Source organism: Urtica dioica, chromosome 1 (assembly GCF_054948205.1).
Source record: "Urtica dioica subsp. dioica isolate 48M chromosome 1, U.dioica_male_clone48M_v1_H2, whole genome shotgun sequence".
Classification (NCBI taxonomy): domain Eukaryota; kingdom Viridiplantae; phylum Streptophyta; class Magnoliopsida; order Rosales; family Urticaceae; genus Urtica; species Urtica dioica.
Window position 1 is genome coordinate 10,122,160 of NC_142756.1, and position 144,179 is coordinate 10,266,338.

The 144,179-nt window shown below is 38.3% G+C and overlaps 11 protein-coding genes across 14 annotated transcripts; 4 read left to right on the forward strand and 7 right to left on the reverse strand.

The window, feature by feature from the left end:
- The first annotated feature begins 3,120 nt into the window (after nt 1-3,120).
- Nucleotides 3,121-4,854, forward strand: LOC149407118 (haloacid dehalogenase (HAD) superfamily protein). Its single transcript, XM_089611217.1, has 5 exons — nt 3,121-3,798; nt 3,928-4,005; nt 4,090-4,163; nt 4,267-4,374; nt 4,637-4,854. Exons 1-5 carry the CDS (start codon nt 3,150-3,152, stop codon nt 4,751-4,753), a joined length of 1,026 nt encoding a protein of 341 aa, XP_089467343.1. The 5' UTR covers nt 3,121-3,149; the 3' UTR covers nt 4,754-4,854.
- A 46-nt stretch (nt 4,855-4,900) lies between these two features.
- CYP718 (cytochrome P450, family 718) lies at nt 4,901-8,085 on the reverse strand. Its single transcript, XM_089611209.1, has 3 exons — nt 6,982-8,085; nt 6,325-6,512; nt 4,901-6,218 (listed from the first exon to the last, which is right to left on the reverse strand). The coding sequence occupies exons 1-3, from the start codon at nt 7,991-7,993 to the stop codon at nt 5,919-5,921; spliced, it is 1,500 nt and encodes a 499-aa protein (XP_089467335.1). The 5' UTR covers nt 7,994-8,085; the 3' UTR covers nt 4,901-5,918.
- Nucleotides 8,086-45,981: 37,896 nt separating this feature from the next.
- On the forward strand, nt 45,982-48,053 carry PDF1 (protodermal factor 1). Its single transcript, XM_089611227.1, has 3 exons — nt 45,982-46,183; nt 46,533-46,854; nt 47,356-48,053. Exons 1-3 carry the CDS (start codon nt 46,090-46,092, stop codon nt 47,672-47,674), a joined length of 735 nt encoding a protein of 244 aa, XP_089467353.1. The 5' UTR covers nt 45,982-46,089; the 3' UTR covers nt 47,675-48,053.
- Nucleotides 48,054-58,060: 10,007 nt separating this feature from the next.
- Nucleotides 58,061-60,344, reverse strand: CYP704B1 (cytochrome P450, family 704, subfamily B, polypeptide 1). The gene is made up of 6 exons (XM_089611235.1): nt 60,084-60,344; nt 59,783-59,998; nt 59,406-59,702; nt 58,931-59,317; nt 58,432-58,632; nt 58,061-58,338 (listed from the first exon to the last, which is right to left on the reverse strand). The coding sequence occupies exons 1-6, from the start codon at nt 60,342-60,344 to the stop codon at nt 58,156-58,158; spliced, it is 1,545 nt and encodes a 514-aa protein (XP_089467361.1). The 3' UTR covers nt 58,061-58,155.
- On the reverse strand, nt 60,216-62,672 carry LOC149407122 (secretion-regulating guanine nucleotide exchange factor). 2 transcript variants are annotated; one of them, XM_089611252.1, is made up of 3 exons: nt 62,576-62,672; nt 61,114-62,191; nt 60,216-60,303 (listed from the first exon to the last, which is right to left on the reverse strand). In XM_089611252.1, the coding sequence occupies exon 2, from the start codon at nt 62,187-62,189 to the stop codon at nt 61,152-61,154; it is 1,038 nt and encodes a 345-aa protein (XP_089467378.1). In that variant the 5' UTR covers nt 62,190-62,191; nt 62,576-62,672; the 3' UTR covers nt 60,216-60,303; nt 61,114-61,151. The 2 variants fall into 2 exon arrangements, with proteins under 2 accessions (XP_089467378.1, XP_089467371.1); XM_089611245.1 differs by lacking the exon at nt 60,216-60,303 and having other exon boundaries at nt 60,358-62,191.
- A 752-nt stretch (nt 62,673-63,424) lies between these two features.
- LOC149407123 (Pentatricopeptide repeat (PPR-like) superfamily protein) lies at nt 63,425-65,355 on the forward strand. Its single transcript, XM_089611290.1, has one exon. The coding sequence runs from the start codon at nt 63,538-63,540 to the stop codon at nt 65,089-65,091; it is 1,554 nt and encodes a 517-aa protein (XP_089467416.1). The 5' UTR covers nt 63,425-63,537; the 3' UTR covers nt 65,092-65,355.
- LOC149407124 (AT-hook motif nuclear-localized protein 16-like) lies at nt 65,253-65,999 on the reverse strand. The gene has a single exon (XM_089618778.1). It carries the CDS (start codon nt 65,997-65,999, stop codon nt 65,253-65,255), a length of 747 nt encoding a protein of 248 aa, XP_089474904.1.
- A 436-nt stretch (nt 66,000-66,435) lies between these two features.
- On the reverse strand, nt 66,436-71,183 carry LOC149407125 (uncharacterized). 3 transcript variants are annotated; one of them, XM_089611279.1, is made up of 9 exons: nt 70,808-71,183; nt 70,096-70,139; nt 69,703-69,823; nt 69,533-69,620; nt 68,488-69,156; nt 68,142-68,385; nt 67,587-67,679; nt 67,137-67,496; nt 66,436-67,054 (listed from the first exon to the last, which is right to left on the reverse strand). In XM_089611279.1, exons 1-9 carry the CDS (start codon nt 70,977-70,979, stop codon nt 66,746-66,748), a joined length of 2,100 nt encoding a protein of 699 aa, XP_089467405.1. In that variant the 5' UTR covers nt 70,980-71,183; the 3' UTR covers nt 66,436-66,745. The 3 variants fall into 3 exon arrangements, with proteins under 3 accessions (XP_089467405.1, XP_089467398.1, XP_089467392.1); XM_089611272.1 differs by having other exon boundaries at nt 66,436-67,051; nt 67,587-67,736; XM_089611266.1 differs by having other exon boundaries at nt 67,587-67,736.
- Nucleotides 71,184-86,826: 15,643 nt separating this feature from the next.
- Nucleotides 86,827-89,006, reverse strand: LOC149407126 (uncharacterized). Its single transcript, XM_089618795.1, has 4 exons — nt 88,785-89,006; nt 88,136-88,638; nt 87,657-88,037; nt 86,827-87,562 (listed from the first exon to the last, which is right to left on the reverse strand). The coding sequence occupies exons 1-4, from the start codon at nt 89,004-89,006 to the stop codon at nt 86,827-86,829; spliced, it is 1,842 nt and encodes a 613-aa protein (XP_089474921.1).
- A 3,756-nt stretch (nt 89,007-92,762) lies between these two features.
- On the forward strand, nt 92,763-95,612 carry LOC149407127 (two pore potassium channel c-like). Its single transcript, XM_089626282.1, has 2 exons — nt 92,763-93,633; nt 94,975-95,612. The coding sequence occupies exons 1-2, from the start codon at nt 92,768-92,770 to the stop codon at nt 95,114-95,116; spliced, it is 1,008 nt and encodes a 335-aa protein (XP_089482408.1). The 5' UTR covers nt 92,763-92,767; the 3' UTR covers nt 95,117-95,612.
- A 6,508-nt stretch (nt 95,613-102,120) lies between these two features.
- Nucleotides 102,121-104,015, reverse strand: LOC149407128 (forkhead-associated domain protein). Its single transcript, XM_089626208.1, has 5 exons — nt 103,810-104,015; nt 103,252-103,451; nt 102,783-103,165; nt 102,645-102,696; nt 102,121-102,369 (listed from the first exon to the last, which is right to left on the reverse strand). Exons 1-4 carry the CDS (start codon nt 103,964-103,966, stop codon nt 102,657-102,659), a joined length of 780 nt encoding a protein of 259 aa, XP_089482334.1. The 5' UTR covers nt 103,967-104,015; the 3' UTR covers nt 102,121-102,369; nt 102,645-102,656.
- Nucleotides 104,016-144,179: the final 40,164 nt, after the last annotated feature.

A 144,179-nucleotide genomic window follows, 5' to 3' on the forward strand; every position in this document is an offset into this window, starting at 1 on the left:
ACCCTCCCTCAATTTTTTTGCATTTTTGGCCCGTTTTTTTATTTTTTTTATTTTTTACCCTAAAAATTTACAAATCAACCTCTCCTCAACTTATTTATGCATATTAACCCCTCCTAACTTAAATTCATGGCTTCGTCCTTGTATATACATATATCCAATATATATATTGTATATATATATATATATATATATATATATTTGCTTGTGTTGGACGTTTATATCATTGGTTTCTTTTTTGCTGGAAGACTTTTATATCATTTGAATTTTGATGTGCGGTTGTGCGGCCTAGGTGACGGTGTGTGTGTGAGAGAGAGAGAGAGAGAGAGAATAAAGAAAACTCAAATACAATAGTGAGACCCATATTTTATAAAAGCTGATAGGTAAAATTACATGAATACACAATTTGTTTAATTAGATAGTGAGGATGAAATATTAATTCAACTATCACTACATTGAAGAGCAACGCTTATTAATTGTAGACTTATTACCGGTGTCACTTATTAATTGGAGAAAAGCAACACTTGTCAATTGTTAATTGGCAAAATAAATACTGTATAAACTACAGTGTTTTTGTACCTCATTTTAGTATGTATAGAATGAGTATTTAATCATCAATTGAAATAAATCATAATTAATAACTTCAAAAAAATGTTACAACCATTTCATTTTATTATTAAAATTTATCATTTATCTTTCTATCGTACATTAATTATTGTATGAAATAATGTGACATTTTCTAAACAAATTCATATTTTTGTTTAGGATTTTATTTTTATATTCATTTTCTAATACATGACACAAAATAAATTATGTAAAAATATATAAATATCGCATGTCATTATTAATTATGATAAGTCTCTTTAAGCCCCATGATCATGACAATTGTTGGTCTTCTAATACTCATTAACAAAGTATTTTAAAAGTTTTATGGAAAAATTGGGTATCCTATTTTTATGTTTGACACTTTTTATATTTAAAATAATATGATTATAAAGTTATATTTGATAACTATACCATGTCTTTCATTGCGTCCTTATAACTACAAATTTAGTTTTTACATAATATTCATATTTATAACAACTACAATAAATTATGGGTGATCTAGCAAAATAGCTAAATTACCACGACGAGACTGGCCTCGAGCGGGGATAGGGGTGATGCTGAATCTTTGGTACTGCTTACGCTAACCGCTATGGTTTTCTCTAGTAAATCATCAAACTTAACATATGATCCTGAAAGTGAAAAAGGTGATTTTGTTGGTTTCAGTTAAAAATTACTTATCATGTATTAATTACATTATAAATATTTCATGTTCATTCTTTTCAATATTATGAATATAGCAAATGAAGTCGAAATATTGTCGAAGAAGCGGAAAAAATATGTTCCTTTAGATTCTAGAAATCAAAATCCCCCCAAAAAAAAGTAATTGATATTCAAAAATCATATTCCTCAAGAAAATTCCCAAGTCGTTTGAATATGCAAAGAAGTTCATATATGTACAAGTGGTGGAAAGAAAAACATAAACAGGAGCTGCTGCTCCTCTTCCTCTTGTTCATCTTGAAACTCAAATATTTGGTTCTCGCCTCGACAGTTTTCTCCGCTACTACCACAAATTGTTATGCATCCTTCGAATTTTTCAGAAGAATGCGAGCTTCATCTATAAGCTCTTCTAAGTCCGATTCCAAATTTCAACGGCAAGTGTAGCTCTTTCCGCCGTGACAAAACTGGCCTCGAAGAGGGATAGGGGTGAGGCTGAATCTTTGGTATGTTGGAAAATTGTGTATTTATTGATATTAAAGAGAAGTTAATATCAAGTTATTGGCTAATTTGTGGAAATTTCTTTGTGGGATCTAGTCATCGAAACTGGAATGTTTTTACTGATTCTTATTCATCGTTGTGAGAGGTATACGATCGGTTATTTATTTGCCAAAATCGGAGTTAAGATGAATGAGAAATTATTGTTTAAAATGTGTTGAAAGACATCATTAATTTTGACATGTTTACCATGTTAAAGTGCACTTATGGGCTGATAATTTCATGCATTCAAAAGAGATCAAAACTAACAATAGTTTATAGAAGTAATGAATTATTTCTTTCATTGCCAAATAATTTCAAAATAGACCCCGTGATAATTCCCACCACAGCTACAAGACCTACTTAGTAGGTGATCGAACTGGAATGGGCCTGGCTTGAAATTAGCAGTCAGCTACTCGACCTCAAAGGTCTCCAAGTATAAGTCTAACTACCAAAATGGAAATTGCTTCTAGTAGCCGTTTTTGTATGTCGTTGCGAAAGTAGTATATTTAAAACTTTATTGCAACAATAGCTTTTTTATGTTGTAAATAGTCACATAATTTTTCTTGATGTTTACAATTTTTTTAAAAATTTTTATTGCTTTTGACTTTATTTAACTTTATTTATCATTTACAATTTAATTTAGAAGGAAAATAATTGTTTACCGTTTGAAAAACAGCTATTTTTAAAAGTATTTGTAATATCAGTTATTTTTGAAATATAAACTTAAAAAGTGATATTTTTTTAATATCCCCAACTACTGACTAGTATTGATATTTAGTTATCTTTAGTTATAATTAATCCTTTTTTTTATATTTAAATCAAGATTAAATCTTTTCTCTATTTGTTTTATTTTTTTAACAATGTATGAACAAAATAAACAAACTCATTTTAGTTTTGTGTTTCCGCATGTCAATTGTGGGTTTATGTCCCAAAAGTGTATTTGTCGTCTTTCGAGTTTTTCTACTCGAGGTTTAACCGTACAAGTACTCAGACGTCTTTTTACGTTGCAGGTGACCTGTGTCTCGGATGTTTGGATTCATCCATTAATCTTGTACAGTTTATTAAACAAGTTATGAAGTTATTCTAAATATAGTATGTAAAATTGAATACACATAATGTGCGATCAATGCATTCTAGTTTTGAATCGTATTCAATTTAAAGTCTTACGTTTCTTGTGAATTGGTATTTGATGTATGTATTTATGAGTATTTTACAAGTTATCTAATGAAAAGTCTTTTAATTGTTTTTTTTTAAATGCCCTAAAAAAATGATTAAAAAAAAAAAATACTGTGCTAGTTACTTTCCATGAAGCAAAGCAAAAAAAAAAAAAAAAAAAAAAAAAAAATTAAGCAATGCAGACGATAACTAGTCCTCCATTATCTTACTGGTGTTTTGTAAACGGTACCAATCTGACGACCACAAACCTTAGATTCAACAAATCCTTTTCCAAGAACACTCAAATCCACTTTAGAGCTACCACCACTCACTCTCAAACACACAGTCGCAGCAAAGAGCAACGCCGAGCCAACGGCAAAATCACCGAAACCGACCTATATCCGAATTACCGCCTTATCCTTCACTTTTTCTCCTACGATCGCTCCGAAACCTCTGATAATCGGAGCCTGGAACCCCAGAATCGCGGCGAAGAGGGCGACGAGGGAGAGCGAGGGTTGGAGAAGAGAAGGGGACTTTTCGCGAACATGTGGTGGGCAGATTTCAAAGCGGCGCTAGGGCAGAGGTTCAACTCCGGCGCGATTATGTGCTCGGTGAGGGTGGTGCTGAAGGACCGGAGCTTGGCTCTTCCACACGTGTCGGTCAGGGACATAAGCCACGTGGATTGGAGTGAGCTCAGACGGAGAGGTTTCGAGGGCGTTGTGTTCGACAAGGACAACACGATCACCGCTCCTTATTCGCTCCGGTTGTGGGGCCCACTTTCTCCGTCGCTGGAGCAGTGCAAGGCCGTTTTCGGGCCCAACATCGCCGTCTTCAGCAACTCCGCCGGTACAATGAAAAATAAAAAAAAAAACACAAATTACAAGAAGCTATTTCAGAATTTGTGCTATTTGAACTCTCGACCTCACAGGCATGAACTTTTTGCTTATGTGGTGTCAATATGTGGCTTTTCATTAGGGCTGTTTGAATACGATCACGATGGCTCGAAGGCCAGGGCGTTGGAGAGTGCGATCGGTATCAAAGTGATACGGCACAGTGAGTGTCTCTTGTTCTCTTCTTGTCAGTTGTTTTTGGCATTTATTATTATGCGTCAGATAGTCGTAATTGTTAATATTGTAGGAGTGAAGAAACCGGCTGGGACAGCCGAGGAAATCGAGAAGCACTTTGGGTGCGATGCGTCTCAGCTTGTTATGGTATGTCAGATGTGTTTTGTCGTTTTCGTAAGAGCTCTCGAAGAGGCTCTTCTGGTTATTGTCTTTATTGGGTTTTTTCTTCATTATTGTCTTTTTTTAACAGGTGGGCGATCGGCCTTTAACGGACATTGTGTACGGCAATATGAACGGTTTTCTGACTGTACTAACCGAGCCTCTTACTCTCGCTGAAGAGCCATTCATCGTTAGGCAGGTTGGTTATTCTCTTTCGGCGTTTTTCCATTCCTTTTCTTGCTCGTGCTTTTAAAACCGTAGATGTTATCGAGTCATCATTTGATGGAATGTCAATCTTTTTGGGATACTGAAAGTGAACTGAATACCATAAATGGGTGTGATCAATTCAACAGATTTAGCATTATCCGGGGAGTGGTTTTATTGCTTATTATTCATCTGCTATCTATGAGTATCTATGCCTATTCATCGTTCACTTATGATTCCGATATAATGAATTGCAGGTTAGGAAACTAGAGAAGGCCATCGTGAAATGCTGGTCTTCGAAAGGGTTGAATCCAACGGCTCACAAGCTATTGCCAGATGCCAGTCAATGTGTAATTGACTCACGAATCGGGTGAGAAAGTGGAAAAGCTTGTATTCTTTTAGGAATCAGAAAATGATTCTTCGGCTCTGTCATTCTTCTGATTTACGAAGAAAGGAATATAAGTTTTTTTTTTGCCGAGTTTGACTATGCTAAATCTTAAAGCAGGAGCTTGATGGAGAGTTGGTCGGAAATCAAAAACTAACAGTCCACGCCTCCAATTAGTTAATTAAGTGAAATAGAAATTTAATTGAAATCCACAATGAAGCTTCATGACCTCGGAATATAAAATCTGATCCAACTGTGCCTAGAGAGTTCTCATGAAATTTCATTTCCTAATTCTCTCTTACTTGACCACTTTCTTTGAGTATCTTCTAACCAAAAAAGTCTCCATCTAATTTGGTAGAGTTTGGTTCCTTCCTCTACCTAATCAAACAAAGTTAGACCGAGTTTTGTTTTTTCCTAAATATGGTATCACAAAAAGCTTACAAAGTTGTTGACCTTGAAATCGAATCCGTCTCTGTTTATTTCTCATTTCTTTTTCTTTCCTCATGTGTCCAATGTTATAATAATACATAATTCAACTGTCAAGACAACATCTGAGTATTCATGGGGGATTTTTTTTAAAAAAGGTCAATCTTGACATTTTTTATCTTTGTTATTTTCGATGTCAAGATTAGGTATTTTTACATGGCGCCTAAGCATGGTTTGAGGGTCATTCTCGTTCCCATTTACTTTATTAAAGTCGGTAATAGTTCTGAATCTTTTGGAACTTCAATGAGTCTGTAAAGATAACAGGTTTCTCATCTATGATTAATGAGTCAAATGGAAGGTCAAATCTAAGCTGTGAAATTGATAACAGGTTTCTCATCTATGATTAATGCGTAGCTAGACTTGTGCGGTATTACTATGGCTTGATCGAAAGCTAATCTGCAAAGATACCATTTTGATCACTGTCTAACACATGTACTTCATGGCTGTGTAAGATCTTGAAAAGCCAAAACTTTAATGAGCCTCATCAAACTGATGAAATAGAATTTCATAAAGAAAATTCAAAAATCACCCCCATTTTACAAAAGAATGCTAGCTTCCATGACAGACTTGACTCTACGAACTGATTGAGCTACAAATATACACGAAAATAGAACAAATGCCAACACATACGTATGAGAGCTTTCTTTGATTCTCTTCTTTTCACTTGATCAAGTCACGGTTTTGGGGGATATTTTGATAGGCATTCCATGGGTCGGAAATGGAAGAGGGTCAACAGTGATGGTCTCATCAGGTTGGATGAGAGACCAGTCATACCTTGTGACTACAAAGTGTAGAAAGATGAGTATGGTCAACTTAGCCAGTTGATACCCGGCACAAACCCTAGGCCCGCCCCCGAAAGGAAGGAACGCGTAAGGCGGGACCGGCTCGTCAAACCTGCTTGGCTTGAAACTCATCGGATCTGCAAAATACTCCGCGTTGTAATGGGTCCCGTAAGCTGTCCAAAGTACCTGCGAAAACCATCAGAGAATATGATTATTTTTTTTATTATTATTTAGTTCTGGTCAGCCACATCAGGTTGTTTCTTGGGATGCAAGAAAACTGTTTTTCTTTTACCTTCCAGCCTTTTGGGATGGTGAAACCTTGGTAGTCGATGTCGACGATGGCTTTTCGGAAAGAGCCGAAGATCGGTGGGAAGAGCCTCATGCTCTCCCGCGCGACTTGCCAGCTGTACGTCATCTTCTTTATGTCGTCCAAAGTCAGTGTCTCTCCGGGTCTCTTTTCTCTCATCAAATCAACGTGTTCTGCAAGAGGTAAAGAAAAGAAAAAGAAATTTAACGGCAATGCAAGTCTTCAAAAGAGTTCTAGAGTTATATGCATTTAACGGCAATAACAACTGATATGTTATCACTCCGCCCAAAAAAAAAAAGGTAAAATATACGCATAATATCAAGCAAATCCATTGCAAATCATATATCGACAGATTTCCAGCTCCAGCTTAAGAAGAAAGCATTTTCAATAACTAGCCTATTATACAAGTGACATTTTAATCACTAAAACTAAATAGTCTTCTGCCTGATACATGAACTCTGTGTAGAGACTAAACTGTTACGCACCGAATATTTTAATAATTATTTGAATGTTTTTCAGAAGGCTTATATTTAAGGAAAATTTGGGCATAATGAAAAAAGAACAAAAAAAAAAAAGGTTAAAAAATGTCCCATTTTTACACATTTTCAGTGCTTAGCATAACCAGAAGAATATTTGACACACCTTGAAGTAGGAGGGCATGGCAATTGGGGTGCTGAGACAACATCTTGAAGGTCATGGCAATGGCGAAAGAAGTGGTGTCGTGTGCTGCGAAAACGAGAAGAACGATATTGTCCACAACCTCTGTCTCGCTTATCTCTCCCCGAACCATCCCTTCCACCAGCCTCGAAAGCAACATCCCTTCTTCTCCTTCTTCTTTTGCTCCTCTCATAATTCCCTCCGATAATATCACCCTTTCCTTCTCCCTCACCACCTCCACGATCAGCCTCTCGATCTCTTTCCTCGCCTTCTTCGCCCTCGAGAATTTCGTCCCAGGAAACCCGATCGGCGGCGCAAAAACCCCCTCCAAAACCCTCTCGAAAGTCTCCAAAACCCCCGGCTTCACTTCGATCCCGAGCAAGCACTCGAACACGATGGTGAAGCTCATCGTCTTGGCCGAGCGATATAGGCTGATGATCCGATCCTCATCTGGATTCCCTTCCCAATGCTGCCCTAGATGAAGCCCAACGGATCGACATATCTTGGGGACCAAGGCGTTGAGCCCTACGGGGCCGAAAGTCGAGCTGATGAGCCCTCTGAGACAGCGGTGTTGCTCGCCTTGCTTCTCCATGATCGAGTCTCTCCCCATGAGCTGGACCGCGGCCGAGGGCCACGAGCTTATCACAGTCTTGAACTCGTTGGAGAGAACGAATCTGTTGGCATCGGATCCGTTGACTATCACCGTCGGAGATCCCATTATATGGGTCTTGAAAACGTTGCCGTGTTTCGACGTCCGTGGCTGAATGAAGTCCTCAAACAGCCGGTTTTTCTTCTGCGCTTTGTAGAAATACCACGTCTCGCCGATCCACGGGAACCCCATGTTCCCCGGTGGAACGGGCTTCTTGGTCCTTCCATGGCTAAGCTTCTTCGAGAGGATAATGAGGAAAACCAAGGTTGAGGCTAGAAGACCGAAAACACAGACGGGAATGTTGGTGACTCCTTCACAATTCATTGTTATTGGTGATAGGTTCTTCATAATATTATTGAGATATTGGTTTTGTAAGATCAGGCGAGAGATTGTTGCTTTATATCTAAGAAAAAAAATCTTAATGACCTTGTTGATAATAATGCAAGCAAAGTAAACAAAAATATTAATTATTCCGACACCTCAATTATGAAGTGATCATAATCACTCTGGGATATACGTAAGCTCAAAGTTGACTGAATATGTCTATGCACGTTTTGTTATATTAATACATCATTATATGTTAGAGGCTCTTTGCATGTGCTTTCTATATATCTATATCTGTTGCAATATTGGAAACCATTAATTAATAATCACCATGGATATTAATTTGTAACAATCATAGTCTCATCAATCGCGGAGGGAACACAGTGGGTAAGTTTGTCCAATCATATCTTTTAAAGATTAATTGGAATAATTATGTTACTATGCATTAGTAACAATCATAGTCTCATCAATCGCTGAGGGAACACAATGGGTAAGTTTGTCCAATTTCATATCTTTGAAAGATTAATTGGAATAATTATGTTACTATGCATTAGTAACAATCATAGTCTCATCTATCGCTGAGGGAACACAATGGGTAAGTTTGTCCAATTTCATATCTTTTAAAGATTAATTGGAATAATTATGTTAATATGCATTAGACCAATAGCATAAGAAGGCGTTTGCTTTTGGAGAAGAAAAAGGTCCAGTCATATTTATATTTACGTTTTAGCATTTATTCAACCTTTAGTAAGTTTTTGGTAAATAATCATTTATTAACACGCGTAAACTGATTGAAATACCCTATCAAAATTTTCGGTACACGATAATAATCATTTACTATGAGCATTAATTAGTAATCACGATAAAGAAGGAAACAAAATCCACCATACACGTTTTCACTATTTACATTGTTTGTTGACTTTTTCCTCATAACTAAAGAAATCAGTTGATTATTCAGTAATTACATTTTTTCAGAGTTATTTGATTTTTTAAATGATATTTGTAACATTTTGGGAAAATTTGACGATTTTTATATATTGCATATTAAAGACTATTTACAGTTATTAATTTTTTTCTCTTGTATATTAACAACTATTTACAACTAGTAATGTATATTTTATGAACATTTTTTTCAGTCAACGTTTTAAACATAAGTTTTTTCTCATATTATCAAAATCAACTTACTAACATGTAAGTTGTTAATACAAGAATTCAAAAATTGACAATTAATAAATTAATTTAAATTATTAATAGATAAAAAAAATAAGTAAACCATTTTTCATACATGTTGTAGCTGCTATTTATTATTATTTACAACTATTTACATGTATTAATGTATTTTGGATCTAAAATATTTGAATCTGGTTTAGGATATATGTTCTATCTCTCTATCTTCATCGCGGATAATCGGGTTTCACGACGACAGTCGTCCACAACTACCTTTGAGCTCGACATTGTCTCTGTCGAAGTATATGCATACATGGCGTTGTAAACGTACGAGACATTATATTGCACACAGTAAAACAAGATCACATTAAATTTAAATAAAAATCACAAACGCACGTATACAAAAGAAATAAAACATAACTAGATTTTTTCACACATAAATGATCAGAGAAATAAAATTGAAATAACATTCAAGAAAACACAAAAAAAAACCTATTCGAAGGAATAAAAAACGAGACAGAACAAAAACCTACATGATGTGCTCATTAATGGCGGCTTAGCATTCGTCTTTGTACTTATGGCGAGCGATTAAGGCTTGAGGCAAGGTTGGAACGACTTCAAGCTTCTTCTTGACCTTCTCACTCCCGTCACCCTCGCTAGAATCGCCAAAATTGCCGGCGAGAAGAAGAAGAGATCTGAGAAATTGAGAGAGAGAGAGAGAGAGAGAGAGTATAAACAATATAATCTCGCCAATTTGAGCGACAAAATCCCACATAATCCCATACCTGAATGCATAAAATCAGAAAGCAAAAATTAAAAGAAAGACAATCCAGGAAAGCTGAAAAGAGCCACGTACACCCACAACATGTGTTATGCCATTATTTTACAAACAACGAAAGTTATAGTTGTTTTTTAAATTTCTCCAAAAGAGAACAAAAGCTACAGATAGCCTAGTGGTATGCGTTGGAAGACTGAAGTGGATTGTCTCCGGATCAAATCCTGGCATCCGTCCAGCCTACCAATCTCTATGTGCTCGCCACGTGCCGCCCATTCGCGTGTGGCCTTTCCGCCCGCGTGGAAGACACGCGTCCGCCAAGTGTCCATCCCTACAGCCTTCTTCCAACATGATGATGTCATCCTCTCACCAAGCCCAGCCAGATGATGTCATCCGCGTAAATGAAGGGCCTCATCGCCCAGATTACAAATTCTCCTCGCCCAAGTGGGATTTGACCCGCCCAAGAGCATTTTTTTCATCATTTTTGAAGCCATTTCGGCTGGGCCCCACCAAATCCCTCAACACACTTCTAAAAGTCTATAAATACACCTCTTTACTCCATTTTATCTCTAAGAAAGAAAAAACTAAGAAAACTCATGCTTATTTCTCCCACTTCTCTCTCTCTAGATTTTTGTCACAAACAATATTTAAGATCCAAAACACAGAAAGAGAAATAATTCACTTCCATATAGATTGGAAGAGATAATATTTACTCTCTCTCAAACACTTTCTCTCACAAACTAAGGCCAACAAAGCCAAATTATATTTCTCTCGCTAAAAGTGTCCAAGAGCTTGAGAAATCAATTCTCATGATTTTCACTTAGTAAGAGGAAAATCTCATCGACCCGTTATCCGATTTCAAGATCCTCTGAAGCCCTCGGACGCGTTAAGTCTTATCTTAACCTTCCTCGAGCCCTTTGGAACCTTGAAGAGCGACTTCTCTTCCCAAATCACGTTCAAAGATTCTTCTGAAGCTCTCGGATGTTTTGGGCCTTGACCTAAACTTCCTTGAGCCTTTTGGAATCTCGAATAATGATTTTGGGCCCATCCAAGACTAGGCACGTGACTATTCCAAGCACACCACGTGTCGAAAAATGTTGAATAAAAAAAACGGCTTAATATTTTGGCGCTAGAAGGAGGGGATCTCGAGAACAACCACGAGCTCTCCACCGGCAAACTCACTTCTTCTGTGGAAGAATACAAGACTCACCAACAACAAATGGCTAGCCACCTAGCCATTTCCGAGGGCGGCGCCCCTCCTGTAGGAAGCGTCGCATTCAATACTCGGGCCCGAGCCCGTCAAGTCCAAGAGAACGATGCCCCCCTAGAGGAGGCTCTCCCCGCACCCATTCAAGGTGATCAAGACGCACAAATTGAGCGAATCGAGAGGAGTATCTTTCGTCTCGCCGGCGTTGTCGCGAGACTCAGAGGATAAGACATCCTTACCAATGACGTCTTCAACGAACAAGACGCACCAAAGTATATCCCGTTGGGATCGGAGATTGAAGACTCGGAGCAAGTCCCCAACAACAACCCTGAAGGCGAAGTACCCGAGCCTTTTCAAGGAGAAAGTGATGATGTCCCCGATCCGAGCATTCAAGACATCGGCCACAACCACCTTGAAAGAGCACGAGGAGTTCATGAGCATCACCGACGCCGTGAGGCTGGCCAAACGATGGTCGAGCCAAGGCCACGAAACCACCAGGCCGCCTCACGAAGCTCTCGTTCCTTCTTCGAGGCTAGAACAGATCGATCGCGTCCACCCATCTTTGATCGCCGAGGCCACGAAGAGGACATGGCGAAAAGTGGCGAGTCTCGAAGGTTCGTGCCACCAGGCCGCCTCACGAAGTCCCCAACAACAACCCTGAAGGCGAAGTACCCGAGCCTTTTCAAGGAGAAAGTGATGATGTCCCCGATCCGAGCATTCAAGACATCGGCCACAACCACCTTGAAAGAGCACGAGGAGTTCATGAGCATCACCGACGCCGTGAGGCTGGCCAAACGATGGTCGAGCCAAGGCCACGAAACCACCAGGCCGCCTCACGAAGCTCTCGTTCCTTCTTCGAGGCTAGAACAGATCGATCGCGTCCACCCATCTTTGATCGCCGAGGCCACGAAGAGGACATGGCGAAAAGTGGCGAGTCTCGAAGGTTCGTGCCACCAAGATGCGTCCACAACCCGAGACCCGAAACCCGCCGTGGAGAGGACCAAAGGCAACAACTAAACACTCGATGAGAGATTCCATGGAATCCCCACCCCCTCGAACCGGCAAACCCCCGAGTGGCAACGGGACCGATCCCGACTGATCCGACTCCACCACACACCGCGCCTCTCGACCAGGCATCTAACGAGAGAGGGCGCATGACGAGACTTGCCCCCACGGCAACCCCCACTAACTGTTGTCAATGGTGCCCACAAGAAGAGTTGTAATCTTTATATTGTACATTTGATGTAATAAAGTCTCATGAAGACTCTTGCTTGTAATTGCTTATTCATTAATAAAAGTTGAAACGTTCATTCATTCTTCTGTGTCTGTTTGAAGCTTTATGATAAAACATTAGTCTTTAGTCCATAAACAAACTAAACAACTTACAAAGAGACAAATGTAGATTTGCATGAACAAACTCTTCGTAGTTTGCTTAAAACGATATATTCGCAATCTAAGGGTCAAAGGACTATTGACCTCAGTACGATTGTTAGGAGAATCTATGATGTCTGGTTGTGGGGCATTGAGAGTTGGAAACTCTATAGTTCTTCTAGGTATCTTCCGAAGGTACTGAATTGACCAGTGCACTTCTAGAGACAAGATAAGAACAAACCATTTAACCTCTTATGTCTCGAAGTCACTACGTATGAATTGCATCGTGCTTACCTTAATCCTGAAATGAGACATGCCATTTCACACCTTACGTATTCTCATTTGAGAAAGTCAGAGTTCGGACTCACTATGTGATTCCGAACAAGGCCTATTGGTGAAGTACTAAGTTGTGAGAATGTCATGAGTAACTTTGTGAAGTTCTCATAGATATGGAATTCATGTACAAGATTGCTGAAATGCAATCTATATCACTTCATGCTTTGTTCCTTGGAGTGTGAATAAATGAACTGGCCAGTGTCCAAATTGAGTCTTGACTCTTTTGGATGAAACAATGTGACTTGTTAGCTCCTTGTCAATACATTGTTTCTAACTTATTCACAAGCGACAAAGGAGTTGAGGAAATAACAGCTAGAAGGGTAAAATGGTAATTTTGTAAATCCCGACTAGCTGATGATATTCATGAAGGGTAAACACTGATAATATTCTGTGGATCCACTCATTACAATTAGGTTGAATTCTTGAGTAGAAAATAAATTCATTTGAACCGAGAGATTTTCAGTGTCAACTCTTTAGTGGAGTCAGTTGACATTAAGCTAAACTTGGAAAAGGTTTGTGAACTTTTAAGTCCAAGTGTTTAGCTCAAGCTTTGTTCATTTGGATCCATGAGGTCACTGCCACGAATCACATCGAGTAGGAATAGTTAAACTGGAAGCTAAGTCAAAACAAGAACGAAAATTGTCAAAAGGGTATTTTTGTCTTTTGAGACATAGGATGAAATGAATGTCAATAAATTTTTTTGACATGGTCATTTGATGACATGCATCCACTTGGCCAAGTTAGTTTAATTGGGCCTTGTGGATTAATTTCATTTCATAAGAATTTTATTGAAAATTCTTAATGGGCCTTTTTCATGTTGTCATGAACAAATAGAAAAGCTTCTAGAAGCCTTTCGTAGATGGTTTAGGCGCCCAACATACCCAAAGAAAGAGAGAATAGTTTGTGCATGAATGTATCAAGATACTTGCCAAAAGAAAAAGAGGAAACAAATTTCCTATACAAGGCAATAGGAATTTCGACTAAATAGAGTCAAGGCAAGGCAAAGGAACAAAAAACGAAACAAATCCAAGCTTTCTAGAAGGCTGCCTTGGCCGAGTATCTCATAGAGGAAAAGAGGAAATTGGCTCATGAATATGTGATATTCTATAGAAGAGGAAACTACCTTATTGAAGTTGAGACCTCTCCTATAAATAGGAGTCTCATTCTTCTCATTTTTCTCATTCCACATAAGTTAGAGATTGAGAGACTCTCTCTCTAGACATTGTTGGCCGATACTCTCTCTCTCTCTCTAGTCAATTTCGTTTTTTGTTTTGGCACCTAGGTCCTCATTTGACCTAGTGCTTAGCTCTGCGACTTCAAGACTCGTTCTTAAGTCGTAGTGTTTAAAAGTGCCCACTCACTAATTCCTTTTCTCTCGAGTGATTTAGTGATAGAAACTTTCGTGGTTGCTCGAGTTGCCGAGGAAGGAAGAGAGACGTGCTGCGAGGGGAGACGAACGTTGCAACCTTTTTCCAAAAGCTTCTCAACGTTCAAGCGTCTAAAAAGGTTAGTAAACTTCTATGCTCATATTAGTTTTTATTTATATGTGTTTGCTCTTTGTCTAGGTTAGTAAAAACTGTTTTACTTGAAAAAGAAAATTTTTAAAATTTCGCCGCTTAACGAAGCGTTAAACTTTTTCTTAAACCCTAGATCAATTCTAACAAATGGTATCAGAGCTATGGTCAAAGATATGCATGTACATGTATTTAAAAATATGAGCTTGAAAATCGTTTTCGAAAGTTTACTAATTTTGTGATAAGTTAGAATTGTTTTCTTAGATTTTTTTTAATTTATTGCTCATGCCTTTAAATTAAAAATCATGTTGATTTTCTATGAGTTTGGGATGTTAGTAAAACACATTAGAATCAGTTCTAAAAGTTTTTAATTTTTTATATTGAAAAACGTGTTTTAAAGGTTAGAGAAATTTCAAGTAAATTTTGTGACTAGTTATATTGTCCTGCTAGTTTCTTTTATTTACTTGAATCGTTTTATGCATGTCGTTATTTCTTTTATACCATGTCATTACCCTGCTAATAAAACATAAATAAAAGCTTTAACAACATCCTAAAACGTTCCGTTACACTCGATTCTTTTTCGCACCTAAAAAGGACCAAGCTTTAATTATTTCTTTTTCTTCGAGCTGGAGTAAAACCCGCAGTAAAAGTGGCATTACTCTTTGCTCAGAAATTTAAATTTAATGATTCTTAAATCAAATTAAAGCTCTGTCTGTCCTCTGTCCAGTGCCACCGGTTTCAGGTCAAAAGGACATCAGAGCCGCCAGTTAAGGCGATTTTACTCCAAGGTGCGCGGCTGTTCCGAAATTCCAGTTTTTTAGAATTCCGGATTTTCAGCCCCACTACCATGAGTTATAGAACTCTAATGTGGAAAATTTCTTGAGCAAAAACGTTTTTCATATGATTATAAACATGATGTGTAAGATTAAAATGTTTTGTTTTTTGAAAGTTTATTTTAAATTGAATTTTTACAAAACTAGTTTGAATTTTGAAAAACCGTTTTCGTTTTCAAACATGAAAATATTTTGTCATCCAAATCAAATAAGTTTTCAAAATGTTTTCAAAACTATATCTATATCACATATGTTCAAAATCTATATGCTCTTGAAAATTTGAGTGGGAGGTCTCCTTGTAGACAAGCCGAAAAATAAAAAGATGTGTAATCTCAAACTTTCAAGTGTTCGAGTGCGTTGAAGTTCACATTTCCCTCACGCACTTTCCCGAAATAGAAAATAGGAAAAGATCCGAGTATGTCCCTTGTGCCTTTATGCACTAACACTGCTCTGAACATGAAAATCTAGGATTCTTTTCTAGTTGTCCGCTCTATCACTCTATAACTAGGAAAACCGTTTCCGAACTTATAAGAGTCGATGTACCAACTCCAAAAACTAAGTGGGAGGGTTATACTTGTTGTTTGTAACCCACGATCCCCAATACTAATGAAAAGTGCAATTGTCGCTAGACTAAGAGTCACCCTCGTGGCCCTCTCTTAAATGAGAGTACTCAAGGGCGCTTTGCACTGATCATTGCTCAATGAGCTAAATCCGAAAGTGAGACAATGAGACAAGACCTCCCCTCGGCGGATTGTTTTTCAAAGTCAATCTTTTGGACTAAGTGGTTGGTTACACACTTAGACTCAATCCCAAGTAATCCTCCCTCGAGGCCATGCGAAAGGATGTGAGTGATCAAACCAATTTAAAATGTGGCTGGTCAAAATTGATGTATTGACATCTTGGCTAAGCATTAATGATGTGTCATTTACTTATAAATGGAGATTTTTTGCGGCCTTCCCTCGAAGGAGTAAATTATCGTTTAGTTTATAACACCTTTGGATTTTATCAAATGTTTAAAAACTTAAATCCTAAACCAAAGACTAATCATAAACTTGTTTCAACTTTTATAGGCAAAATGTCTCTCAACCCTCTCTCAACCATTCTTTCCTCGAATAAACTCGAAGACGACAATTACGTCGATTGGAAACGTAACCTCGACATAGTCCTTACTGTCGACAAGCACAAATGGGTTCTCACCACCCCCTGTCCTCAAACGAATGAAGATTCGACGCAAGAGGAAAAAGACGCCCTGGCGGCCTGGCTTCGATCCGATGAGATTGCGAGGTGCTATATTCTGGCATCAATGAACAATGTGTTGCAACAACAACATCGTGATTACGAAACTGCCACCGATATGCTCTACAATCTCCATGAGATGTTTGGAGGGCAAGGACGTCAAGCTAGGCAACAAGCCGTCCGACAGTTTATGAACTGTCGCATGAAGGCTGGGACTCCCGTTAGAGATCATATGATGCTGATCATTAGCTATCTAAACGAAATGGAGATCCTTGGATCTGAGATTGATGGGGAGACTAAAATAGATATGATCTTGGAAACTCTCCCCGAAACTTTTGATACCTTCAAGCTGAATTACTCCATGAACAAGCTAGAGTACACTGTTACCGAGCTCATGAAGGAACTTCAAACCGCTGAGGCACTCACTAAGAAAAAGAGGGCTCTAGGAGAGGTACATGCTACTGCCTCCACCTCTGGATCTAAGAAGAGACCTCGCAAGGCCGAGAAGAAGAACCAACCTAAGGTTCAAACGAAGAAGAAGGCCCCAAAGGCTCCGAAGGTGGATAAGTCTAACGACAAATGCCACCACTGCAATGAGCCTGGTCACTGGCGTAGGAACTGTCCTGCCTACCTCAAAACCAAAGTAAAAGGTATTATACTTATTACTGAAGCTTCTTTAGTAGCTGATAATGTATCATCGTGGATTATTGACTCCGCTGCTACTAACCAGCTGCTCCTTAACTAGTTTTAGGAAAAGCAAAAGCTTAGACGATGGCGACTTCTGCTTCAAGTGGGGTGATGGGAGCGTGGTGTCTGCGAAGGCTTTGGGATCCGTGACGCTATCTTTTGAAGATCGCACTTTAAATTTGAATAATGCTTATTATGTTCCTTCCTTTGGGAAAAACTTAATATCTGTTGCTCAACTTTTAGAGCAAGATTATTATTTAAAGTTTATGAAGAATGGAATTCGTATTTCTTTTTCAAATTCTTTTGTCACTGATGCATGTATGAAGAATGGTCGTTTTTTACATTTATCCCACTCAACCTTCCATTTTAGACACCGAAATAGATAATGATCTAATTAGGGAGCCAAAGAGGATCAAACTTTCTGAATCCTCCGATCTAACAAAATCAACACACCTATGGCACTTAAGACTTGGTTACATTAGTCTAGATAGGATTAAGAGACTTGTGAGGGATGGTCCACTCAAAGCCTCTGCAATAGGTTCACTACCTACTTGTGAATCCTGCATAGAAGGAAAAATGACTAAGCGACCTTTCTCCGATAAGGGTCGAAGAGCCACTGAGTTGTTGGAACTAGTACATTCTGATGTATGTGGTCCGCTCAGTCAACAGGCACGTGGAGGATACGAATACTTCGTCACCTTCACCGATGATTACTCGCGATATGGTTTTGTCTATTTGCTCAAACACAAATCCGAGACCTTTAATGTATTTAAGGTCTTTAGGGCTTTAGTAGAAAAGCAAACTGGCAAAGTGATCAAAACACTTCGATCTGATCGAGATGGTGAGTATATGTCTGGAGAGTTCGATGACTTTCTTAAAGAAGAAGGTATCGCTTCTCAGCTTACCACACCTGGCACACCTCAACAAAACGGAGTGTAAGAGAGAAGGAACCGAACTCTTATGGAGATGGTTAGATCAATGATGAGTTACTCATCACTCCCTCTTTCCTTTTGGGGATATGCCCTCGAAACAACCGCTTATATTCTGAACCAAGTTCCGTCAAAAACGGTTCCTGGTACTCCTTATGAACGATGGACTGGCCGTAAAGTAAATCTGGGTCACATCCGAATTTGGGGTTGCCCTGCACATGTGCTAAGGCAAAAGACTGGCAAGTTGGCTAGTAGGTCAGAATTGTGCCTGTTTGTGGGATATCCAAAGGAAACCAAAGGTTTCATTTTCTATAGTCCCGAGGACGATAAGACTTTCGTTAGCACGAATGCTCGTTTCCTTGAGGAGGACTTTATGAAGGATGCGAAACCTAGAAGCAAAATTGTGCTTGAAGAAAAGTTGGGTGAGGAAGCTTCTACCTCATCTGTAAGAACTGTTCTTACCCCAACTGAAACACAACCTAACTCATCAGAATCTCGTCAAGTAGTACTTAGACGTAGTGGGAGGGCTACTCAAAAGCCTGACAGGTACATGTCTTATGGAGACTCTCTTGTAGCCGTCTCTGACATGGATGACCCTGTTTCCTATAGCCAAGCGATGGCTTGTTCTGAATCAAACCTTTGGCTTGACGCCATGAAAGTTGAAATGCACTCGATGTATGTCAACAATGTCTGGAAACTTGTAGACCTTCCTGAAGGGATTAAACCCGTAGGGTGTAAGTGGATATACAAGAAGAAAATGGGTCCTGATGGGAACGTCGAGACGTTCAAAGCACGAATTGTGGCGAAGGGTTATACCCAACAAGAAGGGATTGACTATGAAGAAACCTTCTCGCCAGTCGCGATGCTTAAATCCATCTGCATACTCATATCCATAGCTGCAGCTCTCGACTATGAGATCTGGCAAATGGATGTCAAGACAGCCTTCCTGAATGGCAATCTTGACGAGCGCATTTACATGGCTCAACCAGACGGTTTCATGGAAGAAGGTCAAGAGACCAAGGTTTGTGAGTTGCTTAAGTCCATTTATGGATTAAAGCAAGCATCTAGGTCATGGAATATTAGATTCGATGAAACTGTAAAGAGCTTCGGCTTTGAACAGTCAATAGATGAGCCTTGTGTTTACAAGTTAATACACGAAGGCAAAGTTGTGTTTCTGGTACTATATGTCGATGATATACTACTCATTGGTAATGACGTGGGTAAGTTATCTAAGGTTAAGGTCTGGCTGGCAAAACAATTCGATATGAAGGATCTAGGAGAAGCCACGTACATTATGGGAATCCAAATCTTTCAAGATAGGAAAAACCGGACCCTGTCGCTCTCTCAAGCATCTTATATTGATAAGGTGATGGATCGCTTCTCAATGCAAGACTCCAAGAAGGGCCGAACACCTTTTAGGCATGGAGTCTCACTCTCTAAGGACCAGTCTCCCAAGACTGCACAAGAGATTGAAGACATGAGGAAAATTCCTTACGCCTCTGCCGTAGGAAGCCTCATGTATGCTATGCTTTGCACTAGACCTGACATCTGTTTCGCCGTGACGTAGTTAGCCGTTTCCAATCCAACCCTGGACCCGAGCACTAGATTATTGTTAAGCATGTTCTTAAGTATCTTCGAAGAACTAAGAACTTGATGCTTACATACTCAGGTACTGACCTGACTATGACGGGATATACCGACTCCGATTTTCAAGTGGATAAGGATTCCAGGAAATCCACTTCGGGATCTGTGATCATCCTTAATGGTGGAGCTGTTGTGTGGAGAAGTATTAAGCAATCTTGCATTGCAGACTCCACAATGGAAGCAGAATATGTGGCTGCTTGTGAAGCATCCAAAGAAGCTGTATGGCTTAGAAAATTCCTTAAGTATTTGGAATTTGTTCCAAACGTCGACGAGCCCATGACCCTTTATTGTGATAATAGTGGGGCTGTCGCTAACTCAAAGGAACCTCGAAGCCATAAGCGCTCTAAGCATATTGAGAGGAAATACCATTTGATTCGAGAGATCGTGCAGCGCGGAGACGTGGAAGTGAAGAAGATCTCAACGGTAGACAACCTAGCAGATCCATTCACAAAGGCCCTAGCGAACAAGGTCTTCGACCAACATCGAGAGGGATTAGGCATGAAGGACTACACACATCTTCTTTGAGTCAAGTGGGAGTTTGTTGTCAATGGTGCCTACAAGAAGAGTTGTAATATTTATATTGTACATTTGATGTAATAAAGTCTCATGAAGACTCTTGCTTGTAATTGCTTATTCATTAATAAAAGTTAAAACGTTCATTCATTCTTCTGTGTCTGTTTGAAGCTTTATGATAAAACATTAGTCTTTAGTCCATAAACAAACTAAACAACTTACGAAGAGACAAATGTAGATTTGCATGAACAAACTCTTCGTAGTTTGCTTAAGACGATATATTCGCAATCTAAGGGTCAAAGGACTATTGACCTCAGTACGATTGTTAGGAGAATCTATGATGTCTGGTTATGGGTCATTGAGAGTTGGAGACTCTATAGTTCTTCTAGGTATCTTCTGAAGGTACTGAATTGACCAGTGCACTTCTAGAGACAAGATAAGAACAAACCATTTAACCTCTTATGTCTCGAAGTCACTACGTATGAATTGCATCGTGCTTACCTTAATCCTGAAATGAGACATGCCATTTCACACCTTACGTATTCTCATTTGAGAAAGTCAGAGTTCGGACTCACTATGTGATTCCGAACAAGGCCTATTGGTGAAGTACTAAGTTGAGAGAATGTCATGAGTAACTTTGTGAAGTTCTCATAGATATGGAATTCATGTACAAGATTGCTGAAATGCAATGTATATCACCTCATGCTTTGTTCCTTGGAGTGTGAATAAATGAACTGGCCAGTGTCCAAATTGAGTCTTGACTCTTTTGGATGAAACAATGTGACTTGTTAGCTCATTGTCAATACATTGTTTCTAACTTATTCACAAGCGACAAAGGAGTTGAGGAAATAACAGCTAGAAGGGTAAAATGGTAATTTTGTAAATCCCGACTAGCTGATGATATTCATGAAGGGTAAACACTGATAATATTCTGTGGATCCACTCATTACAATTAGGTTGAATTCTTGAGTAGAAAATAAATTCATTTGAACCGAGAGATTTTCAGTGTCAACTCTTTAGTGGAGTCAGTTGACATTAAGCTAAACTTGGAAAAGGTTTGTGAACTTTTAAGTCCAAGTGTTTAGCTCAAGCTTTGTTCATTTGGATCCATGAGGTCACTGCCACGAATCACATCGAGTAGGAATAGTTAAACTGGAAGCTAAGTCAAAACAAGAACGAAAATTGTCAAAAGGGTATTTTTGTCTTTTGAGACATAGGATGAAATGAATGTCAATAAATTTTTTTGACATGGTCATTTGATGACATGCATCCACTTGGCCAAGTTGGTTTAATTGGGCCTTGTGGATTAATTTCATTTCATAAGAATTTTATTGAAAATTCTTAATGGGCCTTTTTCATGTTGTCATGAACAAATAGAAAAGCTTCTAGAAGCCTTTCGTAGATGGTTTAGGCGCCCAACATACCCAAAGAAAGAGAGAATATTTTGTGCATTAATGTATCAAGATACTTGCCAAAAGAAAAAGAGGAAACAAATTTCCTATACAAGGCAATAGGAATTTCGACTAAATAGAGTCAAGGCAAGGCAAAGGAACAAAAAGGAAACAAATCCAAACTTTCTAGAAGGCTGCCTTGGCCGAGTATCTCATAGAGGAAAAGAGGAAATTGGCTCATGAATATGTGATATTCTATAGAAGAGGAAACTACCTTATTGAAGGTGAGACCTCTCCTATAAATAGGAGCCTCATTTTTCTAATTCCACATAAGTTAGAGATTGAGAGACTCTCTCTCTAGACATTGTTGGCCGATCCTCTCTCTCTCTCTCTAGTCAATTTCGTTTTTTGTTTTGGCACCTAGGTCCTCATTTGACCTAGTGTTTAGTTCTGCGACTTCAAGACTCGTTCTTAAGTTGTAGTGTTTAAAAGTGCCCACTCACTAATTCATTTTCTCTCGAGTGACTTAGTGATAGAAACTTTCGTGGTTGTTCCAGTTGCCGAGGAAAGAAGAGAGATGTGCTGCGAGGGGAGATGAACGTTGCAACTTTTTTCCAAAAGCTTCTCAACGTTCAAGCGTCTAAAAAGGTTAGTAAACTTCTATGCTCATATTAGTTTTTACTTACATGTGTTTGCTCTTTGTCTAGGTTAGTAAAAACTGTTTTACTTAAAAAAGAAAATTTTTAAAACTCCGCCGCTTAACGAAGCGTTAAACTTTTTCTTAAACCTTAGATCAATTCCAACACTAACAACATGGACGTGATGACACTCTTCCAAGTGTTGAGGGACGAAGTGCGAGGAATAAGAGCAACCCAAATCTTGACGCCAGACGTCCGCAACATGATGGAAGACATTACGTCTCCATTCACCGCGAATATCCTCGCAGAGGATTTTGCGCGCGACTTTCTTTTACCACGCATCCCCGCTTACGTTGGAAAGGCTGATCCACTTTGCCACATCCAGCAGTATCAGATGTGGATGAAAGTAGGGAGACACTCAACGACAATCATGTGTCAGGCATTTTGCCTCACTTTGAGTGGCCCTGCCTATCAATGGTTTCTCAAGCTAAGGCCCGGGACAATTCGATCTTTTGAGGAGTTGCAACAAAACTTTCTTGCCCGCTTCAGCGGCTGTAGAGAGAGGAAGCTGGGAAAGAGTCACCTCCAAACAGTCAGGCAGAGGAGAAGCGAATCTTTGCGCGAATACTTGTCACGTTTCACTAAGGAGTCGAACAGAGTTGACAAGTTTGAAGATGGCGACGCCATCTCGGCGATTCTCGACGGACTCCTACTTGGCGACTTCCTCAATTCCTTGATCAAGAAAGAGCCAAAGACAATGACCGAGCTCACGGCCCGAGCCGGGAAATACATTACTCTGAAAGAGTTTTTCCAGATCCGAAGGACAAGCGACCAAGGAAATCGCCGAATGGAGGATGACGAGTCCGATGACTGGAAAAGGAAAAAGGTGCGTGTCGGCACTTCTGGACTGTTGTCAATGGTGCCCACAAGAAGAGTTGTAGTCTTTATTTTGAACATTTGATGTAATAAAGTCTCATGAAGACTCTTGCTTGTAATTGCCTATTCATTCATTAATAAAGTTGAAACGTTCATTCAATCTTCTTTGTTTGAAGCTTTATGATAAAACCTTAGTCTTTTAGTCCATAAACAAACTTAACAACTTACGAAGAGACAAATGTAGATTTGCATGAACAAACTCTTCGTAGTTTGCTTAAAACGATATATTCGCAATCTTAGGGTCAAATGACTATTGACCTCAGTATGATTGTTAGAAGAATCTATGATGTCTGGTTATGAGGCATTGAGAGTTGGAGACTCTATAGTTCTTCTCGGTATCTTCCGAAGGTACTGAATTGACCAGTGCACTTCTAGAGACAATATAAGAACAAACCATTTAACCTCTTATGTCTCGAAGTCACTATGTATGAATTGCATCATGCTTACCTTAATCCTGAAATGAGACATGCCATTTCATACCTTAGTATTCTCATTTGAGAAAGTCAAAGTTCGGACTCACTATGTGATTCCGAACAAGGCCTATTGGTGAAGTACTAAGTTGTGAGTCTGTCATGAGTAACTTTGTGAAGTTCTCATAGATATGGAATTCATGTACAAGATTGCTGAAATGCAATGTATGTCACCTCATGCTTTGTTCCTTGGAGTGTGAATAAATGAACTGGCCAGTGTCCAAATTGAGTCCTGACTCTTTTGGATGAAACAATGTGACTTGTTAGCTCCTCGTCAATACATTGTTTCTAACTTATTCACAAGCGACAAAGGAGTTGAGGAAATAACAGCTAGAATGGTAAAATGGTAATTTAGTAAATCCCGACTAGCTGATGACATTCATGAAGGGTAAACATAGATAATATTCAGTGGATCCGCTCATCATAATTAGGTCGAATTCTTGAGTAGAAAATAAATTCATTTGAACCGAGAGATTTTCAGTGTCAGCTCTTTAGTGGAGTCAGTTGGCATTAAGCTAAACTTGGAAAAGGTTTGTGAACTTTTGAGTCCAAGTGTTTAGCTCAAGCTTTGTTCATTTGGGTCCATGAGGTCACTGTCACGAATCACATCGATAAGAATAGTTAAACTGGAAGCTAAGTCAAAACAAGAACGAAAATTGTCGAAAGGGTATTTTTGTCTTTTGAGACATAAGGATGAAATGAATATCAATAAATTTTGACAAGTTCATTTGATGACTTAATGTCACTCGGCCATAATATGATTAACTGGGCCTTGTGAATTAATTTCATTTCATGAGAATTTTATTGAAAATTCTTAATGGGCCTTTCTCATGTTGTCATGAACAAATGAAGAAGCTTCTAGAAGCTCCTTCTAGAACATGTTGGGCGCCCATAATACCCAAGATAGAGAGATTATTTTGTGCATAAATGTATCAAGATACTTGCCAAAAGAAAAAGAGGAAACAAATTTGCATGAGGATGCTATATGGAATTCGGCCAAGAGAGAGACAAGGCAAGGCATGGAACAAAATAGGAAACTATTCCAAGACTTAATGAAGTTTATTTTGGCCGAGCTTCTCAAGGAAAAGAAAGAGGAAATTGGCTCATTTTATAGAAGAGGAAACTACTTTATTGAAGGTGAGACCTCTCCTATAAATATGAGCCTCATTCTTCTCATTTCATTCATCCAAGTTTAAGAGATTTGAGAGATTCTCTCTCTAGAACTTTGGCCGAAAATCCTCTCTCTCTCTCTCTAGTTTATTTTCGATTATTTCTTGTCTTGGCACCTAGGTCCTCACTCGACCTAGTGTTTAGCTCTGCGACTTCGAGACTCGTTCTTAAGTCGTAGTGTTTAAAAGTGCCCACTCACTAATTCCTTCTTTTCGAGTGATTTAGTGATAGAAACTTTCGTGGTTGCTCGAGGTGCCGAGGAAAGAAAGAGAGACGTGCTGCGAGGGGAGACGAGCGTTGCAACTTTCCAAAAGCTTCTACAAGGTTCAAGCTTCAAGAAAGGTTAGTAACTTTAATAGCTCATATTAGTTTTTATTTACATGTACATGCTCTTGTCTAGGTTAGTAAAAACTAGTTTTACTTAAAAAGAAAATTTTTAAAATTCCGCTGCTTAACGAAGCGTTAAACTTTTTCTCAAACCCTAGATCGATTCCAACAAATGGTATCAGAGCTATGGTCAAAGGAATGCATGTGCATGTTTTTTAAATTATGAGCTTGAAAATCGTTTTCGAAAGTTTACTAATTTTGTGACAAGTTAGATTTGTAATTTTAGATTTTTTTTTAATTTAATGCTCTTGTATTTAAATTAAAAAGCATGTTGATTTTCTATGAGTTTGGGATGTTTTTAAAACACATTAGAATCAGTTCTAAAAGTTTTTAATTTTTTATATTGAAAAACGTGTTTTAAAGGTTTGAGAAATTTCGGTAAATTTTGTGACTAGTTACTTTGTCTTTCTAGTTTCTTTTATTTACCGTATTCGTTTTATGCTTGTTGTTATTTCTTTTATTCTATGTTATTACCCTGCTAATAAAACACAAATAAAAGCTTTAAACAACATCTTAAAACGTTCCGTTACACTTGATTCTTTTTCGCACCTAAGTAGGACCAAGCTTTAATTTATTTCTTTTTCTTCGAGCTGGAGTAAACCCGCATTAAAAGTGGCATAACTCTCTGCTCAGAAATCGAAATTTAATGATTCTTGAATCAAATTAAAGCTCTGTCTGTCCTCTGTCCAATGCCACCGTTTTCCACTCAAAAGGACATCGGAACCGCCGGATATGGCGATTTTACTCCGAGGTGCGCGGCTGTCTGAAACTCCAGTTTTTTAGAAATCCGGATTTTCAAACCCCACTACCATGAGTTATAGAACTCTAATGAGAAAATTTTCTTGAGCAAAAATGTTTTTTATATGATTATAAACATGATGTGTAAGATTAAAATGTTTTGTTTTTTGAAAGTTTAATTGAATTTGAATCTCTACAAAACTAGTTTGAATTTTGAAAAACCGTTTTCACTTTCAAACTTGAAAATATTTTGTCATCCAAATCAAATAAATTTTCAAAATGTTTTCAAAACTATATCTATATCACATATGTTCAAAATCTATATGCTCTTGAAATTTTGAGTGGGAGGTCTCCTTGTAGACAAGCCGAAAAATAAAAAGATGTGTAATCTCAAACTTTCAAGTGTTCGAGTGAGTTGAAGTTCACTCTTCCCTCACGCACTTTCCCGAAATAGAAAATAGGAAAAGATCGAGTACGTACCTTGTGCCTTTATGCACTAATACTGCTCTGAACATGTCGATCTAGGATTTTCTTCTAGTTGTCCGCTCTGTCGCTCTCTAACTAGGAAATTTATTTCCGAACTTATAAGAGTCGATGAACCAACTCCAAAAACTAAGTGGGAGGGTTATATTCGTTGTTTGTAACCCACGATCTCCAACACTAATGAAAGATGCAATAACGTGGGACTAAGAGCCGCTCTTGCGACCCTCACTTAAATGTGAGTACTCCAAGGCGTTATTGCTTCGATCATTGCTCAATGAGCTACGTCCGAGAGTGATGCAATGATGACAAGGCCTCCCCTTGGGGGATTGTTTTTCAAAGCTGATCTTTTGGACTAAGTGGTTGGTTGCACACTTAGGCTCAATCCCTAGTAATCCTCCCTTGAGGCTCTGCGAAAGGATGTGAGTGATCAAACCAATTTAAAAGGTGGCTAGTCAAAATAGATGTATTGACATCTTGGCTTAGCATTAATGATGTGTCATTTACTTATAAAAGGAGATTTTTTGCGGCCTTCTCTTGAGGGAGTAAATTATCGTTTGGTTTATAACACCTTTGGATTTTACAAAAGTCTTAATAAAACTTAAATCCAAACCAAAGACTAATCATAAACTTGTTTCAACTTATATAGGCAATATGTCTCTCAACCATCTCTCAATCTCTCTTTCCTCGATCAAACTCGAAAACGAAAACTACGTAGATTCGAAACGTAACCTCGACATAATACCTACTGTTAACAAGCACAAATGGGTACTCACCACCCCGTGTCCTCCTCTGACGAATGATGATTCAACTCAAGAGGACAATGACGCCTTAGCGGCCTGGCTTCGATCCGATGAGATTGTGAGGTGCTATATCTTAGCATCTATGAACAATATGCTGAAAAAGCAACATCGTGACATCGAGACTGCCGCCGACATGCTCTACAATCTCCTTGAGAGGTTTGGAGGACAAAGGCGTCAAACAAGGCAACAAGCAGTCCGACAGTTTATGAACTGTCATATGAAGGCTAGGACTCCTGTTAGAGACTTTATGATACTGATCATTAGTTTTCTGAATAGAATGGAAATCCTAGGATCTGAGAATGATGGGAAAAATGTCATAGATATGATCTTAGAAACTCTCCCCGCATCTCTTGATACCTCTAAGATGAACTACTCCATTAAGAAGCTAGAGTACACTGTTACCAAGCTTATGGAGGAACTTCACACTGCTGTAAGTCTCACTAAGAGAAAGAGGAATCAAGGAGAGGCACATGCTACTGAGCAAAAAGCCTCCGCCTCTGGAACTGTGAAGAGACTTTACAAGGCCGATAAAAAGAACTGTCCCGCCTATCTCAAAGTAAAGGAACATAGTATTGTACTAGTTACCGAAGCATGCTTAATAGCTAATAATGTATCAACGTGGATTCTTGACTCCGCTGCTACTAACCATATTTGTTGTTCCTTGAATGGTTTCAAGAAAACCAAAAGCTTAGAGGAAGGCGACTTCTGTTTCAAATGGGGTGATGGGCGCCTGGTGTCTGCGAAGGCTGTGGGATCCGTGATGCTGTCTTTTGAAGACCGCACTTTAAACTTGAATAATGTTTATTTTGTTCCTACCTTTGGGAAGAACTTAATATCCGTTGCTCGTCTTCTTGAGCAAGATTATTGTTTAAAGTTCATTAAGAATGGAATTCGTATTTCGTTTCCTGATAATTCTTTTGTCACTGATGCATGTATGAAGAATGCTCTTTTCTACATCTATCCCACTCAACCTTCTCTTTTAGACACCGAAATAGATAACGATCTAATTAGGGAGCCAAAGAGGATCACACTTTCTGAATCCTCCGATCTAACAAAATCAACATACCTATGGCACTTAAGACTTGGTCATATCAGTCTAGATAGGATTAAGAGACTTGTGAGGGACGGTCCACTCCAAGCCTCTGCAATAGGTTCACTACCTACTTGTGAATCCTGCATAGAAGGAAAAATGACTAAGCGACCTTTCTCTGATAAGGGTCGAAGAGCCACTGAGTTGCTTGAACTAATACATTCTGATGTATGTGGTCCGCTCAACCAACAGGCACGTGGAGGATACGAATACTTTGTTACCTTCACTAATGATTACTCAAGATATGGGTTTGTCTATTTGCTTAAACACAAATCCGAGACCTTTAACGTATTTAAGGTCTTTAGGGCTTTAGTGGAAAAGCAAATTAACTGGCAAAGTGATCAAAACCCTTCGATCTGATCGAGGTGGTGAGTATATGTCTGGAGAGTTCGATGACTTTCTTAAAGAAGAAGGTATCGCTTCTCAGCTTACCGCACCTGGCACACCTCAACAAAACGGAGTGTCAGAGAGAAGAAACCGAACTCTTATGGAGATGGTTAGATCGATGATGAGTTACTCATCACTCCCGCTTTCCTTTTGGGGATATGCCCTCGAAACAGCCGCTTACATTCTGAACCAAGTTCCGTCTAAAACGGTTCCTGGTACTCCTTATGAAAGATGGACTGGCCGTAAAGTAAGTTTGGGCCACATCCGAATTTGGGGTTGCCCTGCACATGTGCTAAGGCAAAAGACTAGCAAGTTGGCTAGTAGGTCAGAATCGTGCCTGTTTGTGGGATATCCAAAGGAAACCAAAGGTTTCATTTTCTATAGTCCCGAGGACGATAAGACTTTCGTTAGCACGAATGCTCGTTTCCTTGAGGAGGACTTTATGAAGGATGCGAAACCTAGAAGCAAAATTGTGCTTGAAGAAAAGTTGGGTGAGGAAGCTTCTACCTCATCTGTAAGAACTGTTCTTACCCCAACTGAAACACAACCTAACTCATCAGAATCTCGTCAAGTAGTACTTAGACGTAGTGGGAGGGCTACTCAAAAGCCTGACAGGTACATGTCTTATGGAGACTCTCTTGTAGCCGTCTCTGACATGGATGACCCTGTTTCCTATAGCCAAGCGATGGCTTGTTCTGAATCAAACCTTTGGCTTGACGCCATGAAAGTTGAAATGCACTCGATGTATGTCAACAATGTCTGGAAACTTGTAGACCTTCCTGAAGGGATTAAACCCGTAGGGTGTAAGTGGATATACAAGAAGAAAAGGGGTCCTGATGGGAACGTTGAGACGTTCAAAGCACGACTTGTGGCGAAGGGTTATACCCAACAAGAAGGGATTGACTATGAAGAAACCTTCTCCCCAGTCGCGATGCTTAAATCCATCCGCATACTCCTATCCATAGCTGCAGCTCTCGACTATGAGATCTGGCAAATGGATGTCAAGACAGCCTTTCTGAATGGAAATCTTGACGAGCGCATTTACATGGCTCAACCAGACGGTTTCGTGGATAAAGGTCAAGAGACCAAGGTTTGTGAGTTGCTTAAATCCATTTATGGACTAAAGCAAGCATCTAGGTCATGGAATATTAGATTCGATGAAACTGTAAAGAGCTTTGGCTTTGAACAGTCAATAGATGAGTCTTGTGTTTACAAGTTAATACACGAAGGCAAAGTTGTGTTTCTGGTACTATATGTCGATGATATACTACTCATTGGTAATGACGTGGGTAAGTTATCTGAGGTTAAGGTTTGGCTAGCAAAGCAATTTGATATGAAGGATCTAGGAGAAGCCGCATACATTCTGGGAATCCAAATCTTTCGAGATAGGAAAAACCGGACCCTGTCGCTCTCTCAAGCATCTTATATTGATAAGGTGATGGATCGCTTCTCGATGCAAGACTGCAAGAGGGGTCAAACACCCTTTAGGCATGGAGTTTCACTCTCTAAGGACCAGTCTCCCAAGACTGCACAAGAGATTGAAGACATGAGGAAGATTCCTTACGCCTCTGCCGTAGGGAGCCTCATGTATGCTATGCTTTGCACTAGACCTGACATCTGTTTCGCCGTTGGCGTAGTTAGCCGTTTCCAATCCAACCCTGGACCCGAGCACTGGAATGCTGTTAAGCATGTTCTTAAGTATCTTCGAAGAACTAGGAACTTGATGCTTACATACTCAGGTACTGACCTGACTATGACGGGATATACCGTCTCCGATTTTCAAGCGGATAAGGATTCCAGGAAATCCACTTCGGGATCTGTGTTCATCCTTAATGGTGGAGCTGTTGTGTGGAGAAGTATTAAGCAATCTTGCATTGCTGACTCCACAATGGAAGCAGAATATGTGGCTGCTTGTGAAGCATCCAAAGAGGCTGTATGGCTTAGAAAATTCCTTAAGTATTTGGAAGTTGTTCCAAACGTCGACGAGCCCATGACCCTTTATTGTGATAAAAGTAGGGCTGTCGCTAACTCAAAGGAACCTAGAAGCCATAAGCGCTCTAAGCATATTGAGAGGAAATACCATTTGATTCGAGAGATCGTGCAGCGCGGAGACGCGGAAGTGAAGAAGATCTCAACGGTGGACAACCTCGCAGATCCATTCACCAAGGCCCTAGCGAACAAGGTCTTCGACCAACATCGTGAGGGATTAGGCATGAAGGACTACACACACCTTCTTTGAGTCAAGTGGGAGTTTGTTGTCAATGGTGCCCACAAGAAGAGTTGTAGTCTTTATTTTGAACATTTGATGTAATAAAGTCTCATGAAGACTCTTGCTTGTAATTGCCTATTCATTCATTAATAAAGTTGAAACGTTCATTCAATCTTCTTTGTTTGAAGCTTTATGATAAAACCTTAGTCTTTTAGTCCATAAACAAATTTAACAACTTACGAAGAGACAAATGTAGATTTGCATGAACAAACTCTACGTAGTTTGCTTAAAACGATATATTCGCAATCTTAGGGTCAAAGGACTATTGACCTCAGTATGATTGTTAGAAGAATCTATGATGTCTGGTTATGAGGCATTGAGAGTTGGAGACTCTATAGTTCTTCTCGGTATCTTCCGAAGGTACTGAATTGACCAGTGCACTTCTAGAGACAATATAAGAACAAACCATTTAACCTCTTATGTCTCGAAGTCACTATGTATGAATTGCATCATGCTTACCTTAATCCTGAAATGAGACATGCCATTTCACACCTTAGTATTCTCATTTGAGAAAGTCAAAGTTCGGACTCACTATGTGATTCCGAACAAGGCCTATTGGTGAAGTACTAAGTTGTGAGTCTGTCATGAGTAACTTTGTGAAGTTCTCATAGATATGGAATTCATGTACAAGATTGCTGAAATGCAATGTATGTCACCTCATGCTTTGTTCCTTGGAGTGTGAATAAATGAACTGGCCAGTGTCCAAATTGAGTCCTGACTCTTTTGGATGAAACAATGTGACTTGTTAGCTCCTCGTCAATACATTGTTTCTAACTTATTCACAAGCGACAAAGGAGTTGAGGAAATAACAGCTAGAAGGGTAAAATAGTAATTTAGTAAATCCCGACTAGCTGATGACATTCATGAAGGGTAAACATAGATAATATTCAGTGGATCCGCTCATCATAATTAGGTCGAATTCTTGAGTAGAAAATAAATTCATTTGAACCGAGAGATTTTCAGTGTCAGCTCTTTAGTGGAGTCAGTTGGCATTAAGCTAAACTTGGAAAAGGTTTGTGAACTTTTGAGTCCAAGTGTTTAGCTCAAGCTTTGTTCATTTGGGTCCATGAGGTCACTGTCACGAATCACATCGATAGGAATAGTTAAACTGGAAGCTAAGTCAAAACAAGAACGAAAATTGTCGAAATGGTATTTTTGTCTTTTGAGACATAAGGATGAAATGAATGTCAATAAATTTTGACAAGTTCATTTGATGACTTAATGTCACTCGGCCATAATATGATTAACTGGGCCTTGTGAATTAATTTCATTTCATGAGAATTTTATTGAAAATTCTTAATGGGTCTTTCTCATGTTGTCATGAACAAATGAAGAAGCTTCTAGAAGCTCCTTCTAGAACATGTTGGGCGCCCATAATACCCAAGATAGAGAGATTATTTTGTGCATAAATGTATCAAGATACTTGCCAAAAGAAAAAGAGGAAACAAATTTGCATGAGGATGCTATATGGAATTCGGCCAAGAGAGAGACAAGGCAAGGCATGGAACAAAATAGGAAACTATTCCAAGACTTAATGAAGTTTATTTTGGCCGAGCTTCTCAAGGAAAAGAAAGAGGAAATTGGCTCATTTTATAGAAGAGGAAACTACCTTATTGAAGGTGAGACCTCTCCTATAAATATGAGCCTCATTCTTCTCATTTCATTCATCCAAGTTTAAGAGATTTGAGAGATTCTCTCTCTAGAACTTTGGCCGAAAATCCTCTCTCTCTCTCTCTAGTTTATTTTCGATTATTTCTTGTCTTGGCACCTAGGTCCTCACTCGACCTAGTGTTTAGCTCTGCGACTTCGAGACTCGTTCTTAAGTCGTAGTGTTTAAAAGTGCCCACTCACTAATTCCTTCTTTTCGAGTGATTTAGTGATAGAAACTTTCGTGGTTGCTCGAGGTGCCGAGGAAAGAAAGAGAGACGTGCTGCGAGGGGAGACGAGCGTTGCAACTTTCCAAAAGCTTCTACAAGGTTCAAGCTTCAAGAAAGGTTAGTAACTTTAATAGCTCATATTAGTTTTTATTTACATGTACATGCTCTTGTCTAGGTTAGTAAAAACTAGTTTTACTTAAAAAGAAAATTTTTAAAATTCCGCCGCTTAACGAAGCGTTAAACTTTTTCTTAAACCCTAGATCGATTCCAACACGGACGACCTCATACTAATTCAAAGAGTCTGTTAGTGGAAAAGTTTTGAGACCACTCGAATTTCACCCCGCTGAACACCCCGCCTGAGAGGATCCCCGCGCTAGCTCGAGACAAGTTTACCGATCCCGCGCCTTTAAAGAGCGATCCCGCCAAACGAGACATGTCCAAGTACTGCGAGTTTCAACAGTGTTACGGACATGTGACCTCTGGATGCATCGATTTGAAGAGAGAAATCGAGTCCTTAATCCGAGGAGGATAACTGAAAGAGTTCGTTCTTAAAATGCTCAACAACTCTGAAGCCTCGACAAGCCGACAAGGCAAAGCAGTCGACAAGGGGAACGATGAGAACGGGGCACAAATGGCAAGAGCTCCTCTCAACGTTGTCACCTAAAAGCCCAAAGCCACCCAGGCAAGAGCGAGATCCACATCGACAATTGGACCCACATGCTCTTCATTTTGTCACCATCTTTTTGTGTCCCACCACATGTAATCCCCGCGAAGGGAAACCTTTTGTAATCCACCTAGTAAAAGACTTTTATCAATGAAAAACGATCCCTTTTGTTTCCTCTAGCATGAACTTAGCCTCTGTGGCTCCGAAAATCCCGACCCCCGTGGTTTAGGGTCGTTCGATCCCAAGTGATCGAGTCGCTAAAGGCCCCCGTGGCTCCGAAAATTTCGACCTCTGTGGTTTAGGGTCGCTCGATCCCCGTGATCGAGTCGCTTAAGGCCCCCATGGCTCCGAAAATCCCGACCTCCGTGGTTTAAGGTCGCTCGATCCCCGTGATCGAGTCGTTTAAGGCCCCCGTGGCTCCAAAAATCCCGACCTCCGTGTTTAGGGTCGCTCGATCCCCGTGATCGAGTCGCTTAAGGCCCTCGTGGCTCCGAAAATCCCAACCCCCGTGGTTTAGGGTCGCTCGATCCCAGTGATCGAGTCGCTTAAGGCCCACGTGGCTCCGAAAATCCCGACCCCCGTGGTTTAGGGTCGCTCGATCCCCGTGATCGAGTCGCTTAAGGCCCCCGTGGCTCCGAAAATCCCAACCCCCGTGGTTTAGGGTCGCTCGATCCCCGTGATCGAGTCGCTTAAGGCCCCCGTGGTTCCAAAAATCCCGACCCCGTAGCTTAGGATCGCTCGATCCCCGTGATCGAGCCGTTCAAAATCCCATGGCTCCGAAATCAACGAAATGCTCAAAGTCCGATCCCTTGCGGTCCAGACGACCACCCACCAAGGCCATTGACAAAAAAGTTAAGAAAAAACTCCCTACAGACAATTAGATTTCTCGCACGACAAGTCGCACGAGAAACTGGGGGGTTAATGTTATGCCATTATTTTACAAACAACGAAAGTTATAGTTGTTATAATAAATTTCCCCAAAAGAGAACAAAAGCTACGGATAGCCTAGTGGTATGCGCCGGAAGACTGAAGTGGATTGTCTCCGGATCAAATCCTGGCAACCACACAAGGATTTATTTTACATTCGCCACGTCATCCATCCTGCCTACCAATCTCCATGTGCTCGTCACATGCCGCCCACTCGCGTGTGGCCTTTCCGCCCGCGTGGAAGACACGCGTCCGCCAAGTGTCCATCCCTACAGCCTTCTTCCAACAGGATGATGTCATCCTCTCACCAAGCCCAGCTAGATGATGTCATCCGCGTAAATGAAGGGCCTCATCACCCAGATTACAAATTCTCCTCGCCCAAGTGGGATTTGACCCGCCCAAGAGCATTTTTTTTCATCATTTTTTAAGCCATTTCGGCTGGGCCCCACCAAATCCCTCAACACACTTCCAAAACTCTATAAATACACCTCTTTACTCCATTTTATCTCTAAGAAAGAAAAAACTAAGAAAACTCATGCTTATTTCTCCCACTTCTCTCTCTCTAGATTTTTGTCACAAACAATATTTAAGATCCAAAACACAGAAAGAGAAATAATTCACTTCCATATAGATTGGAAGAGATAATATTTACTCTCTCTCAAACACTTTCTCTCACAAACTAAGGCCAACAAAGCCAAATTATATTTCTCTCGCTAAAAGTGTCCAAGAGCTTGAGAAATCAATTCTCATGCTTTTCACTTAGTAAGAGGAAAATCTCATCGACCTGTTATCCAATTTCAAGATCCTCTGAAGCTCTCGGACGTGTTAAGTCTTATCTTAACCTTCCTCGAGCCCTTTGGAACCTTGAAGAGCGACTTCTCTTCCCAAATCACGTTCAAAGATTCCTCTGAAGCTCTCGGATGTTTTGGGCCTTGTCCTAAACTTCCTTGAGCCCTTTGGAATCTCGAATAATGATTTTGGGCCCATCCAAGACTAGGCACGTGACTATTCCAAGTACATCACGTGTCGACAAATGTTGAATCCAAAAGACGGTTTAACAACATGAATTGAATATTTATCAAAAATTTATTAAACATTGCTTATACTAATCTTTAAGTTCGAGTGGCTTAATTAACTAATTATTTGAAAGAAAAAAATGTTTACTTTTTTTTTTTTAATGTCATTGAAGATTTTCAAATGTAGTCGAGTTCACAGGGAGTTTGTTTTCAAAAAATTATTCGAATGTGAATAAAACACGCGATTATTTACGGAATTAACGGTCAACCCAAATCCCCCCTTAAAATTTTGAGCGTTAAAGCGTATGTGAAAAATATATTTTTCTATGATTATGGAATCTCCAAGCTGCTTGGTACGTGAGGTGTCAAAATGTTATTAGGGTTTTCTTTATTGCAAAGTCAACAGACCAGTATCCCAAGAAATCTGGGGTCTCCCACTGGTATCCATTTTCTTTATTTGGAAGCTAATAAATTAATGCGAATTACTCTGCAACACTGCTAATGGAATCTTATTTAGGTCACAGTGTCACACTCACGCAATATTGCCGACCTTATACATGGAGAGTGAGAAGAGGACTTGATTGGATTAGAAGTCGTGTAACTTGATCTCATTAATCAAGCCGATTTTTTTTTTCTTTTTTTTGTTTTTTAAAACAAAGCCGGATGATTATGATTGCATCTAACAACAACAACAAAAAAATTAAATCTTATGACTTTGTTAATCACTACACGCGAATCTACTGCTGTCGCATGAAACTAAACATAATATATGTCTAAGCCGATTAATTATTAATGATGTGGATATTCTAGTGCTTTGTCGCACATGATAATTTATCAAAGCTATTTCATTATATTCTTTCAACGTTTGTTACACACGGTTTGTAAGTATACTAATTGACATAACGGTATACGTAAAGATATTTTATCAAGTGAGATTTGAGCAATAACAATAACGTACGTAGTGCAAAAAGCTAAAAGTCGGGTTGACTCCGGATTATATTAGCCCTTTACGTGTATTACCACCACCAACATACATTTGTTTTGGCCTTTGGAAACTGGAGAGAATGGAATGAGAAGGTTAACCATCTCTACCATTATTTATTATCTTTTCTCCTAGTTCTTCATTTTCTCTTTATCTTTACTCTTATGTGTTTATATAAATCCATTTGTTGATGTATCTTTGTTGTCATGGATACTAATGTTAGTACTTTTTTTTTTTTTTATAAATATTTTGGTGAATTCTAGTACGAGCTAACTTATTATTGGGAGCACGTTGGGGGTTTCAATTTATGCAATATTTCATGTTTGTTTCAATATTTAGATGTTTTATATTTGAACTATAAGTATTTTGTTTTTTTTGTACGTACCTATCATTAGAATGATTTTTAGAGAGACCTTCATAAATAATCATACGCATGTTTGAATCGATATAAACGGAACTAAAGTTAGGGATAACCTAGATTTGCATAGCGTTTAAATTTTGGTTCATAACTTTTGTGATTGTTCTGATATGATTTGAGATCGGGAAGTAATAATTCCACAATTATATAGATGAGGTATGGAGTCAGTCAGAAGAGGTTATTGCATAATTATGTGAATGAGACTACGCTACTTAGGAAATGGATATGTTTAATTTGCATTAGAAAACTCACATTTCAATCTTGGAGATATAGCTGCCATAATTTTTTTTTTTTTTGTCTTTGAATATCAATTTTATTTAACTGTTTTTCTTTTACCCAATTGCTTGTTTATTTAGCTTTATTGGTTTCAGTAAAAATCTCTCTTTCAAATTACTTTGGATTCATATCGATACACTTAGTTCTCGAGTAAAATCGTAGTCCCCGTGAAGCCGTGAGTTCGACATTCTTAGTTATAAATCTGTATAAATATAGTGATAGTTGTAAGAATCTAAACACTGACTATGAGATCATGAATATAATCATGAATCAAGCTTCAATAAATGCGAATAAAAAAAAAAGTTGTTCCGTTTTTTAACGCTTTATTAATTATCGTGTTGTTATTATAGTACAGACTAGGAATTGCATTATATATTGTTGTTACAAGTGTTAGCATAGTAATTACTAGCATAATGTAAAAGTAATTTGATCTTTAATTATTTATTATCTTGCCTATTTATATTCATCATTATTAGACAAGCAATTCACAATGTAACTTTAATAGTACTCAGCCTCTTTTTTCGTTTCTCCCTCAATCTCATTTCTCTTTTACAAAGTTATCATAACAATAATTGAATTGATAGATGTTCATAAATATAGTCATGATATATGATTTTGCAAGCCTCACTCTTGTCGAATCTGGTATAACTTATAGTTACACCCAATTCAAAACACATATAAGCCGTAAGTACTATTAAATCTCCATCGAAATATTTAGGTCCATTCTTATCACAAAAGGTTGAGAATGAATTAGTTCTTAAATCACCCTTAGGTGAGCATTAAATTTATTTCAGGTGAGTTATATTACGTGTGTATGATATATATATATATATATATATATATATATATATATATATGTTAAATCTTGCTAAGCAGTTATCATACTACCAAAATGCGAACAAATTTAAGCCCTAGCTAGCTAGGAACTAATTAATCAAAGAGTCCGAGAATGTGACCTAGAAGTCTAAGACCACCTAATCAAAACATATCCTAAAGAAGTATATACAAGCTGCACAACAATTTAAACTGAATGCTCATACTCAAATCAATATGTGTGAACCTATACCTAGTGTTACACATGTGTGATTTCAAATCAATCCATCCAAATATAAATCAATCAATTGCTAAGCATAAGCTTTCCACCTAGATTAGTTGTTTCATACTCATATATAAACATTTAATCAAGTTTAAGCAAAAAGGCCAAAGATTTGACAAATGTTACTAAACACGTAGTGAAATAAAAGTAAGCTTGTTAAACAATAAAAATTTCAATTTGTTTCATAAATTAGCAATCCAAAGATATCTACCGTAATCATCTTTTGTGCGCAATTTTTCGACGACGTATAAAGAAATCAACAAACATGTCAAACGTCGATGTATAAAGTATATCATATCCCAAATCCCCGATGTTAAATATTGGGGCCTTCCATTTGGATCATAGATGTTCTAGATTGATAGGCTTTCTAGCGTCGTATAAGATATAGTGGAGACATATGTTTCCTCATATATTCAAGTATTCAATGTTTACATCATCAAAATTCAAAACCATCCTCTAAGTCATCACTATGATGACCGGCATAATATAGTTCACATAGGCATGCTATCCTCATAAAATGAGTTTATTTAATATTTTTTTTTATCGAATGTAAGTAGCATTTGTGGACTATAAACCTTTTATTTATACTTCAGAATGGAGATAGTTTAACAATTATAGTTTTTTTTTTTTTTTTAACATAAGCGGGGCATAATGGAATTGAATTTACTTTCATGAAATATGTCATTAATTTCACCAAAATAAGGTGATATTCCTAATGATAAAACACCAACATTTGTAAAGCACCTCAATTTTCACATCAAACAACAACACACCGATTATAGGTATTCAGTAATTTTAGCCTTGCAGTTATCCCGATTTTCGCATTGTTTGGGCATTGAAGCATTATGAACTAAAAAAAAGATAAACAAATTAAATGCATACAAAGAATAGTAGCACATCACATGGAAAATTATTACGGATAATTGCAAACAATAGCTGATCATCAAATAAATTTTGATCCAAAAATTATTGCACATCATCACAACCTATAGTAAATTTTTCATATCATTTTAAAAATTTGTAAATAAAACAGCACAGATTGTCGGAGTTATCGCCAAAATCCCAATTCATTAACATATTATTGGAAAAATATCGCAAAATAATCAAAATCATAAATGGTAGGGGAAAATAGATTTAATTTAACATATGCATGTATATAAATTAGTTTGAAATAAATCATAAAATAGATAAATAAACAAAAAATACTCATAATTGGTACCCTCAATAAACTTTCACAAAATTTACACATTAGGTTAAAATATAATAATTCAACTCGGAAATGAATTTTGATTATCTTATTCAGGGATAGTATGGCCGTATGGGGGAAACCCTATCGCGTCTCTACGCTCCCACTCATGGGCTCTTCTCCGCCGTTTGAAGTCGTTTTCTATCGACCGTGGACATGTATGGGAGATTTCAACGAAATCACGGAATTCGGAGATAAGGATAGTGGTTCCAATAGCCCTCGTCAAGGTATGCGAGAGTTTCAGGAGTGTCTAGATGACTGTGACTTTCGCGGCCTCCCATTCCATGTAAATCGGTTTACGTGGGAGAAGGGAAAATCTGAAAATGCTTTTATCCGTGAGCGCTTCAACCGTGGTATATCTTATTTGAGCTAGTCTTTTTCCATCCTTTGAAATTCACCATCGAGATTTCTACGGCTTTGACCACATGGTTATTCAATTATTTCTTGACCCGACCTCCTCCACGAGGCTGAAAAAGCGCCATGGTGGTTAAAGTTTATAGAGTGTCACTCGGTCTTTACTGTTTTCTGGAAGGACCGAGACCCCGCGACTCATGGCGTCTCATTCTCCTCTTCCCTTCTCCAGTGTGGCGAGATGCTAAAAGGTTGGAGCTCTAAGAAATTTGGGATTATGCCACACCGGATAGAGGAAGCAAAGGCAACCTCGCCTCTCTTCATTGTGGGGACCAGTCGGTGGAGAACTTGACACAAATTTGCCTCGCAAAATATCTAGACTACTTAAAATCGAGGAGTACTATCGGAAGCAGCGATCTCGAACCGAATGGCTGAAAGCGAGTGATCCAAACACCAAAACTTTTTCACGCAATAGCGTATATCGGCGGAACGGAACATCATTAAGGGTTTGGAGAACGATGATGGAACCTGGAAGAAGTGGCTCCCAACCATTATTGGTATTTCCAAGAGTACTTTACCTTTGTTTTCTCATCGTCACAAGCGAGCCAAAGCGATTTTGTGCATGCCGAAGCGGTGGTGGAGGCTTGTCTGTTCGACGAGCATCGATTAACTATTGAGTCTAATTTTACGGCGGACAAAATCAAGGAGGCGGTCTTTAATATGAGTTTGGAAAAGGCCCACGGCCCTGACGGTTTCCACTATATCTTAATCAAAAGATGTGGCCGGAGATAGGTACGCACATCACTCAAACTTGTCTTTCAGTCTTGATTGAGAAAGCTTCGGTCCAAAACTTCAACCAGATGACAATCACACTTATCCCAAAGATTACAGCCCTATGAAGATAACCGACTTTAGGCCAATTAACCAATGCAATTTGATTTACAAAATTATCACCAAAGCATTAGCTAATCAGCTAAAGGGAGTTCTTGACCCTATTATTTGTCTGAATCAGAGCGCTTTTGTCTCGGGTCGCCTGATTACTGACAACATTATTGTGGCATATGAACTCTTGCATGGCGCGTCGCTCTCGAGGGTGGAGAGGATGCGCAAGCCACAAGCTCGATACGAGCAAAGCTTATGCAAGGCTTGAATAGAGTTTGTGGAGATGATGCTTTGTCGGCTAAGCTTTCTGGAGAGGTGGAGGTTGGTTGTTATGGATTGTATTACATCTCTGTCATACTCGTTTTGCATCAACGGGTCGGTGAAGGTTGCATGTTACCGTAGCGAGGACTACGTCAAGGCTGCCTCTTATCTCTGTACCTTTTTCTTATTTGTGCGGAAGACCTCTCGGCTCTTTTCACAAAATCAGCAAGGGATGAAGACTTCACGGGATTTGCATGCAATAAACGAGTGCCCCAGACCAGCCATCTCTTATTCGCCAATGACTCGTTACCGTTTTATCAGGCTAAGGCAGCAAACATCAACTCTATCCAACGTTGCCTTAATCTCTATGTGGGAGCCTCCGGCCAATGTATTAAGTTCCATAAGTTAGCCATGTGTTTTAGTCCTAATGTCACTTTTCCCCTCCGGAGGAAATTGGGAGCTATTCTCGGGACGAATATCACAGACAGACATTGGGCTCAATGGAAGGGTAGTCTCTATTAAGGCGGTGGATTTAGCTCTCCCTACCTACTCGATGAATGTTTTTAAGCTTCAAGCCTCTCTTTGTAAAGAGATAGAGAGTCTTATGGCCCATTTTTGGTGGGGTGGCGATGATACTAAAAATAAAATTCATTGGAAATCATGGGATATTCTCTGTCTTCCAAAAGCCCTGGGTGGGTTGGGGTTTAAGCACCTCGTCAAAATTTTTAAGCAGATGCTCTTGGCAAAGCAATGTTGGCATCTCATCACTTCCCCGACGTCCCTTACCACACAAGTACTAAAAGGTGAATATATTCCCTTGTCCTCATACGCTAATGCAAAAGTAAAAAACTTGGCCTCGTTCTTGTGGAGATCATTTCTTTAGGGCAGGAAAATGATTGAGCATGGGTCCTGATAGAGAATCGGTGATGGGTTCCGCGACCGACATCCTTGAAAATCCCTAATGTGCCTCTAGAGTCGATCTGACCGCGACATGAAGGTTGCCTCACTAATCTGCCCGGATACCGGACAGTGGGAGCGTCCTAAGATCAAATGGGTGTGATGGCCGATCGATGTGGACAAAATTCTTCGCATCCCGCTTGTCCTCTAGCGGACCGAAAACAAGCTACTTTGGTATTATGATCGTATAGGTGTGTACTCAGTCAAGTTGGGCTACAGAGTGGCCACAAGCAATGCCTCAATGGCATCTGCCTCGACCCCTCCCACAGCCATGTGGAACTCGCTTTGGAACTTCAACGCTCCGCCGAAGACGAAGATATTTTTCTGGAGACTATTACACGATGCACTTCCATCTTTTGTTTCCCTCTATCGTCGAGATGGATTCGGTGTTCCAGTTCATGTCGATCTTGTGGAGGCCACGACACCACTAGCCATGTTATTTTCTTTTGCCCAACGGTTTGGAAATTCAGGAAGCGAACTGTTCTCCACCAGATCGTGGACCATGTTGATGATACACACTCTCCTTTTGACGTTATCAATCAATGTTGGGAGTCTCTTTGCATGAAGGCGCGAGTTAATGGTGGCCAAGGTTTTTATGACTTGGCGGGAGAGACACAACCAGGTCCACAATGACACTGCCACGAAGCTGGAAGGCTTGGCCGATTCTGCGCATCTGTGGCTCACAGAATTCCGCAAGGCTAAGGCGGCAAATCAGCCGTCCACAATGAGACGAAACGAAGGTAACAAGACTTGGCTGGCTCCACCATATGGTTCCTTTAAGTTAAATGTGGATGCAGCAATTTTTAATGAGGCTATGGCCACATAGTTGATAAGGGGTAATTAGGAGTTCATTGAGAGAGGTCGTTGGCGCTTTCACTACCATGGTGGTTTCATACGATCCCTTTTCCATGGAGTGCTTAGCCATACGAGAAGGCTTGTTGTTTGTTAAAACTCACGGCCTTACGATGGATATAGTGGAGAGTCATTGTTCTCTAGAGGTCAAGGCGGTTGGCGATATGGCTCCCTCGGTCTGTGCTGAAGTGATTGTTGCGGATATTAGGGGCTTGTTCTCGGAGTTAGGGGGTTGTAGGTGCCATTTTATTCCTCGCGATGGGAATAAGGCGGCTCACATCGTAGCTCGATCATCAAGCCCATTCTAATAGTATCAACTTTTGTTGGATTCTCAATGTCCTTCATGTATCAAAAATATTATTTTAGCGATTTTCCACATAAATAATGAGAAGGATTATTCTTGCTTTAAAAAAAAAAAAAGTATGGCCGTATGGGTGAATTTGATTTTACGAGAGAAAATCGTGATATATTTAAGTAAGGCGTATACTGCTCTTAAAGTCAAAATATACACATTTTCGAATTATTTAACAAATTTCTCATAAAACGTACAAATTGTGTTTGCAATTACTATCGTGTCCTGAGAGCTACAATATATTGACAGCTCATAGAGAAATTTTAATATGGACTTGGGCATTGCCAACCTGGCCATATACAGCACAATACAACACACACATAATATATATATATATATATATATATATATATATATATATATATATATATATATCTCAAATTTGAAACCAATCGACTGAGAAATTTAAGTCAAATACAGCTTTGACAGTAATTATTTTTATAGACAAAAATTGACTCTTCTTTTGCTGTCTATAATTACTACGTTCCAAATATTTTTTTCGCCCTAAATGAGGTGATTGAGTTAGAGTAAGCCTAATTAAGATAAATAAATAAAGATTTTCCCCTAGACTCACCTACTTCTCTGTCACTCATTTATTCTGGACACACCCCGCTTCTAGTTTCAGTTCCTCTTAATGATTTTCCCTATAAAAAAAATTATTTTTTAAATAAACCTATAAAAAAATTAAATAATTCATTTTTTAGGTTGTGTTTATATTTATTTTATAAAATAGAAGAATAAAATAATATAGCTAGCATTAACCACACAAAAACATGTCGAATAACCATAGTTATTCGTAATATATGTATAATGTATATATATTTATACACGCAAATCTTGTGTTTTATTTTCATTATAAAATATCTAAAATAAAAAACTTGCTATATAGTAAAATAATTGTAGTAGTTGTGGAACACATTTGCCGTGCCTATACAGAAAATAGATGTATCTAGGTACTACCAAGTGAATTAATGAATCCAAAATATATATAGTTTTTGAAGTAGATGAATATAGATTTGAGATGTGATTAAAAGTCCAAAATCTATGTATAAAATTAAGCAATCAATACATATCTATATGTAGGCATAGATCGAGTAGATGGACATACATACGTACTATAGTATAACAATAGGGTAGTGTTTAAGATCAACGACTTTGGTCACGTGAATTTGACATCTATCCATAACAATTATCCACGCGCGCGTATTTCATTCAACAACCTCCTCAACCACAACAATGAAGCTCCATGATATATCCATATGCATGGTTCCGATTTTCCCCAACAAAAGACATTTGCAAACAGCACTATGGATGTCTTTGGATATGATAATCAATTGATGATCCTATAACTTGTAAATCTCAGCTTGTTGGGCCTGAGTTCACGCTGATCCTCATTAAGTATGAGATGAAGACTGATTTTACCAATAATAAATACTACTGAATCCCATTTACTGATTAATTAATAATGTCCATGATCATGGTTTTATCTTCTTCCAAAGCTAGTTGTTTATTAACAAATATGCATTACTAATTAATGGTAACAGAATACAATTACAACTCGTTTCTTGTTAAAAAGAAAATTCCTGATAATAAAGCCACGTCAATAATATATATATATATATATATATATATATATATATATATGAATACAATATTCTCTAAGGTTATGATAAAATCTATAATTATGAAAAGGGGACCATAACATAGGTTTTAAATGCAAAAGAAATATTAAGAAGGGACATAATAAAAGTGTGCAATAGGGCTAATTGATAGAGAGTTGGACTAAAATTTGTTAAGCTTGTTGGCATCGTACAAAGGTCAAATTGGTCATTGTCGGATTCTTCGCAGCTCACACCTGTCAAAATCAACAGGTTGTTCTTTTCTAAATATAATGTTCCACAATCAACTTGTTTTCTGTTTAATTTTTTTTTCTTCTTCTTCTTCTTCTTTATGGGAAGAGCGAGTCATTGCTCCTTTTTATCTTAATTTTAAATTTGATTTCCCAACATCGCACCATATAATAATTATGGATATAACTCGATCAAACATAACATGTTATAGCTTAGTACATGGTAATGAAATTGCTAAGATATACATAAAGTCATATTTTAATTTGGTCAAGAATGTGACAAACCATGATCGATAGTACTTACACAAACTAGTCGGCGAAAGAAATTCATTTAATGGAAATTAAGCGGAAAATTTGGTTGGAGAGAAGCTTGGTAACCCCCTTTTATTAAATAAAATCAATTCTCTGTATATATTTCGGTGGAGAACAAACTGCGACTCAATATTATTAACTTGCCTGACAACAAAATGCCAGCTCATGAGGTATATAAGTCCTGTCTACCACTAGAGAGAGAGAGAGAGAGAGAGAGAGAGAGAACTACTCATCAAGTTCTCTTCGGTATCTACCTCCTGCTTTAACGGGCAATATATATAAAGCATGTTAGCACTATGGACGTTATGTGTTGATAAATCTGCATGCCTTGGAAAAATACTGCTATAAAATCTCATGTTTTAGCATAGTTAAATTGTCTAAGTACTCAATAACTCTCCTTTTAACTTTTTTTTTCATTAACCCTAACTAAAAAAACTGTTATATATATAAGCTCCAAATATAATATTTTATGCAAACAATTTAAAATATATAGAGAGAGAGAGGGGGAGAGGGACGTTCTCGTTTGATGTATAAATCGTATTTGGAGTAATATAATGAGCAGCAAAACAAAATATACAAAACTAGGTATATGGAGTAATGAGACAAGAGAGGGTTGAGCAAGTAAATACGAGAATAAATGCGGTCTGAAAGACCTCACCTAACCACATACTCCTTCACCTGCTTGTATTTACTTCACTCTCTTCCTTTCTATATATTCACCGCTTTTCTCTTCCTGACAATCACACTCTCACCACAACAATCCCTTATCTCTCTCTTTACTCGGTGCTCTAATTAGCAGAATAGAAGAAGAAGAAGAAGAAGAGAGGAACAATGTCTCGCTCTCTTATGCTCTTCGCTTTCCTCGCTGCTTTGCTCTCCCTCAGCTTGGCCTCTGCTACCAATGACGATCAGAAGACCTACTACGGTCTCTCTCTCTCTCTCTCTCTCTCTCTCTCTCTCTATATATATATATATATATATATATCTGTGAATATGATAAGCTTTTCTGTTCTTAGTCACATCATTTCAAATTAAAAAAGAGATAATTAATTATACTAGTACTAGGTCAAACCAGGCAGAAAAGAGAGAATGCTATTTAGCCAGTCAAATCTATATCTCTACGTCCAAGAAAAGTGCATAGATACATGCATACACACACTCTTTTTCTTCTTTTGAAATTTTATGATAAAATCTGATAAATACTAAAGAAAAAAAAACTTATGTCTAGTGGGGAAGTAGACGATTATATTAAATTATTTTTTATTTTTGGACAGGTCATCACCACGGGCACGGGCACCACAGCCCACCGAGCACTCCGTCAACGCCGACCCCATCTCACGGCAGCGGCGGCGGAAGCACTCCCTCGACCCCGAAGGACTGCCCAACGCCGTCATCCGGCCACGGCGGCACTTCTCACCCCTCCCCTACTCCCACGCCGTATGTTCCCACTCCGTCAGTTCCTACTCCGTCAGTCCCGACGCCGTCAGTTCCCACTCCGTATGTTCCCACTCCGTCAGTTCCCACTCCGTCCGTTCCCACGCCGTCCGTTCCCACTCCGTTCGTTCCTGACCCCAACACTCCTCCCTTCACTTGCACGTAAGTTTCCTTCTAAATCTTTCTTTCTTTATGCTATTAGGGTTTAGTCTCTACCTTTTTTTATCTTTGGACTCTGAATTTGAGCTAAAAAAAAAGTGTGTTATTGTATATAGCATACGTATATTGTTTTTTTAAGATATTACCTTTAAGTCCATAAGCTATAAACCAAGTTTCTATTTTTTTCACCCAAAATAAAATCTATTACTGGCTAGATATATAGCAAAAAGGTAGCAAAGGTTTTTTTTTTTCCCCTTCAAATTATGATTATAATCGTGTATGAAAGCTCAAATCACAACTAATTTACTATCCAACATTTATTATAATCGTTCATGGACCACTATTTTTTACTTAATTAACATTATGCAGTTATGTCCAATACTTGTACAAATTAAAAAAAAAATCAAATCCAAGAAAAAAGTGGTAGATGAACAATTAAATGAGTGGTAATGTGTTGGACAAGAAACTCATAACACATACTTTTCAAATTAAACACGCGCGCAGTTACTGGAGGAACCATCCGCAGCTGATCTGGGGAGTGCTGGGATGGTTCGGCACCGTTGGGAACGCTTTTGGGGTTCCCAACGTGCCGGGGATGGGGTCAGGCACGAGCCTGAAAGACGTTCTGACAAACACTCGCACCGACGCTTATTCCGAGCTGTGCCGTCAAGCCACGGCGGCTCTCCTGAACTCGATGGTGGACCACCACTTCTCCCTCTCCGCCAAGCAAGTCCGCGACTCCTTCGTCGCCGCCCTCCCTTCCGACAAGACCGCCTCAATCCAGGCCAACCTCTTCAGGCTCGCCAATGAGGCCAAGCACTAGTGATTATTATTATTATTAGTATTATTATTGTTATGGTATAGCATGTGGTCACTTTATCAATGTTCTTCTCTTCTCTTCTCCATGCGTGCTTGTGTCATTGTTGTGGTTAAAACTTTAATTAATTATATGTTTCGAGTTAGGGTTTTCTCCAATTATAATTATTAATATGTGCTTCTTCCTCTTTTCTATCATTTTTTTCTTTGTTTGTTTTTTTTTTTCCTACAGCCACTACTACAAAATAGACTCTTTGTTATTATTGATGTTGTTATAAATTATCATTGTTATTCACGAGGGTTGCACCTTATTCATGATCAAGTATTAAAGCGCAGGTTACATTATTGTATGGATTATTTAATGAGTGAAATTGTTCTTATTCTTATTTTGTTATATGTATTACTCAGTAATCTTTTGAAGTAAATTAAAAACATGTTCTTTTGTTTGGGCTCTAACTTTTGTCACGCCAACTGCGCGTAGTGTATTATATACATAATAAACATGGCCATGTGTAAGATATACATAGATGGAGGTTATTAAATATTATGTCAGTGTGACAGGTGTATTCTTCATAAATGAAAGCCCTAGCTTATTAATGATCGTCGACGTTTATTTGTTTGTTTTCGTATGATATTTTTTTTTTTCCTGTATTTGAAAAGCGTGACAAAACTTTAATTGAAAGTGAAGCGTAACTAAGAGAGCTAATAAAGGAAATAGACACAAAATTAGTTAAAGACGATACAAGGGCAAAGATACATGAACAGATCAAGCCGGGAAATCTAATGTGCCCATCTAGTGGTCCATGTCGCGTATCATATCATGTATATATGTGGAATCATTGCATATAGTTAGATCTCATTTCCCATCATCATTCAAAAAATCAGGATGCCACTTTCGGAATACATATATCCATATATATGTATATAATTTCCTTACCAATACGTAACATGTATATAACGTTTGTGGTTCACATGAGGCAGCTATATAAGCGATATGTTCTAGAAATATCACTGTGGTTAGCTTTGGATACGTTTGCTTTTAATTTGTTACGCGTGAGTCTTTGTCATGATGATTGTTCTAAGATATATTTGATGTTTTTGGGACAATGAAAATCATCATACGAAAATACTCATTTTGTGTTAATAGGGTGACAATTGAATACATATATACTGTTGTCATTTTCTAACGTTAACGGTTTATCATGCTGCATCGTTACCCGTTACACACTAACTCGAATTCTATATGATGTCATTTTTCAAGCAATTATACCATTGGTGAAACGTAAATATAAAACCAAATAATTCAAAACTACATCATTGTACTCTCATATTTGTGAGGACAATATCAGAATAAGACTGGAGCTTTAGACGGGCACATGAAAAGTGACATGGAACTTTTGGCTTGTAAAAGGAAAAAAGGATGGCTTGGTAACCTTGGCATATACACCTGAGTAATTAAAGGCTGGCTACAAAAATATACCTTTTTTTTTATCAATGTGCGTTATAAAAGAGAAACATTTAATCAAACTAAAATTGATGTGTGTGTGTGTGTGTGTGTATATATATATATATATATATATATATATATATATATAAAGTTATTATCAGTTGCAATATTTTGCTTCCTCCATTATTAGGGTTTCTTACAAATTTTAATCTAATTAGCTGTGACCAAATCTTTTGGTCATAATATTTTTTTTTATTATGCTCCAACTTTTGCCACAAATATTTAATTCTGGTAAGAAGTTGTTATCTTTTACGCATATATTTGGAACTAATGATATATCCAACTCCAAATATGCGGACATGACCTAGAGAGAGAAAGTTAAAGTCATGGTGATATAAATGAGTAGATGTCAAGCTATGACCCAAGCAATTTAAAGTGACGCGGTTTGTGAACCCCATATATGCAAAGCAATTCTTCTTATTATGGTCGTATTTTTCATTGTACAGTAGCAATAAATGCATGTAGTAATTAAGAAAATAAGAATTTATGGTTATTTAAGAAAGTAGCTTAATAGAAATATCATACGCTTTATTGTAGAGTTGTAATATGCTCGAGTATAACGTGTTGAATTCAAGATATATTATATTATTGATTTTATATAGTTTTTTTCGCTGTTTAAAAAATATTTGTATTATTTCTTTTACCATAATTTTCATTATAGTTAATAATATGTATGTGACACTTTTTTCTTTCTAAATATTATTAAGAAAACCAATTTCTCACGAAGGATAATATTCTCCTTGAATTGAGAGAGTTGGTCATCCAGTTCTTTTCCCACTAATGACGCGTATATAATTTGTTTTTATTTTTTTTAAAACAGTTCTTTTCCCACTAATGACGAGTATATAATTTGTTTTTATTTTTTAAAAATTACTAAACGTGTTGGAAAGGGATAGTTGTCCAACTATCGGATTGGGTAATTTATGCAAGACAAATCATACATATAGTATAAGATGTGTAGAATTGATAATCCAATTCGGTGACAATCTCAATATGGAGACAAAACCAATTGGGCTAACAAATTATTAGATGTAAATCGTAGATGTAGAGTTAGTTGAAGATGGACAGTGGAGATAATTCCATACCAATGTATTAATATCACTGATAACAAATTCATTAATCAGTTAGTTAAACAGTCAATGAAACAGAATTTTTTACTCTCTCTCTCTCTCTCTCTCTCTCTCATGTTGATTTATACCGAATCATCTTGAGCTCGTTACAAATTTACAGAAAAGAAAAACAAAACAAAATAAATAAGTTTTATAAATCCCTTGCACAATTTTTGTATATTAAAAAAAGTTATGAAAAACTCATTAAACATTAGAAATAAATAAACAAATAGTCACAAATGTAACCGATTATTATCCTCTCTTTTTTTCCTCTGTGACGTGATTTGAGTTTGGAAAAATTGTGCAAATTGTTTAAGACGTTTTGCAACAAGTTGTTCAAGACATCATATCACTTAACTCACTTGTTCTTCACGCACGAGTATAATTGAAAATATTTTTTTTTTCTTCAGTTTAGATATTTTTGGAGAGATATGATCGAATTTAGTTTCTTGATCGAACAGATTTGCATAATATATTCTTGCTGACCTAATTAAAATTCGTCTAGTGTTTTTTTTACGCATTGCTTTGGATTTTAGTCTCACAGGCCAACTTATTCTAGAGCCACTCTCTCTATCTTAGAGATCTTCGTCGACAACTGGTTCAAGAAATTGCTTGCTAATGTTGTGCTTTATTTGTGCATAGTTTGGTGAGTAATATTTGTTTGTTTGTGTTTCTACGCTGAAACAATCTTCGGGAGAGGATTGAGTGAAAAACAGAGTGAGTCTCATATCGGGATCTTAGATTGCAACTCATTGGAGTATCGGAGAATACAACAGTTTGAGAGAGAGTTTGCAAATCTGAGTCCTTGTATCTCTGGTTGATTATTAGTGCTTTATTTTTCATAAACGCACGTATCAGTCATTTGAGGTGGTGTTTTGTTGAATAAAATTTATAAATCTATGTGACTTTTTATTGTTTTGTATTTGTTTTGTTTGCTTAATTGATCTTGTTTAAGTACTTAGTTGTTCATTTAACTATTCAAACCACTAGTTGTATAACTATTTCATTACTCGCTTAGTTCATTTAATTTGATTGTTTACTAGGCATTGACCAGTATTAGTAATACTGAATTTAGGTAAGTAGAAATTGGTGGTTGGCACATATTCAAGTTTCACAATTTAAAATTTTAATTTGTTTCAAACATATCTCAAAGACTTGTCTTTGCTGGAATAATAAGAATAGCAAGGACTTTTACCAGTCTTCGTTACTCTTTCCTGATCGATCCTCAGAAAGGTCTGTAGTACATTTATATATACCACTGGTATTTGCAGAAGATATGGAGTCTATAATAATGGAACGTGGTCATTTCAGACGAGGATGAGGACAAAATAACATCACAATGCCTAAACAAGGATGATGTAATGATGTTCAAAAATTACAAGCATGCGAAAACATACTTCTATGTTATATTACGAGTAACCTTGGTCCTCATTAGATTTTATAGATATATTATCTCTGCTTATTAAGTAGCACTAGCAGTCAACGCGCCAATCAGAAGATTATGAATAGATATTTTATAAATGTATATGTGTACATTGATTATGAAACCAACCAATAGGAAGAAGCACATGTGGGCATATATTGTAGAATATATGCTACAACTGTGGTGTGGTTGACTGAACAGTGGCATGCAAAAACTCAACCCTATCAGCATGATTATACACCACAGCTGTTGTGACAATAAAGCTCACACATCATTCAATTTCTATGTTGTGTTGGTTGGAGAGAGAGGGAGAGAGAGACCCTGTTAGGTTAGTCAGGTTCATTAAGATCAAATAAATGCGAAAGCCCACACAACCTGTATATCTATCTCTTTTGATCAAATAGTCCCTAATCTTTTATGATAGTGACATTTTAGTCCTTAAACTCTATTTTTTGAAGCATTTTGGTCTCTAACCTACTTATTTTATAGTATTTTGATCCTTTTTAAAAAAAATATATATTTAATTTATGAAATTATATACTTTATAAACTTAAAACATGTTTATATACTAAATTAAATTGTTAATTTTACAAAATAAAGTTATTACATCATATTTTGATCCTAAAAGCACTAAAAAAATTATACAATATTTGATTTTTATAACATTATATATGTTACTTTTTTAAACTTTTTAAAATTATAAACAAGTTATTTTAGTTTGTAAATATGTTTTAAGTTGATTTGGTGTTGAATTTTATAAAAAAAAAAAATTATCACTTTTTGAAAAAGGATCAAAATACTACAAAATCAATAGGTTAAGGACCAAAATGCTTCCAAAAAAAAAAGTTTAGAAACCAAAACGTCACTATCATGAAAAGTTGAGGATTATTTGCGCCAAAATTTCTAAATAAGGAAGTAAAAGTTAAGCATATACATACCACTTGTCATACAATAAAATGACTACTCAACATATATTAACTATTTTGATACAATCTTTCTTCTTTCCAGTGAATTGATAGGTTGAGCAGTTAGTATGCGGTTCTAACGATTTTTTAACAATTTCTTACAGTTCCCACTCATAGCTGTCCAATAATTCAGTAAGATAAACTGATTTTTTGACAGCATGAGTGGTTGTGACTTGTGAGCGGTGTTATATTATAAATACGTCTTTTATAGACTCTATTTAGAGATTGTAATTTAGTTATACAAACTTAATCATTGTTACTGTTATTACGTTGTTGTTAATTTATTTTTTCTTATAAAAGAAACGGAGTTGTTGTTGATTTATTTTTATTCAAAGTAAAATTGCGCAAGATATTATTTCTTGTTATAAGTTGAGGTATTTTTGTCGCTTTGACCAAATTCCACATGATCTAATCTTTTGGGTAAGTGCCTTTTTTTATAGTAAGTGCTGATTTTATTTCGTCTACGATTAAATATTATTTAACCGCCTCGTTTGAAAATCCCAAAGAAACATCAAGTTGGTCAATCCTATACATACCTTAAAAGAGCGGATGGTCAAAGCTTTGTGATCTTGCCACGTGTCAACGTTTCTTTCATTTTGCCAAAGTTTTGTGCTCTTGTCACATGTCAACGTCTCTTTCACACGTGTCAACGTATTTTGCCAAAGTTTTGTGCTCTTGCCACGTGTCAACGTCTCTTTCATTTTTCTTTATTTTGCAAATTGTGATGATGACGAGCTGACGTGGTGATGGCGAGACGAGCTGACGAACTGAGACGCGTTGACGAACTGATGGTGAGACGAGCTGACGTGATGATGGTGAGACGAGCTGGCGTGATGATGGTGAGACGAGCTGACGAACTGATGGTGAGATGAGCTGATGAACTGATGGTGAGATGAGTTGACGAACTGATGATGAGACGAGCTGACGTGATAATGGTGAGACGAGCTGACGAACTGATGGTGAGACGAGCTGACGAACTGACGGTGAGATGAGTTGATGAACTGATGATGAGACGAGCTGAAGTGATGATGGTGAGACGAGCTGACGAACTGATGATGAGACAAGCTGACCAACTGATGGTGAGACGAGCTGATGAACTGAGACTAGCTGACGAACTGATTTTCTACACCCCCTCAAGCTTGATTTGGTATGATGAAGAAATCGAGCTTGGATTGCACGGTTCGAAGAGGCTCGTCACTTGGATAGTCGTTGATGGTGAGATAAGCTGACGAACTGATGGTGAGATGAGTTGACGAACTGATGATGAGACGAGCTGACGTGATGATGGTGAGACGAGCTGACGTGATGATGGTGAGACGAGCTGACGTGATGATGGTGAGACGAGCTGACGTGCTGATGGTGAGACAAGCTGACGAATTGATGGTGAGACGAGCTGACGTGATGATGGTGAGACGAGCTGACGTGATGATAGTGAGACGAGCTGACGAACTGAGATGAGTTGACGAACTGATGGTGAGACGAGCTGACGTGATGATGGTGAGACGAGCTGACGTGATGATGGTGAGACGAGCTGACGAACTGATGGTGAGATGAGCTGACGAACTGATGGTGAGATGAGTTGACGAACTGATGATGAGACGAGCTGACGTGATGATGGTGAGACGAGCTGACGAACTTGAGTTTTTGTTGATTACCTTTATCATTTGAGCATTGAGTATTGTGATAAATTTATTGTTTATCTAAGTGGAATATTGAAGTAGTGCTTGAGTTTAATGATATATTTATTTGGTTGTTGAGATTAGCATTCAATGTCTTGTTTCGTTATTATTTTACTTCTTTTACTTATTTCAATTTTACTTTGTTTATTCTTAATCATGAGTAGCTAAGTAGATTTAGGGGTGCGATGTAGTTAAGTAATTGAGTTGGTTGGTCAAACCTTTAGATTAGATTTTGTGCTTCATGGTTGAGTTGAGAGTGAAATATTATGGGTATGGGTTGTGTGTTAACGCTAATTAGAGTAGCTAACTAATTAGTGAACCTTAGACGAGTTTAGAAACCGAGAGGTAATAAACGAGTGAGCTCTACCCGTCCCATCATTAACCTTCGTAGAGCTATAGAAAGACTAGGGGGTAGATGTAGTTGATTGAAATCCCGGGCTAAATGCGGTTTTGTGTTTTAGTAGGACCCAAACCGAGAGGTGTAAGTTCGACACGTAGCTAGATTCCTAAAGACTCGAGAGAGATTAGTGAATGTTCTAAGAGGGATTGAGACTAAATTTTACAACTCTAAACCCGAGTTTAGAATCGTACCAAGACCGACCGACTCGATGAAATAACGAAATCATACCCCTTCCTTTTAACTTGTGTTTAAGTATTGTTTTCACTTTTGTTTACATTTCATCTTGTTCTCAAACCAATCAAAAACCCCCATTTTTCATTTCCATAACTCGAAAAAGAAAGCTAGTGAGTTTGCTTCGGAAATAGTCTAGAGTCCTTGTGGGATCGATATCCGTGCTTTTGCACTCTATTACTTGACGACATGTTCGCTTGCGTCGTGTAGAATTTTTCTTTAGTTAAGAAAATTCCCATCATGAGACGAGCTGACGTACTGATGCTGAGACGAGCTGACCAACTGATGGTGAGACGAGCTGACGAACTGATGCTGAGACGAGCTGACCAACTGATGGTGAGACGAGCTGACGAACTGAGACTAGCTGACGAACTGATGGTGAGATGAGCTGACGAACTGATGGTGAGACGAGCTGACGAACTGATGATGAGACGAGCTGACGTGATGATGGTGAGACGAGCTGACGAATTGATGGTGAGATGAGCTGACGTGATGATGGTGAGACGAGCTGACGTGATGATGGTGAGACGAGCTGACGAACTGGTGGTGAGACGAGCTGACATGCTGATGGTGAGACGAGCTGACGAATTGATGGTGAGACGAGCTGACGTGATGATGGTGAGACGAGCTGACGAACTGATGGTGAGACGAGCTACTAACTGAGACTAGTTGACGAACTGATTTTCTACACTCCCCCTCAAGCTTGATTTGGTATGATGAAGAAATCGAGCTTGGATTGCACAGTTCGAAGAGGCCCGTCACTTGGATAGTTATTGATGGTGAGATGAGCTGACGAACTGATGATGAGATGAGCTAACGTGATGATGGTAAGACGAGCTGACGTGATGATGGTGAGACGAGCTGACAAACTGATGGTGAAACGAGCTGACGAACTGATGGTGAGATGAGCTGACGAACTGATGGTGAGGTAATAGAGATAATAATCCCTAATTAAATTAAAATGTTTTGTCTATATTTTTGCACATGTCATCTCTGTGTCCGAATGTCTAAGGAAATACTGAACTGTCAAACTTTTCTTGTACTTTCTTAGTAAATTAGCTGGTTCAATCTACTAGGAAATTTCAGAGAATATGAAATCAGATCACAAAATTCCATCATTTATAATACTAAATAAAACCAAAGCTGTGCCACGGGCACAGCTTACAAACTAGTACTATAAAAAAGATCGTATGTCCTTAGAGCTTTCTTTATATATTGTTTGTTTTCGAGCGTGAGATCTGAAAAGTGAAAAACTGTTATGTGAGTTTATGTGTTCATCTCTGATTGTTCTTCCCACTATTTTGTGAATGACAGAGATCAAATTCGTAAAACGTGAGTGTCTGTTCGCGGACTATTACTATTAATAGTAACAAATATTAGGGTGAGTGTTTTAGTAGGAAATGATAGGATCCATGAGAAAATAACACATTTATACCCTATGTTTTAGTGAAATGTCGATTTTAACCTTTGGTTTTAAAAAATGTCGAGATCGTACCTTTTGTTTAACTAAAATGACGAAATTATACCCTGAAATGGATAATAGTGTCACAAATCTCTCTTTCATTGATATTAACTCTTATATAAGAAAAAACATAATCAAATCCAAAACAGTATCCTAACTTTCAAATTTTCAATTTTGAAATAAAAATAGCCTTAAATTGAAATTAAATAATTAAATTCATATCTCCAAAGAGATGACTTCATTCTGTGTTCGAATTGCAACTCTGAATCATGGGTTCTCTGTTCGAATCTGTAATTTTGATGACTATCAACTGTCGATTTTTACTTTTTTGCCTCTTTTTGCGTTATTCACGATTAAGAGATTATTGTTTATTTTTTAGTTTTTAAATAAATTACATATATGACGCGAATGATAAAGATAATTGGTGTTTACATATAAATATTATAGTCAACGTCAATGAAAAGTCAATAAAAAGAAGATTTGTGGCACTGTTGTCTATTTCATTGTATAATTTTGTCATTTTAGTTAAACAGATAGTATGATCTCGACATTTTTTAAAATCAAAGGTTAAACTCGATATTTTACTAAAACACAAGGTATATATGTGTCATTTTCCAATCTTAAATTTGGTGAGAGAATAAGTTGAAATGCACAGTTATTTATAAGAAAATGGTTCTAATTGGTGATCATTCGGATAAGACTGGCGTGAACTATTGACTAATTATTGTTAGATAAATAAAAAAAATTCATTGGGCTGATTTAGGTGGCACTATACCAAACCGAACCGAGATAATATTTTTTGCCTTTATTTTAGGTGCACATTATTTATACATTTTGTATTCCTTATGCATCGTGTCACACACATTGTTTGTGTATTTTATGTGTGACATATTGCACTAGATAAACCATATAGTTCCAGTTACAGAAGTAAGTTCAGAAATTAAGTGTGTCAATAAAAACATAAATCGGCAACCATCAGTAGTATAGCAAAATAAATTAGTTAGAATATCATGTACATATTCGACACTAAAATTCCAAGGGACTAATCAAAGTGGAGATACCAAGTTCACGAAAGTAAAAATTTTATTAGAAACAATCGTATCGATCTAGGAAAGATAAACAAGTCAAAGTATTTTTTTGAGAAGAAAAACAACTCAAAGTATTGATACTATATAAGCATTATTTTCCTAAATTTTAATTTTAATGACGGATGGGGCAGGTTGAAAAACCCTAACCACCCACCAACATATACGGTTTGAAATCATTGCAGCTGAGATATTTGTATGCTCTCTCCAAAAGAAAACTTCTAAACTCTATAAATGAAGTCCAGATTCTCTAGTGATAACACCAAAACTCTATTTTGGTGACTTAATTTTTCCACCAAATAAATTATCCCAAAAGGAAATTCCCAAAGCAAACTATCCCATCAAAACCTTGTCTTTCTCATTAGCCTCTCTCATAATTAAGATGTGATGATATTGACTTTAGCTTCGCATATTTTAATATCGCTTCTCCGCGTTTATATCAAAAATTTTGATCCGGGACGGTCACAGCAGAAAAGAGCAATCATAGTTGGGCTAATACTAAGAACAATGATGAACCAAATTCGGCAGAGTCGATTTTAAAACATTTTTATTAACATTATTGGCTAAAGGACAGTACACAAGGTAAATAAAAATCAACAATAATAATTATTATATAAGCAAGGGTAGTTAAGAAGAGCGCCTGGCCACAGTGACCTTCAAGCCATGAGCCATTGAGAGAATAGTCATCATACGATACTCCACCGAGTGACCCGGGACCAAAGAGAACTCGTAAAATCTACACAAAATAGCCAGCGCCATTTTCATTTGCAGGTACGCCGAGTCTTTTCCGAGGCATATCCTCGGCCCAGCCTGCCAAAAAAAACAAAAAAAAAAAAAAACCATCAAAGACAGTTGCGTGGTGAAAGTTAGTCGGATCAAAAGCTGAAGAAGAAGAAGAAGAACCTGAAAAGCGGTGAACTTGAAAGGGGATGCGTTTTGGAAGAAGCCGTCTTTGAGCCACCTCTCGGGTTTGAAAGAGGCCGCATCCGGGCCCCAGTTGTACTCCATTCTTCCCATCGAATACGGGACGTAAGTCACCATACCTCCCGCTTTCACTCTCGTCCCGTCCGGCAAAACGTCATCTTCCAAAATTCCCTTCGGGTCCTACGTATTTATACATCGAAACAACCCCGTATGTTCATCATAAAAATCATGACGACTGTTCCTCTATATAAATTGCTCGAGAGACCTTTTATATGTGTTGAGAAGGAAATAGGAACAATCAAGGATGATAATTTTAAGCAATTCGAGAGGTGAATCAGTCTCCCGGATACCATTAGAATACCAATACCTTTTGCAAAATCTTAATCACTAGCGACTCTCTAGTCACCTTTTATACTAGAAGACGAGTAAATAATACTCCGTTTGAATCTACTTTTATAGAAGTTTTTGTAGAATTTACCTGGGGGACTGCGGGGTACAAACGCAGCGTCTCTGTTATGACGGCGTGCAAATAGTATAGCTTCCCCAAAGAGTCGTAAGTCATGAGACCGGAAAATTGCTTGACTCTTTCGTTGAATGAACCAGGGTCCTCCGAGTCATGTTGAAGCAACGAGACATTCTCTTCCTTTGCTTGGTCTTCTTCGAGAGTCTTGAGCTCCGAGTAGAGCCTCTCCGCTACATGGGGGTGTGTCATTATCATATAAATTGCCCACGAAAGAGTTGTCGCTGTCGTATCTCGGCCGGCAATCACAAAGTTGAGCACGATGTCTCTCAGGCTTTTGTCTGTCAAATTGTTTTCCGGGTCTTCGCCTAACTCGATGAACCTTGACAATATGTCGTGCTTCATCTAGTCGTGGAAATGGTTATTCAGATGATGAATTAAAACTGTTATCAGCTCTATATATAAGCCGCAAGAGATTTTCAGTTAGCTTTACCTTGTTATCTTTGACGCTCTGGTTAGCTTCTTTTATCTCTGCTTTCCGTTTACGAATGACCGAATACGTAAAATCGTCAATAACTTTAATGCTTTTACCGAGCAACGCTTCCGATCCCACATTGAGGAATCTCTTGATTCTCCACATTGGATCGATGAATCGAAGTGTCACGATGATGTTTGCGGTGTCGAAAGCTTGAGCAAAACTATTTTCAGGAAGATGCGGAGCCAGAGTTCCGATCTCTACACCAAATCCAACTTTGCAAATCGAGTCTAAAGTCAACCTCATTAGCAATTCCTGCACATTAAATTGCATATAAAGCCCCACCTTAATTTAAAAGCTATGGAGGGGATTTTCGGCATATTTATCGGTCATACCTGCATATCAATTGCTTGACCTTGGAAAGAAGCTCGACTAAGGATACCATGAAGCTTTTGGCTATATTCTCTAAAGACTATTGTACTGAAATCCCTCAAGTTCTTGGAAGCAAACTCAAAACTAGCAGTCTTCCTTTGTTTTCGCCACAGCTCTCCGTCTACATTAAAAATCCCATTTCCAAGAAGTACTTCCATGTACGAACGGTACGTCTCACCCTGAACAAAGAAAAAAAAACAAGGTTATCGTCAATTGAAAAGGTGTTAAACAGAGTATCGAAACTTACGATCATGAGTATAGTACCTTGGGGTAATTAGAAAAATTAGTCTTGAGGACGTGTTCGACATTTGCAGGATCGGCGATATACGTGTAAGTTGTGAAGGGCATTGGAACGACAACAGAGTTCGACTTGGATAGATAGTTGACAAGCCAATCGTGCATTCGGTCAAAGTTATAAAGCTGTTCAAACACAGCTCCAACCAAAGGCCATGTTTTGGGACCTTTCTCATTCCTCTGAGACCATCTGTGGATGAGAATCCATGTTAGAAAAGCGCAAGCCACCATAGAAACTCCTCCGTACGATCCACCATGGAACAAGTAGTCCAATAAAACATTATTCTCAGCTTTCATTTCTTCTAAACAAAAATAAAATGATGAAAAAATCTGTGTCTCACTTGCTGAGAAGGTTAAGTAAGCTGGAATTGTTTATATAATATTGCAAAGATGAAGTGATTTTAGAAGAGCTTATTTTATGATCAACTATAAATTAGATATACCATTGCCAACAATCTTTGTGTGTTGTAGGACAAATTAAATATATTATTCACTATTTCCATGCTTCTAACCTAATCATCCTTGAGATAACTTATTTGTATCATTTTCGAGAAGATAAAAAAATCGAATAATTTGGTCTATAACGGGGTTTCAACTATAATCACACAAAGTTCCATCTGTACCTGATGCCCAAAGAAAATGTCAGTTATAGGTAGACATCCCCTTTTTATGAACCAAATATATAGAACCTACACTATATAATAATAAATAATATTAAAAAAAGATTGCACAGTGTCTTCTGGTTTCAGATGCTTGCAATATATATTTTCAACTGACAATAGAGAGAACAGAGTCTGAGCAGGGTCAAAATTAGCATAGGATAAGAGGCTCTTCAGTCACTTAAAATGGTAAACAATTACAGTCAATGTGTAGTTTTTCTTAACGTAAAAGAACGGCTTGGATTTCAGCCTTACATGTTGATCTACTGCTATCTGGCATCTGCAAGTGACATATGGCATATGAGTATATTAGTTTCCTCACACTAGTCCCGAAAACAAACCTTTACACGAGAGATGAGGGTGAATTGGGCATAATCGGTCAGCTCATATGAGATTCGAACCACTTGAAGATCTCATCGGTGTAAACACTAGTCATTTCATGGAGTGCAAATGCAAGATTCATTTCCTCCTGAACGGGATGTTCCAAACGCTCGTCGAGAAGAATAGTTTTATCCTCTCTGACCGCCTCTCTCCACCGCGTTCTTCGCCCGTCGTTTCTCATGTACCCATTATCATCAACAAAGCCTTTGCGTCGGAAGAGCTCGAACAGCTTGACAGAAACCGGCCGATCGAGACCGGGGATTCTATCGGAAAAAAACTCCGGAGACAAAGGAAACTCCTTGCACTGGAGCTCGGAGACATGGACGCCTTTGCTTCTCAGAACAGCCATGTACTGAGTGATCATTATCCGCCTCGGAACGTCTTTCGGCATGTGAACGAAGAGAGTCGGCGGGTAGTTTTCCCTCACGTCGATGAGGTCGAACTTCCCTTCGGCGATCATGATCGCGATGCTCGAGAACTCGACCTTCTCGGCGAGGACTGAGACGAAGTAGCCGCCGGAGGAAGCTCCCAGAGCCACGAGAGGAAGCTTCTCGAGCCTCTGCTTCTCAACCCACCAATTCACGACGTCTTTCACTATCGCCACCTCGTCCCCGAAAGACCAGCACCGCCCTTTGCTCGATACGGAAACGACGGCGAATCTCCGAGCCAGGGCGTGCAAAGCGATCAGTCTCTCTTCAGGCAAACCCACGCAATTCGGACACTCCGGAGACTTGTCCCAGAAATTCACGGCTTTGCCATCGCAGCCGTGGGCAAGAAAAAGGACGGCTTTTGGCGAGTCGGGTATCTGCCAAATGACGTCTGTGCCGTTTCGGAGCTCTGTTGTGGGTCTCATCTGAACCACCGAGTCAAAGCTGTTCCACTTTTGGGTCTGGAGATTCGAGGAAGTGAAACGCGGCGGTTCAGCCTTGTTCCAAAATTGATACACCAAAAGGAGAGGAAACAAAGCGGCGCAACCAACCACAACTTGAAGCCTGCGGTTTCTAGACGCCATTGATCTGGTTCCGTGATTCCACATAACTGCCACCATAGATTAACAAGATTCTCAGATCAATTTTTTTCTGTAGAATGGAAAATCAAGTGGCCAGATATTGTATGAAATGAATCTTTTTCAATTAAATCCAATTTCATACTACATTGTAATCATTTCAGCGGCAAAGTAACCTGAATTTCTTTTTTAATTGGTACAGTAATATAACTGAACTGTGAAGCAAAGAAAGGAAACGTCGTAGTTTATGGACCATCTTATTGTATCTCAGTTACATTATTTGCAAACTCAAAATCGCATCTGCGATTTGATTCCGACACTCTCTCCATTAAAGATGCCAAAAACTTGTCTCAAAGACCGAGCGTTTGGGACATGAATTAAGTGAAATGAGTTGTCTGGAACTGGAAAATAATTACCTCCAAACGAATGAGAAGAGGGCGAAACTCGTAGATCCGATTTGGGACGAAAGACCAGAGATCAAGATTCAAGATACCGGAATTCGGAAGCGAGAACAGAGTCAACAGTCAGAGAGGCTGATGAGTAAAATAAAACGACGACAAAGATTATCGGAGAACGACACGCGTCAGTAAAACGACGAACCTCACCGCAAGACTGGTAAAAGAATGACGTACTTATTTACGTTACTTCAAGTCATACATTTCTTTTTAACAAATTAATTTTTCAATCTTAATTCTCAAAGTATCATATTAAAATTTTGTGATCCCATAAAAATATCGGTTTTCTTCAATTTTTCTGATATAATTTTATTTGATTTATTAAAAATTGAATCGAATAGTTGAGAATCCGGTTTTACAAAAAATGGTCTAGTTTGATTTTAAATAGAGATATTGATATCTAGGGGATGGAGTCAGAAATCTACGGATGGAACCAGAAATGTAAATTAGAAGCTAAAAAAATAAATTAATTAATTAAAAAATGCTAATTTGTAGACTTGGTATGTATATTGAGCACATTGAATAAGAGAATGTTAGTCCTAAAAAAGTAAAATGCGTCATTTTTGAAATATTATAAAAAAAAATAAAATAAAAATAAAAATAAAAACTTTTTTTTATATAAAGTAGCAATCAAAATCCGCTGTTTTCGTAATTTTCTCTTTTTAAAATTAAACGAAAAAAAATTCTTTATAAAAAAAATTTACCTTCTATACATAAGAAAAAAGTGTTAATAAATTTTTTTTTATAAAAAAACGACGATACTACACAATTCCTTGTCGTCGTGAGTTGGTTCTCTATTCCGTTGTTGCTAAAGGAAGCGCGGAACAAAAGCCACGCACGTAGATATTTTCTTATCATGAAACCCGATCACAAGCTCAAAACCAGAGCATCTTCTCTTTCTCCCATTCACACGGTCTCACAAAATGGGCTCCATAGCCACGTTCATCTCCGACAACCCGTACCTCTCAATGCTCGAAAACCAATGCTCAAACATGTCAGACCTCCGAAAGATACACGCCCAACTCATCAAAACCGGGCTCATCAACAACCCCATCGCATCCACCCGAGTCCTCGCCTTCTCCGCCTCCCCTCGCCGCGGCGACCCCAGCTACGCCCACGCCGTCTTCGCTCGCATCACAAACCCCAACTCCTTCGCCTGGAACACGCTCATCAGAGCCTTCTCCAACAGCTCCGACCCCGAGAAAGCCCTCTCTCTCTTCCTCCGCATGCTGCTTTGCTCTTCGGCCGAGCCTCAGAGACTCACCTACCCTTCCGTCTTCAAGGCCTGTGCGAGGCTCGGAAACCGCCGTTGTGGGTCCCAGCTCCACGGGCGGATCGTTAAGCTGGGCCTCCGACGGGACGAGTTTGTGAGGAACAGCTTGTTGAATATGTACGGTAGTTGCGGGCTCGCGCGTGAGGCGCGCCAGGTGTTCGACGAAAGTCCTGAACGGGATGTTGTGGGGTGGAACTCTATGATCATGGCGTATTCCAAGTCCGGGGAGTTCGAGGAGGCTCGGATGATGTTTGAGGCCGCGCCGGAGAGGAACTCGGTGTCTTGGAACTCCGTGATCAGCGGGTGCGTGAGGAACGGGAAGCTCGACGAAGCTCTGGATCTTTTCGGGGAAATGCAGGCGCGGAGAATCGAGCCGAGCGAGTTCACGATGGTGAGTTTGCTGAACGCGTGCGGCGGGCTCGGAGCGATCCAGCAAGGCGAGTGGGTCCACGGATACATCGAGAGAAGCGGGCTCGAGCCGAACCCCATCGTGGTCACCGCGATCGTCGACATGTACGGAAAATGCGGGTGCGTCGACAAGGCTCTCCGGGCGTTCGAGTCATCATCGGCCTCGAAGAAGAACCCGCCACCCCTCTCGTGCTGGAACGCGATGATCGCGGGGCTCGCGACGAACGGGCGAGAGAGGGAAGCGATCGAGCTCTTCTCTCGGCTCGAGTCCCCGGACGAGGTGAGCTTCCTCGCGGTCCTCACGGCCTGCCGCCACGCCGGGATGGTGGACGAGGCTCGGGGGTACCTCTCGGCGATGACCTCCGAGAAGCACCGGATCGAGCCGACGGTGCGGCATTACACCTGCGTGGCGGACGTTCTGGGGCGGGCGGGGCTTCTGGCGGAGGCGGAGAGGCTGATCTCGGCGATGCCGGTCGAGCCGGACGCGATCGCGTGGGGGTCGTTGCTCTCGGCCTGCGAGAGGCACGGCGACGTGGAGAGGGCCGAGCGGGCCGCGGGTCGGGTGGCGGAGCTGGACCCGCGCGAGAGCTCGGCCCACGTGCTCCTCTCGAACGCGTACGCCGGGTCGACCCGGTTCGCCGACGCCGTGGGGCGCCGGGCTCGGATGAGAGAGACAGGGGTCGCGAAAGACCCGGGGTGCAGCTCCATCGAGGTGGGCGGAGAGGTCCACGAGTTCGTGGCCCTCGGAAGGACCCATCCTCGAGCCAGAGACATTTACTCGCTACTGAGCGAGTAAAATAAATAAAGAAAAATGATATTCATCAGCGCGAAATAAAATTAAAATTAAAAAAAGGAAATTTTTTTCATATATATAATTCAGAAAAATCACACAATTGAATTGCAATGAAATAATAAAACTGGATACATATGAATATGACATGCTTTTTTAATTTTATTTTATTGAGTCTTGGACAAGGGGCGGCAGGGAGGCCAAGACGAGTAGATCTCCGGCAGCATGTTCCCGCCGTTGGTGAGGAGGTTCTGAGGCATCATCCCGTACATCTCCGGCGCCTCCAGCGCGTGGTGGTGGTGGTGGAACCGCCCTCCTCCGGCGGGCCCGTTCTGGTAGTGGCTCTGGTGCTGCTGAGTCAGCATCCCGGGGTCGAGGTCGTCGTCGTCGTCGTCCAGCGGGAGGCGGTCGAAGGTGGCGTTCATGAAGGAGGCGGCGACGACGACGACGGGCCCGGCGGCGACGAGCGGGCCCACGACGCCGCCTCCGACGACCTGGCCCTGGGGCCCGGCGAGGTAGACGGTGAGGCCGGTGATGGCGGGCGGGGCGGGAGGGGGGAGGATGGAGCCGAGGAGGGAGAGGATGTCGAAGCGGCCGTGGAGAGTGACGATGCCTCCCCCCGGCTGGCGGAGGGCCACGTTGGTGACGCAGCCGGTGCCGCTCATGACGCACATCCCGCGCTGCCGCCGCCGCGCGAACCGCCCCAGGCTCTCCGCCACGTCGCACCCGGGCCCCACCTCCATCGCGTGGGCCCGCAGCGCGTTCGCGCTGTCGCGGGTCACGATCACCGGCGGCTTCGGCTTGTTCTTCGACCCCGCCGGCCTCCCCCGCGGCCGCCGCACCGCCTCCCGAGGGAGGACCAGCGATTCCACGCCCGCTTTCGACCCCACTGCTTGCTCAACACCACCTGCCATTTTTTTTTTTTCGAGGAAGAGTGATTGTGTGTGAACTGTGTTTTATGATTGTCATCGATGATAATGAGTAAGCGTATATATACTAGGATTAAGGTTAATAAAATTATTGATGAGAGATGAATTAGGAATTAGGAGATGGTTAAGTGGTACCGAATCCAATTGTTTAATAAGATCCTCCGTAGCACTCTCATTGCCTACTTTCAACCTGAATCTCCCATGTCAATTGTCTTTCCCAACAGATCCCAAAATGCGAACAACACGAGTGAGAGAGACCACATTTGGGATTATTTTAAGCTTTTCATGTCATGTCACCCACCTCAAATCAGTTCTGTTTCGTGAATAACATTCATACTCCCAAAAGTCTATTACTAAAAGTGGAACGCACTAGCTGAAGAAGAAATAACTGCGAGAGAAGAAATAACAGCATGGAATCGCCTTCCAATCAAAATCAGTATTATATATTGAAACTCTAAAACGCTTTCTTCACTAAGAAAAATTTCAAGTCAGAAAGCTGTATCTCTAAAGTCAAAATCATGCCCCAAATATCAAGTTAAAGAAGGTTACAAAAATTGGGGTACCCAACATGACACTACTATTCCTGAGTATGTACAATTGGACAGAGCCAAACACTCAGAAGCAAAAAAGGGAACCAAAAAAAAAAAAGTAAAAATTAAAACCCCCCACTAAACCGGCTAGAAATCCCACAAAAAAAAGGATGATTCACAAATCAAAATCACAGAAACCAATTAGCGTTGCTCCCGCTCCCAAAACCGGCGAGACATAAGGTCGCTTCGAGCAGCATCGACCCCCGACCCGCCAAAGCGTTGCTGCTGCTGCTGCTGGTAACGATGGTGATGCTGATGATCCCGAGACGCGTCTACTTGGGATTGCTGACGACCACCAGAATATCCCGAACCAACTTGATACTGCAACGGAAGCTGGTTTCCCTGTTGCTGTTGGCTCTGAAGCAGATTGTAGTACGCAGACAGTTCTTCAGCGTACGCTTGGGGTCGGTGAAGCGACCCTTGATTCCATGTCGACGAGCTACCATTCTGCTTTAACAACGAAAAAATTCGGTATAAATGAGAAAGAATTAAAGGGACTTACTGGGTTGATCTTCTATTACGAGTCTCTAACCTGTTGAAGAGATGTATATAGGTCTCTGTCGGGGTACGATAACTGAGGTTGGTACCCACCAACACCGACACCGCTCAAGCCTCTGTTAGAAACCATTGTAGGTGGTGAGCTATAGGGGGAATAGTTTCCGAGGGCATTGCCGGAGTTTCCATATGCGCCGGGAAACCTGTTCGCGCCTTGGAGGCCGCGCCCTGGAAGCTGTTGGAACGCTGAGGCAAACTGCGGGTAGCTCCGAGACAGAGACGAGTAGGGGTCGTTGCCCGGCTGTTCGAACAAGTGCTTCGATTCATTCGGGGTTCGGTACTGATTGTTAGCTGCAGAGAAGACGCCACGTCCCGCTGGGTGCCTATCCTGAATCGCCTTCATAACACAAAATCGAATTCAGCGTGAGGGATTGAACCACGCATATAGCATTATATATTCAGCGTGAAAGATCGATATGTGGCTAACCTCTGAAAAGGATGACGAAGTACTGCCATGTCTTGTGGCCATTGACTGACTTGAAAGATACTGAGATTGGAGACTCTCGGATACACGTAGCGCCTGGAGATTTGACATTAATTCATCGCTGGGCTGAGACTCGTACTCAACATAAGTATTCTGTAAGGTAACAAGAAAAAAAGTAAGATTATAAAATTTTCCAAGCTACTGGAGTTCCAGAAAGAAGTTGAGAGAAATAAGATCTAACAAGAACACTAGTAGACTAATATCCTTTTTATTAAACAAGAACATCATTATGCAGGAACACTAATAGACTAATATCCTAACAAGTAAAAAAGAAAAGATCACTTATGTATTAATGATATTAACAAAAAAATGCCATGACCAAAGGGTATATAACGAACTTAACGAAAATAGCTGACAGAATTATACTTTTCTAATTCTGCTAATTTTATACACTTAGAAGCCTAACTACAATGAACTGAAAATAATCGACAGATCAATATCTATACATTGCAAGCATGCAAAAAGGAACTAGAACTAAATCTGTCATTCCCAACATACCAGTTGACTCTTGATGGACTGATTTTCAACCACCGGGTCTGTCCTTGGGAAAGATAGCTCAGCACTCGAGTGTCCGATCTTATCGACGATAGAGTCATGCAAAGCCGGTCTGATGTACTCACTGCCAAAGGGTTCCTGAGAGACACCCTCCTTCGCCTCTTCAGATAAGTTATAATTGAGACCATCTCTACGAGTATCATACAATGATTCAAGGGGTTCCTCCACGCTAGCATGTCCTGCATTCCTGTGTACCAAACAAAGAATATACATCACCAAGTTAATATATATATATATATATATATATGAACACACATACACACACAGGATATGACACAAAGCATCATACATTGATGACGCATCTACAGTTGTAGAGGTTTCTTGGGTATCTTTCAACTGATCAGAAGGTAATCCAGAAGTTGATGTAGAAGTGTTCCCCGATCTGAATGTACCGAAGCTCAAATTCAAATGCGAGCAATCGGCCACTAATGCTTGCAGATGACTCGGAAGGGTAACCCCACAGTCGTTCTCTTTCTCATCCCCTGTATTTATCCACTCCAATTTCGCTCCGACCTCGTTGCTCAACACCGCAGCATGTCCCAGATCAGAAGAATTCGATACAGCATCGGGTTCTGAATGATCGGAATGAGATGCACCTTCAGGGTGACTTCCATCTTTCTGTCCATTGTCAAAATTCCCCTCTCTGTTTTCAGAGAGTATAGGCCCCTCGCTGTTTGAGTACTTGTCTGCATCGGAGACAACAGAGTCCTCTAGGCCCGTCGCAGTCCACTGTTCAACCACTGTCCGTTCATCGAGACAGGACTTCTGGAGAACAGCATTGTCTGACTCGGTCGTCCCTGATACGTTAGTTTTATTTTGATGGGTGTGGGAATAAGAATCGGATGAAATCTGTGACCCTCTCGTAGGAAGCCTGCCCATCCTGACAATGTCAGCCATCGAAGGATTTTCAGTGCTTGTGACTGGCCAAGCGCTTGAGGCTTCCATATTTGATGAAGAACTGCAGCCAATATTAAGAGATTTCTTAAGTGAAAAAGATCATCCAGATAATCGTATAAAAACAGATGACGAAACAAACAAGATAGCATAAATCCTTCCGATTAACCAGAATGCGGTTCTTCATTCATAATTTTTATTTTTACGAAACAATATACTCGTATAATTCATGCGTTACAAACTATACTCATGTCCCGGAACCCTAGAGTTCCTAGCAGTCATAGGCTTTCTGTTTAATCATAATACTTTAGTTCTGCCATTAAAATTTTAAATAATTTACAATAAAATAGGACAGCAGAGAATCGGCACAAAGCGCCTTCCTGTCCTTACTAATTGTAATATTTACACAAAACACCTTTGAGGTTGATTGCAGAACGAACCTTTGAGGTTGCTGGCTTGAAGATTCTCCTACACGAGAAGCCAAGTGAGGGACTGGCAATGACGGGACCGGTGCATAATTACCGCTCTCTACACAGAAAAACCAAACCAAACTAAGATACGCGTAAAAAGGAAAGCCTTTGGGTGTAGCTTCTTATTACTATCGACATACCGTCGAAACTCGGTTGAATAGATTCCGTCCATCCAGTACTTCGCTCACTAGCACTTCGGCTTCCTCGTGCTGATGAACCATTGTAAGTCACACGAGGCCTCGAGTCCTGCGTCTCCTTCATCTAAATTTCCAAAGGTAAATGTAGTATTGATTAAATATAAGTCTAGGTACTAAAATCTTTTAACATTTATGAGGCTTCTTGGAAATCAAATTTGAGGTCGTTCAATCAGTGAAGATGGGAACGACGTAACTCTTCGTGATCTATGCATCAATCAGGTATTGGCTAAAAATATCATTGTTTTCCTTATAATCACAACTCAATATTAAATAAAGATCCAGACTCGGCGAAAATTGTGAGCGGATAAGATAACAGAACAGTTTCTTAGAATGTACCTCTTTTCTTCTTTCGCGTTTGCTTTTCACTTCGTGAAACTTATCTGCACAATGCAAGATCAATAGTTCAACAGATGACACAATTGTTTCGCATAAATATTTTTTTTTCAAAGAAAGAAAGACAGAAAAATAAAATCAAGGAAAGAACACTATTTGGGCAGACTTGAATAGCAGGCAATAAACATGTAACACCAGTATAAATAATAGAATAAAAACTGGTGTTAGAAATCAGCATATTAAAGTATAATCATTTCTTACTACTCCGAGTCAAATTTCCTCGAACCCCAAAAATTCGATCACAAAATCTAATGAAGAAAGCCAGAAAAGAAAACACAAATCGTAGAAACCAAAAACCAAGAAAGAGTGCCCAAAATCAACCTTCCAGAGGACCCAAATATAATAAATAAATAAATAAAAACGTTCTTAAATCAACAGAGAACGATTCTTTAACTACATTAGACAATCTCTCTACATTCCTTCCGTATTCGCAACACAAAAACCAAGAACCCTAAATCACAAACATAAACTAAAAAAAGAAAGAAAGGAAACCTTAAAACTACCATAGGACAAAAACAAATAAAAGGAACGTTCTTCGACCAAGGAAAACAATTCTTCAACTACATTTCAAAACCTCTCTACATTCGACCATATCCGCAACACAGAAACCAAGAACCCTAAATCACAAAGATGAACCAACAAAAAAAAGGCAAACCTTGAGACAGAAGTCTCTGAACGGCCTCGTCAGGGTTCATGTCGCACTCGACGAGAACGTCGTAGATCTCATGCTCCGGAGAATCCACAACCTCCTTCAGATTCCTAATGATTTTCTTTATCGCCGGAGACCAGGACGACGATGGCGATAAACCCTTGCTCTCACTTCCCATTTCTGCTTTCTTGTTCCTCACAGCGGAGAATAAACTATCTTCCTTCACTTTCTCGTTCCCTCTTTGCTTTCAAAAATCGCGGCTCAGTAATCTCGCTCCAAGTTTTTCTCTTGTTTTTCTTGTTCTCTCCTTTCGCCGATCGCCAAACACCACAAAACCCTTTCCCTCTCTGTGTCGCCCAAACTCACACTTTTATACACACAAGCGAATAAAAAAAAAGGAAAACAAATTTTGAGTAAGTTGATAATCGCTTTTTGGCTGCTAATTGTACTGGCTGTTACGTGATTACTCTCACAGCGATGCTGATCGCTTGACACGTTGAATTCAAACGCGCGGTTTGGTCGTGGGTGCGAGATTCGCTGTAAGATTAGATTTAGAAAAATCGTGGGGTTAAATTTTATTTATTTTTATTCAATTTTCGTTGCTTTGATCAGATTGTCCGAAAAGAAATCCAGTAACTTCTCAAAAACAATTTAAAAATTCCAGTAACTTCTCGAGGTGAATACTAAAAAAGAAAATATTAAAAAAAATCGGCTGGCTTCGTGGCCAACATATTAACTCTTAAAAGGAAATTTGAATACACTACTACACGTAAAATCTCTACTTTTTAAAAAAAAATGTTGTAAAGAATGTATTTAGAAGAAGCGAGAGGTATATGGTGAATTTACATGTTTATCCTGAAATTTTAGGTTGATTGTCAATTAATTAAAATAAATAGTCTAATTAAGACATCGTGTCATAGTATATAAAAAAATTAACTAAACATTAATTAAATTATATTTTAAATATTTGAATCATTGTAATATAAGTTTAAACTTTAAATTTAATTTAGGATACTCGTTAGCCATTTTAAACATTTATTTTTAGAAAAATACGGTTATATTTCTTACCGTGGACTTCATTTTTGGGGAAATTACAAAAACTGTGGATTTTGATTGTTATTTTACAAAAACAACTAGTTTTACTTGTTTAGGACCAAAATAATTTTGTTTAACGCGCTCAGTATATAAATCAGATCCACAAGATGTAAAAATGCATTGAGCTTTGTGCTGCCACGTCGGAGTTCGAACTCCCATGGGAGGTCTTTTCCGCCGTCGACGTGGCTCCAATACTCTTCATCGTTCTCGCCGATCGATTCCAACGTCCCGACAGATCGACATGTGGTATCATATATTATATACAAACCAGATCTACGACACGCGAAAAGCGCGCCAAACTCTCCGCCAAGCTCCGTGCCGCCACGTCGGAGCTCGAACGCCTGTGGGAGCTCGTCTCCACCGTCGTCGTGGCTCCGATGTTAACAGTATATAATAATCACATTATCAGTATATTGCATACAATATCTCCGCCATCGCCATGACTCTGGCATTCCTCTCCGACGCTAACAGTATACAATAATCACATTATCATTATATTGTATACATTTGTCGTCGCCGTAACTCCGACATCGCTCCCTCCAACACTAACAGTAAACAATAATCACATTATCAACATGATATATACAATATCACATAATCAGTATATTGTATACAATAACTAGCATGTGATTAAATAAAATATATACAATAGATTAAATTATATATCTACAATATATGTTAATCGTATAGTGTATACGTTAAGTTAATTGTATACTGTATGTTAATAATATATAATAATCACATTATCAGTATATTGTATACAATATCTCCGCCGTCATCGTGGTTTTGATGCTCCTCTACGACGTTAACAGTATACGATAATCATATACTATATACGTTAAGTTTATTGGACAAGAATGTATGACTAGAGTAAAACCTAAGAGCAACTGGGAAATAAAAAAAATTAAGGAAAAAAACAACTATTCATATTTAAAATCCGTTGCTTTCGTAATAAAATGTTTACCTATCGTCTTTTGTAAATAAAGACGAAAACACGCTACTATATGTAGTTTTCACTTTTATTATTAAGTTTAAGCCCAACAATTAAATGAGCCTCGTGAACTAGAGACACAAAAAAAAAAGATTATTTTAAAGCATGATTATTTGATTGCATTTTTTTATTATTATCTAATACGAGTCATTTATTCTAATATTATGATAATAAATATCATGAAAAGTTTAAATACAAAATGTCATGAAAAAACTATTCTTTTAATGACGATTGTTGTCACAAGAATAAATAAGAATTAATGACATTTTTAGTCCCTGAACTATGTCGTGTGTAACAAGTTGGTCCTTCGGCGAAAAAAGCTGTAGGATCGATACCTGGTGAATGTGAGAAAATCACGTTTGATCCTTCTGTCTAATTAATCGTCTATTTAGACAGAAATATGCTGACGTGGATTGATCGATTAGGGTAGTAAAGTAATTTGATATTTCAACCGATTAAATGGAACCTATTCGATACATTTTCCCCAAAATATTCAAATTGAACGAGAACAAAAATCACGTTTGGCGGGTGTGAAAACCCTAATGGCGAAGAATAAGTCACCGGCGAAGAATAAGTCACCGGCGACGAAGATGCCGGCGGTGGCATTTACTGCAGGAGCAACGTCGAGTCGAAATACAACCCCAGTGCAGTCGGGGTGTTACGGTGAGAATGAATGAAGATTCAAAAGTTTTTGGTTAGTTTTAGAAACCTGAAAATGGTTTTTGGGAACCACGGGGACCACTTTTTTTGTTGTCATTGGAATGGGGTTTAGCCATATTTTTTGGTCGGGATTTGTCTGGGACCACGCGAATAACTTGTTTATGGTCGGATATTATTTGGGGACCACGGGGACCACTGGTTTTTGGTCGGATATTTTCTGAGACCACTTGTTTGTTTATTCTTTCTTTGTTTTGTCTGGGACCACTGGTGTTTTATTGTCCCCTGATGCATATTCTTTGTTTATTGAATATTATTGTTTATTATTGTCAAGTAATGGATTGATTTTTGTCCTCTGATTATTTTGTATATTGTACCCAGATGCGTTGGTCAACAGCTTTACGTTACAAGTCCACCATGGTGGGTCAATGGTATTTGATACTTATGGAACCAGATACGTTGGAGGCGGCATAAGTCCTCAAGAATTCACAGATTTAGACAAGATGTCTATCTTTGAATTAAATGGGATTTTGAATGACCTGGGTTATTCATCTGCTCCAACATATTTCTTGAAGTCGGGTACGAGCGATTGGATGAGTTTTGTTGAAAATGATGAATGCTTGATTGAAGATATGGCTGAGGTATTGAAGACACAGTGGGAGGTACACTTGTTCTGTTCTCACCCACTTGACATGACTGAGAATGATGAGCTATTACGTGCCGGTGATGAGCTAATACCTGCCGTGGAAGAAGAACAGCCAGAGCTTGAGGTTGATGCTAACAATGAGGTTAATGATGATGAGGTGAACAGTATAGACACAGATGAAGAAGCTACAAAACAACCCGGTGAGGCTGAGTTAGGGTTCGAGTTGAGCGAGGAGGACATTCAAGTTGATGGGGCAGCAGTGGATCTTGGGCTTTGCTGGGCTAAGGGACAAAGGAAAGCTATTCTCGATGAAGATATTGATCCGGACAGTGAGAGTGAAGGCGATATTGACGCTGAATTTTGAGGGTTCTACACAGATTCAAAAGAAGAGTGTGAAAAAGAAGATGACAAGTTCTGGAACAAGCAAAACCCGAAGAAGAAATTGCCACGATTTCAAGAGTTTAGAGAGGAAGCTGATATGGGTAATGTGACCCTGAAATTAGGATTGTCCTTCAATAGCTCGAAAGTCTTCAAGGAGGCAGTGAAAGAAGATGCTATCCGCCAGGGTAAGGACATTTATTTAAAAAAAACGACAACAGACGGGTACAAGCCGAGTGTCATGACAAAGGCTCCAAATGGGTTTTTTTATGCATCAAACCTGGGGACTAGTAATGGTGTTTTCATCATGAAAACATACAACGTTGAACACACGTGTCCAAGGGTCAACAAAAACAGATTTGCTACCTCGGCATGGCTTGCGAAGAAGTATATGCAATCTTTTAAAGACAGTGAATCATGGTCCGCCCCGGACTTCATGAATCGGGTTCAAAAGGATTATGTCCTTGAATGTAACAAGATGAAGGCGTATAGAGCAAAAAGGCTTGCGACGAAGGTCATTGAAGGCTGTAATAAAGAGCAGTATGTGGCATTGTGGGACTACGCAACGGAGTTGAAGCGGTCAAACCCGGGATCCACTGTTGAAATTGAAGCAGAATCTGGTCCTGATGGTAAGCCAGTGTTTAAAAGAATGTACATTTGCTTTCAAGCTTGCAAATTAGGATTCGCTCATTGCCGACCTGTTATCGGTGTCGATGGCTGCCATATCAAAGGTCACCACACCGGTCAGTTACTCTCAGCAATAGGTATTGATGCGAACAATTCAATGTTCCCTATCGCGTACGCGGTTGTTGAATCATAAGGAAAAGCTACTTGGAGTTGGTTTTTAAACTTTTTAAAAGAAGACGTGAAGATCAATAATGGACTCCATTGGACTTTCATATCGGATAAACAAAAGGGATTGCAAGAAGCTTTGAATGACCTATGGGAAGAGGGATCGGTTCAAGGTGAGCATCGACACTGTGCCCGCCATCTTCAGGGAAATTTCACTAAGGTAAATGAGTTTATTTTTGTTCTGTTTTTGTATTCAATTTAGAGGATTTTTGTTTTTTGATGTGTTTGAATTCTGTTTATAGACATGTATTTTATCATTTTTTTTGTATTCAATCCCATGGACTTTGTTTATGCCATGTATATTCAATTTGTTTGAATTTTAGACTGATACTTAGGTTGTGACTCAAGTTATGTTTTAGATTGAAATTTTATAAGAGTTGGAATTATAATGACAGGTTTTTAAAGGCCAGTTTATGAAGACCAAGATGATGGCCGCTGCTATGGCGTACTCAACATCACGCTTTGAGGCTGAATTAGAGTTAATCAAGGCCGAAGATGAGAGTGCTTACAACTGGCTCATTGAAAAACGCCCTCAACATTGGGCAAGGAGCCATTTCCGGCCAGGACCTAAGTGCGACATCTTACTCAATAATATGTGTGAGAGTTTCAATGGGACTAGATCAGTGCTAATGGCTCGACATAAACCAATTTTGTCGATGTTGGAGCGGATTCGAATGTATCTACTCCAAAGGTTCACCAAAAAGAGATTGGCTGGAGATAAGTGGAATGGAGAAATTGGGCCTCGGATTTACAAGATATTGGAGAACAATAAGGTCCTTAGTGCACAAAACATACCATATTGGACCGAAGGATCCGATTACCAAGTCTCAAACATGTACGGGTCAATGTACGCAGTGAATTTAGCATGCCAATCATGCTCATGTAACAGATGGAATCTTTCAGGTATTAATCTACTCATATGTCTTACTCATATTCATGACTTTGTTCAACACATGATTAACACTTATTATTTGTAGGAATACCGTGTGCTCATGCTATAAGCTACATTTGTCACAAACACGACGATCCTTTGAAATATGTGTCAATGTGGTACAAGAAGCCTTGTTACGAACAAACATATGTTCAAGGGATATGTCCTATTAATACCCTAGAACAATGACCACGAACAAGAAAGACCCTTATGTCCATGACACCGGACCGAGCCAAACCCGGAAGACCAAAGAAGCTTAGGCGAATCTCTCATGATGAGGTAGTTCCAAAGCGAGGTACAAAGATGACAAGAAAATATGTCATGTCACGGTGCTCAAAATGTGGGAAAGCGGGCCATAATGTGAAAACATGTTTCAGGCGAGAAGAAGAATCAAGGTACATCAATTTCTGTAATGGCTATTATACTTGAATTCATTATGATTTAGTATTGACTATGTACATTTCTGTAATCAATTTCACAGAGGCATGGAAGAGCTTCACAACCACCATCATCACAGCCTTCTCAAGCTCAGCCACCATCATCACAGCCTTCTCAACCTCAACCACCACCATCACAGCCTTCTCAACCTCAACCACCAACATCACAGCCTTCTCAAGCTACACAGCCACCACGACTATCACCGCCTTCGAGTCAAGCTACACAGCCATTGAGGGTGAGGGTACTACTGAATTTTGATATTCTTATTTTTTTTTTGTTCTCATTCCATGTGTCTTTTTATTGTACAAAAAATCCCAAGATTTAGGAGTCACAACATAAGACAGAGCCTTCTCAAGCTCAGCCACCACCATCACAGCCTTCTCAACCTCAACCACCACCATCACAGCCTTCTCAAGCTACACAGCCACCACGACTGTCACCGCCTTCGAGTCAAGCTACACAGCCATTGAGGGTGAGGGTACTACTGAATTTTGATATTCTTATTTTTTTTTGTTCTCATTCCATGTGTCTTTTTATTGTACATAAAAGCCCAAGATTTAGGAGTCACAACATAAGACAGGATCTCATGAGGCCGCGAGGTTTATTCAAGTAGATGGTTTATTCAAGACAATATCTCATGAGGCCGAGAGTTTTTGGGTTGCAGATTGTTTATGTCTGTATTAAGGTTTCGTTTGGTTTCTTTTGATGAACCGATGTTTATTAACGGTTTATGTCTGTATTAATGTTTCTTTTGGTTTCTTTTGATGAACTGATGTTTATGAATGGTTTATGTACTTGATTAAAACAAATTGTACTTTTGGTTTATGAATGGTTTATGTACTTGGTTGGTTTATGAATGATTAAAACAGATTGACATCTTATTTTGACTCTAAATTATGTTGTTTGATGGCTTATTTTGTCTGTTGATTATGTACTTTGATTTAACGATCATTTTTTCCAAGAATCTGTACCAAGAATTGATAGCTTTAATCAACTGAAAATATCACTTACTAAAAGTGAGAAATAAATTAAGTCATTACTTGAGTATTTGAATCAGCTGACATTACTTGAGCATTTGAATCAAGAATAACAGACAACATTACACGTTCATTATCAATTACAAAACAACTTCTTACTAAACCAAAGACAACATCACAAAACCTGCATCACAATTTACTTGAACAAAAGTACAACCACAAATAGTAATATAACCATGGCCAACATCTTAATCTATTTTAGATCTTTCGATTCTAAAATTCTTTCTTTCACTGCACAGCTTTGGTGGTCGTGAAGTTCTTCAGTTACTAAGTCCGACTTCGTCCTCTCAAACGCATTAATTCTCTTCAACAGTCCGGGAATAATCGTTGTTGATCTTGCGCACATTGGAGGGTCTACCCATTCATGAAATCCACAGTCTGGCTTCGTTTTATGCTGGTAATTTTGACAATATTAAGAGTCGGCAATTTCACAAACAAAGAAAGAATAAAAATTTGAAAATCCCTAAATTGAAAACCTCACCTTATACCCGGGGCATCCACAAAATCTTCGACCCGGGTTTTCAGTCGTCCACGATGTGCGTTCGACCCCAGTAGCGCTGCAGAAACACGCCGGAGGTCGTCACCGCCCACTCGACCCATCGACCTCTACGTGAGATTTCCTTGACGAAGAAGACAAAGAGGATTTGATGACGCTCCAAGCTTGTCGTGGTTGTCTTCAAGCCTAGTTCTGAAGAAATTTCTTCATTTCTTCTCGATTATGGAATTACACGATTTGGGATTTTAGGGTTTTGTCGAGGGATTTGATTTTCTCGATTTGGGATTACACAGCCATGTAAAAGAAGAAGAAACCATTAAAACAGGGGCAAAACGGTAACTCCCCTAATCGATCAAGCCACGTCAGCATATTTCTGTCTAAATAGACGATTAATTAGACTGAAGGACCAAACGTGATTTTCTCACATTCATCATGTATCGTTCCTACAATTTTTTCACCGAAAAACCAACTTGTTACACACGACATAGTTCAAGAACTAAAAATGTCATTTTTCCAATAAATAACTCCTGTCAGATAATCTAATAGAAAAAAAGAAGCAACATTGTAACCTACAAATCTCCTATCTCCCCTCCCATGTTTCACACTAACAAAAAAAAAGGAAAAAAAAAACTTCTTCATTCTCTAAAACGCACTCAGTAAAAATAAAAAAGAAAAAAAAAGAGATGGTCTTCTTCTTCTACTACACTAAAGAGGGAAATACATCTCATTTATGTCAATTTTTTGAAACCCCGATATTTAACATATTGTAGAGAACGTTAAGAATTTTATAGATTAAGATTTGTTTTTTGTATTATATACCATTTGATGTGTTTTTTGTTTTCTATGTCATTTATATAATTAAAGAGGAGTATACATATATATATATATAAATATATTTATAAATAAATTATATATGATAAACGTGGACTTAATATTCCACTCCCATGAATATATATAAGAAAATGAGATATATTAGATATTTTGATATATATGTTTGTAAATGAAGATATAAAAGATATATATATATATATATATATAATTATATATATATATATATATATATATATATATATATATATATATATATATATATATATATATATAGGGTTTATGAGTAGTAGTTGGATTAGTTTTGGGCTTTTAGGCTTTAATCAAGTCATATATATAAAGATCTAATCTTTTTTCTTTTCACGCTTCATCTCTGCTCTCTCTCCTCTATTCTTCTTATTCTTTGGAAATTCGTACCTCTAGTTAGGCAACTCAATCATTGAAAAAAAATAGGTATGTATTTCTTCTATTTGGTTCTGATTCAATAAAAATCGTTTCTTAAAACGCTTACTGTGGTTTCAAAATCGTTATTTTGCATTGTTTCTTTTTTAAAAAGCTAGGTTTAAATGTCTTCTATCTAAATCCTTAATCGGATAATTTTTATAAAATACAGAATATTAACCGATTATTCTCTAATCAGTGCACAGACCTAATTCGCTGGTTTGACGTAATTCCGATTTTCAGACTTCGTAACGTTTACTGTAGATTCAAAAATTATTATTTTGCGTTGATTCTTTTTGAAAACGCTAGTTTTACATGTCTTCTATTTAAAAATGTAATCAAAAAATATTTTTATAGAATACATAATATTTTCTTATTATATTACAATATGTGCACATACCAGTTTTGGTACAAATTTTTAAAGTTAGATTTTATACTTGTTCTATTTTTAAGAAATACTTAAATGATATTTTTGGCTGTGATGACTTTATAAAAAGTGCTCAAAATTATTTTTTATAGTTACAAAAGTTTTACAGAAGTTTTTACAGAGTTTTAATTTTCCCCCGAAACCCTAATAGCCAAGGGTATTTTAGTAATTTTACATTGAATGTTGTTTCTTAAAGTTTCAAAAACCTAAAGGATGTCTTGAATCATTTTCTTAGCTGATCTCCGATAGTATTTTATCCCAATTAGGTTTCGAGTCAAGTAGAGCTTCCAATTCCATCTTCGATCAAACACCTTTACTCCCAATCGATTTTTCGAGGTGAGAATGATCTCACTGCAACACATATTAGTTCAAAAAATTTGATCAACATATTATTTATGAGTCATATATGTAGTTTTATATACTTAAGTATGCGTTTTACAATCTGATGGCGTGTTTGTTCTTTTGTTGTTTGATATTTATGTGAGCTATAATTTGCAAGTTATGTGTCGATGCTATTTATTAGATGTAATTTAAAGTAGTGATTTATGTCTGGTAAACTATGTGATGTTAAGGGAGATTTGAGAATGTATATGTTTTATTATTTAGTCATGTTTTTGTATGAGCATATGAATGAAAGTTTTTATTTACATGTTATATATGTATGTAACGTAATTCTCAAAGTGAAAAGATAAAGATAAGTAAGGGAGTCGTACCGCATCGAAATGTATCAAGGAGAAGTTTCTCGTGCCGAGGCTCAAATGGGGAAATTTCTCGGGCCGATGCCCTAATATGTTTATTAGATAGAGAGAAGTGTGGGACCTTGCAACCCTATATCTTCGTCTCTAAAGTGCACACTGAAATAAGTACGACTACCCTAGGGGCACCCCCGAACAAAAAGTTGATAGAATCAAGAAAATAAAGATCAAGTCATCAATAGTTTTAAAATAATAATAACCGATTGATGCATTGCAGTACTCTTTTTATTTTGTGAGCTTTATATTGTTCTCGTTAAGCGTAATCTCATCTCTTCGAAAAAAATATACGTCTGTGTTGTAGGTAAACAACTTGCAAAGAACTGAGCAGGGCGGACTAGCGGCGTCGATAGCGAGAAGGTTGGGTTATGGTTTTTCATTTACAGAATAAGTCTTCCGCCTCAAGTCTTTTAGAAATAAATTTTAAAGTTTTTATTTTCAATTGTTTCAAAGTTATGAAGTTTCAAAGTTATCTTCCGTTGCGCATGAAACGTTTGAAATGCAATCTTCATATTTCTTTTATTTTTTGTTTCCTTTTTTTAAATTCTTAAAACTTAAGTTTGTTTTCATTCGATGTGTTTTTTTTTAAATTCCTCCAAGTTTTCTAAAGAATTTTCTAAAATTTAAAAAACAAGTAGAGTAAGACGGTCTGAAAAGTCGTATCGTGACAATTTTCTTCTTCTTCGCCAAGAAATATGCAAGGTGTTGAACATCTACGGCCTCTCGAAGACAAAGGCTGTCCTCTTGAAGACGAAGATCGACCAACAATTGCAAGTGCCCTCTCAAAGACACCTAATGGTCGACAACCATGATCGGTCACCTCCCGCAATGGTTTGTGATGCTATCAACAAACCTCTACCGATCAACATGGCTAGCAATCCACCGCTAAAATCAATCCACAAGACCCAATAACCCTATGACAACAAAAAATTATTTTATTTTTAATATAAATCTTTTTGTGACAAACATTTAAACTATGGATTTGTCGTTCTTATTGTCGTTGCTGTTTTCTTGGAGTGTGATATTTGTACAATAAATATGCATATTTTAATTTGTTGAAAAGATATATTTTGTTAGAGAAATTATAGCAAATAGTTTAGGAGCTGCGACTTGTATTTTCTGTGATCGTATACGGAGCTACGACTCGGTACAAATATAAATACGTGTATTTTAGTTTTTTTTATATCAATTTATGAACGAGGATATATAAGTGATTGTGTTAAAAGTGAAAAAAAAACGGTTTCTCAAAAAACTACGAATTCAAGTTTTTCAAAAGCACTTTTACAACTTTTAATAAAATCTGTTTTACGAAACACTTTAAAACGGTTAAACTTAAAAAAAAAAAAAGAAGCTAAAACCAACATTAATAAGCTCTGTCAAATACTGTCATTATAAAAGGTATTCTACAAATTTAATTTGGTAGTTAAAATATTATATTTCAATAAAGTTAAATATTAACTTATAGATTTAAATCGAAGTAGTTAATATTTTATTTTATTAAAACTTATAAAATATAATAATTATGTTTCTGATTTATTATGTAGATCAAAATAAAAACAAAACATTTAAGTGAATATCTTATTTTACTTTGATTTTAAGATTTGAAAAATAACTATAAATAAGGATTTGTCAAACATAGGCTAGATCCAAAATTACATGTTTAAAGTGGCCTAGTTAGTTACAAATCTCATAAATAAGTGATTCATGAAAAAAACGACTCTCTCTAAAAAACTTCTTGGAAGGCTAAGTTATCAGTCTAAGAAAGATAAAGAAATTGAGCAAACAAGTAGAAGCATCTACAATGTTCGACACAGAGATAAATCAACTATTGATTCATATAACTAAGAAAAATATCATATGTATTCCAGAGTTTAATAGAGAGACAAGTTTCTCCCTTGATTTTTAAAAAACAGAACTCATCCTTAGCATCACTATTAATATCAACTTTGAACCTTAAAATTACTGTTTTGCATGCGCCACGTCATCCGCCCAGCTCACTCTCTCTCCTGCCACGCAACGCTCCACACACCCTGCTTTCCTTCCTGCCAATCTTATTACCACATGATGATGTCATCTGCCCATTGCTTGATGACATCATCCGGCCAAGTTTATTTATATCCGTCCAAGAGCGTTTTTGCTCGCCCAAGAGCATAAAAACACCCAAAATTCGGCTGTGCCCCACCAAATCACTCAAAACCCTCCTCACCACTTCAAAACTCTATAAATACCCCACTTATTTCACCATTTTCTCTCAAGAAACAAAAAGCTAGGCAAACTCATGCCAAATATTTCTCCCACTTCTCTCTCTAGATTCTTCTCAAAAACAACATTTGAGATCCAAAATAAACAAAGAGAAAAATCACACCACTCGCCAATAAAAACGCAAAAAGAGAAAAAATTCACTTCCATTATCTCTAGATTGGAAGAGGAAATATTTACTCTCTGAAACACTTCCTCTCAAAAACCAAGGCTAACCAAGCCAAATTACATTTCTCTCTCTAAATGAGTCCAAGAGCTTGAGAAATCAATTCTCATGCTCTTCACTTAGTAAGAGGAAAATCTCATCGACCCGCTACACGATTCAAGAATCTTCTGAAGTTCTTGGACGTGTTAGACACGATTCAAAGATTCCTCTAAAGCTCTTGGATGTTTTGGGCCTTGACCTAAATTTCCTTGAGCCATTTGGAATCTTGAAAAGCGATTTTGGGCTCATCCAAGACTAGACACGTGACTATTTCAAGCACACCACGTGTCAACAAATGTTAAATAAAAAAAAAACGGTTTAACAATTACCTTAAACTATTAAAACCCACTCTTAATCCTTGAAAGTCGTTTAATTATTTTATAATTAAAAGATGAAGTCCTCATTTTACCCTTAATGAATCCTTTCCCTTTTATACTATGGTACAAACTTGTGTTTTACGAAAAAAGAAAAAAAAATAGTATAAAATCAATATACCTCATGGTTACCCGTTCAAATTGATATAGAACCTCCAAAATTTGAATGAACATAACTAACCATGACCTCCAAAACCCAGATTCAAACAATCCAGACTCATATTATACTTTATGCTTATCAGTTCGAAAAAAAATCTAACCCTCACCCCAAAATTTAATGTTCACCCAAATCATAAACTAATTACTTCGTGCTCTCGTGTCCTTCGTTCGTCGTTCACCTCTGTATGCTTGTTTGTAGTTGAACAATTTTTTGTTGAGTTTTCGGGATAAAGGGTTTTGTTCCTAAAAAACTCTCAAGAATTTCGAACTTTTTTTTTTTTATGAGTTTCAATATCCGACAAATTTGCATGTATTTCAAACTTTTATGATTAATATTATTGAACATTTAATTTTTCTCATTTTTTAACATGAATTTGGAAATTTTCAGGTTTTTTTTTTTTTTTTTTTTATAATCTTGAAAATGTTTGGGCATTTTTTTTATGCAGTATAAAAGTGTCCATTAGACACATAAAAAAAATCTCCATTAGATTTTGTTAAAAATGTTATAAAAAAAAATTACATATTCCAAAATTTTTTGAAAATTAAAGAAAAGTTCAAAATTTATACTAAAAAGTTTGAAATTATGGAGATTTTTTTACAAACAAAACATTTTTTTTCCTTCCCAAACATCCAACATAATAATGTTAACAAAAAAAAACATATAAATCTCTAAAGGAAGAGCGAAACTTGTCCAAGAGGTTGAACACAACTTGAAAAATTGTAAACACAACTTGAAAAATTATTCCATAGAGGTAGTGAAGATCTATAGAGGAAAATCTTAGATGATTTTATCAAGTAAACAGTATAATTGTCTTTTCAAAGGCTAAAAAACGATTTGTAATAGTATTTTCATAGTTTTTTTTTTTTTTTTTTTTTTTTTGTAAATCTGATACTGCATTAACCTCAAACCGGCAGAGAGCCAAAACCGGAACTGTCCCGGACAAGGGCCGGGACCTCCCCCACGTTACAATATCCCGAAACTCCAGAGATTAAAGCCCATTGACACACTAAATGAGCTGTAATGTTGGAGTTCCTATTAATCCAGCCAAAACTAAGGCTATCAAAATCAGAGATTAACTGAAGGACATTAGAAAATAAAGGAAAAACTCTCCAACTAAGCTGACTACGCTGTTTGCTTAAGCTATTCATAACATTCCAATTATCCCCAACAATACACACTTTCTTGATGTTTTTGAGTTTCGCCACTAAAACCGCCAGATGAACTCCTTGAAGCTCCGCCTCCGTTGCCGAATAGGCATCGACTCTGGCACGCCAAATCCACTTGATACCGGAAACAGACCACGCCACCACACTCACCGCAGCTCCGCCATCCCGGAAAGCAGCGTCGACTGAGATTTTGACAGAATCCGCCAGAGTGACATGAGGAGCCACACTACTCCTGCGAGGGGAACACTCCGACCCCGCCATATTGACTCCACGACACCGCCACGCGTTGCTCCGCTCCGCAACCACCCCTCTAATGCGCCGAAGAATCAGATCACAGCCCACCTCGTCCTGTTTGAACACCTTTGAATTTCTCCAGGCCCATGTTTCCTCCATCACCGTACAAGAATTGATGACGAACTCATCTGCTTCTCTCCCCCGCTGATTCCAGTCTTCGTTGATCTCCAGAATTAGGCGGACAACATCAAAACCATTCTCTAAAACCGGCCCATCCCAGCTCGTACCATAAACCTCAGAGAACCATAAACTTCTGGACGCAGGACAACGAAAAAGCAAATGCACCACATTCTCCGGAACCATATTACACAGCGTGCATAACTCGCTATAAACGAGCCCACGTCTAGCCAAAACAACACCCGTCGGAAGACAATTAGTGGCCACACGCCACAGAAAAAACTTACTTCTCTCATGAATCTGTAACGCCCACAAAGTATTCCACCACTTGTCCTTTGGATCAAAACCACCACGAGACAGCCATCTCGCCGCAGACTTGACAGAAAAATTCCCCAACTCATTAGGCTTCCAAATAAGCTTATCTTTCCTATCCCCCAACATGATTCTCGTTCTAAGAACCACCTCAGCATCTTCCTCATCACACCATCGTCTCACCAAAACCTCGTTCCACCGGCAAACACCCGGGAGCAAAAGCTCACTAACAAGCGCAGGACCCCCCACGGTACCTACTTTTTGCCGGACCAATCTGTCATCAAAACACCAGAAATCATCAAATATTCTCACGCCTTTCCCGTTCCCAACCAGAAAAACCGCCGACTCCTTTATAAAATTCCTTGTTCCCAAAACATCTTTCCAACCACTCGAATCACTCTTCTTAGGCTCCACCGAGAAGAAGCTGTCAATACCACAATATTTCTGCCTAAGAAGATTCACCCACATCGCATTGGGGTCCGTAGCCACCTTCCAACCAAGCTTGGCCAAAAGCGCCAAATTAGAATCTTCAAATTTCCGAAACCCAAGACCACCACAATTCTTGGGTTGACACAATCTATCCCACCTCCGAAGCGCCAAAAAATTACCTTGACCACATTTTCCACTCCACCAAAACTTCCTTGTCATCTTATCAAGACTCCGACAAAAGGTAATTGGGAGCTTGAAAGTAGTCATCGAGTACGTAGGGATATTTTGAATCACAGACTTTACCATCGTGGTACGCCCGGCCTTTGACATCGACTTTGCCATCCACCCCTCAAGCCTCCCATGAACTTTCTTTCTCAGGAAGTCAAAAGCGGCACTCCGATTTTTACCCAAGCACAACGGGTTCCCAAGATAAACCAAGCCATCATTACACTCCTCCATCTCAAGCCGAGCCTTCAAAGAACTCTTCAAATCTTCCGAGCAATTCTTTGAGAATAGAATCCCCGACTTTTGGCGATTAACCTCTTGCCCGGACCAAGCTTGATACTTTTCAATGCACTTCCAAACAGCTTCTACTTCCACTGCATTCGCCCGAGAAAAAAGAACGGTGTCGTCGGCGAACATCAAGTGCGAAATCGAGGAGACTCTTCTCCCGATCTTGATCCCGTGGAAAATACCCAACCTCTCTTCTCGACAAAGCAAGCGACTAAGAACTTCGGACGCTAGGATAAAGAGATAAAGCGACAAAGGATCCCCTTGGCGAAGGCCCCGCTCAAGTTTGAGAGGCCGGAGAGGGGGCTCCCATTGAGAAGAATCGAGCTCGACGCCGACCCCACACACTGTTCCACAAGCTCAATCACCTCCTTGGAGAAACCAAAACACTCTAGCACTTTAAAGATAAAACACCATTCCATCCTATCATAAGCCTTCTTCATATCAATCTTTATTCCTAACAGCCCACCCATTCCTTTCTTCTTTTTCAACTTATCCATCACTTCCCGAGCAATAATAGTATTTTCCGCGATCCATCTCCCCGGCACGAATGCCGATTGAAAAGGAGATATCATGGACTCCAAATGCCTCCTCACTCTAGCCGAGATTATACGTGTAATAACCTTGAAACTAAAGTTACAAAGGCTAATCGGCCTAAACTTCTCGAAAGTGTCTACCCCCTCGGACTTGGGAATGAGAACCACGTGAGCATAACTCATATTAGCCTCCAACTTCCTCGAGCCAAAAAATCGCTGAATGCATTCAACTAGGGAAGGACCCACCACACTCCAAAACTTCTTGTAAAAAATACCTTGAAGACCATCCGGACCGGGAGCCTTGAGCTCATGCCTATCCCAAACCGTTCCTTTAATCTCATCGGCAGTGGGAATTCTAGCAATCTCAACATTATCTGCCTCACTCAATACGGGATCAATGAGGCCCTCAAGATCATCTGGAAATGAAGGGCTAGATGACCGAAAGAGCTCAGAAAATTTATCTTCCAAGTGCCTCCCAATCCTAGACCTAGAATCGATCCAACTCCCATCTTCAAGCTTCATACAACTTCCTTCTAATGACTGACGCCGTGTGAAAGAACCGGGTATTTGCGTCACCATCTTTAAGCCAAACTTCTCGGGACTTTTGGCGCCAAACCCTCTCCTCCACAAGTTTCAACGCGGAAATTTCCACTTTGAGAGCCTCTTCTCTAGCAATACTATTCGAAGAGAAGCCCCCGGATTGAAGCCCTGCAAACTCATCCTCAAGCTTTTTTATCCGGTTTAGAGTGCCTCTCCAATGGTTCACTTGCCAAGCACTAAGGTCTCTCCCAACAACCTTTGACTTAGCCATAAAGGAAATCCCATCTTTAATCCAAGCTTTCTCCACAATCTCCCTGCATCTTGGATCCTCCGCCCAAGCTTCAAAAACCGGAAAGGCCTTCTTCCTTTCTCATCTAGGAGAAAACAATCCAATAAAACCGGGGCATGATCCGAGTCCACGGCGGAAAGAAGCTTGACACCGACATTGCCAAATTTACATAACCAATTCGGACACGCAATCACACGATCTAGCTTTTCCCTCACCCTATCACCTTTCTTCCTGCCATTACACCAAGTGAAACGACCTCGAAAGGCCCCGATGTCCACACCCCCGGATTTGTCGAAGAAGTTTCTCAAAAGGCCACACTTCCTCCAAGACACCTTAGCTCCTCCCAATTTTTCACTAGGGTTGCAAATTTGGTTAAGGTCCCCAACCACCACCCAAGGCCTTCTCACCCGAATAGTGCACTCGAGCAAGGAATCCCAAAAACTTTGTTGATCCCTCTCATAAGGGGGCCCATAGACTCCAAAAAAATCCCAATCATCTTCTCTCGCATCCCCTCTAACAATAGCCCAAATCATATTTTTCGACACTTTCCACGCATCTAAACGAACATCACGCCTCCACCACAAACACACACCCCCGGCTGTTCCACACGCCGGAAACGACACCCCTCCCCAAAAACCATAACTCTCTCGGAGCCTATCCATCTTCACTTCCCCCATCTTTGTTTCCATAAAAAAAACCATATCCGGATTACACTCTCTCAAGAGTCCCCGAAGGACCCCTCCACCCGCCGAGACTCTATTGAGACCTCGACAATTCCAAGAGAGGACTAACATTGGGGGGGTGGGGGCATGGGATGACCCACCTCCTCAGTCTTGAAGCTCGCAACATTAGAACCAACCTCTACTATCAATCCCTTAGGATTCTTCAATTTTCCCTCTTTCTTGGACTGTACGGAATTATTACCTCCTGTTTTCCTGAATTTCCCAAAACGGTTTGGCTTGCCTTCTCTATCACCAGGACCATACTCAAAAGCCAACTTGAATTTGGAGGCAAGAGTAGCAATATCCTCCCCATCATGTGACATCTGAAGGCTGGAAAACTCAACTTCCTTCCCACTTTCTTCAATTCTTCGCTTGTTTGAAGATTTGACTAACACCCCATCACTCGAGCTAACCCTCTTTTCCTCTTCACCTTAGAGCTTTCAACAATAGGACTGGCCAAATTATCAAGAAAATCCAGATCCTCCTGAGAAAGCACATCTGCCACCTCTAGAGCCACCGGCCCATCTTTCTTTACTTTGGGCTTTTGGTCAGAGACAACAAAGTTTCCACGGGTTTTTTTTACACTGACTTGGGCTTTTGAAACCCTAGGCCCAAAACCAGTAACACCACTTTTTTTCACGTTTTCCCCTTCAGCAACTCTTTTGGAACTGTCCTCTCCCGCGGGCCCACATTCCTCTGTCCCATCCCCACTTTTTGAACCACCACCTACCAACTTCTCCGTATCAGCCTCATTGTCTTCCAGTAAAATACGCTGCGTACTGATCATTTGCTCTGAGGGAGAAGGGTTGTCACATAAAAGTCCAATGGCCTCTCCACTGCCATGCTGATGATTTGACGTCACACTGCTCTTCTGACCCACTCTTTTAGGCGTACCAACTCCGCTCGGAAAACACGCCGAAGATCCCAACCAAGAAAGAACCAGATCTTTCGGAATGAACCCCCCGTTTTCAGGAATACTCAGCCACTCGACCGCCTCTGGAAATTTTCCTTTCCCGATGAACATTTCCAGCCCAACGAAACAGGAATGGATTGCCGAATCTTCATGAATCCATTTACCATACATCTTCACCGTCGGAGAGTGAATAGCTTGAACAACTGCCCACTTCCTTTTTGAACACTCATCTGGGCCATGACCCAAAACTCCACATTTATCACAAATTTTCCCAAGATTTTCAAACTTGCATTGAACCCATAATGGTGGAAGATTTTCTCGGTCAAGGAAGAACCCGGCAAACAGAGACTTCTCCACATTAACTTCTACACGCATCTTCAGATCATTCCCCGGCCGTCCCGAATAGCCAAGGAACACACCCATCATTGTGGCCAACTCTCTAGCGCTCGCTATGTTGTGATACCCCGGCGGTAACCCACAAAGACGAACCCAGAACGGAGACGTAGAGAAATCTAGCTCGCCCGCCAACAGCTGAGCCGGCCATTGTTTCAGGATCAATTGAAACCCTTTCAGCGTCCAAGGTCTACCACCAAGAATGCGTCTCATGTCATCACTATCTTCAAAGCGAAACTGGAGTAAACCAGGTTCCAGCTCCTTTACCATCCAAGGTTTTTTGCACCTCCAAACCATGGTGAAAACCTCCTTAACACGTCTAGCACTGAACGGGAAGCTTGACAGAATTTTTCCAGCGAGGAAAAAAGGCTCTGCCGTCTCACCATCAGCGTCCACTCTCTCCGAAATCACCAGTTTTTTTGCCAAAAAAGACGACGTTTGAACTACTTCATCATCCAAGTCTAGAAAATTTTCCATCATACTCCCCTGTGTTTAATCTCATTGAAATCGCACTCCTGTTTCCCAATACCCTAACTAAAAACTTCCTCTGAAACAAACCAAAACCCACTTTAGAAACTCAAGAAGAGCACTTGTACGGAGAGAAAAAATCTTTCCACTACACGACAAAATACTTTTTTTCCCTTGCATCACTTGTAAAGCACTTTTATTTTCATAGTTGGTGCTCCAAATAGCAGCATTTATCAATTTTCACCACTACACTCCAAGTGATACAGCATGCGCAAAGGATGAAAACAATCAAGTTTTCCCTTTAGCATTTGGAATAGGGGACTCGGAGAATGACGATTCATATTGCTGATTTTTCGATAAAATCAAGCATACTTTTCATCATAGGGGACAGTTGGTAATAGTATCCGACAGGCACAAAAGCATAGAGAATGCCATAAGAATAAGAGAAAATGGCGGCATAAATACTTGATGTTTGCGAGTTGTTACACTTATATATCTATTGTCTAAAAATCGCGGGATAAATACTTAATGTTGAATTTTTGTATCTCCGTCACTACCAAACTGTTAACTTTGGATGTCAATGACACATGTCAAAATCTAATAATTTTAATAATTAAAAAATAAATAATCAATCTATATTATTATTTTAATATATTAAAAAATTCAAAAAAATCCATTTTCTCTCTACACACACACAAATTGATTAATTTTTTACTCAACCGAAAGACATTATTAAATATTTTAGAATTAATCTAATTTTCTTTGAAATACGTAATTTTTTTTAAAAAAATTATATTGGTCCATGAGTACTGACGGATCCAGAGATTTGGGTACAAATTTAAGTTAATATGTGTATAGTTAATTAAAAAAATTTGAAAAATTTAAAATTATATTAAAAAAATTGGCACTCAATTAACTCTTATCATTCCGAACTAAAAACCAAAATAATATTTTAAAATAAAATTTTATTTTAGTAATGTCTTTCGGTTGAGTAAAAATTTAATCCGTTTGTGTGTCGTAGAGAATGGATTTTTTGAATTTTTTAATATATTAAAATAATAATATAGATTAATTATTTATTTTTTAATATATTAAAATAATAATATAGATTAATTATTTATTTTTAATTATCAAAATTACCATATTTTGACATGTGGCATTGACATCCAAAGTTAACAGTCTGGTAGTGACGGAGATACAAAAAATCAACATTAAGTATTTATCCCGCGACTTTTAGACATTAAGTATATAAGTGCAACAACCCCCAAACATCAGGTATTTATGCCGTCGTTTTCTCTAAGAATAATATTTCCAGAGGCAGAACATGGAATTTGCTCGTACCATTTGAAGCAGAATTTGAAGATGAGGTTCAGAAGTGCTGGTCTTATGGAGGCTTATAAAGTAGCTGTTTACACCTACTCTAGAGATGAACAGGCAACATTAATAGAAACAACTGGTCATGCCTATGAACAAGGACCGGGAAGCGCGGCGGCATAGGAACCACGGGGTGGTTAAACTCTACCACGGGGTGAACAGTCTATGGCAGAGATAAATGCAATTGATCACAAAATGTTCAAGTATCTAAGAGAAGCAGACCCAAGAAAGTAAGCTCGATACTGCTATCCAAGAGGTCGTTACAACATCCAAACCAACAACTTAGTAGAGTCAATGAACAATAGAGTAAAGCATTTAAAGCGTCTGCCGATCATACAACTTCTCGAAGAATTAAGATCAATCTTGCATTAATGGTTTTCAGAAAGAAGTTTGATTGCAGCTTCATCAATGTAAAACTGGCTAATCATGAAGTGAAGAAAAACCAAGATTGAGCACTACGTATGCAGGTAATTTTCAAAGAACATATTACAAACAATTCAAAGTAGACTCAACTTAAATATTTCTATAATCGGAATATATATACTTTGTATATTTAATTATTTTTGTATTTATAACTGACACTGTTTATTTACATGTCCGAGTATTGCTTATTAGTACTGATCAATAAAGACAATTTCTTGAACTTTATTGGCATAAATATATAAAACACACTTAGGTATCAAGTATTTTTGGGGTGATTCTGTGGCTGATATATTGACATAAGCCAACTATCTTTTTGACTCGTAGGTGATGTGGGAATAGAAAAGAAAATAAAACTACAATAAAAATATTGTTGATCACCAAAACTTACCTATCAAAACCAAACTCACACACTCCCTCTTTCCATTTCCATTTCCATTTTTTGACCGGTAGATAGATTTCTACATTTTCTCTTCTCATAGACCCAACAAACCACCGCAATGCAGTTCTTCAGACATGGACGAGAACCCTCTTCTCTCCCCAAAACCCGAAACCTACGCGGCCCTCATCGTGGCCCTCAAGCGGCAACGCCGGTCCCACTCCGCCCCCTCGCTCTTCGCCGGCTCGGCCTCACAAAGCCTCGACTCGAACCCCTTCGACCCCGCCGAGCAGCCCACCGCCACAAGCAAAGTCCAAGTCCGGCGAGCCATCCTCGGAGTGGCTCTATACATCTCCGCCGGAGTCGCCGCCTTCCTAACAATCCCCAACGGCTACAAAGACGAAACCACCACAAACCCGATAATCGACTCGCTCTACTACACCGTGGTGACTCTCTGCACGATCGGGTATGGTGACATCGTCCCCGACTCGGCCGCGACCAAGCTGTTCGCGTGCGGGTTCATCTTGGTCGGGTTCGGCTTCGTCGGGGCCGCCCTCGACGGGCTGGTCCTCCACGTCTGCGACCGGCAGGAGGCGGCTTTGCTCGGTCTCGGGGCCCGCGTGATGGTCGACCGCGAGAAAGGGCGGGTCCGAATCCGGACCAAGGTAGTGACCGGGTGCACGGTGGTCGCCGGCTGCGTGGCGGCAGGGACGGCGGCGGCGAGGCTTCTCGAGGGACTCGGGTGGGTCGACAGTGTGTACTTGTCGGTGACGTCCGTGACCACCGTCGGGTACGGGGATTTTGCGTTCGCCACCGCGGGAGGGAGGGTTTTCGCGGCGGTGTGGCTGCCGGTGAGCACGCTCGCGGTGGCGAGGGCGTTTCTGTACTTTGCCGAGCTTAGGATCGACAAGAGGAACCGGAGGACTGCCACGTGGGTACTGAAGAAGAAGGTCACTCTATGTGACCTCGTCGCCGCCGATCTCGACAACGATGGCTCCATCAGGTACGATAGCTACGTCCAAGGTCGCTGTTGGTTATTTGAAATATAAGCAACGAAGGTTAAGAAATTGATTAATCGATGATTTTTTTTTTTCAATCTTCGGTGATTACCAGTGATTGAAAGTTGGTAATTAAGAAGGGTGTTTTAGCTGAATAGCTGACTGAAAATAGTCGAAGTTTGTATAAGTAGTGAAATAGTTAAAATATGCTTGATATCCAATTTCAATATTTTTTATCAAATACTTAAATTATAATGTTCTAAAATTTTAATGACTGTCAAAAATTATTATGAGATGACTAAGTAATAGGTGATTTGGCTAAATAGTCGATTTAAAATTAAAAATTTGTAAACTATTCAAAATTTGTCTAAAATTAGAAGAATAGTTAAAATATGCCGTCATCAGATTTCAAAAACAAAATTAATCATAAAATTAATATTTTTGAAAGTGGTAAATTACTTATAATAATTGTCAAAAAATTTAATCTTGATGTCAAAAAATATTTGATTGCGTAATTTTAACTATTTCGCTGAAAATTTAAAACTTTGACCATTTTATTAATCAATTAGTTTCAAATGACTATTTTGTTCAATTTTCCTTAGGTAATCAAGATTACCCGTACCAAACAAACGCATATATAAAGTTTATCAATTGCCTAGGTAATCAAGATTACCCGTACCAAACAAACGCATATATAAAGTTTATCAATTGCCTAAGCAATCTTGTGCAATGTACAATGTGGCGCGCTAAATTTAGTGTTGTCGTGTGCAATGTGCATTTGACGTTTAACATCAAATGTATATTTATTTTATAATTTACCTTAATAACATTTACTAAAAAAAATTATATGATAGTATATAATCCTTTTGTACCGTATTTTAAATATTAAGTTATTAGTTTTTTTCCAATAAAGTTTTAGGTAAAAGAAAAAAAAAATCATAGATGTCCATAGAACAGAGTTTCAAATTGTACCGCGGATTCCGAGCGGAATTCCGCATTCAGCAGGCTAACGGTAGGATTTCGAGTATATTCCGCCAATGTTTACATTTTTCGAAAATTCCATAAATACCAAAAATATTCTACAAATACTGCAATATCGCAAACAATTTCTACAAATACCACAACTATTTTATCAAATTTCAAAAATTCCGCAAATATTTTATTCATATTAATTAATTTATTTATATAATAAATCGTGGAAAACTTTCGACACTTATCACGGTATACACGAAAGATAAGCGGTAAGTTAATATCTGCCTTAGAATGCTATGCTAGTCTGTTTTTATTTTATTTTATTTTTTATAATATAATTTGTGAAAGTGCTTGTTGTGATGCGGTGTGTACAGCAAATCGGAGTTTGTGATATACAAGCTTAGAGAGATGGGAAAGGTGTCGGAGAAAGACGTACTACAGATTTGCACACAATTTGACTCATTAGAGCATAACAATTGTGGAAAAATCACTCTTGCAGATTTATTGGAGACGTGAACCAAAAGTCCAACTCTCTTCATTTGAACATTAATGATGCTACAAAACTTCTGATATGCTTTGCAAATTTGTATCATTATGATACTACAATTTATCGCTTCCGAGACACTACGTCAAACCTCATATGATACTCCTTAGAAAAATTGTATTATTAAAAGGAAATACCGTCGAGCTTGTTGAAACATCTCGCTCATTTTTGTTTTTAGCCGAAATTTCTAATGTTTTTTTAGGGAGGATCCCTTCTTACGGCTACTCATGTCATCAGTAGAATTCTGACCTCTCACGACTCAAATTTGTCTCATCTTGAAAATCTGAATGGAAAAAACCTTAATTATTCAAGGTTAGTTGTCTTTGAGTGTACATGATTTGTTCTCCAACCTCGTTTTGAGCGTACAAAATTATCTCCAAAGTCTGTCTTGTGTTTCTTTTTTGTATGAAATTGGTCAAAAGCGAAATCGTTGTTTTCATCCGGTTAGTAAAAAAATGTATGTCTCTCTTCATGTCGTGTTTTCAAGACATCTCTATTGTTGATTATACACATCACATGACACAATCATATCCCATTCGTATTGATCCTTTCGATCACGGCACCGACGAGACTCCACCCACAGATTATGATACTATGGTTCTTGAGAGAGACACCTCTCTAGCCTTGAATCATACGGCCACTCAATTGTCTCTTGAGATTGCGGATGATATCCTCCCATGCGTCAGTCCAGTCGTGTTTGAAATTCTAATAAACTTTCCGACTTTGCTTATTCTTCTTATCCCTTATCTTATGTTTCATTTATTGTCTCTACAAACAGTTTGTCGGGGCCTATGTAATATAGAGTCTATGCTGATTGGATATCTCAAGATCTTGGTTCAAATGAATCAAATTGTCAAAATAAAGTGAGGTCATTGTGGGGGAAACTCCCGGTCCTATTTTTATGATAAAACGGTGATACTCGTACTAGGTTCATAATTAAGTAATGATTATGTTTCAACGGATCTTTTGAGATTCTTAATGAGTAATGCGGGATTACTTATGTAAAGAATCACTTATTGAGAGAGAAGTGGGGCCACTACGAAAGAGAATTAATTGGACTTAGCTCTTTAGAAACTTTTGCAAAACCACGCGAATGTTCAGGGCCGAAATTAATATTACCATGAGAAGAGAATATGTGTTTTGAAAGATATATGTTGGAGATATGTTTATCGTTTATACAAAACGACTAATAGTTCAAAGACATCATGTCTACTGAGTAGTTAGTAAATATGACATATTTTCACGAGAGAAGGTTCAAAAGCTTTATCTACCTATTTTATATTAATCGTAGAAGCTATCACCATATCAAGTCGAGTTTTATCCACTTATGGACATTATTCAATTTCATTGGGGGGGGGGGGGGGGGGGGGGGGAGTTTGTTAGAATAATTTAGTTTGAAGATGATTTAATTTAAATTGATGCTCGGTTTGTGGCAAATATAAAAGTGAGACTCACATGTCCAAACTAAAAAGTTTGAACATATTTTTATTTGTCGTTGCAAGAGGTATAAGATCAATTATTTTAATATAAACATATATGATTTAAGAGGAAAAAGAGTTTAAAAAAAACTTTAAAATAACATATCGTAATTTAATATAAATACTACATAGTCTCATATTCAATCTACCCCTTAAGTTGTTTTTCACAAAACGGAAGCTTTCACGGATTACCACTTCAAAAGAAAGAAATAAATAAAATTCATGAGATCACAAAAGCAAAATACTCACCACCATCTCAATATAGATTAACCAACCAACAGTACTACACAAAAATAAATAAATGTGCTACGTAAAAATGTTAAAACCGACAATTGGAACGTCAATACACTCAACAAAATTGGAAAATAAATAATTATAAATTAAGACTCTGTCTCTTAGGAAGTGGCGTGGGAAGCAAGGAATGCATAAGAACGAAGACCCTCAAGTAAGACTCCTCACTTTCTGTCCCAGTCTCCTTCTCCGGAATCTCCCCGACCTTCTCGTACTCCTCCGATCGCATATCGACCCAGAAAATCTCGCCCTCGGAGACCAGAAATGCCACGTCACCGTCCTCCGGGTGCATCGCCACCACAACCGCCGACTCAAAACGCTTAGTCAGCACAACCTCGTGCACCAAACAACACGGACACACCCAGAAAAGCTCCCACACTGTCAGCCGGCCACGCGAGAGGCACGAGAGCCGAACTTTCCCGTGGACCACCCCGAGCCGAACCTCCTCGTCCTTCAAGGGCAGTCTCGTAATTCCGAGAGCCGGGAAATCGACGAACGCGCTCTGAGAGGTTGACGGGTTGAACGAGACAAGCCCTCGGAACCCCGACTCGGTCCCGCCAAGCCAATTAAGAACCCCATTACCGGAAGCCACGGGCTCGAACGAGCTCTGTTCCCCGAGGGACGGAAACTTATTCTCTATATGGTGGTCCGCGAGTTCCCACTTCCCGGTCTCGGAGCTGAACTTCACCGTGTAGAAGTGTAAGACCTCTTTCGTGAAGTGCGAGCTGGTTAGAATCACCGCCTCGAAGTTGTTGTTCTTCTTCCCGGGCTGAGAGACGAGGCCGAATCCGCGGGGATGGATTGCCATCCCTTGACGGAAGTAATAGAATCGCGGGATCGGCGGGAGTGTTGTCCATTCTCTGGTGAAGGGATTGCAGACGTGGAACCTATCGGTGGGGCTTTGTGATGATGAGACGAGCAAGAGGTTGCCGGAGGAGGCTCGGATCTCGGCGGCTTCCCAGTTCTCCGGGAGGAAGTCCAGGCTGATGGGCTTCTCCGGGAGAACGGAGTTGCCGAGATGGAAGAAGATCGAGGCTTTGAGGGATTTGAGGAATATTTTGTTGGCGTGGATGAGGGAATGCCAGCGACGGCAGACCCGGATGCATCGGAGAACCGATCGGGAGTCGGGTAGGGACTCGAAAATTCCGATGAGGATGTCGTCGGAGACTTGATCGGAGGTGGTTTGGGGTTTGTCGTTTTCTGGTTGTTCGTCTTCCTGTTTCTGGAGACTCTTCTTGCTCCGACGCGGAGACTCCTTTGCCAACTCGAACATCGTTACGTTTCCCAATTTCTTCTGATATGTATGCGTATGTATATATAGCGAAATAAAAACAAAGAATAGAAGAGGCATCGGCAACGGGATAGGAAATTAAAAACGGAAACTTGAGTCAGGATGGGAAACAATTTACGCTGATTGTGCGCATCTCCTATCACGAAAACAATTTACGTGAGTTAATATATATATATTAACTCTATAAATATTTATAAAACATCAAAACTCATAAATTGACTACAAAAAATACATTAAAATAAACTTCAAGTAAAATATAAAAAATTTAAACATATATTAAAATTAAAATTTACACGCTAAATAAATATTGTTTACTTTCAAATATATGTTTTTTTTATGTTGAATTATTTAAATGTAATATTTTTTTTTTGTAATGTAATTTTTATTTCAATTTTATTTATTTATTTTAGTTTTTGTTAAATATTGATAAGTAATAAATAATTTTAATCACTTAATTAAAAAAATATAAACATTTTAATTATTTATTGAAATATTTATTAATAAAGTGATTGTATAGTTTTAATAATATAATAATGGTAAATAATATTTTTAATGTGAAATTTGATGTTGTGGTTGGAGTTGGAAAAAATTTGGTACTAAATCAACACAAAAGTTGTGTGATTTCAACACCAAATATAGTGCATGGGTTGGAGTTGCTCGAAATTGTAACTTTTAAGCAAACATTAATTTGAGGTTGTCGTTTGTTTAATAGAGCTTTATATTTATATATATGTTAATCAATTACGAAGATTAAAAAGAAGAAAAAAATTACCAATATTAAACATTGTTTCATAGCTTTTGGGCCTCGTTTATGACAGGTTAGCACAATTATATGTCACTTGAAGAATAGTTTGAAGGGCGTTGTAGATTTGTAGACAAAACTAAACTATAAAATTGAGATGTGTCAATGACAATTATATTTGACTTAAATATCCTCATATTAAAAAAATGTAAATAATTTTAAATAATCGACAATTAATGACAATTAATGTACCAATAGTAAACTCCGGCGGAATTCTATAGTAGTAGACATGACTTTTCATCCAACACAATGTGTCTATTTTTGAAGCTCTCCTCGCCACGAATCCGTAGGATTTGGTATCACTCAATTTTGAGTTCATATGAGGAAGATATGGATTTTTGAAGTTTTGATGAGAAAAAAAAAACTGTATGAGAGTGAAAGAGTTACGAATTTTTTAAGGAAAAAAAACTGTTTTGTTTTTTAAACAAATGACAAAATAGAAAATTCAAATGCCTTATTCAAGTGCCACATCATCTGTTTGGTTATTTTTTAACAAGTTTACAAACGTTGGCTATATTCCAAACGTGCTGTTTGGAAGGACCTAGTACGTTACAAATTTCTAGTTTGAACATCTCCAACTAAAAACTAATACTCCATTTTTAACACCAAAAAACACATTTCATATTTTCTCTAATATTTTAATAATTTTAACTTTTGATTATTACATTAATAATTGATTTTTTTTTAATTTCTTCTTTGCAACTCTCTTATTAAATTTGTACAAAAGTTTTATATAAAAAAATACTCAAAAGAATTTATAACGGTCTAAAATGGACCAGGCTGATATTAAAGGGGTTAGTCTGGTTTGATATATTTTCTTAAACGGTCTAGTTTGTCTATAAATTTTCAAATTATTTAACACGGTTTGATCTAGTTTAAAGACTGATTTTAGATCGGATTGGATCGTGTACACTGAAATGCATATATTAGGTTAGGACAAATTTATCATACCTGCAATGTATATTAGGTTCTACTAGACCAAAGTTTTTTTTTTTTTTTTTTACTATTATTAATTAGCCAACGAACATCAATATATATCTCTGTTATAAGATTTTTTTTAAAAAAAATAGAAATCTATTATTAATCACATCGTTCCTGATTAATTACAGACTCCATCGAAGGAGAAAAATCCTCCAAACAAATGAGTTTATCATCTATAGAAAGAGCGTAAATTGCTAAACCATGGGTTGCCATGTTATCCTCCCTATATATGTGAGACAACTTTACTCATGGAAAGTTAGACAATAAGCTAGATACATCCGACAAAATGGAACCAAACTTATTCTTGAAGATAGCGTGCTTCTCGAGAGCTTGTACCACTGTCTTAGTATCTGACTCCACAATGTGGATAAGCAGAAACACTTCCAAAGCCCAAGATAAGCCGTGGCCGAGAGTAAGAGTTTCAGCTTCTTTGACTGTGAATTTGCCTGGAAGATTTTGAGCCATTACAAGTCCAGAAGAGTAGCGAATGACAGCTCCAACACCAATGCAGTTTGAAGATTTAGGAATTGAAGCATCGACGTTGAGCTTGTAGTGGTCATAACTTGGAGGAATCCATCTTACTTGAGAGCGGTCTTGTCTGGGTTCAGGACCACTCGTCAAATTATATGCAGATGACCGTCTGGATTGGACAGACTGAAATTCACGAAGAATATTTGACGTCCACGAGGTAAATTGGTAAGGGTCCTTAATTTTTTTTGTAGAGTCTTTTATTCCTAGCATTCTAAATAGACCATGAGATACAAAGGAATAAGGGGAAGTCTTTATCATCAAGAGAATTTTGGACCGAATGTAAAACGTCGGCAAAACTAAGATTATAGAGCGATTTGAAACTTAGCTTAATGGTAGAGGTCCTCCAAATTTCTTTTACAAATTTGCAGTGAATGAGGATAAGGCATACTGTTTCCCAAGGTCCAAAGCATATGTTACATTTCGGTGATTGAATAATTTTGCGTATGTACAGTCCAGTGGCAATGGTTACACATTGCATGATAAGGTTGACCCATTGGCTGTCAAATCCCATTTTGTGCATCATACATTCTATGAAAATCCACTCGACTCGATCAAAGGCTTTACCCGTATCTAGTTTGATGACTGTGTGTCCAATTTTACCAAAGCGTCTATTCTTGATACAGTGGACAGTCTCAAAAGCTATGCGTACGTTGTCGGTGATTAATCTGTTTCGAAGGACAGCATTTTGATTTCTGAGATAGCAAATGGGAGTGCATCTTTGAATCTCGAGGATAAGACTTTTGCTACTATTTTATATGACATTACATAAGGAAATGAGTCTATAGTCATTATAGGTTGACTTTGGAAATGAGGGTAATAAGAGTTGTGTTTATGCTTCGGATATCTCCTAGACCATGAAGTAAGTCTAGAACAGCCGCCGATACAGATGTTCCGACAATATGCCAATATCGTTGATAAAACATGGCTGGAATACCGTCAATACCTGGGCATCTGTCTGTCGACATAGATTTCACTGCTTTTGTGATATCGTCTATGGTAAATGGATGCAGCAAGGATATGTTAATGTCCTCCGTAATTGTAGTTGGGATCGCTCTTAGGATGATTTCTATGTCCTCTGTGGATGGGTGGCTAGTTGAGAATAATTCGGAAAAGAAATTCTGAATTGTACTGAAGATTTCATCATCAGAAGTGGCTTCATTACCCGATGGCGCTAGTAGCTTCTTGATTGTATTAATCTTTTTATGTTGACATGCTCTTTTATGAAAGAACTTTGTATTTTGATCACCCTCTTGTAGCCATGAAACTCTAAAGCGTTGTTTTAAAAAAATTTCTTCTTGTAAAAGAAGGCTGTCTAGAATTTTTTTTCCTGGCTATATAATTCGTCATTGAAAGTATTTGTTACCTCACTAGAGAGTGTTAGTTCTCGGATAGAAGCTTGGACGTCTTTCACTTTCTTATGGAAACAGACTAAGATTAATAGGACTTTAAGTGAGATTAGTTATGATGAAGAATTTCCTTTATATCCTTGTGTGGAGATCTATAAATACAACATCCTTCTAATCAAACACTGAAAATGTCAAGTTTATTAGACCATCAAAGCGGATTGTTGTCTAAAAAACAAAAAATTTGTCAGCTGGACATTTTCCCAAATTAACAGTGAAAAAATCAGTCACATCTCTAGTGTCTTATTCACAATTCACAAATACCAAAACAGAACATATACAATCAGGGCAATTTTTTTTTTTTTTTTTTTTTTTTCATTGGCTTCATAGAAAAAACTAAAAGGCTTTTGTTGAAAGAGGCGCAAAATGTCGTGGCCCTGAATCTTCAGTAGGAATGGACTCTTAACAACAACATATATATTTAATCCTTTGATTAATCTACGTGAATCTGTAATTTCAAGAAAATGGAAGTGTTATTCGGGAAGGAAACACATACACAAATACAATCACAGCAATTTGTTTTTAGACGAATCTCAACCTTAATCCAAGTTTTCCAGGAAAAGAAAAAACAAAATTATAAAAAATATAATTTTCAAAAAAGGAAAGTGAAAAAATAGTGTTCTTGCAAAAGTCATGGACCGCTATCAAGTAAGAGAATCAAATCAGTGTTCCTTTGAGATTGAAGAGACTTAAATTATTTCGAAAATGCAATATATTTCTTACCAGCTTAAAGCCTCACTTGCTTTCTGCTTCAACCTGCCTTATATTCGCAATTCTGAGAAAGAAAGAACGAAAGAAAGAAAAGATCAAAAACAGCAAAAGAGTAAAACAATTTTCATCGCCTAATTAGTCAATCCGAACCTCTGTCTAATCACTCGGATACTTTCGAGAAGCTCCGTTGTTTGTTGCACCTTAAAGTTCTTCGTTTTCTCTTCGCCGCCGAGCAACAAAGCAGAGACTCTCAAGACCGTGACAAGCTCCGATTCGATCCCGTTAAGTTGCTCGTCCATGTGCTCTAAGAAACCACCAAACGGATCTATTATTTCCAAACTATTTACTTCCTCGTCCTCGCGATCCTCCTGAAGCTCATCACGGCCGTCCGATCTCTCATTATCGGAGCTCGTGTCTTCTCTTACTTCTTCGACCGGAGAAACGATCCGAACGGAGTTCGAGAAATCCTCTCTAACCACTTCGAGCTCCAGAGCAACGTTCCCTATCAGCTGTCTCTCTTTTAAAGATATCGCCTGAAACCGAATCACAACACACGATATCCATACGTATCAAGAGACGAGACGATCAATAAAAAGCGATCGAGATTTAATTTACATACGCTTTGGAGCTTCGACGAGAGCTCGTCGAGCAACTCGATGCGAGCCTTTGACTTTTCCAAAGCCTCCATGACCTTCTTCTTCTGAAAGAGAATCTCTCGAGCATCGTTTTCATTTCCGTTTCGGACACTGATCGCCGCTTGTCGCTTTAGATTCTCGGCTGCCTCTGAAAGGCGTAAAAGCCTCATCCTCGCACTGTTCGCTGCATAATTCCAAAAATGAAAAAAAAAATGATATAACTGAGAAAAATGATAGCTTTAATCTGAGAACACAAGGCAATAACAAATCATTTCTGGTATCATAACGCAGATAAGGTCTGGGTACTTAAAATCGTGATTTGGGTGAAAGTCACGAACTTTTGGTTTCGAGAATTTTACTTCACACACACAAACATAGAGGAGCACATTGAAAAAAAAAACAATTTTCCCGTAACAGCAATGCTTCAACAAGTTAAATGAGAGAATTCGTTCGTAGAATACTCAAAACGCAAATGGGTGTTCTTAATTGAAGCCGTATATCGAGGTAAAGGAAATAGAATGAGAAGATTGAATGAAAGAGACCTTTGGCTCTGGCAGTCTCAGCCTCGGAGTGAAGCTGATCAAGTTGAGAACGAAGCAGCTCTGCGCTCGGATACGATGCAGCGAAGCACATGAATCTCCTCGACGGCCAGCACGTGACCGCCATCACCGACCCACCACCGGACTTCAACAACATCATTCTCTTCTTCTTCTATCGCTGGATGAGCTCGTTGCAATGGGGACATGGAACAAAGAGGTCTCCTTAAAACGACAACCAAAGATGTATCCCCAAAACGACAACTTAAAACTTGTCGTTTGTATTTTTTGATGTTCAGTTATACGTAAATACGAGACATTGTTATTTAATAAGTTAAAGATGTTACTATTCTAAAAAGAACAATTAATACTAATTTTCCCACATCAAATGCAAGGAAAAGGACTCAAGTCACAGGAAAGGTTAAAGAAATTTGATTTCGTATTAACATGAGCTAGCTACACTGTTGGTTTTTGGAAGCCCAACAACTCATTTGCCGAAGCCCATTAGCTGAAGCCCACTGGGATGAAGATCAAGAGGCTATCGTTCCTCGATGTTGTGCTCTGTTGTTTAACTTGAACGACATCGTAGCGCATAAAGGGACGGAAGCTGTTGATCTCACCTGATCTGACGGTCACGCCTTTTTTCGTTATCACCTATCTCTTTTAATGAGCTCGAGACCTTTTGTTCGAGTCATTACATCCTATTCGAATACTGTGTTAGGGTTTTATCTATTATTCTTCTCTCTGAGTGGTTTGTTCTTGAGCGATCGGCTTGATCGTGTTTCTTGTGTGAAACTGGTAAAAAGAATTGCATGTGATTGAGAATGTGAGGTTGTATTCGTGAGTTTGAGAGATTGATGATCTTGAGGGTGTAATCGAGATGAAGCTAGTACAGACCGAGTTTCTCCCACGAAGCTCAACGTGCACGTAGATCTTTTTGGATCGAAGCACGGGAAAAATCTGGTTGTGTCTATTTCTTTCAGTACTTTACTTTCTTGCACAAATCTGAGTAGTTATTATTAGGTCATCGTTGTTGCATAGATTAGGGCTAAAGTTTCAACACTGGTATCAGAGCCTCTTTCTCTCTCGTAGATCCGTGTTCTTCGAGCGATCCTTGCCCTAACCCTAGTTTCTCTAGATCCTAGGGTTTTCTTTGTTTCTTTGATTGATCTGTTTTAAACATCTACTGTCCTTGTGTGTTAAGTACTCGCTGAGTTCTTGATGGTGTTGCTTCTGTGTTTGTCTCTTTGAATCCCAGGTTCTTAATAATGGAGATTGGACGATTGGAAATATCTACTTATGACGGAAAGACTGATTTTGGAGTGTGGAGCACCAAGATTCGAGCCCTGCTCTCCCACCACAAGGTGTTGATCGCCCTCGAGCCCAAAGAAGAGCTCTGGTCTGAAGACTGCAAAAAGAGGAAGTCGGAGATCGATGAAGAGGCTTACAACCTCCTCATTCTCAACCTCCCAGATAGCGTTATCAGAAAGGTATATGGCTGTAAGACCCCTCTTGCTCTCTGGGGTAAACTTGAGGCCCTGTTCTCTAATCAGTCTACTCCAAATCTGGCTTATTTGAAAGCATCTTTATTTTCTTATAAGATGGATTCATCAAAGTCTGTCGATGACAACTTAGATGAGTTCCTTAAGCGCACCCTTGTGCTTAAAGAGACCGATCACGAGTTAGATGACACCAGCACTGTTATGATTTTGATGAACTCAATACCTGATAGTTATAAAGTTGTCAAGGATGCTTTTCAATACTCTGGTACTGTTCCTAGTTATGATGTGTTATGCTCTGCTCTTAAGACTAGGGGGATGGAATTGAAAACTCAAAAGTCTAAGTCTGGTACTAATCTGTTTGTTAAGAATAAGCCCGTTAGTGGAAATAACAAGAACAAGAAAGCCAAAGAAAAATCTTCAAAGAACCAGTCAGAAACCAGAAAATGTTATCAATGTGGTAATGCTGGTCACTTGAAAAAAGATTGTTTCAAATGGCTAGAAAAGAACAAGAATAATGCAAATCCTGAAACCAATGTTGCCTCATCCTCTAACCCTGTGATTGAATCTTCTGAAGTGTTGAATGTGTCTGAGAACACTGGCTTTGATAATTGGGCGTTAGATACAAGTTGTACTTTCCATATGTGTCCTCATAGTGATTGGTTTGTTGACTTATCTCATGTGCCTAACCAATATGTGTATATGGGAAATAACAACAAGTGTGGTGTGGTTGGTGTTGGTTCTGTCAATTTGATGTTGAAAAATGGAAAAGTGATAACTCTCTACTGAGGTTAGGTTCATCCCTGACCTTAAAAGGAATCTCATTTCCTTGGGTGTGCTTGATAAGCTAGGTTTCTCTTATGGTGCTCGAAATGGTGTTCTTACTGTTTGCAAAAATAATAAGTCTGTTCTGTTTGCTACCCTTACCAATGGTCTCTATATTCTTGATGGTAAATACTACAACCTTGCTGTGCATAGTTCGTTGTCTGTTGATACTAACAATGCAGAGACCCAACTTTGGCATCTGAGGCTGGGGCATATGAGTCAACAGGGCTTGGTTGTCCTGCATAAGCAAGGTATGTTGGGTAAGAACTCTCTATCTGACTTAACTTTTTGTGAACCCTGTGTCATGTCAAAGCAGCATAGACTCAGATTTCATCTCTCATGTGCCAACCTGGACTATGCCCATGCTGATTTGTGGGGTCCAGAAAGTCATGAAACTCATGGTGGAAATAAGTATTTTCTGAGTATTGTTGATGACTACTCAAGGAGAGTGTGGACATTCCTTCTTAAAACTAAGGATGAAGCCTTCCTTAGATTTAAAGAATGGAAACTCCTTGAGGAAAATCAAACCGACAAGACTCTGAAAACACTTAGAACTGACAATGGTTTGGAATTTTGCAACACTGAATTTGATGATTTTTGTAAAGAACATGGCATCCTTAGGCATAGAACTGTTAGGAGTACCTCTCAGCAGAATGAGGTTGCTGAGAGAATGAATAGGACCCTGCTAGAAAAAGTTAGGGGCCTTCTGTTTACCTCCGGTTTGCCTAAAGCCTTTTGGGGTGAAGCCTTATACACTGCCACCTACCTCATCAATAGGAGCCCAAACAAAACCCTAAAGTTTAAGACTCCCATAGAAGTTTGGACTAATAGGAAGCCAGACCTGAATCACCTTAGGATCTTTGGATGTGCGCTGCCTATGCTCACCACAGAGAAGGTAAGTTAGATCCCAGATCCATCAGATGTGTCCTGGTAGGATATCAACAACAACATGGAACCAAAGGTTATAGGTTATGGGATAGAGACTCTAAGGGTATTAAGATCATCATTAGTAGGGATGTAGTATTTGATGAGAAAAACTTTCCTTGTAAGTTACCTTCTGAACATGTTGACACCCCCCTTAATGAGTCTGCCCCTGAAACTAAGAGTCCAACCATCTAGGTGGAGCCTAGTGTCTTTGCCCCTGAGCCTTACAGGGAACCTCAACCTGATGTTGATCACAATGATGATCAGGTCACTGATCAGGAGCCAGCTGTCAGGCTAGAGCACACTGATCAGGCTGAACATCTTGATGTTTCAGCTCAGGAAGAGCTAGAAAACTATCAGTTGACTAGAGATAGAACTAGGAGGGACATCTGACCACCTGCTAGGTTCTCTTATGCTGACCTAGTCTACACTGCCTTGATAGCTGCCCAAGACCTGAAAACCTTTGAGCCTGATTCTTATGTGGATGCCATGGGTTCTGAACACAGAGAAAAATGGCTTGAGGCCATGAAAGATGAGATGAAGTCTTTGGCGATTAATAAGACTTGGATTTTGGTTGAAAAGCCAAAGACACAGAAATTGGTGGAGTGCAGATGGCTTTACAAAATCAAATAGGGTCTATTTGATCAGGACCCTCCTAGATTTAAAGCTAGATTGGTTGCAAAAGGCTACACCCAGAGAGAGGGAATTGACTTCACGGAGATTTTCTTTCATGTGGTCGAATTCAAAATAATAAGAATCATCCTCTCTCTGGTTGCTTGCTTTAATCTTGAATTGGAACAGTTAGATGTCAAGACTGCCTTTCTCCATGGTGACTTGGAAGAAAAAATTTACATGAGACAACCTGCAGGATATATTGACAAAGCAAATGCAGAACAGGTTTGCCTCCTCAAGAAATCTCTGTATGGCTTGAAACAGAGCCCCAGACAATGGTATAAGAAATTTGATTCTTTTGTTCTTGGTATTGGTTTTACTTGAAGTGAATATGACAGTTGCTTTTATTTCTCTTTTCGAAATGATATGCCTGTTTATCAGTTACTATATGTTGATGATATGCTTATAGCTAGCAAGTCTGTTGTTAAGATAAATAAGCTTAAGAGTGATCCTAATTCTGCATTTGATATGAAAGATCTAAGCCCTGCTAGAAAAATTCTTGGCACGATTATTGATAGAGATAGAAAAAATTGCATGCTTCATGTTCATCAAAATCCTTATTTTCAAAAGGTTGTTTCTAAGTTTGGTAGTTTGAATTGCAAAACTGTTCTGATGACTCCTGCTCCTCATTTTGTTCTTGATAAGACACAGTGCTCTCAATCCAGGTCTGAAATCCTGAAAATGGAATCCGTGCCTTATGCAAATGCTATAGGCTCTTTGATGTATGCCATGATTAACACTAGGCCTGATTTATCTTATGCTATATCTGTTCTGAGTAGGTTTATGTCTAATCCTGGAAATGTGCATTGGAATGCATTGAAATGTGTAATTGCCTATGTGAGCAGTACTATTGATATTGGTTTGTGCTATGGCAAGCGTAGCTCTTTGTTTGATCTGATTGGCTATGTTGATTCTGATTATGGTGGTGATAGGGACAATAGAAAATCTACTACTACTTTCTGTTTCACTCTTTGGAGCAATTGTATTTCTTGGAAGTCTAACTTGCTGTCTGTTGTTGCCTTGTCTACCACTGAATCTGAATACATTGCTGTTTGTGATGCTTTTAAGGAAGCTGTTTGGCTTCAAGGCTTATTGAAAGAAGCTCATCTTATCAGTAACAGTGTGGTTGTTTATTCAAACAGTCAAAGTGCTATACACTTAAGTAAAAATCATGTGTATCATGAAAAAACTAAACATGTGGATGTAAGGTTTCACTACATCAGGGATTTGATCGCCTCTGATGTAGTAAAGCTCCAGAAAATTGATACTGAAAGTAATCCAGCTGATATGGGTACTAAAGTGGTTACTAACACTAAGTTTAAGCACTGCTTAGACTTATTGTTTGTTGAGTGATGTTTTTGCAGGTACTGAGCGATGATGTGGTTGAAGAAGTCAGTCTGTATTGGTGATGTCTCGATTAAGGTGGAGCTTGCTGAGCTTCGGGTGGGGATTGTTGGTTTTTGGAAGCCCAACAACTCATTTGCCAAAGCCCATTAGCTGAAGCCCACTGGGATGAAGATCAAGAAGCTATCGTTCCTCGGTGTTGTGCTATGTCGTTTAGCCTGAACGACATCGTAGCGCATAAAGGGACGGAAGCCATTGATCTCACCTGATCTGACGGTCACGCCTTTCTTCATTATCACCTATCTCTTTGATGAGCTCGAGACCTTTTGTTCGAGTCATTACGTCCTATTCGAATACTGTGTTAGGGTTTTCTCTATTCTTCTTCTCTCTGAGTGGTTTGTTCTTGAGCGATCGGCTTGACCGTGTTTCTTATGTGAAACTGGTAAAAAGAATTGCTTGTGATTGAGAGTGTGAGGTTGTATTCGTGAGTTTGAGAGATTGATGATCTTGAGGGTGTAATCGAGATGAAGCTAGTACATACCGAGTTTCTCCCACGAAGCTCAACGTGCACGTAGATCTTTTTGGATCGAAGCAAAGAAAAAATCTGGTTGTGTCTATTTCTTTCAATACTTTACTTTCTTGCACAAATCTGAATAGTTATTCTTAGGTCATCATTGTTGAATAGATTAGGGCTAAAGTTTCAACATAACAATAATATGGTTACGAGTTGCAACCATTGTTAACGAGGACCGACCGAACTTCGCATAAATATTTGATTAGGTGAAGATCCTAAATCCAATATATTGACATGCATACATATATATGTGCGCATCACCATTTTCATTTTGTAACTTTTTTTTTAATTTTTTTTTAAATTTTACTAGTGTAGTTCATATCAGACTCACTAGGTATCGTCTAGTTTATGTCCCTAAATTAAATGTCACGTTTTCTTATGTTTTGGCTAGTTTCGTTAAACTATCAATTTCAATGATATTCTCTATACTGGTCAATAGCTCTTGCTCTCACTCTTTGAGTTGAGCGCTTCTCTTATACACATATATATATATATATATATATACATATATATTAGAGTTCAAACTATGTGAAAAGTTTCACCAATTTATGTGCATGTGCGCATCACCATTTTCATTTTGTAACTTTTTTTTTTTAATTTTACTAGTGTAGTTCATATCAGACTCACTAGGTATCGTCTAGTTTATGTGCCTAAATTAAATGTCACGTTTTCTTATGTTTTGGCTAGTTTCGTTAAACTATTAATTTCAATGATATTATCTATACTGGTCAATAGCTCTTGCTCTCACTCTTTGAGTTGAGCGCTTCTCTTAGTTTTCTGGCCCTCGAGCATACAACGAACCATCACCACTCAATGTTACAAACCGATGCAAAATCATGGTGACTCTTCGTCGTTGTACACCACTTGAATCCTCCATAATCATTGTCTTCTCCCATTTTTTTATACAAATTACATTGGAGTAGATTGATTTGAATTTATAAATAAATCCTAAAAATTCTAAATAAAATTTTTGAATATTAAATTGTAATGTTTTTGTTGAAATTGTCATTTATGATAATTTGTGATAATTTGCGGTACTTTTTTTTGTACCTACCAAGGTTTAAAATATCGACGTTCGATTTTGTGCCGATGGTCCAAAAAATCGGAAATTGCGGTGATCGATGAAAATTACGACGGAAATATAATGTGAAATTTTGAAAAAATTGTGTCGACGGAAATTGCGACAAAACACAGAAATTACGATGGAAATAATGTTGCACAATTTCTAATATAAAAAATAAGTATCATACGTAACTTCAAAACATCATAAGTAAGTTTCAATTTCAAACACATACATAATACCACCATAAGTTCATATTTCAAACTGAAACACACACAATAAGTTCAGACATCATAAATTCAAAAACATAATCAAAAGGTTTAAAGAACATCATGATAATACTCAATAGTAACTTAAGTGACGGTAGTTACCCCAAATCGTGCTAGGAGGTCCCAATATTCAAACCATGTCATGTGACTCGCATAGACTGTGGTGTAGTTGTTGAGGTGCATATTGTAGTTTTGTTGGTCACCTCCAACAACATTGTAGAGGACAGGATACTGAGGTAATACTCCAATTAGGTGGGGACCGGATACAACATTGCTTGTTTGCAATATTTTTCAACTTTGCTTTCATCAAGTTGAAAATGTGGTAAAGCGCACTTAAGGTCGGAACGACTTCTATATCCACGAAGCATAGAGAAGTGTACATGGGCTCGAATACCTTACAAACTTTGTCAAGGTGTAGCCAAAAGTTGTGTCAAGTACTTTTGACTCAACAAATCTTCCGGTCGGAGTAGTACGAAACTTGGACGTCTCCTACCAATCAGAAGTGAACAGTTTTCTCAACCCTCCCTTATTACCCCTTAAGCTTGTAAGGGCGAAGTAGTTGGTGGCGAACCTTGTTGGACCTGGACGAACAATCTCACCTTCACCTTGCTCTCTTATCTTCCAGAACACCATCCCGTGGTTGTAGATGAATTTGGTAATTTTCCTAGTGTCCTTCATGACTCGTGAGATAGTATCCTTCTTACCAACATCTTCTAACATCAAGTCCATGCAATGAGTGGCACATAGTATCCAGTACAAATTAAATTTCCTCATCAACTTATGACCAACCTTTTTATGTGTCGAGCCGTTATCTGTCAAAACTTGGATCACGTGTGCTTCCCGACCTCGTTCACCACCTCACACAAAATCTTGTAGATGTAATCCCAATTCTTTATCTTGCGCGTCGATAGACTTTAAGAAAAAAGTCTTACCAGCCGAGTAGACAATGACGTTGATGATGCTCAATCGAGTTGGTCCCGCCCAACTATCAGATATGATGGTGCACCCATACTCTTGCCACATTGGTCATTGACGATCAACGTACACCCGTGCATCCACCACCTCTTATCTAAAGTATGTGTTGTGAATCTCATACGTTAAAGGTAAAGAGACACAGTGACCTGCAAACAATAAAAAATCATCAGAAACCTGCTAATCAAATAGTCATAATCAACGTAACTATGAATTCAAGTTATCTTACCCAATTATGCCGCGTAGTGCATTATATTTTGAAAATGATGAGACTTTACTTTGTCTGCTGGCACACTCGCATTGATGAATAAATGACTCACAATTTTATCCAAACGCTTCTTAAGTGAACTCTTTGTCTCCAGATAAAGCGTTTTCATGCACTATATGATCGATAAAGGGATGGTGCAGCTGTTGATATCCCCATTCCTAACTCACGTAGTGATTGCAAACCTCCACTTGGACCGGATCTCAATTGCCGCATCAGCTTCTTGACAGCTTCTCTTCATTGTCTTGTATAGTTCACGCTCCATCTCAACATCAAAGTTTCCTTCTTTATCAATTGGACAAAGAGTCACACGCATCTATCTCCGAATTGTCTCGTCCATGGTTTTTTTATTTTTCTTCTTCGTTTCAGCCTCATGCAGCAATAATCTCATCTTTTCTCTAACTTCAGGAGGACACTTCTCACACTGCTTCACATTCTTCTTCGGGTCATTTCCACTCAAGTGAAGTTCCACACGTATCACACTCATTCCTCTTGTCATCACTCCACAATAGTTGCATGTGAAATGATTAAGGGTTCCGACTACTTTAGTACAATGCTTTTGTACCCCTTCATCCTCCATTACTCCATACCTACAAGCATTGAACATTGTTGCAATTTTTCCGTATGCAAGTGCACGTAGTCGCTCAAGTAGTAGAGTTCGTAAGTACGAGTCGATCCCACGAGGAAAATGTTTAATTAAATTGACAAGATTACTAGCACGAATTGAACTCGATGATTTGAAGATTATGATGGTTATCAAAACAAACGAAAATTAAAAAAAATTAAAATACGAAAGATTACGATAGTGAGAAAGCAAGAACTATGGCTTCACAAGTTATTCTTATGGTTTGGATTCGAGAATTAAGCACTAAACACACACTCTTATGTTTGCTAATCACGCTCACGATAATGGTAATCTAAGATTTCTCTCGAACATCTAAGAATCTAAACCTATGCCGGGATATCTTCTCTCGATCTCAACCCCTAAAAACAACGGTTAGCATTAAAAACAAGAACGTTCACACGACTCCGAAACAGCCTAGCTATTCCTAGCCTAGGAATGTATCCCGGTAAATTAATCCTTGTGCACGACTAACCTAATCTCTCCCGAGCATTAAGCAATCCTAATATCATGAACACGGTAGCTAATCGAATTCAAGCATTACACACGGAATTAAAATAAACAAACATTATAGAGCATATGAACATTAATTTGACATGATTGAATCCATAACCATATTCCTAACTTGTTACACCATAGCCCTTAATGAATTTAGTGCATGATTGAACGGAAAATAAACGGCGATGAATATAAAGCAAACATGACTAAAAACTGAATTATATTAATAAAAAACGGGAGTTCCAAAGATTCAGAGAATAGAGATAAAAACTGTGAATGATGAAAACGAGAATTGTGGCGACGATGATCCTCTCTGAATGCTTCTTCTCTCCCGGGATTTTTGCGGCCGAATGAAAACAAAAACTAAACTAAAAACAAAAGTAAAGATATGTTTCTGAATAAACTAAAGTGTTTTTTGTAGGTTTCTTAGGTTTTTCGGAGCTCATATGGGCCGTTGGATCGTGTCCAACGGCTTGGATTACAATTAAAATGCACGACAAATAAGTTGGAACCGTGTTAGTGCGCCGCACACCCCATCCTGTGCGCCGCACAGATCGTTTCTGGGCATCCTGTGCGCCGCACACAAAACGCACAGGAGAACGCACAGGGTCTTCAAATGGCTGTGCGCCGCACAGGGACCGCACAGGGCAAACGCACAAGACTCTGTAAGTTTGTGCGTTGCCTCGAGGGTCCGATTCGCCTTGAACGACCTATCTTGAGCTCCGGGTGTCGGAATCGAGATCCGAAAGATGTTCTGAACTCCTTGTGATTGCCCCGTCGTCCTCGAATACTCTATTTGTCATTTTGAATCTCCGAACTCTGAAAATTAAGAAAAACACTCCAAAACACATCAAAATGCTCTTGAACCAACTTCTTTTCACGTCCGAAAATGTAAACAAACACGTTTATAACGCGCTTATCAAACATCATCACCATCAATCTAAGTGTCAAATATCAAACAAATTTGGGTTCTCATAAAAAAATTGAAAAAAACATGTATGAACCGCACACCATGAATAAACATGTTTCATTCAACAATAATTTACCAAAAAAAAAAAAAAACACAACAATAAGAAATCCTAACTTTGAAGTCTAAGTCTCAAATATCAATCAAATGCAAATTCTTTTAAAAAAAAAAAACTTGAAAAAAAACATATGTGAACCACACAACATAAATAAACAACTTTAACTCAGCAACATTTAAAAAAAATCAAAACAATACGAAATCCTAACTTAGAAGAACTGCCGACAAGAAAACTCGAAAAACAGACGGGAATTGCGATGAAATTACCAAGAAATGAGGGAAATGTTGTTGATTTTACAAAAAAGGTGATGAAATCCTTTGGACACGGCCAAAATTACCATGTTGTGTCGTTGTTTTGCATGTTCGAAGATGAGCGCATGTCTTAGGGTTTTGTCTGTGGAAATTGCGACTAAATTAGGGATGACATTTTTACCCGAAACCCGTTAGCCCGTCCGTTACCCGGTCTTAACGGGTCGGGTAATACCCGTTCAAAATGAGTTAATGGGCTAACGGGTATTACCCGTTAGTATTTTAGCGGGTACGGGTCGGGTAGCGAAAATGTTAAACCCGCCCCATTAACCCGCTAACCCGCCCGTTAATTATTTTTATGGAAAAAAAAACTAGATATTTTTTTTAAGAAAACATTAGATTACATCATAATGAGTAGGTTGTTGTTTTGATTCTTATTAAAAATTATTTTTTTATTTTTTTTAAACGGGTTAACGGGTTAGCGGGTGCTCAATTTTGGCACCCGTCACCCGGCGGGTATACCCGTTACCCGCCCCGTTGGGAAAACCGGGTTAACGGGTACGGGTTAACGGGTATTTTAATAGGCGGATACGGGTACCGGTATTGGTGTACCCGCTAAAACCCGTACCCGTTGCCATTCCTAGTCTAAATGTCGCGACATTTTGTTTTTTATACACAGATACAAACGACATAATGGAGGCGCAATGACATTGAAATTGCGACAACACATCGACAACAAAACGAAGACACAATGTGGCGAAACGATCAATATGACACATTTGTGCTGAAATCCCAAAAATAACGCAATTTTGACAACATTTCCCCGAAATACCCCTAAATTTTAAACTTTGGTACCTACACATGATCATGCCATCACTACTATCGGAGTATAAATAGTAACAGGAATCCCTTTGGCCTTGATGCTTTTAACAAAAAGCTTCAAATCATGTGGCGCAAAAAACTTAACCACAACAAGAATCAGAACCATCAGAATATAAGAGATCATATCATTTGTCGAGAATAAAGGCTAAAGAAAATGTATCGGAAAAATGGTTCGGAGATTTGCTCATTGAGCTCAAAAGTGCGAATCAAGAGCAAGCAATGACGCTGAACAAGTTAGTGGGTGGACGAAAGAAGTTTCGATATAAGAGATGTGTCGATGTGGACAACTGAGGGATAGAGACACTACAAGCTGTAGAAACTATCACATTTGACATTTTATTGAATAAAATTAATTATTTATATGAGAATGAAGCAAAATTGACATTAAATTTGGTGAATTGCAAAATAACCATAGTTTATTATGTGCTTAAATAATAACCACGAGCAGTAAAAAGTGAGTGTCAAATACACCTTTGCAAAAATGTATCCATTAGTTTGGTGAAATGTTTGCTTTTTTGAAACATTGTGCGAGACTTTCTATTAGAATATGGGCAAAATACCAATTGATACAAGTGAATAACATCTTAAATACAACACAGACTTAGGTCGAAATGAATCTAACACTAAGTACATGTATTTGCTCGTCTTGTGCACAATTTCGACATATGGAAGAATATCAGGCACATTAAAAATCGAGCACTCATTTGGCCCTTTCGAAATACCTGTTAATGTATTTTTTTTATCAACATTCACGAGATACATGTCGGGGTGCGAGTTTACGACGTGTATCGATCTTGGGTTGCGGGCATCGAATCTCTTATGACTGCAAATGGATCGTAGCGAATCGGGGATATCTCGTGACGTTAGGACCGTGGTGGAAACCTTTGGGAACTCGACTTGGGTGATGTGATTCGCTGTGATCTTCCTTTTCCTTAGTTGAAATAGAAGATACGAATGGTGATATATCATAGAATGTTCTTCTTACTAAGTGAAGAACATGATAATTGAATTTCTCAATCTCTTGGACACATTTTTAAAGGGATTGTAATGTGCCACAATTTCAGCCTTTGTTTGTGAAAAGAAATATGACAGAGAGAGAGAGAGAGAGAGAGAGAGAGAGAGAGAGAGAGAGAAAGAATAATTATTCTTCAATTCTAGAGAGAAAGGAAGTAGATCATTTTTCTTTTGTGTTTTTTAAATCAAAGTTGAGAGATGTGCAGTAATTCTAGTATTATTTTGCGAGTATGTGTTGAAGGAATTTCGCGACACAGAGAGAGAGAGAAGATGTAGTATTTTTTCTTTTCTTAGAATTTTTGTTTTTTTCTTTCAAAATGTATGTAGCAATTTGATTCTTGGGCTCTTAAGTCTCTTGGGCGCAGCCTTGAGAGCTGTTTTGTGACTCAACCCTCAGAGTTGTTTTGTGGCTCGGCCTTCGGAACCGGGTTGTGGCTCAGCCTTTAGAGCTGTTTGGGGCTCAGCCTTCAAAGCCTTTTTGTGGCTCAACCTTAAGAGCCGTTTTGGGCTTAGCCTTCAGAACTGTTCGGGGCTCAACCTTCAGAACCGTTTTGTGGCTCATCCTTAAAATCTGGTTTGGGCTTAGCATTCAGAGCCATTTATGGCTCAGCCTCTAGAGTCGTTTGCTTGTCGTTTTTGTATTAGGAGTTTCGTTTTTCACTTGTGAAAAATAACGGCATAACAATACTAACAATGGTTGATGGAAAAATCCAAACAACCGCGGTCCGATGACATGAAGAAGATGATTCTATAGCTTGTATAGATAAAATCTAACAGAAAATTCCAACCGGGATGGTGGAAGGCTGAAAAATCATCTCCAATAAAAAAAAACAAGTTCAACACAGCCATAAAAACAGTCCCACAAACGAAATGAAGAAATACCAAACAAAAATCTAAACAAAGAAAAATAAAGAACAAGACCCCTTTATTGTCCTCGAATCTGGGCAAAATGGATCCGCCATCGATGAAGGCCGACACCACCGAGTGACATCGGGTTCCACCAAGCCATCGATCTCCATCTGAAAATGCCGAGATCCACCCATGGCGGAACAACTCCTCCACCCATAGCCGACGAACACCGCCCGAAGTCGCAGGGCAACGAATGTAGGCGATTCTTTTGGAGAGACTCGAATTCTTCGAGGCTAAAGCCTGTAAACGTTTCGCCCGGTTGATGAAATGTTTGTTCTTTGGAATAAACTAGGCTTTTGTTTATACGTGTGTAAACATGTTTATATATATGTGTAATATTTTGAAAAAATTTATACAATTTGGTTATTTGTGTATAACTAGATTATATTGTATAAAGAGTTTCAAAATCACCGGATTGTTTACATTTAAAACTTTCTAAAGGTATATGTTCACTTAGACCCTCTACGTCAAAATGTTTGTTCTTTGGAATAAACTAGGCTTTTGTTTATACATGTATAAACATGTTTATATATATGTGTAATATTTTGAAAAAATTTATACAATTTGTTTATTTGTGTATAACTAGATTATATTGTGTATAAAGAGTTTCAAAATCACCGGATTGTTTACATTTAAAACTTTCTAAAGGTATATGTTCACTTAGACCCTCTACGTCAAAATTCTATCATAGATTATATTGTATAAAGAGTTTCAAAATCGCAGAGATTATTTCTATTCAAAACATTCGAAATATTAAAACAAGTGAGAGTTAGGCATATGACCACTTTACACCTTCGACGTTAAAATTTTGGCCTAAATATAAAATAATTAAGAGAATAGTTAAAATAAAGACAAGACGCATAATGATTTATATGTACGTAAATTAATGTCCATAATTTTAATAAATTAAATAAGCGTCTCGTTTTGAGGTTACTAAGTTAGAAAAAATGTGTAATTAATGAACAAGACTACCTTTATTGTTAATTTTACAATCACCATGAGAGAATCCACATGATGATTAGTTTGATAATGACCTACTTCTCATACTTGATATAGTTTTTTATTTAACCTTGTTTAATTAAAATAAACTATGCTGGTAATAAAAGTCAAATGAAAAAAAAAACTGAACTATCATTTAATTTTTTAAACTTGTATTTTTTATCAGTAAAAATCCCATATTTAAATGGTATTTCTTTCCTTTTTTTTTGGCAAAGTTTTTTCTTTCCTTCTTTTCTTAAGTAACAGAATGACGTTTTCATTAATAGTGACCAATAAATTTTAATTGCCATCTCTTTTCCCACAGATTTTTCATATTATATAATTTCTCTGTTTCTTAGATTTGGTAGAATGAGAGCATCAGAAAATGGACCCCATAAAATGTCAATGAAGATTACATTATATATATTTATATATATATATGTAATAACTAATAAATCAATGAATACTAGTTGAGCTCGCATGATGTGATCCAAAAAAAAATAATAATAATAATACAGAGGTCATCTCACGCTTTGCCCCATACCAACCAACTGTATATCGTGATAGCCTCCCATCAACAACACCCACCCAAAAAAAAAAAAAAAAAAAAAAATCAAACTATAAATAAACGTTACACGCTCTATAATTTTTTTCCCTGTTTTTGAAATGCTGATTTTGACAGCCTCCTAACGCGATTTTCATTATGTTATTTCTGATCTAAATCTAATCAGACCTTTTTGTAATAGTCACTACAAAGTACAGAATATACGTAACCTTTTATAGTGCTCCATATAATACATTGGCATACAGAATAAGATCGGTTTCGGTTAAAGAACTAATTTTGATTTATCGTTTATAAAATTTAACCAAATGTTTGATTTTGGTTAAAGTTAACCGTTCATTTCATTATAACCGGTTAAAATCTCGATTAATAAAGGTTAACCTAAAAATCTACGATTAATTACTTAGTGATCACAAGCCTATTGGTTTCCCAATGGAAAGACCGAAACAAATGAAATAAAAACTGTTAGACCAAATTAAACAAAAAAAAATAGCATATTTGGTCCCCGAACTTTTAGATTTAAATGATTTTAATCCCTAACTTTTTTGTAAGAAAAAAAAGCGTCCTCAACCTTTCTTTTTGTATGGATAGTCAGTCTAGTAAAAAACAAAATAATGGAAGTGTCTCTGCTAGTCACGTGAGAGTGGAAACAAAACCATGTTTTTATAATGCTCAAATTTCCACACACACACAAAAAAAAAAAAAAAAAAAAAAATTTCTTCTGTTCCTAGACAAGTTGGAAATAAACCCTGAAATTTGTGTGACGAAGATTGAAATCATTGTAAGCTATTTGCGCTCCTTTCTTTGCGCGGTAATTTTAGTCGTTAGTAAAGACCTCAACTTTTCACAAATAAATCTGAGCTTACGTAGAAGAGAATGAAAAAAAAAAAAAAAAACTGACTTGAACACCAATATATATAAAACTTTCCAAAGAAATGCTTCAGAGCAAGAAACTCATTACATGGATATGCGTGGAACAAAGAAACTTTGTATATATACAGTGAAAGCTTTTAGCGCATCACGTATATCGGTGTGTCATGTGTGAACTTATGACTTTTTTTATTTTGTAGATAATTGCTCGTAATCCTGCTGGGCTTCATTTCAGTTCAAGCCACGAAAGAATATTGAGTGTACCTAAAAATGAATACTATTTTTTGGTCAATATAGCTAAGTCACATCACACTTCCTCCTATTATTTGATGGAGGGAGGGACTATTTGTTCAAAAAAAAAAATTGAGGACGAATTTACTCCAAAAATAAATGTTAAGGATCAATATGCTTCAATTCTAGACCAAATGCGCTAAAAAAGCCTTAAAAAAACAATTAAAGAAATAATAATAAAAAAAAGATATATAGATCACTTTCCACTGAAGTGGTAAATATAGCTAACCAAGAAGTTTCCATAATTTATGTTTCCATCAAGTGACAAATAAATTCTACACATCATGACTATAGTAAGCTTATACCTATACTAGGTGTCGTGTACCACTAACAAAAACACGTACTACATCCCCTTAAAAAAAAGAAATTAAAATATTACTTTTCCTTGCACCGGCCTACGCTTTTTTCAAATACTATTCTATATTACTTACACAATTTAATGTGTTTCCCTTTAGTCCTTTTTTTGGTTCTTCTATGAACTGAAAACAAATTAAGTTCAATTATGTGGTGCACCTATATATATATATATATATATATTGTATGTTTATAAAATAGGTTTCCATATCGATCAGGCCAATAAATACTTCTTTGTGAACAGATCATAAGTTCGTTGTAGAAATCAATAAAATAAAGACCATCTTTCTCTGTAGCGCGCTATTATTTGCAACCAACCTATATAGGTATTAGTAATATTACTTCGCGCGTAACTCGTAACTTATTGGTTTGAAGAAAAATAAATACTAATTATAAGCTTAGATATACAAATACATATATGTACGTAAAGAGAGGTCCTTTTCGGGTAAATGGGTATAACATGCTTACATATATATCCTAGCAAAACTAGAATTTTTGTGTGGTTGTAGAGACACCACACAACAAATTCTTGTCAACGGTAACTCTCATTTCTACACTTGCATCGTCGAAATCATTACATTTGATATTGATTTTTAGGTGATATATGAGAATCTATAGCTTACTTAGTCTTTCGAACCATTATCTAATTGTCAATATATCACCCGTAAGATCACAACTCCGACCACACTATCGGTTGGGTCAAAGCTCTAATTCTAAATTTAACGCTTCCAATTAAACTACGTACCACTTTGAGATTTGCGAAATTTTATATACGGGTACGTCACCATGTATGGATCGAAAACTGGCCTTAATTATAAAGTATAAACCAACACTAGTCTTTTCAGTATGCTTTGTCATCGCTCATATGCTTATTGGGAAAATTTCTCAGGAGATCACCCCTTTTTTTTTAGAATAGTAAAGGCCAAGCACTCTTAAATATGGAGTACTTAACTAACGAGCTTCCAAAAAAAGAAGCATTTTGTTGGTATAGGTAGTACTCATCAATCAAAGCGCTTCTAATTTCTAAATCGTATAGTCTCATATATGAGAAGACTCGAAATCATAACGCTTGACCTCGCCCAAGGAATGTGGGATTGTACAGTGTACCCGTTCTTTCCCTAATCATGAGATTATTATGACTTCCACGATTTCATCTGATTTCATCGTAAAACACGTGTCTAAAATTTTAGAACACAAAATAAATTGCAGACTTCAAAACTTAAATTAAACCTATTCTAATCCGAAACTAAACAGTCTACCATGCATTGAATAATTCAAAATAAATTATAAAATCTTTATTAAACTATTGTCATTAATCTTCTTCGGGAAGGAAAAAAATATAGTTAACGTTTTTTCCTATCACGCCAATCTAATTTTCTCTGAGTTTCGAATTTAAAGAAGATAAAAGAAATGTTAGAAATATGATATTAATGTTAGATGAGACTTGAATGCCATCAATATGCTCGGTAAAAAAAAATTAAAATGGAAAGTTCATTTATAGCAATAATATTTTTTTGAAATTGAATACATAGGTGAGGCTATTAGTGGATTTTTTTTATTTTTTTTATTTTTTTTTAATTTTAAACCGTGATATATAGTCTCTCCTTACAAAAATATGTCACACCCTCAATGTACTTTTAGTTTTAGTCACAAATTGTTATTATAAGTGTTACGGGATAAATTAGTCGGACACCGAGCAGAATAGTCGGACTCCCGAGCAGCAAGAAGAATCCAGCACCGAGCTCAGGTTAAGTAAACCCAAGGGCCATCCATTGAAAAGGAACGAACCGTTCATAAGTCAAGAACGAAACCCACCGATCAGAACTTCGGAGAGAAGAGAAGAACGTGGGTCAAAGACTAGTCAAAACCAAAAGAAAACATGTTTCAAACTCTAAAACGCACACCCTGACGGTTCAGGAACCATACGAAAAGTATTAACCGTCCACCTCAACGAGAGGTAAGAGGTAGTTACCCAAAACCGTCCAGAACGTGGGATTGATCACCCCACGTTCCCCAGAATAACCGTCAGAGACACGACCACGAGGCCACACCAGACAAGTATAAATAGAGGCTGCGGCACAGAACAAGGCATGAACTTTTTCACTCACTTTCTTTCACTTAGAACCTCTAGAAAACACTGCTCTCTTGTATTAGATTCGTCTGTATAAAGAGAAAGTCTTGCCTAAATCATCTCTGTACTCGGAGCCCTTGCACTCGGAGTCTGTGTATTTTCGTGAGATATTGTTGTACTGATTTTACAGGTCAACAATAAGTATATTATTCAGTCACGCAAACAGTTTGTAACATTCTTTTTTTTTTTGTAATGAGATACTTGATGAATTCATAAAATTGTTTCATCTTTCAAATAAATAAATATAAAAGGAACAAAAATCTTTTTAAGTGGAACAGGTTGAGCTATAACTTTAATATTGAGATTCCCTTCTAATCTAATGTTCAACTGGTTGGACACACAGTCAAGGAGAGTGCTTCTTCTGACTTTTATAGAGATAATAATTCATCGATCTTAAAATTGCGCTTTCACACAAAAACGCATAATTAAGATTTAAAAGAAGAATATTATGCCAAAATAATAGACTTATATCTCGAGCAGGTATTGAACTACGAGCACAAGATGCATGAAGATGAAAGTTACCACAATTACATGTGAGCATCAGGAATGGAATGTAACAAAATCGAAGCTCCTTTCCAAAATTGTTCACGATATTGGATTTGAGTACTTTTTACGAAACAAAAAGCTTATGTTCAGAGGGACTCTCGAGCCTCTTCCGAGTGGGAGAGCAGTCGGGATCGATCAGTGGGGGTCCGCTTCGGAAACCTTCGTGTGTCCCACCTCCTGTTTGCGGATGATAGCTTGATTTTCTTTAAGGCTTGTCCGGAGGAGTGCGAGTCTGTGGCGGAGGCCCTCCGGATGTACTCTGCGGCTTCGGGTCAGCTGGTTAATTTTCAGAAATCCGATGTCTGTTTTGGTAAAGACGTTGGGACAGAGGAGGATGATGAGCTCCTTGCCCGGACCCTTGGAGTTCGGAGAACAGAATGCCATAAGCGTTACTTAGGGCTTCCCGCATTCACAGGTCGGAAAAAGACAGAGCTCTTCGAATATGTGAGAGAACGCATTTGGGAGAAGATTAAGGGATGGAACGACATTTTTTTCTCGCAGGCTGACAGAGAGGTGCTTATTAAGTCCATCCTTCAGGCTATCCCGTGCTATGTGGCCTCTTGCCTCAAGCTCCCGAAGACACTGATCTCGGAGATTCACTCAGCTATAGCTAAGTTCTGGTGGGGAAATTGCAATGGGGCCAATAAGACGCATTGGGTTGCTTGGGAGATCCTCGTGCGAAACAAGGTGGAGGGTGGCATGGGTTTTAGAGACCTGGAGAAGTTCAATCAAGCGCTGATCTCAAAGAACGTGTGGAGATTCCTTAGACGGCCTGACAGTTTGGTAGGCAAGGTCTTCAGCGAGAGTTACTACCCACACAGAGACATCTTGAGTGGTCAATGCGGGTCAAACAGCTCCTTTATGTGGCGCGGTCTGGTCTGGGAAAGGGAGATCATCCTGACTGGCACGAGATGGAACATTGGTGATAGCGAGTTGGTCATGGATATGGGAGATAAGTGGATCCATAGACCCAAATCTTTCTCGTGGTTTGATCCCCATCTGATCCCCCCGAACATGAGAGTTGCGGAGCTAATGAGGTGGGACGGGGATTGGGATAAGTCGCTCATTCGGGCCATGTTTTCAGAGGAAGACGCTAGAGTTATTTTGAGTATCCCGTGCGGTGGTGATGGGGTCCCTGATCGACGGCGATGTCACTACACAGAGGATGAAGAGTATACGGTTAAGAGCGGGTACCGAGTGGCTATGGAGTTCATCTACGATGCCAGTCCGTCTGACCTGTCCCTGATGGAGGAATGGTGGAGAAAATTCTGGAAACTTAAAGTTCCTCCTAATGTGAAGCTCCTTCTTTGGAGAGTTTGCAAGGGACGGATCCCGACCCGCTCTGCTCTGGTTAAGAGAAAGGTTATCACTGACGATCGTTGCCCTATTTGTATGGGTAAGGCTGAGACGGTAACCATGCTTTTTGGGACTGGAAGTGGAGTAGAAAGGTTTGGAAAGAGGCTGGTTTCAGTGAGATTCTTCCGGCGCACGGGGAGGGCGTGGCTTTGACAACCATTCTCGGAGCGGTGGACTCTCTTGAGGTCAGTAATTTTGAATTTTATATCACTATCATCTGAGAGTTGTGGAACCACATGAACAATGTTGTCTCGGGGAAAAGAGCTTGGAATCAGTCGGAGCTTGTTCAGTGGATTGGGAGTTTCCTCGAAGAGTTCAGAGACGCGAACAAGACACCTTTTCGGGGAGAGGAGAAGAGGACAACCAAGCTTAGGTGGGTCCCTCCGACGCAAGGAACGACCTTGGTGACTGTGGATGCTGCGCTAGATCGGGACCAGGGAGGATTTGGTGTGGGTTGCATTGCTCGCGACCACACCGGAAGGGTGTTAGCCTCGCAAACGGTTTCCCAACCTAGGGGATTTACCCCCAGCTTGCGGAGGCGTTTGCGGTTCTTCAAGGCGTAGTTTTGGCTAGTAGCATCGACGAGTCGAGATTGGAGCTTCATTCGGATTACTCAGAGGTGGTCAAGGCGGTGGCCGGGGGAGGGGGAAGGGGGGGGAGGGGGGGGGGGGAGGGGGGGGGGGAGATTCCCACGACTGAGCTCGGGATGATCCTACACCACATCAAGAGAGAGGTAAGCAATTTGATTGAGTTTAAAATTATGTACATTCCTCGTCTCTGTAATATCGCGGTCCACAATTTAGTCCGTTTTGCTGTTACTCAAAATTCTAACTCCAGATGGATGGAACTTGTCCCTCCTTGTTCGAAAGAGGCTATTAGAGCTGATGACAGAGAGTGTCATTCCCACTTCTCGGGATAGGGTTTTTGGGCTTGTTTGGTTGTTTCAGTTGCGTGGTTTTGTGTTTGTACTTTTCTATCTCTTGTAACCACGGTTTTCCTCCGCCATACGTGAGGGCTTTTATGAAATCTTTGTGGCACCACCCACATTTTTTTTAAAAAAAGCTTGTTACCATTCTTGCTATAGTAGTATTATTCATCCATTTTTTTATACATATATTTCACATTAGCCTATATTTTAAATTTAAAGTTTTAATTCTTTTATAATAATGTGAATAGAGCCGAATTCAACTTGAACTAAATGCTCCATACTTGTTCAGCCAAAATTTTAGTATATTTGGTCCAGAAAATTTCGGTCCATTAATTGAAACATAATTTCAGTTCCGATCGAACACTCAAGTTTAACCTCAACTACAATGAATTCAAAAATAATAACTCAACACCTCGAATCACGTATCATCTAGTGAAGAAACTAGTTATTTGATTATATTTGTAATCGACCTAATTAAATGTAACCGCCAAATAAGTTTATCTATTGTTATGATCATAATTTATCATAACACCGAACAACCATGAAGCCCCGAACATAAGTTGTTCGAGGTATAGATATGTAAGGAACGACCATGAATCTAAGTTAAGTTTCGAATACCAATTGACAGAACCGAAAATATCGGAGGAGTACTCGGCATGATAAAGACTAGTCAATTAAAGCTTACAAAGGCCACTTAAGCACCAATAACTGTTTTGATAATCCACGAACAGTTACCAAAGCGGTTATACCACACGATGAGGAAGGTTACCAAGTAACAACCTAGGATGTGATCACCGAGATAATTGTTGTATCTATTTTCTGAAATCAACAGTTTGGCACTAAAATGAGGGGTTCATCGTTGAAATTCGATGACAAGTTTTTCGGAAACACCGAGACCTGGGGCGGAATGAGATCCTCAGAGTGAGGATCACGAGCAAATCAAGCATCACAACATGACTCTACCACTAACCGCTAAAGAAATCGCGGAAATGCTCTCACAACTGAGTCTTCTGGAGTTACTAAGAGAGATGCATAAGCGTCTATCACAACTGAAAAGGAAGAATAAGGAATTTGAGGAGCAGATAAATCCCAAATTGGAGGAGCTGATCAAGGCCAAACGTTTCACGCGGAGGCCAAGCGTTCAATTCCAAATGCTTGAATGCCGAATTGAAGAAAATATTATGCCACGCGAAGGAGATACTACTTTACCATTCACCTCAAAAGTATTAGAGCACCTTCCGCATCACGGGTTCAAAAAGTCGAGCATCCCACTATATGACGAAAAATCCTACCCAGAGGATCACCTTGACATTTATAAGTCTCGGATGGCATTGCAGGGAGCAATCACCCAGTTGATGTGTCAAGCATTTTCCATCATTTTATCAGCAACCGATAAGAAGTGGTAGTTGAGACCGAATCCAATCGGTTCATGGAAACAAATTTGCAACATCTTATGGATCATTTTGTGGGATCCCGAGTAGAAAAACACCGAAGGAAAGGCTGCTGGCAATCCGACAGAGGTCTAATGAATATATGAAAGATTATATCAATCGTTATTCGTAACAAGTATACTTGTAGACGATCTTGTTAGAATTGATCTAGGATTAAGAAAAGATTTAACGCTTCTAGCAAGCGGCGGAAAATAAAAAATTTCTTTAAACAAGTAAAACGATTTTATTAACCTAGACAAAGAGCAAGCACATTTTATCATTAAAACTATCTAAAAGCGATTACACGTTTACTAACTTTTATGAAGCTCGATTGTTGAGAAGATTGTGGAGGTTGAATCGCTCGTCTCCCCACGCAGCTCATCTTTCTTCGTTCTTCGGGAACTAGAGTAACCACGAAAGTTTCTATCACATAAATCACTCGAGGTAAGAAGGAATAAGTGTGTGGACACTTTTAAACACAACGACTCAAGAACAAGTCTTAGAATCGAAGAGCCAAAATAAACACTAGGTCAAATATGGACCTAGGTGACAAAACAAAAATGAAAAGAGTTAGAGAGAGAGAGAGAAGTGGGCGGCCAAGAACTCTAGAGAGAGAAGCTCTCAATCTCTAAAATTTTGGGATGAGAAACAATGAGAATGAGGGCTCTATTATAGAAGAGAGATTACCTTAAAAAATGTAGTTTCCTCTTCTATAGAATATCACATATTCATGAGCAAATCCCTTGTTTCCCTCTTTCTACATGGACGTGCAAGGTAGAGGTTCTAGAAGCAAATTTGTTTCCTCTTTTGCTTGCCTGCTCCTTAAGGAAATTTGTTTCCTCTTTTTCATTTGGCAAATATCTTCATACATTAATGCACAAAATAATCTCTCTTTCTTTTGCTATGTTGGACGTGCAACACCTTCTAGAAGGGGTTTCTAGATTTTTCTTCATTTGTTCATGACAACATAAGAAAAGCCCATTAAGAATTTTCAAGTAAAATTCCATGCAATGAAATTAATCCTCAAGGCCCAAATTCCTTGGTATAGCCGAGTGACTTGATTCATTTTCATCATACGACAGTGTCAAAAAACTTATTTATTAACATTCATTTCATCCAAAAAGACAAAAAATACCTTTTTGACAATTTTGGTAAAACTTGTCTAGTTCGTGTTTTGACTTAGCTTCTAGTTTAACTAATCCTACTCGAAATGACTTGTGACAACGACCTCATGGATCCAAATGAACAAAGCTTGAGCTAACATACTTGGACTCAAAAGTTCACAAACCTTTTTCAAGTTTAGCTTAATGTTAACTGACTCCACTAAAGAGTTGACACTGAGAATCTCTCGGTTAAAATGAATTTGTTTTCTACTCAAGAATTCTACTTAATTGTGATGAGTGGATCCAGTGAATATAATCTATGTTTACCCTTCATGAATATCATCTGCTAGATGGGATTTACAAAATTACCATTTTACCCTTCTAACTGTTATTTCCTCAACTCCTTTGTCGCTTGTGGATAAGTTAGAAACAATGTATTGACGAGGAGCTAACAAGTCACATTGATTCATCCAAAAGAGTCATGACTCAATTGAGACACTGGCCAGTTCATTTATTCATATTCCAAGGAACAAAGCATGAGGTGATATACATTGCATTTAAGCAATCTTGTACATGAATTCCATATCTATGAGAACTTCACAAAGTTACTCATGACATCTTCATAACTTAGTACATCAACAATAGGTCCTGTTAAGAATCACATAGTGAATCCGAACGCTGACTTTCTCAAATGAGAATACGTAAGGTATGAAATGACATGTCTCATTTCAGGATTGAGTAAGCATGATGCAATTCATACATAGTGACTTCGAGACATAAGAGGTTAAATGGTTTATTCTTATTCTGTCTCTAGAAGTGCACTGGTCAATTCAGTACCTTCCGAAGATACCTAGAAGAACTATAAGGTCTCCAACTCTCTATGCCCCATAACCAGACATCGTAGATTCTCCTAACAATCATACTGAGATCAATAGTCCTTTGATCCTTGGATTGCGAATATATTGTTTTAAGCAAACCATGAAGAGTTTGTTGAGCAAATCTACATTTGTCTCTTCATATGTTGTTAGGTTTGTTTAAGGACTAAAGACTATAGTTTATCATAAAGCTTCAAACAGACAAGGGAGAATGAATGAACGTTTCAACTTTTATTAATGATTAGCAGTTACAAGCAAGAGTCTTCGTGAGACTTTATTACATCAAATGTACATAGTAAAGACTAATACTCTTCTTGTGGGCACCATTGACAATAGATCTGAATGAAGATTTCAGATTTTCTTGGATCTCGTCGGGGCTGCTAGCGACTCGGCTTTCAGGTGGTCACTACAGAAGACCGAACCTAGAGACTAACAAATTCCTCTTGAAAGCTTAGAAGTACATCAACGCCGAAGAAGCAAGACTTACAACAGAAATGATAGATAAGGTTATAAGCCGATCAGATGATAATCACATAGATAGTCACTCCAACGGGCGTCATGATGATCAGTACCATGGTGATTGGTGTAAAGAAGATCAACGCCTCCCAAACAAGAATCGGTCAGAACAGGTGCCGAGCAAGCCTTTTGCTAGCCAATACAACAAGTATAATCCCCTCACCATGGGGATAGATGGAGTTTTTGCTCTCAACGAGCACCAGAAAATTTTTCCAAAGCTACCCAAGATCTAGAAATTCATCACCAAGAGGGATCGCACCAAGTACTGTGCTTTCCACCATAATATTGGACACAACACCGCTGACTGCTTCAACCTGAAAGAAACCGTTGAGGATCTAATCAGAATAGGAAAGCTACATAAATATCGAGCAGATGAGCCTGACCAACGGATGGAAAAATATAAGTATGAAAACGAATATAATTAAATAGCTTTCATAGTTGACAGACCGCACCTCGGTGGAGATACTCGCCGAGCACAAAAGAATTACGTCCGAGAAGCTAGATATTTTCCTCCTACGGTAATGTTCTCATCACAGAACCGACCACGACCAAGCAAGATGTTGAGGAAGGAATCGGAAGAGATCATATTTTCGGAGGCTGACGGAAGATGGGTGCACTTTTCCCACAACGATCCGATTGTAATTAAAGCTACGATCGGGAATCATGTGGTCGGAAAAATACTTATTGACAATGGAAGTTCAGTAGACATACTATATGGGGATACATTCGAAAAATAGATCTAAAGATAGATTCTCTCGTTCCATCCTCAATACACCTATATGGCTTTATAAGACTCTGTCCCTTTTACCATCGGTGATCATCTGAGGACAAAAATTATCAACTCCAAATGGGTGATCATTCATGGGTTTTTGGCGTTGAATGTTGTGATCGGTAGACCTACTCTACAAGAATTATGCGTGGTTACATTGGTGCAATATCAGACAGTCAAGTTCCCGAAAAAATTGGGAATCAGAAAAAAGAAGGGAGATCAAGCGATTGCCAGAAGCTATTATTTGGACTACCTAAAAGGAAGTCAAGATAAGTGCGGTCATTTAGTAATGATGGTACATGAAGACCTCGACCCAAGGTTTCCGAGCAAAGGCTATGTTGGCTCAGGTGACAATACATACATGGTCACCCCGAATCCTGATCAGCCTGAAAATGTTTTGCAGGTCGGCAAGTTCCCGAATGAAGGTATAAAAGCTGAACTCATTTCTTTACTAGCAAATAGCTTAGATTTTTTTGCTTAGAAGCAAGTTGATATGGTAGGACTAGTTCATACTTAAGATTGTCATCGATTAAATATCGATCCAAAAGCAAGACCAATTAGGCAAAAAAAAGGCCTATGAATGTCGATACACAACTCTTAAAGAAGAAGTTGACAAGCTTATATCTAATCGGTCAATCAGGGAAAAAATGATATTTCCGAGTTGGATTGTCAATCCTGCTATGGTTAAGAAATCAAATGGAAAATGGCGTACTTGTGTGGATTTTACCGATCAAAATAAGGCTTGCCCAAATGCTGGTTTCCCAATGCCCAGAGTCCACGTGCTGCTGGATGCTCCGGCAGATCATGAATAATTAAGTTTCTTGGACGCATACTCGGGATTAGGGACACAGGCAATAAAGACTCAGCAGGGGCTTAAGCCCCCTAAAAAAATTACACGTTTTACCAATTTAATTTTATTCTCATATTTTTACCTTGAAATTTTGAAATTAAGGCCCCCCTAAACAAAATTCACTTCATTCCCCTGTAAGTTTAGACTCTAGCTCCATCCCTGATCGAGATATAATCAAATCCCAATATACGGTCCCGATGAAGATCATGTGACATTTCTCACCGATTAAGGCCAATTTTGGTATATGATCGTGCCATTTGGTTTAATAAATGCAGGGGCGACTTATCAAAGGTTAGTGAACTTAATGTTCATCGACCACTAGAAATCTCAATAGAATCTTATATCGACAATTTACTAGTTAAAAGTCGAGTTGTAATCGACCATATTTTAGATCTCATAACTACTTTTGGAATACTAAGGCATTTTCGAATGAAATTAAATCCTTTGAAATGTACACCCGGTGTTTCCGCAGGAAAACTCCTCTTGTACATTGTAAACGAGCGATGTATAGAGCCAACCTAACTAAGATATGGGCATTTCTTGACATGAGACTCTGATAAGCATCAAAGAAGTTCAGAAGATGATTGGATCCATCATCGCACCAGGAAGGTAGTAGAGTGTCTGATTCTTCGAAAACTATAGGCGTTCAAAATAGTTCGCATGGACCGAGGAGTGCAATAAGGATTTCCAAAAGATATAATAATATATCAGCTGACCACCACGGATGGTGAAAGTTCAACAAGGGGAGCCGCTTGACCTATATCTCGTTGTCTCTAAAGAAGTAATTAGTTTGGCATTAATTATAAAATGAAGGAACCATCCAACTTCCGGGATACTACACCAGTAGCCCAATGGAAGGTGCAGAGACTTGGTATCCCGATCTTGAGAAGCTAGACTTAGCGTTAGTGACGTCGTCAAGAAAACTCTGTCACTACTTCTTGGCTCATCCGATGAGAGTCCTGACCAACTCCTATTACGGCAAGTCCTGTAGAAGCTAGATGCATCTGGTCGGCTAATGATGTGCTCAATTGAGCTTAACCAATATGACATCAACTTTCAACCCAGACCAACAATTACAGGACAAGCGGTAGCTGACTTCTTAATAGAAATCACATATCGACCGGTGGAATATCCAATATGGGAGTTGTACGTTGATGGTGTAGCCAATGTGCACGGCTCGGGAGCAGGAATGGTCTTGTAGGCCCCAGATGGCGTTATCAAGTAAGAAATTTATTACAATTCAAATTTAAGACTTCAAACAATGAAGCCAAATATTAAGCTATAGTTAATGGGCTAAAGTTAGCTGAATTCTACAATGTTAAAAAGGTGAAAGTCTATTCAGACTCTCAATTGGTTGTTAATCAAATAAAAAATGAAAATTAGGTTAGAGGAGAAAGTATGATGCAATACGTCACAACAAGAAGAGCTCTGGCGGAAGCATTCGAGCATGTTGAATTCAAGCAAATCACACGGGAAGACAACACAAAAGCGGATATACTAGCCAAGCTCGGTGCATGTACAACCGAAGGGACGACTTAGCAACCGATCATCTGTTAGGAATATTGTCTATGGAAGATAATGAAAAAAAATGAAAGATTACTGAATATATTATAAAGTTTACTTTATTAGCATTATTGATTAGTGGGTTATTTTCTAGTTAGAATTAATAACATCTATCATCCATAGCCTCCGTATCAAAATAAATTACATGTTGGACATCTAAGTTCGGGAGGTGAGCTAAAACATGGTCAGTGATTAATCTAAGCTTGGGTAGCTTGATTGAAAACCACATATGTGGAACACTGGTGAAATGTGGATCACTTAATGGGAGCATTCTACACATTTAGTATGTGTACCGCCTGGACAAACTTTGGTTGTTGATGTGTCATTTAAGGAACCGTTACAACCCACTAACCAGGGTTGCCATGATCGTCACATTGAGACTTGATCTAAATCCTGAAGTGATCGAGGACTTCTAGGTTGTATTACCGAGTTCTTTGACTCGTTCGTTATTGGCTAGATTTGTTTTATCAAAGCCCAATAAGATTATAGTTTTTCTCAGATAGGAAAAAAATATAATATATTAAATATTGAATATTATATGATTTGGTAAGTATTTAATATAGTAATTATTTATGAGAGTATCATAGAGATATTATCTACTGTTCAATTTATAGGATAATATACCTTATTGTGAGTAACAAATAATATATTACTTGTGTTATTTATTGAGAATATCATAGAGATATTCTATATCATTAACGTACATGAATAATATATTCTAATATGAGAAGTAAATAAATATTAGATATGATCTAAATATTTTATTTATTAAAGTGTCTTGGAGATATTTGATTTTTCTATTCATAAAATAAATATCTCATATTAAACATAATAATATCGAATCAAATAAAGAAAGTGTATATTCGATTTGGTAAGATGGAAAACTATAAATAGGGGGCTTGGGGTATGAAGAATTTCGTCCAACACAGGGGCTTCCACACTTGGAAATCCGTACCTCCCTTTCCCCTTGGTGTGATCGAATTTTCCTCTCTCCCGGAGTTGAGAAATTCGTCCATACCACTTCCCAAAGAAAAAATGAATTATTCTGAGACGTTATTGAAATAATTAGTGAGTAAAGAGTTGGCTCAAACATTGGTGTCTATCCTTCTAGAGATTACATATTGGAAGATTAGGGTATTGATCAGCCCGAGCAACCGAGGAATCAACGATCCAAGAACGAGGAGCAGCCGAGATCGAAAGATCACTGAAAACCTGACGCAAGAAGCAAGGAAATCCAAAAAGCTATGAGCGTGGAGGATTTGGAGCTGAGCCGAAAGGTATGCAACCCAAAATTCTCTTATGGTATTATGTTGATTGTGTTTACCCATATATTCGTTATGTTGTTGTTGAATAATTGTGAGTATCCTGGTAATTATTGTTTAAGTTAAAGATTAACGATTGTTCGTGTATTCTTTTATTCCGCATTTGTAAATATATTCTAGGGTTAAGAGATTGGTTACCCAATAAGAAGTATAGAAACGATCGTTCGTGTTCAATACATGGGAACCGTAATTAACCCTATATGGAATAATTTACCTATCAATTGATATTAGAGAAATTGTTCTTGACTAATACAACCTTTGTCCATGCGGTTGAAATATGAAATTCTTGGATGACGCCGATCATCCAATTCCTCAAACATTGCATTCAAAGTCGAAACAACAAATTTGAAATAACGAGCTGCTCAGTACACCCTCCAAGAAAACTCTTTATACAGATGTGGATTATCATCACCGCTCTTAAAGTGTGTGAATGACGACAACGTTGACTATATACTCTGATAGGTTTATGGGGAAATATATGGGAACCACCGCGGATGTATGGCGCTTGCGCAGAAAATACAGAGGCAAGATATTTACTAGCCCACGTTAAAGCAAGATGCAAAGAAATTTGCGAGGAATTGAGAATCATGCCAATTATTTACTAATATCCCTAGGAAGCCTCCTAATCTTACGAGTATTGTCGGCTCAGTGCCCTTTGCTGAGTGGGAAATGGATTTAATTGGCCCTATGCCAAAAGGAATATGAAACTGTAAATATGTTGTTGTTGCGATCAAATGCTTTACTAAATGGGTCGAAGCTGAGCCACTGACATGCATCACCGAAAAGAAAATGAAATATTTCGTCTCGAAAAACATTATCTCTAGATTCGGGATCCCAAAAAAAATTATCACCAACCATGATACACAGTTTGATTGTAAGAACTTCAAAATGTTTTGCAAGCTTTATGGAATACAAAAAGCATTCTCCACACCGATCAGACCTCAAGCCTTTGGTTTGGCTGAAATCGTCAACAAAAGGGTTATACATTGGCTGAAAACAAGGCTCGGTGAACATAAGGGAAGTTGGGTCGACGAGTTGCATGGAGTCTTATGGGCGTACAGAACGTCTAAGCAATCTTATAAAGGAGAACATCCTTTTCTCCTTGGCATTCGGCGCCAAGGCAATGGTACCGGCCAACATCAGTATCAACACTCAAACCTGAGAGAATTACTCCTAAGAGGTAAATAATATCAACCATAAACTAGAACTCGATATCTTAGAAGAGAAAATAGAAAATTCAAAGTTGCATAGTCTAGCTAATTAAGTACGAATCGCCCGATGTTTGAACAGATTGGTACGCTCAAGAGAATTCCGAGTGGGCAACAAAGTGTTACGAAAGGTATTTTTACACACGAAGGACTCCACAAACGGAGTGCTCGAGTCAAATTGAGAAGGACCATACATGATCATCTCATCCCTCGGAAATGGTGCATATAGACTAAGCAGCAAAAGGAAAGAAGAAAAAAATCCATGGGATGTCGAGCACTTGATCAAATTCTAAACATAAGAAGAAAAAATATATATATCTATGTTTTTATGCTGTAAATCAAGGCTCTGTAAATCAAGGATTGTGGTCGAGTTGTTCAATCAAGGCATCGGCCATGTTGTTCAGTAATGGCATTTAGCCGAGTACTTTCAATTACATAAAGGCTTAGGCCAAGTAATTTAAATTCAATCAAGACGAATGCCAAATTTTTCTTTTTTCGTCTTGTCATATTGTTGGTTATCTTCTACTTCTTAACAAATATAATGCATGCTCGGAGGAAACATTCCACCGTACTCACTTATTTCAAAACTATTTAGCTTATTTAATTTTTTACTACCTTCTCTATCTTTGTTTGAACTTAGTGAAATTAATCCAAAACAAGTTCGGAAGATGTAACCAAATTGATCGATTACTACTTTTTATCTCAATTTATATTTTGTTCAAATATAATTTCCACTACTATTTAAATTTAAATAAAACTCTTTTTTAGAACAACATAGTTTGGTCAGAATATAAGCTCACAAAACATCTTCAAGTATTGATACATAATCTTTGTTTTTATTTAATGAAATATATATAGTAAAAACAAGGTCGCGGGATCTACCCAGACATTGACTATAGATACGTGTGTAAAATAAAAACACCGAATGGATTCAAAAACAGCTAATATAGATGGCTTATAAAGTCTGAGTTACACACATTTGTTTCAAAAACTAGTAAAGTAAAGGAAATATTACAAACACAATAAATTGCTTGAAAACCAACTGAATGGTCTTCGAATTTAAAACAAAAAAAAAAGAAGGAAATCATAAACATCTTTTCAAATAGAAGGCTGAGGAGGATCATCCTTAGATGGCTCGGTGCTCGGAACGATTGGATCATTGCTTGGGAGATCAGCGTTTGAATGTTCTTGATCGAAAGATTTGATCTCCGGGTCTTCAGAACCTTCATCTTGAGAAGCCTCGGCCACCTCCAAATTGCTCGCATCCAAATTAGGATTCTTCACCTTGAGACGATCGAGAGATTCCACTCGGCCAGCGAAGAAATACTTGGCCAAATTAGTGGAATACTCCTTTAAATATTTGTAATCAAATATCCCCTTCTCGGCATTCTCTTGCATTTGAGCTTTAGCAACCGTGAACTTCATCTTCATTTTGATTTTCGACGCCTCCGTCGATTCAGCTCTCTGTTCGGCCTATTTCACCTTCTCATCGGTAGCTTTAAGTGCATATCTCATCTCGGTATTAAAAGCCTTAAGCTTCTTCGCGCCTCCATACAAAATCTCCCATTCAAGGAGTCCATTGACCAGATCGAGATCGAGGTAGGAGAGGTCACCCATGGCTTGTTACAGAGATTATAAAGTAAAATATACAATAAGGTGTTACCAAATATGAAAGTTTAAAACTTACCAAAGTTATACAATTAGCAAATCGGACTGCACGAGCAACTTGAGAGACATCGGTGATGCTTTTTGCCTCTTTCATCGCTGACACACCGGCCAAATAATTGAATCCATTGTCAAAATAGTAGGAGGCGGGGATGGTGTTAAGATCCACCGGTACGACAGCAGAAGAGGAATATTTGTTTTTGCTCAATGTTCTCCGGTGGCTCTGAAGACTACCGAGATCTTGTAGGAAAGCTCCATTCCTTAGATGGCTGGGCCCCTCTCTTGCTCGGAGTTTTGGCCGAGGGAATCTTGAAGCCTTTAATCGGCGGGAAGAGCTGAAAGTTTACCCATTTCTTATAGTAATGCGACAAGAAAATTAATAAACATACCAAAAAGATATGGATTAGTCGGATGGTAAATCCAGTAACACTTAGGAAAAGTTCTTGGGAGTCCAAATGGTGTAGTATGTTAATTCAAATTCTGAAACGGACGTAGCAGTCACCTAATTCAGATCGAGAATGAATTGCGCCTTTTGAAGATTATTAAATAAACACATCAAAATATATTGTAATAGACACTTCAAATTAAAAGTGGAAAAAGTATAGTACTCAAAACACTCGCCGAAAGTGAAAAAAGAGCAATGAACTGAATATCGAATTTTAGGTAAGTCGGAATGTCGAATAAAGAAAAATTTGTCTTTATGATCCTTGTTGCTAGTCGGTAAATTTGAGATCAAGTTAAATTTGTATTTCGCCATCAAATTATACCAACTACTACACCCGGGATTCAACTTAAGTTTATAAAAGTGAGAAACTACCGAAAGAGACGGATCTCTACCATACAATTTTCTCCATAGAATGATCATACAAACCACGATCCTGTACACGTTTGGATTCAATTGGGTCGGAGCTAAGTATGAACCTCTTTAACACCTTTTCAATATATAAAAGACATAAGTTGAATATACGTGGACTAAAATACAATATATGTAAAATTGTGTCATCAAATTTTGAGTTTGAGATGATTACATTGTTGTCTTTTTTATTTTATCATGAAACATTGTGTGTCTTTAATTTATGTTTATTTCATTTGTCTTCAAACTATTGATCCTAAACTTTAATTAATAATTTCTCTCTACCTGAATGTAAAAGTATATATGCGTTACGGAATCCAGAAAATAAAATTCAATCTTTAATAATTTGTTAAAATAATTCAATAGCCGAGTGAGTGTCCGTGCATGACATGATCAGTTACATCACTATATCTTTTTTTTTTCTTTTTCTTTTTTTAAGGGGGGAAAAGAAATCGTTGAAATAATTATTCAATAGTAAGTCAAGAGTAATTAATATAAATGACTAATTATTCGTGATGGCGGATGACCCACTTTAAAATTTGACCAAGAATTAAAATCGTGCAAAAATAAAAATGAAGAATATATTAAAAAAAATGAGAAATTTCATAAAATATAATTTTATTATTAAATCTAAATCTTTTGGATGATTTTGCCTTTCAATAAAAACGCCTTACAAAAATAATAATAAAGATGCTCCACTATGAAGCTCAAATACGTCCTATGGCTATAAAAAAAAAAAATATACAAATATTGTTTTGTTTAGACATTGATTATTTTTACTATCATTTTTCATATCTCTTATATATGGGACTCTTGTATGTACACATTCAGTCACAATACTTACATTATTTCTTCACAATTATTCGTAATTTTCAACACACTTTGAACATCAATTTCTCATTCAACTTAATTCTTATTTTAGCAAATAAATATTCGATCTTATACTCGTTGTTGAAAGTATAAGATTACGAATATAATGGAATTATCCAATTCCGTCTCAAATCTTAACTACAGTCACACAATTATCATTAAATGCTCTTTATTTACAATATTTCCAACATAATTTAATAATAAATTAGCCGTCTCACTGTCAGTAAAAGTTCAAATTTGGGTAGTAGAAAATCATTAGCTTCTAAAAACTACTTATAGTCGCTGAAAGTACAATTATTTCATGACCAAAATTCAGATTGTTGAGAAGACTGAATTACATTTTACCACCATGTTATATTTTAGCAGCCACTGTACATTGCTATACATTTTCGTAATTAAATATCAGTGTGAAATTATATTTTACATGTATAAGATTCATTATGAAATACAATTATCTTGTGGCTACATGTTGAACTTGTGAGCTCAATATTTTAAAATAGATTCACATGCAAATTCTCACTGTTGACTAAACCTCAAGGAACAGCTAGATTCTATAATCTATGCATATATATTGAAAACAAAATCAATTCAACAAGTTGAACGTACTATGTTCGACTAGTTGAGCATGCGATGATGCTAAAATATGGTCATATGTGAATTCGATCCAAAAACTAGCAGAAGTTTGGTATAAAGACCACTAGTTCTAAGTTCTCAAGCTCAAGTACTATTACTTTTTTTTTTTTTTTAAATTACAGTGACCAATTTGTCACACACTATAAAGTTCACAGGATACAAGTGAAAACGAACCTTAAGTAAAGCTCATTTATACTTGGAAAACAAATATGAGATCATAATATATTCAATTGGGAACATTATAGAAATTGCTTCAACTACCATTATTTGATAAAAAAAATTTCCAATTTTCCACCAAAAATTTAATTTGACCAAAAATACTATTAAGGCACTTGTACAAATACAATTTTACCATCAACAATTTATGTCAATTGTTGACGTAGATGTTAACAATAGATGTCGATTGTTGACATATATGTCAACAAACAGATAACCCAAATCTCACAGATGACAACAGTAGATGTCAATTGTTGACATATATGTCAACAATAGATCTCAATTGTTGACATATATGTCAACAATAGATCTCAATTGTTGACATAATATTGAGAGTAAAATTGTATTTGTACAAGTGGCTTATTAGTATTTTTGATCAAATTAAACTTTGGGTGAAAATTGAAAAAAAAAAAAAAAAAAACTTAGTGGTAGTTGAGGCAATTTCTATTTTTATATTACTAATATATACATAAAATACATCAGTTTTCAAAGAAAAATTCTCGGAAGTAGTATCTTTATATTTTTTGTGTTGAACTTCCTAGGTTTCTATGCACTTAATCTGTACGTACGAAATGTAATTAAAGAGTACGTTCGAAATTACCTATTTTTTTTTTTTGAGGAAAGAAATTACCTATTTCGAACAGACATATATTTCCCAAGGACAAACACTTCTTTGTTACGATTGTGATGAAAATATGGTCATCTGCTGAAAAAAAAAAAAAAGAAATTGAAATCTCATAAACAGTTATCTCGTGGTGGTCAAATGAGATCTCCTAGGCTGAGTCGAAATTCAAATTTTATTCTGAAGACTAAGAGAACAAAAGTTTGACTTTGACCAATAAATGTCTATTACTTGCTTGCTCTTGGGACGGATTATTTTATTTTAAAGTTAGGTTGGTTTGTCTTATATTCACATAGCAGGAATATTATACATTCACGCTGAGCTAACAAAATAACCTGCTCTCCATTGACTTAATTATCTCAATAATCTTCCCAGCTTATTAGCAATAAAAAATATTTTATTATTTTAATTATTTATAAAGGACAAAAAATGTCCACAATTAATCTTGATTCATCGTTTTTAGCTTATGCAGTTATGCTTGAAGAATTGTAATGGATTAAAATATGACAACATGAGAGAAAGTCCTGTCGTTGCCAATGTTTTCTCATATGGAATAAACGTTTTTGCCATTAGTCTCTCTTCACAAGTTTTGACTTTTTCCATCAACTTCCTTGATCATTTGCATCGTTATTGTCCGCAGACTCAATTCGCTCTTTTCATTTCTATTTGACATCGTTAACTTTAGTTTCACTAAGTCATTTATTGTTCCCATGTGTCTCATGTTACTATGATGAGAAATGATAGATAGCAGCCGTATATTTCTATCAGAGCCATCAGCGTCCAACGTGGAATAGCATACGGAACCCACCACAAAGAGATTTAATCAACTAAATAATAATAGTAAATATAAAATCAACTTTTCAGTTATAAAAAAAAAAAAACAACAGTCTTTCTGTATTCCTTTATACCCAAAAAACAAAATACATAGACAAGATTGAAGAGTAAAAAGTAAACAAAATCAAAGACAATTTTTATTTCTTTCACAGAGAGAGTATGTTTATTTCTCGTTATTTTTAAGTTATACAAATATTATTATATAATGTTTTAAGGTATAGTATTGTTGAGTTATTTAATTTGATTTTGTTGTGTTAGGTATAATATTGGGTTGTCAAGAATTTATGCTGTTGCGGAACAGAATCATTAAGGTGATGGGAGAAAGATTTATTGGAAAAAGATACTGAGTTCATCAAGAACGTAGTCAGAGAAGCTTATCAGGGAGCTAATTTGAAAAAAAAAACTAAGAGGACTAATTTGTAAATTTTTCAAATGATAAAATGTGTAAATTTTCAGATTTTTTAAAAATAAGCAAAAAGTATAAAATATTTTTGTTTGAGGGGGCCTCAAACCTCCCTTGACCTATTGTAGCTACGTCCCTGAGTACATATATAATGAATAACACTAGAAGTTGGGATGAATATTGTTTCCCGTTTTCTACATTGTTCAATTATTCAATGTTTATTTACATGTTTTTTATTTATTTATTTAACCATGTCCATCTTTTCAATTCATAATTGAAGACCATCTCTCTCTTTTATTCGCATACTTTAAATTTAGAATTTTTTTTCTAACAAAATAGCCAATTTCGTTTATATGGCAATATGAGCAAAGTTTCAATCCCAATTATAACTTTAAACATGTATTTAATTAAAAAAAAAACACAGTTAAGTTTTTAGGAATATATAAATACGTATGAGATCAAATATCGCACATAACTGCTTGGAGCAGATTTTAGGAGTTATTATAGATTATTTTATTATTTATTTTCTTTAATTTCCAGCCCGTGCTTTCTTTTTTTAATTTGATTCTTAAACTCTTCCTTGTTATGTCACATTGCAACTTCAAAAATATAATTCACTTTTGAAATTGGAAATCGATTGTATATCACGTGGATCTTTGCCCTTGTGCTTTCGTTATTGATAATGATCCCAAATCGGACCAGAGGTCTAGAGCGGTGGCGGAGAACGATGTAGCAGAACGCGACAATGATCGATGTTGCCACAGCGATAGAGAATCAGATCAAATCTGAACTGCGAAAAATTCACCTAGGCTTTCGTCGTTTCCGTTGCATGGAGTTTGTGGCTGCTAATCTTCATGCGCACATCATTGTTGATGGGTGTGGGGGTATAAATTTTTTTAAATATTATGTATTTATTGGGTTTTGGTTCTGTTGACCTGTAAAATTAGTACAACAATATCTTACGAAAATACACAGACTCCGAGTACAGTGACTCCGAGTACAGAGACGATTTAGGTAAGACTTTCTCTTTATACAGACGAATCTAATACAAGAGAGCAATATTTTCTAGAGGTTCTAAGTGAAGGAAAGTCAGTAAAAAAAACTCGTCCTTATTTCTGTGCCGCAACCTCTATTTATACTCGTCTGGTGTAGCCTCGTGGTCGTGTCTCTGACGGTTATTATGTGGAACGTGGGGTGATCAATCCCACGTTCTGGACGGTTTTGGGTAACTGCCTCTTCCCTCTCGCTGAGGTGGACGGTTATTACTCTTCGTTCCTGAACCGTCAAGGTGTGCGTTTTAGGGTTTGATACATGTTTTCTTCTGGTTTTGACTAGTCTTTGACCCACGTTCTTCTCTTCTCTCCGAAGTTCTGATCGGTGGGTTTCGTTCTTGACTTATGAACGGTTTGTTCCTTTTCAATGGATGGCCCTTGGGTTTACTTAACCTGAGCTCGGTGCTGGATTCTTCTCGTTGCTCGGGAGTCCGACTATCCTGCTCGGTGTCTGACTAATTTATCCCGTAACAGCTGCCCTCCAGTTTCTTAGTATTATTAGCAAAAATGGTAAGGAACTATTTCGGTTTAATTGATGACCGTGTTCATCTTTTCTTATTTGTCTCGGGACGATCCGAGTAGAATTCTATATTCTTTTCTTTTTTGCAGGACATCGTACGACGTCGTTTGTCTTTGGCATTGCCGAATCGTCGCGTCTTTTCGCTTCGACGGTCAGATGTGTTTGGCTTCTAGGACAAGCTTAATCATTGCCGTTCGTGTGGTCTTTATATAAGGCCTTTTTCTCAACGTTTGACTTCATTCTACTTTTTCTTCTAAATTTTACTCTCAAAGCGTTCTCGGCTTGATCTGCCTATTCAGACTGTGCTCTCAGCTCTCTCGTTTTTTGCTCGGATCTTCCGATCTTCAAACTCGCGGGTAAGGCTTCTTCATCATTAATCCGATACATTTCTTTGTTTTGAAATCTTTATTCGGTGATCTGTATTTTCCTTTACTTCTCGTATTCGGACCCTTCGGACTTTAGGGATCATAGTTTTCGACTTCCTTAGGGACATGGGAGGACTTGCGCGTCCTGACCTGAGTTTTGACTCTCGCGTCGTTCGACGATCGGAGCCTGATCCCGATAGTGTTATCTTGTCGGATGGGTCTACGTTTCCTTTCCTCAGGAGTCGCGATTTGGTATCATGTCCCAGAGATCGGATGGGACCGCCCCGTAATGGCTTTTGATGAATCATGCGTGTATCCCAGTCCGGAGTCCGAGGGGGTTGATAACGAGAAAAATGTTTTTGATTCGTCTTCCCTGTCGTGTAGGGATACCATGGTTTTGGAGATATTGTCTTCGTCCGCTTCTTCGAGGGGGAGCGAGTCGGAATCTCGTGATACGGCGAGCCTTTCTCTTTCGCAAGACCGAGGAGAGGGCTATTCTCAAGGCATTCCGGGTCCGAGTAGGAGGACATTTGGGGTCGATCTCCCAGAGGAAGAGGATGAGGCCTTGGTTTTTGAACGGAAAGAGGGCCAGTTTTCGGCCAAGGTTTGGACTTCTCGTGTTACCGATAAATATATACGAGAGCTGAGAGAGGAATTTGAGATAGCAGAGGGAATTATCATCTCGGCACCTTTGGAACATGAGAGGGCCGATCAGCCTCCTGCCGGGAAGATAGCGTTCAATAAGGCTATTTTGAACGTGATCGGAGGGTTACCGATGCATCCTCTTATTTCCCAGTTCGTTTCTGACCTGGGTTGTTCTCCTACCCAGCTCGTCCCCAACGTGTATAAGATTTTTGTTGGGATGGCCGTGCTATGGGCGAAAGTTTATGATCGCCCCGTCACTTTACAAGACTTTTCGCAATATTACTCGTTTAAGTCGGCTCCAGGGCAACATGGTTACTATTATGCTCGGGCCAATGATGACCAGTCTAAGGTGATCACTCGCCTTCCGACCAGCCAGAAAAATTGGAAGGACTATTTCTTTTAGGTTGAAGGGAACGCCTCTTATGAAAGGTGCCCCATAAGAGC

Bases quoted from the DNA above. Each gene is read 5' to 3' on its own strand.
- LOC149407126 (XM_089618795.1), bottom strand. From the start codon at position 89,006: ATGTCACATGATGGGGAGGATATTGCTACTCTTGCCTCCAAATTCAAG. The intron at 88,639-88,784 runs GTGGGTCATCCC...ATGGAAACAAAG, and splicing joins CGAGCTTCAAGACTGAGGAG to ATGGGGGAAGTGAAGATGGA. The intron at 87,563-87,656 runs GTATGAAGCTTG...TCGGTCATCTAG, and splicing joins TCAGTCATTAGAAGGAAGTT to CCCTTCATTTCCAGATGATC.
- LOC149407123 (XM_089611290.1), top strand. From the start codon at position 63,538: ATGGGCTCCATAGCCACGTTCATCTCCGACAACCCGTACCTCTCAATG.
- LOC149407125 (XM_089611266.1), bottom strand. From the start codon at position 70,979: ATGGGAAGTGAGAGCAAGGGTTTATCGCCATCGTCGTCCTGGTCTCCG. The intron at 67,737-68,141 runs GTATGTTGGGAA...GTTACCTTACAG, and splicing joins AGTCCATCAAGAGTCAACTG to AATACTTATGTTGAGTACGA. The intron at 67,497-67,586 runs GTTAGCCACATA...TGTGTTATGAAG, and splicing joins CTTCGTCATCCTTTTCAGAG to GCGATTCAGGATAGGCACCC.
- LOC149407124 (XM_089618778.1), bottom strand. From the start codon at position 65,999: ATGGCAGGTGGTGTTGAGCAAGCAGTGGGGTCGAAAGCGGGCGTGGAA.
- LOC149407127 (XM_089626282.1), top strand. From the start codon at position 92,768: ATGGACGAGAACCCTCTTCTCTCCCCAAAACCCGAAACCTACGCGGCC. The intron at 93,634-94,974 runs GTACGATAGCTA...CGGTGTGTACAG, and splicing joins GACAACGATGGCTCCATCAG to CAAATCGGAGTTTGTGATAT.
- LOC149407118 (XM_089611217.1), top strand. From the start codon at position 3,150: ATGCAGACGATAACTAGTCCTCCATTATCTTACTGGTGTTTTGTAAAC. The intron at 3,799-3,927 runs GTACAATGAAAA...GCTTTTCATTAG, and splicing joins CGTCTTCAGCAACTCCGCCG to GGCTGTTTGAATACGATCAC. The intron at 4,164-4,266 runs GTATGTCAGATG...TTTTTTTAACAG, and splicing joins ATGCGTCTCAGCTTGTTATG to GTGGGCGATCGGCCTTTAAC.
- LOC149407128 (XM_089626208.1), bottom strand. From the start codon at position 103,966: ATGATGTTGTTGAAGTCCGGTGGTGGGTCGGTGATGGCGGTCACGTGC. The intron at 103,452-103,809 runs GTCTCTTTCATT...GGAATTATGCAG, and splicing joins TGAGACTGCCAGAGCCAAAG to CGAACAGTGCGAGGATGAGG. The intron at 103,166-103,251 runs GTATGTAAATTA...ATTCGGTTTCAG, and splicing joins TCTCGTCGAAGCTCCAAAGC to GCGATATCTTTAAAAGAGAG.
- PDF1 (XM_089611227.1), top strand. From the start codon at position 46,090: ATGTCTCGCTCTCTTATGCTCTTCGCTTTCCTCGCTGCTTTGCTCTCC. The intron at 46,184-46,532 runs GTCTCTCTCTCT...ATTTTTGGACAG, and splicing joins CGATCAGAAGACCTACTACG to GTCATCACCACGGGCACGGG. The intron at 46,855-47,355 runs GTAAGTTTCCTT...ACACGCGCGCAG, and splicing joins ACTCCTCCCTTCACTTGCAC to TTACTGGAGGAACCATCCGC.
- CYP718 (XM_089611209.1), bottom strand. From the start codon at position 7,993: ATGAAGAACCTATCACCAATAACAATGAATTGTGAAGGAGTCACCAAC. The intron at 6,513-6,981 runs GTGTGTCAAATA...TACCTCTTGCAG, and splicing joins CCATGCCCTCCTACTTCAAG to AACACGTTGATTTGATGAGA. The intron at 6,219-6,324 runs GTAAAAGAAAAA...TGGTTTTCGCAG, and splicing joins CCATCCCAAAAGGCTGGAAG to GTACTTTGGACAGCTTACGG.
- LOC149407122 (XM_089611252.1), bottom strand. From the start codon at position 62,189: ATGTGGAATCACGGAACCAGATCAATGGCGTCTAGAAACCGCAGGCTT.
- CYP704B1 (XM_089611235.1), bottom strand. From the start codon at position 60,344: ATGGTGGCTTGCGCTTTTCTAACATGGATTCTCATCCACAGATGGTCT. The intron at 59,999-60,083 runs GTACTATACTCA...TTCTTTGTTCAG, and splicing joins ATTTTTCTAATTACCCCAAG to GGTGAGACGTACCGTTCGTA. The intron at 58,339-58,431 runs GTTCTTCTTCTT...TTTTTTTGGCAG, and splicing joins TCAAGTTCACCGCTTTTCAG to GCTGGGCCGAGGATATGCCT.